Below are 139,446 nucleotides of genomic sequence, written 5' to 3'. Positions count from 1 at the left end.
TTTTCATCTCCAGTCAAATTAAATTAAATAAATGAAAGTAGCCCAAATAATCTGAGATAAGATAGAATTAATTCTGTACGTTATTTTGACAAACCAGAAATGTCGACAATTTCTGCCACTTTTCACTGGAAGGTGTTTCTTTTGTCTTTGTCACTGTTCATCGGCAGAAGTGAGCCACAGAATTCAGGAAAACCCAACACAATTAATCAGCTTTTCCACCGTGTTGTTGGAAAAAGGCAGACTAATATTTGCGTGGAGGAGAATTTTCACAGCGGACATTTCTCTGAAATCCGACTGGTCGCCTCTCTGCACATTTCTCATGCGGATAGGTCAAAGTCTCAACTTTTATTTTGATTTCAATTTTTATCACCACGCCACCAACTTGCCTTGTGCCTTAATTTATATCGTCATGTTCTATGCAAGCGGTTAGCGACCTCTCATTCAAAGTGAATGGAGGCAGTGGTGACAAGCTTTTCCAGACTTCAGGCTGGCTTGTGTCAAATGTGTGGCACATTGAGGTTGATATTATTGTAAAAATTCAGAATCGATACTTATCGATATGTTGATAATTTTGACAATCACAATACACAGTGTTTGAAGTAGGCTGGTACACCATACTGGTGCCTTTACGTTTTGCATGTACGAGTACCAAGACTTTTCCTTGTATACTGCCACTTCTCTTAAGCTCCAGGTACTCACAGGTATCCCACGTTCTCTCACTGACTCACTCTCTCCCATAAAGAGTAGCTAAACCCTAGACCATTTTAGGGAGTTTGCTTACATCTACAAGTTAAAAACCATGTAAAGGTTAAAAACATGCCAGGCCGGTCTTGGTACTCTGTGATCTTAGCATAGCAGGATCAATACAACTGCAGATAATAACATCAGTAATGGCTCTGTTGGATGTAGGTGTGCAGTACTATTGACAACTGCTAGTGCTGTCTCTCTGCCTGTCTGTCAATGCTGATAAGTGTGCTGGTATGCCTAAATCCTACAGACCCATTATTAATGTCATCTGCAGCTATGTTTATCCTGCTATGCAAACGTCACAGAGCACCAAGACCAGCCTGCCATGTTTTTAACCCTTACATGATTTGTAGATTTCTGAAAACTCACTAAATGGTCTCGGGTTTAGTTATTCTTTAAATATCGCTATGTTCTGTTGAGGTACAAGGCAAATAATTTCTGTGAGCCCACACTAAACATTAAACCAAAGGAATTCATTACCCAGACTGCACCATTTTAAGAAGTTTCAGAGTCTTGCTTTCTGCTGCCCTACTGGTCATTTCTGCAGAACCCCCTGAGGAAATGTAATGTTTATTTTGTATGAAGTGTTTATCTTATTTCTATGTTCGAGCCTTTTTACGCTGGTGAGTATCTCATCCTTAGTGGAAACCACTACTGCCTTCTCGAGTATTTAGTGCATGCTGGATTGGTGTTCCTGTTTAAGATCTAACAATATTTCCGAGTTGTTTACCCCTTTTGAGGAGTACTTGATTAACCTAGCTAATGTCTTTAACATTTCAAAGGACATGAGCTGATCTGAGTAAGTAAGTTACAATAAACGCTGATTTCTTTATTGAAGCTTAGCCAAGCGGAAGATGACCTTTTGGGTTGTTGTGCTTTCATGCAATAACTTGTGAGATAAAGATCACTTGTGGGATGAAGGATCAGACATGGATAGTCCTTCACATCTGAGAGACCGTACCATGGCAAAACAATATTGAGATCAGTGGGCTACTTGAAGGCCTAATTTCCTAATTACAGCTTACAATTGGAGAGTGACATCTCCTGTATTGTAGTAATACATTTTGTGAACATCACTGATATCTCTTAATATCTTTTATTCACTGCAGAAATTACAAACTTAATGCCCAAGGGTTCGCTGATATTCACAACAAAATGCCTACAAGAAGAGTACCTGCACTTGTTTTTTCCACTTTGAACAGTGATTATACATGTCACTTTTCATAAAGACAGTAGACCATACGCAATATACATTATAATGAGTAATATATATTACTCAAGACAAGGCGGCCAGAGAGCTATACAAAAAACAAGTTGGAGGATGTTTTAGGAGTAAAGCCATGAGAGAGAGAGGAGGGAAAGAGGGAGAGGAAAAGAGATTCTTGGATAAGAGAGAAAGTGGTGTTAGAATATGACAGATGCATCGTCGGGGGAAAAAAGACAGATAAAGCGAGAGAGAGGGAGAGGGAGATGCTGAACAGATAAAAATAAAGAAATACACGGATAAAAACCAACAAACAGAGCAAAAGCGACAGCGAGACAGAGGAAGAGCAGAGACAGATGGGAGAGAGGGAGCGAGAGAGAGACAGGAGAGAGCGGTGTCTGTCTGTGTTACTGTCAAAGTGTATTGGAGTGGAACACACTTCTCCAGGGTAGAGCACACATCACTCTGTTTCACTTTCTCCCTGTCTCCCTCTTTTGCTCTCTCATTTGTGTGTGCACATGCCTGTGACTGCGTTTGTATGTGAGTGTGTATATTTGTGAGTCTGTGTTCGACCATGTGTGTCTATATGTAGTATGTGATTGTATGTGTACATACGTGGCACGTGTGTGTGTGTGTGTGTGTGTGTGTGTGTGTGTGTGTGTGTGTGTGTGTGTGTGTGTGTGTGTGCGCGCGCGCACGTGTGTGCAGCCCAGGGCCATGCAGTGAGAGTGTAAAGACTAGGGGTTAAGACAAGACTGGTGGTATCTCACCCATATTTAGCTGACCTTAATGTGCTGCTGTTCAAAGATGTATCTTATAATATCTTAAAGTCATAAATATAATAATCTAAATTCTTCTTCTAATACTGAGCTGACCCAAACATACTGCTACTATCACAACTGGCTAATTTTCATGCCATAATATATCAAAGTAAAAAAAAAATATTGTAATAAATTCTACTACTAATATTAAACTGCTACAAATGCATTTTATTATCATTTAAAGAAGATATATTTTATTTAATAACTTATTAAGTCTATGATTTAATGAGGTAGCTTATACTATAACTCAGTGGTTCTCAACCTTTTTGGGGTCCTGGACCCCCTGCGTATTTTTGATCTACCCTGAGGACCCCTCCACCTGATCTTGGGGGAGGGGGGTTGCAATTTGATAGAAACAGTAGAAACAGCATTTTAAATTGCATTATAGCATTTATTCACTCTTTGGGGAAAAATAAGAGCTTTCAGTTGTAACTTAGATATAGTTTACAAAACAGAATTCTAATGCAGTAACTTTCAGATATATGTAACAACGGAATTTTTATGCAGTAACTTTTAACAATGCAAACGGGAGCGAGATCTCTTATTAAAATACAATAAATTACACTTGTGAAACAGATGTAATTAGAGAAAAAAGCCCTGTTACCCTTTATAGTTTAGGTAGATAAAGGTCTCAGTCACATTTGAGTAAAATAATCCTATTTCTATAAATGTCATAGGATCTTTTTTTTAAAGATATTTTATTTTCACGGACCCCTTGCAATTACACCACGGACCACTAGGGGTCCGCGGACCCCCGGTTGAGAAACACTGCTATAACTCACCCAGTGCCGGTGGCGATATTATGAACCCTACATAGGCCTCGCCAAAATCCCGTTTCTGGCTTTGTCACGTGTGCGCCACCGTAGCAACGCGAAAATATGTTGTTATGGGGTTAGCGCTCATCAAGGAAACGCTGTACACCCACAATTTAACCTGTCTAAGTTATCCACAATCAACATTAATATAATACCAATAACGTATCCAAGGAGCAGAGGCAGACCTTGTAACCTAAAATTGTTAGGTTAGTCAACTTAAGGCTATTCTTTCCCTCACAATCATAATTTCAACCCAATCGACAGATATGACTGCATGAAATGGCGAGTGGGTTCGAGATAGCAGTGTAAAGATGAGATTTGGACTGTGGCAAATCAATACGGTAACAACAGTGAATTATGACTGCCACAATATGGGGTAACATGGTGAGCAAAACAATCAAAACGAATATTTTCAAATGTTTTGTTGGTTCATCTTTAAATAAGTGTCAGCTTATTACACTACACTACTCTTAAAAAAATACTTGCACCTAACCTCGAGCTCTTTTGCTTTCTCCTCTGCAATCTGAGTGGGCTTGCAAATCTGACAGCAAAGAATATCTGCCATTTCTGTAAAGCAAAAGGAAGTAGGGGATGAGCAGACAGAAAGTGTGTGTGTGTGTGTGTGTGCGTGCGTGCGTGCGTGCGTGCGCGCGCGTGCGGGTCGAGAGAGAGGGGGCGAGAGAGATAGGAAGGGACTTATGGGTGTGCAGCGAGGGGAAGTTCATCTGGAGTGCGCGTTTTGGCATGTTAAACCTCACTTTCCTTCACAAAGTCAACTCTACTTGTGCAGTAAGTTAGCTAGCTGGTAAATAGTGAGATTGCTTTTTATACACAGGTAACAACTTACTGATCAGCTTTCTTAAATGTGAGAAAGTCTATTTATTAGATATATGTTCATTTTCAGACAACTAACGTTACTTACCTCCGTTCTGTTGTTGACAGCCAGCAGTCCAAAATTACAAAAGCAGCCAGCTGTCCAAAATTGCGAAAAATACAAAATTACAAAATTGAAGGTAGCTAACGTTAGCTTTGCTTCGCACCGAGTTGATAGTTGATTGTTTCCTTAGCAACGCAGCGGAAATCCGGCGTCCGTTCGCGAGATTTGGGACAGGGTACGGGATTTTGGCGAGGGTTATGTAGGGTTCATAATATCGCGTACCGGTGTGGGAAGATGGCGGCGAGAATTCACGTTTGCGGCGGCCTCAGTACGTCCATGCAGTGTCTTTGTCCACGTCTTGTCTTCGTTTGATGGCTGGGAGAGCTGGCGCTGGATCGGCTGGGAAAGCCTGGTCTGCTGCTTCTTGTGGCCCAGGGACCACGGCCCTGCCTGGAGGCTTGCACGACGAGGAAACACCGAAGGCGGTCTGACAGGAAGCGGAAGCAGGGACAGGCCAAGCTAACTGCTAGCCCATGCAGACGAACTGTGTTTTTAGCGTCGTCGTGTGGAGTGCGGGGAGGTGTGTCGAAGGTGTCTGGCTGGGAGAGCTAGCGTTGGATCGGCGGAGGGAGCCTGGGCTACGGCATCCGGTGGGCCCAAGTACCACGGCCGATGCCTGGAGCTGCGCCCGAGGAGGGGATACCAAGGGCGGTCTGACAGGACGCGGGAGCGGGGCAGGCTAAGCTAACTGCTAGCCCATGCAGACCGGCAGTTCCGACAGTCACCCTGGCTGGCGTTCGTTCCCTTGGACAGGGATTTTTTTTATTATTATTAGTTCGGATATATGTGTTAGTTTGGATATGTGTGTTCTTGTAGTTCTTGTAGATTTTGGATATGTGTTTGTTGTACTGCTGTGGGCTGGGGGAAACGATATTTCGTTTTCGAAATTAAATGACGAAGGTGTTCCTGATTCCTGACTATCTATGGCAAGTTAACTACATAATGGTTACCTAGGTCGGTTCACACAAGAACGGGTCTTCTGGTAATCGGGAAGGTCGCTGGTTCAATCCCCGTCTTCTCTAGAGAGCGCGTCGAAGTGTCCTTGAGCAAGACACTGAACCTCTAACTGCTACTGATGAGCAGGTTGGTGCCTTATGGCAGCTTCCACCATCAGTGTATGAATGTGTGTGTGAATGGGTGAATATGAAGCATACACTGTAAAGCGCTTTGAGTGGTTGGTAGACTAGAAAAGTGCTTTAAAAATGCAGTCCATTTAGCCATCCACCTTTCATCCCATCAGGTTTTACATATGCACTTGCGCACGCGCACACACACACACACACACACACGGTTGGGTTACACTCTCACAGGTGTGTCTGCTCAGCAAGCATGAGAGAGTTTGTGCATTACATTATAGCACAACACCCATATGTAAATAAATCAGTCATAAAGAGCAGTGTTTTTGTTTAATTCACTGACACAATTTTAGAGCTTAAAAATGTTGAGCACTAGCTGACCGAGCTTGTGCTTTAAACATTTTACAAGCCCAGATAGATCATTAATAGCTCTTGTAATGCAATTTAGAGTTTAAATGCCAAAAATCATTCATCAAAAGGCTAAGGACCACGTTTGTGGATTGCCAGTCCCTATGGGTCCTCAAGCTCTCCATATACACTCTCATTCTTTTATCTTGAGGTTGCGTTGGCACAAACAATAACAATGTATTTTGCAGCAGTGGTGAAGTTAGTTTAGATAACTCTGTTTCTGTCACCTCTGTTGAAGTGTGCCATGGCTACATTGAATCTGTATTTTACCAACACACTTGGCAAGACTTGCTTACAAGTGAGTTACCTGGTCAAGGATTGGCTGAGTGATTTTGGTCAGTTGACTGATCAGTTGTGCACTTTGTTGCGTGACAGGTTTGCAGTGAACAGTAGGGCATTTGACTAAGATTGCATTTGTATCTATAAAATGGGAACAATGTAGTGAAAATATAATTGGAGATATATTTACTGTCTTCACCAGGCAAAAGGTCATGACCTCCCCCACCACCGGCACCGAGGGGAGCTGCATTTCCTGGATGAGTACGGCCAGCCAATCACAGTCCAAGTGGATGGGCGGAGGAGGCGGAGTCACAGGAAGAGGTGTCACCACACTGCAGACTATAATGCTCAGACAGAGAGACACTGGGAGGCTCTCAGAGTCATGGGACTGGTAGAGGGAGAAGAAGTCCAGGGACAGAGGTACGCCTCTGGGTAGGTTCTACAGGGATCTGGGTACAGGGATCGGATGGGATTTTGGGCTGAAGGAAATGTCTGTCTGTCTATTGATCTATATTTCTGTCTGTCTGTCAGTTTGTCTATCTACCTGCACCCATTACTCCATTCTATATGAGTGACAAGTTTCATTTTATAAGTTAGTCTTGATAAGACAGTGAAATGATTGACAGTGTAAGCCAATATATGAGATACTGGACACCACCCAAGGTAGGGAAATACAAGACTACATTTCTGACTTGAACAAACTAGTTGGGGAAGCATGCTAGGTCGGCAGGGTATTCTAATGAGCCTCGTGATACAGTATGTGCATACATAAAGACCTCTAAAGTGTGTCATCATGTTGATGCCCAAATAAGGGATTCTGCATCCATCTGAAATTCAGCTCGATGAAAAAATGAATAGGGGTTAAAAAGGTCACATCTAACTGCATCCTGTAGTATTTATGAACTTTATCTGTTCAGTTTTGTCTGTTAAACTGAATTCTAGTGAACTTTGAAGTTATGATAAAAAAGGTTTTAAATCACAATTTGATGTCACCATTTCACAAGTGCCCCTGCAGACTCTGCCTCCACCGCTGTCCTCTTACCTACATTCTGTGCTGATCTTGGCAGTATAAATTGCTGATATTACATTTATTTATAACAGTTATTAACATTGAGTAAAAACCATTATGTGTCTGGGCATGTACGGAAAATGTATATCATTACCAAGACAAATTACAACTTTCAGAGGGAAGATTTGTCAGAGAAGGGTGATGCAACATCAAGTAAAATGTCTTTTTTAAAACATAGCAAGTAAAACACACAACATCTGCATCATGTATCATCTATACTCACCATATTCAACATACACCGTATGGCCAAAAATATGTGGACACCCCTTCTATTCAGTGGGTTCGGCTATTTAGCCCACAGCCATTGCTAACAGATGCATAATTTCAAGCATAAAGCCATGCAGTCTCCATAGAAAAAAAACATAGGCAGTAGAATGGGTCATACTGAAGAGCTCAGTGACTTTATACGTGGCACTGTCATAGGATGTCACCTTTCCAACAAGTCGATTTTTCAGATTTCTGCCCTGCTAAATCTGTCCCGGTCAACTATAAGTCTGTTATTGTGAAATGGAAATGTCTAGGAGTAACAACAGCTCAGCCTTGAAGCGATAGAAAACACAAGACCACAGAACTGGACCATCGAGTGATGAAGCATAGTACATAAAAATTGTCTATCATCAGTTGTCACACTCACTACTGAGTTCCAAACTGCCTCTGGAAGCAATGTCAGTGCAAAAAATGTTCGCCAGAAGCTTCTTGGAATGGGTTTCCATGGCTGAGCAGCTGTACACAATCCTAAGGTCATCATGTACAATGTCAACAGTTGGCTGAAGTGGTGTAAAGCACATCACCATTGGACTCCGGAGCAGTGGAAACACGTTCTCTGGAGTAATGAATCACACTTCGCTATCTGGCAGTCTGACAGATGAATCTAGGTTTGGGGGATGTCAGGAAAAGACTACCTGCCTGCATGGTGCCAGTTGTAAAGTTTGGTGGAGGAGGAATAATGGTCTGGGCTAAACCCCTTAGTTCAAGTGAAGGTAAATCTTAATGCTTACAGCATGCAATGACATTCTAGAGAACTGTGTGCTTCCAACCTTGTGACAACAGTTTGGGGAAGGCCCATTCCTGTTTCAGCATGACAATGCCCCCTTGCACAAAGCCGGGTACATAAAGACATGGTTTACTGAGTTTGGTTTGGAAGAGCTTGACTAGCTGGCACAGAACCCTGACCTCAACCCCCATCCAACACCTTCGGGATAAATTGGAATGCTGACTGTGAGTCAGGCCTTCACCCAAACATCAGAGCCTGACTTCACTAATGCTCTTGTGGCTGAATGGGAGCAAATCCCTGCAGCCATGTTCCTAAATCTGGTGGAAAGCCTTCCCAGAAGAGTGGAGGCTGTTATAGCGGCAATGGGGGGGACCAACTCTATATTAATGCTCATTGTTTCAAAATGAAATGTTCAACAACACATTTGGGTGAGATGCTCGGGTGTCCACATACTTTTGGCCATGTAGTATATTTCAAGTACAGAACAATTGACAAATGGGATCCAAAAGTCCAGTTTATTTTTCTATGGATGAAAATTGAATGGATCCAGGTGTGCTTTGAGGGACACAAACAGATGTCATCACTTTCGAGGTCTATTCGTGACTGGCTGATGGACTGTGATTGATTCTCTTGCAATACGTGTAGACATTCTTTGTCATGCATCTCATTGATACTGGTTGCATATTCAACATTTTGTTAGTGATATTCTAAAGAGTCACATGATCTCACCACCCATTTTCCACAGGCCCTACTATGGTCACATGCCAGTGTCACCAGATTTGTACAGCACCAACGATCACGCAATAATGTCACCTGACCTCTATCCAACCAATGGCTATCTACCCAGCATGTCATCTGATCTTCGTTCTCCCAATAACTACCTGCCAAGTGTCTCCTACAGCCTGGACCACCTTGACAGACTGGACTATCAGGTTATCTATTCTATTCTATTTAATACTATATTCATGTCTACTTTACACTCCAATCACTTGTTTCCTCCCAATCTATTGGATTCTACTACATTCTGACGTCTACTCCCATCTCTCTTTTTTTCCAGGGCCCTGAAGTGTTATCCTACCAGCCTAACTCTGAGAGCTGTTTGATTGGCTGCTGCAATGCAGAAGAGACAGAGTCCAACAACTTCCACAGACGGATGTCACAACTGTCACAACTGTCTCCACACCACAAGGTAACACAGCCAACACCATTATGTAACCCACCTAATCAGCACCACCATGTAACACACTTAGACACCTACATGATATTGAACACTCCAACAACACAATGAAACAACCAATGTTGTCATGACCCATAAGCAATACTGTACAACATACATCCAGTGCTACAATGTAAAAACCAAACTATAATGGAACGCACCCTAGTACCATAATGTAAAACCAGACTTGTTAAGCGCAACAGCAACATCACAATGTTACACATTCATCCCAATGTAATGATATAAAATATCTGAAGAACACCACAATGTAACACACTTGGTCAACTCCATTATGTAACACCGCACAGTAAGACAGAAGATACAAAGTGCACAGTGACAGACCACCTGTGTTTCTGCTTTGACATGTTGGATGGTATTTTCACATCATGATACGACACTGCACGGCTTATTAAATATAAGAAAACAGTCTTTAGCTTGACAAGACATTTCTTGATATACACAGAAAATCTGAAATGAATTGAGTTGTGAATGATATTGGTTTCCAAATACTGATAGACTTATAATATGGAGACCTCCTCAGTGACAGAGGATGTTTCTGCTACTGGGTTAGAAACAGATTAGAATGGATATTTTACATAACAACTTTACTATTCTTCCTCTGCTTCTACTTCTCTCACTTTCTGTTTCTATCTTTCCGTCTGCCTATCTCTTCCTTTTCTTTTCCTCTCTCTTTGTCTGCCATTTGCTGTCTTATTACTATCTACTTTATCCGTTTTTCTTGTTTATCCTCCCTCTTTCATCTCTGACCTTCTCTCTCTCTCTCTGTGTCTCTGTCTCTGTCTCTCCCTCTCTCTCTCTCTCTTACTCTCTAGACTGACTATAGTTCTCCCTGGCGAGCTGACCGTCCTCTGGGCTACCTGCCTCTCAGTGAGCTGGACAGCGGGCTTGGCTGTGGCACCGACAGCCCCCGCCTCCACATGGCACTTTCAGAGGCTGAGACCGATGCTGTGTCATCGCTCCCAGGCCACACCCCTTCCTCCCCAGGCTCCTCCCCTTCCTCTGAGTCCCTCCTTTCCTCGGAACCCAGTGATTCTGGTTTCCATAGCGTCAGCACCGGTGAGTTCCGACGACTGCAAAGGATTCACAGCAACCATGCCCACAGACACACCTCTCCACGGCCAGGCCACTCCCCCAGGGAGCAGAGAGGACGCTGGGATTTGGAGTCCATCCCTGAGACAACGCCAGTAAACCTCAGCAATGCTGGCCAGACCTCACGGTGCTCTGTGGGAAATAGCACGACCACGATGGTTCAATTTCACAGAGCTGAGAGAAGCCCCACCCTTCCTCGTCAGCGGTCAACCCCCCTCTCCGCTTCAGGTGGGTACCAAGAACAACCACAAAATGTGGTTATTTATATCAAACATTGATTCAAACAGTGAATAAGGCTAAGATTCTCAGATTTTAATCAAGTGGAAATACTCCAAGTTATAATTTTGTTAGAAAGTGGGTATTTTTATAAGTGTGTCTATGTGTTCTGTGGGTATCTGAGTTTATGTTATGCACTTCTGTGTGTATTTTATATGTGCATAGTTGAGAGTGTGTGTCGTATATAAGTGATCCAGAACTAATTAAGTGAGAACAAGTGCGGAAGAACTCTACTCGGGAGTGAAAATATTTATCAACCTGTAAAAAATATTTATTAACCACTGAAAAATATGTAGCCCAGAGAAGTATTAAAACCTGAACAATGTTTCTATTGCAAAAGGTAATTTCCCTAGCTGGGCCTTTTTAAAGTCTTTCTGCTTTCCCCCAGGCTGTCATACCGAGCCCTGCCAGCGGAGGGCAATGTGGTTAGACCAGCAACAGCATAGAGGAGGCGGGACTATAGATGCACCAGGACGGAGTCAAACCATGACCGATTTAAGCAACAGCCATCGCCGACGCAGAGCCAGTCACCCGAACATGAACGAGTCGAATCTTCTGAGAAACACATTGATAAACAGCCACCAAAACAGCCAGCCAAATGCAACCAACAACATGGTGGGACCAAGGAGCAGAGCTAGCTACCCCAGCAACTGTTACCATAAAAACAGTCACCCCACCATAGAGAGAACCAGTCTGAATGCTCATCAAAACTCTCTGATACACAACTTTGGGACCGTCCGGCAAGGGGGAGAGAGGAGCCGGGAGGAGGAGTATCTCTCTAAGAGTCCTGGATCAGGCTCTAGTGGGGCATCCGACTGGCGTGGCTTTCAGACCCTCGGGAATCGTACTTGCAACCCTAAGAGCTCCTCTGGACTCCTCTACAGCACACTGGCTGCTCCCCCTCGTTCCATCCGCCCCCTCTCGTCGCCTGGGTCCCGAGCTTCCACTCAGAGATCGGTCAGGAACCAGCTGCTCAGAGCCAGGGCCTCCCGATTGGCCAGGGAGCGCAGTGAGGTCACCACAGACGAGGAGATGCGTGCAGAAGGGGAGAGAGAGGCAGGGGAGGAACGGGAAGAGGGAGAGGAGGGACGGTGGGCAGGCAAATACTGGAGCCGCACCGAGAGGAGACGACACCTGGCATTGTCACGGCAACATAGAGAACGGAGAGGAGGAGGAGGAAGCGGAGAAGAGCTGTCCGGGGGAGGTCAAGGGTCGTCATCCCAGACGGTTCTGGAATTAAGCCACAGGAAGCAGAACCGTCTGCGGAACAGCAAGCTATTAGATGATTGGACAACTGTGGAGGAGCTGCTGACTCACGGGACACGAGTCGAGACAGACGGCCAGCTCTGTCCCAACCCTCTGCTGTCAGTTACCACTGTCTGACGTATAAACCTCTGACCCACTGCTCTGTTAGTGGCTACACGTGTCTGAGGGGCATTTACACTACAATGCAGGTCAACTTCATTTACCATCTACAAGATAAAATCAGGAATGCGTCTTGTTCTCTGACATTAGTGAGACATACAGGAACTCGTGGTACAGGGACAGCAGGCCTCCACATGCCGTGCAAAGAGACAGAACATATGATAGAGAGTAAGCGTTAAATATATTCTCATATAAAGATATCCACATTTCACCCATAGAGGATACCTCCTCTCTTACAAAACAATGTGAAATAAATCTAAATAAATATCAATACCTTTTAAAGGTATTGACATTCAGCCAGTATCTTAAGACCATAGTTATCAAAATGAGAATGCTTTTACAAGTTGGGTGCTCTTGACTTCCAAGATGTTGACCAACGAAATATTTATCCCACTGTACTGGGACTGAGCTCCTACACTGACTAATTGTACACAAACATGTGAGTGTGAAGAGGTTATAGAGGCGGCGTGTGTTGATGTCATCCATGTATTCTGCACCACGTGACCACCCTGCATGTTTGGCTATGGTGTCAATGTCGTCATACCATGGATCTTCACACAGCACGGTCTAGCCTGACACATCAGTGTGTGTGTGTGTGTGTGTGTGTGTGTGTGTGTGTGTGTGTGTGTAAAGGGTTGACATGTCATAGGTCACAAAGAGTGGTGACAGTAATTTGGTTTCAAGTGTCTCAGTGTTCCAGCTCTGAGTAATGGGATTACAGGTATCGCCGTTGGTTGAATTGCTGGGGAAAATGGTGAACAGGGGAAAGACACGGTAATGATGATTCTCAGTGCAACTCACTACTAAGAAATGAGTGGGGGGGGAAAACAAGCTTTGCTTTCAAATTCTGTACGTTTTGTTTAATATTTGATACATTTCGGAGGCAAAGAAATTCCGAGGATACTTTAAGTTTTCAGATAATGGATACAAGGAATATATTTGAGATGGACTATATTTTATAAACCCTCTGTGTGTGTGTGTGTGTGTGTGCGTGCGTGCGTGCGTGCGTGCGTGCGTGCGTGTGTGTGTGTGGGTGTGTGTGTGTCCAAACCGACACGTGATAGAAACCTATTCTTTTATGGTTGCTCGGTGTTTATCCAGTGTTACTATTTCACTTTGGTTCATAGACAATCAAAACAAAACAACAGTGTACACTGGAAAGATCATTTCTTTTCAACAATCATCACGTTCCACCACTTGTAGGTTGACTGCTCACCTGTGCTCTTTTTTCATATATCCTGCTATGTATGTGTTCATGTAATTGCACTCTCTGTTGCTGAGATAAACCATTACTGGAACAGTCTGAACCTAGCATGACAGTGAGTCCTAACACAGTACGAGCACTTCGATGTTTGAGCAACACATTACAAGCATAAAAATCGTAGGTTCGATCCCTGCAGGGCCTGTCTGCGTGCTTGGGTAATTCCACGTAAAAAAAAAAAAAAATCTACAGATTCGGGGGCGTCCGGGTAGCGTAGCGGTCTATTCCATTGCCTACCAACATGGGGGTCGTCGGTTCGAATCCCCGTGTTACCCCCGGCTTGGTCAGGCGTCCCTACAGACACAATTGACCTTTCGCAAAGTCCCGCCCCCCTTAGTTACTGTTGCTATGCCCGTCAAGCATTTCAGAACTATCCAGGAAGTAGCCGGAAAACACCAAAACATGAAGGAAGAAATCAGCGCATTGTGTGGGTAAAAGTAACAGTAATGATACGTTAGCTGTATTAGCTATCAATAATAGCTAGTAGCAAGCTTAGCTTGGAGCAGACAGGTATTTGTGTTGATTTTGGATGGATTAAGCTGGCCATGGGGTCTGCTATACTGCCAAATCTATTGCCGACATTGCGCTTCTTGCGTTCTGGGTTTTGGGAAGGGAAAGAAAATTACACCCCTCCAAACTTTTCAGATATCTAGTATCTGATTTGCAGATCCCATAGGCACACCGTTTCAGCATTTTGCTGTGTGTTTGAAAGCTTGACGGACCGTTGCTAAGGTAGGATTGGACAAGCACCGTTCTGGGGCGGTACTTTGTGAAAGGTCAATTGGACGTGTCTGGGTGGGAAGCCGGATGTGGGTATGTATCCTGGTCGCTGCACTAGCGCCTCCTCTGGTCGGTCAGGGCGCCTGTTCGGGGGTGGAGGGGAACTGTGGGGACTAGCGTGATCCTCCCACGTGCTACATCCCCCTGGTGAAACACCTCACTGTCAGGTGAAAAGAAGTGGCTGGCGACTCCACATGTATCAGAGGAGGCATGTGGTAGTCTGCAGCCCTCCGACAGAAGAGGGTGGAGCAGCGACCGGAGCGGCTCAGAAGAGTGGACATATTGGCCAAGTACAATTGGGGAGAAAAGGGGGGGGGGCAAAAAAATATTTTTTTTAAATCCAGAGTCAGACGTCTAACAGATCCCTATTGATTCTGAGCTGCTGTCTCGCTCTCAGACTGAGATGAATCAAGTCTTGTATATATGCTACTATTCGGGTGTGTGTATGTGGGACCAGTATTATGAGGAAAGTTGTGTGTGTGTGTGTGTGTGTGTGTGTGTGTGTATGTATACATATGGGATTTTTGTGAGGGTGTTTGTGTTGTGAGAGAGGAAGGTAAGTTTGCCTAGTCAGAGGTAGACTGTGTACTTATGTAATTTCTAATTGTTTAATGTAATTTTCTCACCTAATTTTTTTTTTGTTTGGTTGTTTGTTTGGTCGTTTGTTTTGTGACCCAAACAAAAGTCACTGAAATAAGATGCTTCAAGTAGACTCTGACCCTGACTTGTAAAGGTGATTCAGTACAGACCACCTTTACATTGCCTCATACAGGATACTTTGAGCATTTCTGGCACATGCAAAGAGAGGACTGTCCACTATGAGAACCCCACTCTGTCGGCTGTGATAGAGTCACAATTATCACCATCACCATCATCATCATCACCACCATCAAACAGAGACAGATAAGCCTGGCTCTCCTATGCTAAACCCAGTGACAGACACAGGTTGTCATTTTAGTATTAGGCACCATGTTGTCTCACCAGTCCTACTCCATGGTTGTGAAGGAACCAGTGATGCTCTGTTAACTGGCCTCTCTAGAATGGTGTTCATATCACCATGATGGTGACTCGGTTCTGTATTCACGGCTAACGCCTTGTTAGTTGTAGAGAAAAGACAACAATGTGAAGACCACAGTACAACCTGGGACCAGCTGCATAAACCTGGTGGGAGACTAGTGTTGGCCTTAGACTGGTCTTAGATTCCCACATTAGACTAGTCTGATGAAAACTATCTCTTGCTTAAATATTAAGCCTGAGTCATGAAATTAGCTGCTCACCCTGGGCTAAATTTAAGGCCATAGTTGCTGCAAATCTCAATTCTCACACTCAGTTTTTTTCCAGCTTATGCGGGAGACCTACTCCCATTGCTTTATTTTCCCTCCTCTTAAATATTTCTCTCTTTTTTTTATTTTTTATTCCTGAACAATAGTTTTTTTTATGTTTTTGAAGGTCTTTGACCGTTTGATTTATACTGCTCGTCTTTTCAGTGATTGTCCTCCCATACTTTGTGTTGCTTCACATCCTGATTCGGCTGATTTAAAAATAAGATGCTGGTTGTCAGCTGTCAAAAACTGTCACCTGTCAACCATTCTGGTGCCATTAGATGAAACTATTTTGTCTGCCATTTGTTTCTCTTCTGTAAGGTGTTTTATTTTACCTACAATGCATTGTGCGCCTGTCTATCTCAGTCACTTCTCTTAGTCACTAGTAGCTGAGCTTTATGCAACAGATAAAAGTTCAGTGTCTATAGCAAGACTGACTTAATGTCAGATTTAATTGCAAGTCTCAGCCTAGCTTCATGCAGCTGGCCCCTGCACTACCACTGTCTGTCTCTGTCTCTGTGCCCAGCATGTGCGGACTAACATCCAAACACCAAATGTTTTTCCTGAATACTCACTTCCGAAGAAAAAAAACAGCATAGATGTGTAATAGTGAATGAAACTAGTTAAAAAGTTGAAAACCATAGATACAATATATTTTAGAATATATTTTCATTCCTGTAATAAAATATTCAACTCCAAAGGCCTTTGTTGTTACTCTTAATCTACACACAGAAACTGGTAGACCCGTCAAATTGCACTCAGGGCAGGGCCACAGCGCACTCTACCGGCGGTCATCTGACATTACTCACTAATATGTTTGAAAAACTTCGGGGGCATTTTAACTAAAAGAAAACAAAGAAAGGAGAGCTAATGCCTCATTTACGCTAAACGTTACATACGTATAAAAATACGGACGACGCCTTGTGTCCGTACTCTGCGCTCATTTCGTCCGCGTTTATGCACGGGTACTGAAAGTTTACGGATGCGGACGAAACGGAGCAGTACCACCGGAAATCGTGGGGGCAGTGTAGCCAATAGTTCAAGCGAGACCTGCGAGACACAACGAAGACGTTTAAAAAAAATTTAAAAATGGCGGAACTCCTTGAGGAGAGGTTGTGCGAGTTGGTGAAACATATTTATGATGCTTCCTCGCCCGGACACAGGGACAAAAAACGACCTCCTCAACCCTCGCCGTGTTTGTTGTTGTCAGAAACTTTTGACTCTGAACTGCTCTCTAGTATCCGCATTGTTTAACATCCATGCCAACGCAAAGGACGCCTTGGAAGTACGTGGGCAGTGACGGGTTACTTCGTTTGAAAGGGCCGTACGTTAAAAGAAGCATAGACGAGCCTCAAGAGTGCTGCTGTCAAATAGCGTTTAACGTCTGTAACTACAGGGCATCATTCTGACGCATTCAACGAGCCCACTGCAATGAGTCACTACCACATATGATTCAGAGTCAAAATTAGAATCGGGATCACACATTAAAAAAAATGCCTTGGTTGACTGCGCACATGGACCATGTATGACTTGAACGTACATCCATTATCTGAACCGCTTATCCTGCTCTCGGGGTCGCTGGAGCCTATTCCAGCAGTCATTGGGCACCAGCCAGGCCACCACGGCCGACACACACATTCATACCTAGGGACAATTTAGTACAGCCAATTCACCTGACTTACACGTCTTTGGACTGCGGGAGAAAACCGGAGCCCCTGAAGGAAACCCACACAGACACGGGGAGAACATGCAAACTCCACACAGAGGACAACCTGGGATGACCCACCAAGGTTGGACTAGCCCGGGGCTCGAACCCAGGACCTTCTTGCTGTGAGGCAACAGCACTAACCACTGTGCCACTGTGCCGCCTGACTGGAACGTCCATCCATCCATCCATCCATCCATTATCTGAACCGCTTATCCTCTCAGGGTCGTGGGGATGCTGGAGCCTATTCCTGCAGTCACTTGGCGGCAGGCAGGGAGACACCCTGGACAGGCCGCCAGGCCATCACAGGGCCGACACACACAAACACACACACACACCCATTCATACCTAGGGACAATTTAGTATGGCCAATTCACCTGACTTACATGTCTTTGGACTGTGGGAGGAAACCGGAGCCCCTGGAGGAAACCCACACAGACACGGCGAGAACATGCAAACTCCACACAGAGGACAACCTGGGATGATCCACCAAGGTTGGACTACGCCAAGGCTCGAACCCAGGAGCGTCTTGCTGTGAGGCGACCGCGCCACCGGGCCGCCTGACTTGAACGTTTTAATAAATAAATATATTTACATACGAGTAGGGAATTTATATTTCAGGGGAAAGGGAATCTTCTAGGTCCCACCGAAGGTCACACAGGAAAATGGAAGGAGACAATTGGTGTTTAAAAAAATTTATTCCACAAAATATATTTGGGACCATGAAACAACAGCTAATGTGCCGATACAATTCATCTGACATTCCACACTGAATGGGCAGACTGACTGGGTGTAGACGCCATGAGAGGAAGTGACACGCTAGGGTTTTTTCCCCTGTGGAAAGTAATATACCATTGTTTTCTCATGTATTTCAAGAAATATTCAGAGGTCGGGTATAAATTTAATCCGGCTAAATCATATTTTTACATAATTTGGATTTGAGAGCCCTGTGCGTGCCAGATGTAAACCCAACCAACTCTGATCTGTGGTGGGAGTAGAAATCGAGCACATCAACGAGTACATACAGCTGTATTTAAAAGTGTCACATTTTAAAAGCGAAATTCTCAGATGGGAAGCCACATCTGGCATTGATACAGACACACCCGCTGTCTCGGAGACCTGTAATCCTACAGTTATTTGCGTTTCATAAGACACTGATATAACTAACTACGACCGCATTACCTGACATGAGAAAACTCAAAACTAAGGCGAGAAGATTCCTGGTTGAGTTTTTACAATGAAACAAATTTGTGAATTAAAGAACAGATGGCGTTTGTAGGAAATCATGTTGTACACAAAAATGGAATTTGATAATGGACATAAGGTCTGTTTTCGTAGTTGGTTCTGACAAAGTTCCCGAGAGAATATGAAACCTCTCTCAGCCTAGAAGGGATCATAGAATAAGCCCTCCAGTTCAAGTACAAAATATGAAGTCAAATGGGGGTTTTTCCCCCCACATTTTTAACATGCTTTCATATACATTGTGTTGCATTGGGTTTCAATGTACAAAATGTAACAGATAAATAAAAGTCTGATTAATTGACTGGTTCCTTGATTTATCATCACAACATCTGGGTCAAAAAGGTTTTCACATGTCAGTGAATTTGTGCAAACAGGCACTAGGAAAAAAAAAGAAAGAAAGATATTCCCTGGTCTGAAGCGAGATGCACATCAGAGGACTTGTACAATCATGCCTGGTTTGGAAAACCCAGAGCATAAGACACGTAATGAGGAGTCACTGACCATCACATACTGCAGGACCCCAGCAGATGGTGTCATAAGTATCAGACATGGTTGATAACATCCTGTCGTCCCAAATCATTGGGCAAGCTGATGGGGTGGTTAAGACAATCTGTGTACCCCCGCATACCACCAGATAATCTCTCAACTGCCGGTCCAAAGGCAAGCCGAAGAACGGCGTTCCATCTCAGATTGTCAGGTTTTGCAAATTAAGAGGAAAATTTGCCCAACCGTCCTCTAGTGTGCACCCAGCCTAAGAGTACAAACACGGTCAATCCTTGTGTATATATCTGAAGATTGTTGTGTTGTCGTGTTGTTATTCTATTCTAAATACACCGAGAGAGCAACAAAACCGGAATCACATTCCTTGTATGTGCAAACCTACATGGCCAAAAAACATGATTCTAATCCTGAATGCGATTTGTCTAGTTCCCTTTAAATGACCCACGCAGTACTCGATATTGTAATGAATAGGACGCCACACGACGGCAGTCCATCCAATTAACATTCTCACCAGCCAATTTAAAATCCTCAGCAGCCAAATTACGTTTTAGAACAGAGAAGAGTGACTGAACAAAAAGTGAGCTACCTGCTGCCAAAATGGCAAGCAGCGGTATCAGAATTCAATTTTGAACAGGCCCCCAGAAGTCAATTTAAACGTTTAAGTGCATCAATCACACTGACAGCCTTTTCGACCAATCAGACTGTTGGCTGAAAGAGAAGACAGAAGAGGAGCCGTGGCAGAGCCGATTGGATTTTCACTTCTAAAGCGAGAACTGTAAACTATATTGACCCCACTACCCATCAATACACACACACACACACACACACACGCGCGCGCGCACGCACACACACCCCAGCCCATGCCTATATCTCGCCCCAAAACTGCACACTCTGCACTCACACATACTCATACATATACATACACACACTTGGCCTTTGTGTTTAACTTCTACACTGTCTCATCCTATGTACAGGTAACTCCTTCTCATCTTTTTTTTTTGCATTCTTTTTTAATATATTGTTAAACTGCTCTCATGCAAAGCGCATCTTATTGCATCTTTATATTCAAAATGTGCTACAAAACAAAGTTTGATTCATGAAGTAAAATAAATAAAGCGAGCGTCAACTGCTCTCAGCTGTCGCTCGACCGCTGGTCTTCTCAGTGAACACCGAGCACGGAAAGAAGCCACCCAAAACGCAGAACACGACGCCATGGTAATATCAGTACATCATGCATGTGAAAGGAGTGCCCAGTATGACACATCTACTGTGTCCGTCTAGTGCTTGGTGTGGGCTGTGCTTAGTGATTAATGTCAAGCGTTAGATGAATTCGTAAACCACTCCTGCTTCACCTCTACATCCTCATCCGTTTATGATCTACTGCCGTTCCCGCCCACCCCTAAAACTGGTAAACAATTCTGATCACTCTGTACCTCTGTCAGATGATCGTTTCTCGTCCCTTTCTAATGGCTTGATTCACACATAGGAGCTGACTGGAATCTCTTCATGTCACATGTCCGATCTTCTCAGCAGATTTTATGAAGTTGGATTTAAACCTAGTTCACAGTCAAAGCTCTCCGCTAAATTAACTAAAATAATTACATTAGTTTTCCCTATAGCCGCACTGTTTCAACTGAACTGTATGTCATGAACCCTAGTCGTCCAACTCTCCTTTCTGCTGCTGTCACTTCTGTCCAGCTGTGCCCGGCCGGCTCTTCTTCCTGAGCTTTTATTTTGTTTCACTGGATACCTGGGTTTGTTTTAATTCCTCTCTCACCTTCACAGATTGCTATTTACAAATCCTCCTCGGTGTTGCCCCCCTTTTCTCCCCAGTTGTATCTGGCCAATTACCCCACTCTTCAGAGCCATCCCAGTCGCTGCTCCACCGCCTGTGCCGATCCGGGGAGGGCTGCAGACTACCACATGCCTCCTCCGACACATGTGGAGTCGCCAGCCGCTTCTTTTCATCTGACAGTGAGGAGTTTCGCCAAGGGGACGTAGCACATGGAAGGATCACGCTATTACCCCCAGTTACCCCTCCCCACCGAACAGGTGCCCCGACCGACCAGAGGAGGCGCTAGTGCAGCAACTAGGACACATACCCACAGACACGGCCATTGTGTCTGTAGGGACGCCCGACCAAGCCGGAGGTAACACAAGGATTCGAACCAGCGAGCGCCGTGTTGGTAGGCAACGGAATAGACCGCTATGCTACCCGGACGCCCCCCTTTTTTGTTTTTTTAATATTCATCCTGATTCTATGGTCACCACAATAAACCTTGATAAGACCCAATGTGTGCCATGAAGGGTTAAACATGACATATCTCCAGCTGTGTGTGAATCAGGCCTTAGTGTTTGTCTGCTTTCGTCCCTATTCTCCATCTGTGGTCCCTTAAACCACTCTGACCCTCATCTACATCATAACCACATCCACTCAACATTTAAAACATTAAGCGGTTAAAAGCAGCATCAGTTTGCTGTGAACTGTTTTTGAAACATGGATTAAAAATGTTCAAAAATCATACTTCCTTTCTCATTAGCAACACTGAAGCAACAAACCGCCCATGGACAAGCTGTGTCACTACCAGCGTTAGCCAATCAGAGTGGAAAATGTATCTATAGACATACAGCATGATGAAAAACCTCCCTTCTTAAGTGTGATAGCATGCAGTACAGCTAGGCAAGGTTGAAGCCATTTTAGTGTACAGTATAGAATACATAGTAGCTGTATAAGCTTAAAAGTACAAGTCTTAATGCATAGTGATTGTTTTCTGCAGCAAATGTGTATATGCATGTCTGTGTAAGTGTGTGTGTGTGTGTGTGTGTGTGTGTGTGTGTGTGTGTGTGTGTGTGCGTGCGTGTGCATGCGTGCGTGTGCATGCGTGCATCCTACGTGTGCATGCGTGCATCCTAGCTCTCCACTTCATTGTCCTTCAGGTTGTGCTTGACCAGGAATTCTTTGATGGTTGGTTGATTGTCTAGCCCTGTCCACTGCTCTTCCAGCTGCTGTAGAAGCTCCTCCCAATGGCGCTTGTCTCTTCCTGTTTGCCACGACAACCGCACCATCACCCGTAGCAACGGGACCAGGAGTGGGTGGGGTTTATCTAGACACAGTGGTGGCATGTCCTTTAATGGGTGGGGTTTATCCTCAGTCTTATTACTGGTCTCTGTGGATGTAAGCTGGGTTGGGGGTGGGGCTAAAATATGGAGGGCATGGTCACAGTGCTCCTGAGCCTCCTCCAGCTGTTCCACTTCCTGGAAACAGCACGACAATGCGACCAAGGTGAAGAACCAGTGGGCGGCGGCCGGGGGCAGGGACTGACCCTGGTTGCCATGGTTACTTGCCCAGCCTAGCTTGTGTTGGAGTCTCTTGCCATTGAGCAGTGGTCCCAAAGCCTCCTGGTATTGGCCCACCCTAATCAAAACAAGACAGTAATCTACAAAACCGCTACATTTACAGCCAAATCTCAGAACAGGAAGTCATGTTTGTGCCAAGTTTTAGAGGTGAATAAATAAAAAGAAGAAAATAATTTCTGATGTTCTGTTCTAATGATGTTTTGAAAATTCCAAGTGGTCAGTGGCCTCCTCAATCCCCATTCTGCCCTGGCAGCTAATAAAATCCTGTGGTGTTAACGCTAGTGACCAGATGATATCTAGCTGATAATTTAACATTATGATCTAGTCATTTTTCTAGTGTGTTTGTTGACCATCACAATTGTTTTCATTTTTAAGTGGGGCTATCCTTAATTTCTTCAGTTTTGGTGAATTTGGCATCCTCTGGTGGTCACAGCAGTTAATTTTCACACCGCAAATCCAAAATTACCAGAGTTCCTTTCAAAATCAACATGATCCTTTACACCCAGAAAGCATTCACGTGCAGGTCATAATATTTGACGGTCATGGACTTTGCTGTAACACTGGCAAGAGAACTGAGGGGCAGTATATGTATTTTGGAGAATGAAGACTGATAAACAATGTCATTCAACACAGTAATTTAAGCACGGTATCAAACAATTAATTAATCCAAATCAAACATTACTTAAGTTTTAGCTTTGTAATTTAGCACCTATCGCGTACTCTTACGCATTTGACAGGCAAGTTTCTTCTTCTTCTTTTCCTTTGATGGCAGACTTGACGCCATTTCCTGTGCAGGTGCCCTTACATTTGAATACTTGGCGGGGATGGTAGACCCCGCCAGTGCCAATGAAAACCATCATATAGAGGAGCAATTAAAGAGTTGAATGGCTGCGGCTATGAATATGTCAGTGCTAACAGGTACCAATATGGCATTTTTCATACAAAAAAATTACAGACTACATCTTTAATGTTAACAACTTTAAACAATATTATCATTATCACCATCTTTAGGTACAAGAACTCAGGTTCACGTACCTGATAAGCAGCTGCCCTGACTGCAGGTCTGCCAGATAGAAGAAGTGTCTGACACACAGTGCCTCCCTCAGGGCAGACAGGGAACACAGGTGAGACAAGTACTGCTCAAAGGCCCGGCTCCGCTTAGCGATGGTCTCTGCGGTGAAGTTCCTGTGCAGCTTTTTCCCTAGCAACAGAGAACAGGGAGGAAAGTGAGCTCATGGTGTATGAATCAAGGTTTGCCAACTATATTCCTGGTGATTAATGATATCACGATATCATCACGGCAAGGTCATCAAGAGACAATTTTAAATAACTTTAAAAAATAATTTTCTACAATAAAGCCTATTCTTTATCAAGCAATATCTAATGATAAAAAGTCCAAGTTAAAAAGTCACAGTTGCAGAATTAACAACTGAAAGCTGCATTAAAGTGGAATTTTAACTTAAAACTGCTTATACCTTTGCTTTGAAATTTTCAAGCAACTCCTACAATTTTCTTCTAGCATTAAGGACACAGACATCCTCACCATGAACACACTGTGGGGTTGTTTATAATGTGGGCATATTGTATCTATTATCAATAATAAAAAAAAACAAAAACAAGAGCATAATTTTTTAGGATATGTTTCTTATAGTCCACGGTGGTGTAGCGGTCTAAGCATTGGCTTTGTGTCAACTCAGTTGCCCACTGGGGACTGGAGTTCGCGCCCTGGTCTCGTCAGATCTGACTATGGCCAGACTCGACGAAGCAGCAATAATGGGCAATGCTGTCTCGGGAGGGGGACGGAGTCGGCTTGTGTTCGTCACATGAATGCGTCTCTGTGTGTCTGAAAAAGCAGTAGTTCGGGCTGGATTCGCCTTGTCACGAAAGTGGCGAGGCGTCTCCTTCGAGACTGCCGGCTGGAGAGATGCAGTTGGCGAACGCATGCAGTACAAGGGTGGGTGTTTGAACTAAAATAGAGATCGATTGGCCACTAAATTGGGAGAAAAAAGGGAAAAATCAGAAATAAATTTTTTAAAAAAAGAAAGAAAAAGGATATATTTCTTATCGTGTAGAAGGGATTTCTATCATATAGAATCTAAAAGGCATTATGAAAAACCTTCAAGTTTGGACCATTAACCTCTGGACTACTACTACTACTACTACTACTTTCAGCTGTTCCCGTTAGGGGTCGCCACAGCAGATCATCCATTTCCAAGGGAGGAAGGGCATCCGGCGTAAAATCTTTGCCAAATCAAATATGGGGATCATAAGTCAGATTTCTAACCTCTGGACTGTACATTGTTAAATGTGAAAAAAAATATCAGTCCCTGCTTACGTGGAAAACAAACACGCTCCATCTGGACTCCGTGGTTACGGCGCAGTGTGGCGTGGAGCCGCCGAAAGTCTGAATAACGGCGTGTGATGATGGCTGGAGTCTTATCACTACCACCTGACTGGATCACATGAATGGTGTACAGCTAGAGACAGGGGGATGGGAGGGGAGAGATGGACAGCAAGACAGATGAAGAGAGACAGACAGACAGACAGACAGACACAAAGAGAGGGAGACAAAAAGAGACACAGAGAGTCAGACAAACGGACAGAGACAGACAGACACAAAGTCAGAAACAGTAAATCCATTGAAAATTGCTCATAATGCATGACAACAAGCTGAAGACTTTCTTTTGATGGTTTCAGTGTCACGAGATTATGTTTTGCAAATCACATTGGCAATATGTTTAGTTTAAATAGTCACACCAGCAAAGCCTTTTTAAACTGAACTGAACAGAAATAAGAGCAGGCAAAAGAGAGGCAGAAAAATATTATTTAGATTTGAGTCATTTTCCAGCTGCTGGCATCACCAAAATAAAATGTGAGCCAACTATTGAATTCCTTGGCATCCCTGCAGTTAAAATCACTGATGACTGATAACTTGCAAACATTGCCAAGTGAGTCTGCCTGCTGCGAAATATTAGTAGAAAGTTGGGGGGTGGGGCAGATGGTGATAAATACAGAAACCAGTGAACCAAACTGGGCCGCCTTGCTGCTTTGTGCCCCGACTCACCACATACTTCGAGGAGCCTTCCTGCACCACGCTAGCATCGGTCACCTCGAACAGCAGGCTGTCCATCTGCTGCCTGCTAGGGGGGGCTTGGCCTCCTCCACCTCTCAGGCTCCTCCAGCTCTCCTGAAGTTGCCGGGCCAGCAGGGAGGAGGGACTTAAGTGAGAAACAGCCACTGGACTGGTTTCTACACAAATATGGAGAGAGATAAATAGAGTCAACATAGAGACAGAGAGAGAGAGAAAAAGGGGGAGCAAGAGAGACAGAGAGAGGAAAAACACATTTATCAAGTTGTTCAGAAGCAACAATCATTTTACCTCTATCCACTAAATAAAAAAAGTATAACATTTCAACAGTCTTATCTTTTGATACTCACTGTGATGCATTCTGGAAATGAAACAATGTGTTTCGAATACCCAGCATCAGCCTTTGGCTCATGACACGTTCTCGGTTTGTAAAGGATGTAGGACAGAAACTTGCAATATAATTAAAAGAACTGAAAACCGAGAACCAACATTTCATAAGTGACGATGAGTCAAGGGAGTCGCTGACACTGGGAACACTTGCACTTGAAAAGTTTCACTTTCCAATGAGACATCCACCCCTTGAGAGCTGAGCCAACAAAAGACATAACAGGGTGGATCCTCTTTATTTTGGAATTGCTAAATAACAAAGTCAAAGTGGTGATTTTTTTTTCTTTAACAAAAGGGGTTTATAGGATGTAGAAGTGATTATAATTCTATAAATAATTCTTCTTGAAATAGAATTCTTGTTGTGGAGATACCTGGCAGAGGAAATGTCTGCTGTTGGTGATAAAAAGCAATTTGCTTCAAAGGACAGGTCAGGAAACTAACGTTTTCCCAAAATGCAGAGGGCAGCAACAGGTCAGTCAGCCAGTCAGTCAAGTCAATCAGTCAACCAGTCAGAATTGTGACATTTGATAAAAGAAGAACTGATTCCAGAAAAGCTAGCTGTTCGGTCCCATTTCTCTCAATAGAAAATAGGAGCAGTTTTTCAACACCTCCATTTCCTGCATCGATGGCATCTAATCTTGCTCCTGTCTAACAGGTTGTTGTTGAAAAGTATCCTCCACCCTCCCTTTGTTTTTCAAAATTAACATAATGCTAGGGATCTGTTGGTTTACAGATGTTTACGTAAAACGGTGCTTGTTTACACTGTGCTAAAGTCAGCAAATTCCTACCGGTGCTGCTAAGCCCCTCCTCCATGGACTCTCCAAGGAAGTCAGAGTCGCTGTCCATCCCTGAACCCTCCCCTTCCCCTCCTTCCTCCAATCCTCCTCCATCGAAGCACAATGTGCCCCCTAGCCGGTCAGTCACACACTCCTCCTCCTCCTCCAGCTCCGCCTCCCAGCAATCCTCGTGAAAACCCTCTCGTTCTGCCCCACTTCCAGTTGGGTCAGGCCCTACCCCCTGACTGTCTTTGAAAAGAGAGCGTTTCAGTCGGTCCAGCAGACGAGATGCCATGTGACTCCTCCTGGCCACCAGAGGGGGCTGGGGACAAATAAGGAGAAACAAGGAGATGATAGATTAATATTTCCCAGGAGACATGGGTTTTGCCTCTGAGCTCGAAGCCGCTAGCTATTAGAGCTATCGTGGTACTGCAGCCGGAAGTATTGGACCAGCTCCTTCTGGGCAAATTCTCCATCGACATCCCTTCAACTTTTCCAATATTTTCTCCACCAATAATTTTTTCTCACGTAACACTTGGCATAAATGTTCATTCTATCATGTAAATGTTTTTTTCCAGATGCCGATTAATTTCAGGTCTAAATGGAGTTTGCATGTTCTCCCCGTGTCTGCATGAGTTTCCTCCGGGTGCTCTGGTTTCCCCCCACAGTCCAAAGACATGTAGATCACGTGACTCGGCTGTACTAAATTGTCCCTAGGTGTGTGTGTGTGTGTGTGTGTGTGTGTGTGTGTGGGTGTGTGTGTGTGTGTGTGTGTGTTGGCCCTGTGATGGCCTGGTGGCCTGTCCAGGGTGTCTCCCCGCTTGCCACCCAATGACTGCTTGGGATAGCCTCCAGCATCCCGCGACCCAGAGAGCAGGATAAGCGGTTTGGATAATGGGTGGATGAATGGATGGAACATTAAATAATTGGGCTTTTTTGGTGATACATCATGACTAAGCACCACAAACAGTGCTCTTGTGCACAATTGTGCACCATGCCATGCATTTGTGTAGCAGGGGCATGAGCTGTTCCTGTTAACAAGCATAATACATGCAACATTTCAGAAATTTTAACCAGTAGGCACTTTATCATGTTCCAATATCACTTTTTAATTGCTGATACTGAGTCTCAGTTCAAATCCTTAAGTATCCGCCAATACCAAGTACCAATCCATTCCATTACTTTTACTGAATGTGCAAAGACCCTGCTTTCTAATGGGAATGTCTTTCTCTAAAACTTATCTAGAGTTGCGAACTTATAGCTAACAGGCTCACAGGCTCAAGTGAATCCAGTCTCAGACCGCTGTTGCTCATATCCCACTTCTCTTTTTTAACCGATTCAATATTACTTAAATGGCATTGCCAACTAAAACACTTTCCATGAGAATTCACTTGACTCTACTTAATGTGGTAGTTTGACCATTCCAGTTTTTAAAATGAGAAAAAGACAGGAAGACAGAGACATGAATGGACAGTTATGGGGGAAAGCGGACTACTGGCGAAGATCTTAACCAAGTTAGCCAAGTGAGATGCTGGCTCCTGTTTCAGACCTGGCAGTTAAACTGAATGGAAACAGTGTCACACATGAATAATGGAGGAGCTAGCTAATTCAGCCTCCAGCCACTAAATCAGACTGCAGTTAGCAGAGACTGTGTTGGACTGCAGCTTGTAGTGTAGTTCCTAGGAACACCTTACTAAAGTATGTCATTTTCAAAAGATAACGTCGGTTTACTTGGGGTCAGCACACACCTAGAAGCAGTTGAGAGTGCGGGCACGAGAGTTGTTTGTGTATAAAATGCATGCCAATAAATTCACAAAACAAATGAGTGATTAAACATAATAAAATAATGTTTTGAAAAAAATGAATTTACTAAACATATTACCTTAGAACGACCAAAAGAATTACTCCCCCCCCCAAAAAAAACAAAGTATGATAATAACAAAACAAAACTGACATGTGGGTAAAGACAGGCTTGATCTGAATAACATAATGTAAATGAAACAGACCAAAACAGGTCAGAAAACGTTGTGAAATCATATTGAGCTCCAATAAAGGCGTCTTAACTTTTACTTGGGTTGGGGACTTTTATGCGTTTAAGCAATTTGTTTTGATCCATGTATACGACATGAGTCATGACTGACTAACCACTTCAGGCAAGACTAATGGAGAACCTGGACTTTAGTGTAACGCGTGTCGTCTTGTCTTCAGGGTTGGCCCTGACCATCATCATGACCATCATAGGAAAACTATGAGTAAGTCTGAGCTGCCCTAAAATCTGGTAGTGGAGATCCTGATATTAGCTAGCTAGCTAACAGCTGAACTACAAGGGGGGAAACCTGTGGCAAAACACAACAAACTACACAAGCACGCGGCAGGCAGCGATCCCTTTGGTTGAATGCATGACGTAACAAGATAACCTACTGAATGTAACAAAGGCTTTATTACTTTGTGATATAGTCTACGTCTACGTTGCTGGGATGCTAACGTTAGCAAGAGCGCTAATAACTTTCGCTGTAATGTTTTGGGGGGCGGCGGGTGTCCAAATATTTACCGACTAGCGAATGACCGGGATGTAATCGTAACTCACCCGGGGCTTTATGCTCGGTTTAAGCCTCTTACGGCTAGTCCATCGCCATAACGGCAGCTTAGTTTAGAGGCTGCGGGCCGATCCGGACTCGGGCGGGACGGTCCTGGACGCAGGGGCGACCCCGGAGTTGTGGATCTGCCACAGCTGACTGTGCGCTCCTGACTGGGGCGCGCTCCCGGCGCCGAGCACGTTCACGTAACCAGGGACCTGTCGCCACGCTCCGGGGCCGCGGGTCTTCATGAGACGTGTGTCCATTGATAACTTTCGGATTGGAAAAAAAATCAACAGCGACTGCTGACGAATAAAAAGAAAGTTTGTGGGGGAAATCGAATAGAATAGAATCCCACAGGCAACCTGCAACAACAAGTTTCGATAGGATTGGTTTATGTGAAACGTGGCTGAATGTTTTCCTTCCCTTAAATGAAGGTTCCCCACCCGACTATATTGTAGCGAATTCGGGGGACAACGCAACCACAGGAACTGCCGCGGCCGGGTAACGAACCTGTATCGCCCGCACCGCAAGAGACATCGCTAACCGCTAGACTAAAGGGTCAGACCCGCGAGCCAGCGGCCAGCGTGTCTTCTTATCCATGCACGTTGCACTACCCCCCCTCCTTCGGGAAGCATATCAGCTCCTTCACGCCTCAGGGCGTATACGCTTCCGATGGCCTTACGGTCGCCCCATCCCACTTCTGACACCAATGTAGCGAACTCGGGGGGGGCAACCACAGGAACTGCCGCGGCCGGGACGCGAACCCGTATCGCCCGCACCGCATGAGACATCGCTAACCGCTAGACTAAAGGGTCAGACCCGCGAGCCAGCAGCCAGCGTGTCTTCTTATCCATGCCCGTTACAATACTTATGCCCATGTAGCTGGGGCAAATGAACAAGGTGGGGGTGTTGCCGTGGCGAGCCGGCGTGGAAGAAGGAGTCGAGAGGCAGAGATCTCGTTTTAATCGCAACTCCCGTGGCCAGTGATTAAAGTGGGCCGGAGCTACCCGGATCCCGACACCGGCACCTCCCCTCCTCCCCCAAGTCAACCGGAGCTGAGATCCGGCACTCTGTAGACAGGAGTAATTTCAACCTTTTTGTCACAGTAAAATTTAAAACAAAAAACATGATGCAGCCAATTCACAAGCATTACAAAATAAATCGCAAATAAAGTCGTTCTTCTATTTTTATACTACTTTACTTTTTCTAAAAGTTTGAATGATATCGCGTCCTCACGTGACCCGCACCTGCCTGCTGTCTGGCTTCACCAGACTTGACATCAAAAGAAACTGGCTTCACACTCACGGGTCAGGGTCAGTTCACCGCACCAGTCAGACAAGACTCGAGAGAGCGTCAACCTGCTACCTGCGCTATTATCTTGGATTGGGGGGCATAAAGAGTGAGTACTCTTCAGTGTATTTTCAATAATATTTCCAATAGTTTTGTCTAGCTCTGCTGTGGCTTTCATTCAAGCAACTAACGTTAGCGAACGTAACGTTAGCTAGCTAGCTAACTAGCTATCTTCCACCCGGTAACGTTGCTAGCTAGTAGCTGACGTTGCTGGCTAGTTGTGGCACTTTCAACTAATACAAAAGACTGATTAAAATGCATTTCAATTTTTAAATTGAAGATGTTGCCAGTGATTTATTGAGCATGTAGTGCAGCGGTCGGGAACCTATGGCTCGCGAGCCATATATGGCTCTTCCGGTGACGGCATATGGCTCCCAGACAATTTTGAGTTGAAAATTATTTTTTTTTCAAAAAAATCAGTTTGGAACTGATTTTAAAATACTTGTGATATTTCTTAATAATACTGTGTCATTTTAAAGTAAACAGAAATTAGTTTTGAAGATAAATTTCACGGGTCACGGGTCACTCGTGGGTCGGGTCGGGAACCAATGGCTCGCGAGCATGTCCGGGTCATTGTAAAGGTGAAGAAATCAATTTTATCAGATAGCCAACTAGTTTATCCGCTTCAACCCTTGTAACGGAAAAGATGGCGAAAAGAAAAAAAGACGATGATTACCGTGCATTCCAGGCTGCGTGGACAGAGGAATTTGCATTTGTGGAGAGAGCAGGATCTGCGGTATGTCTAATATGCAATGATAAAATTGCATCGATGAAACGGTCAAATATAAAGCGGCACTTCGATACGCACCATGCTTCATTTGCATCGAAATATCCAGCGGGGGACAGCAGGAAAAGGGCATGCGAGGAGCTACAGCGGAGAGTGCAGACGAGTCAGCAGCAACTACGTGTGTGGACCAAGCAAGGGGACGGGAATTCCGCTAGCTTTGCGGGGGCTTTGGCAATAGTAAGGAATGGAAAGTCATTCACAGATGGCGAGTATGCCAAAACATTCATGCTTGATGTGGCCAATGAACTGTTTGATGACTTCCCAAATAAAGACAAGATAATCAAACGAATAAAAGACATGCCCCTGTCAGCAAGAACTGTGCACGATCGTAGCATCATGATGGCAAATCAAGTCGAGGAAACACAAATTAAGGACATAAACGCCGGGACATACTTTTCTCTCGCGTTAGATGAGTCAACAGACGTTAGCCATCTATCTCAGTGCAGTATCATTGCCAGGTATGCTGCAGGTGACACACTGCGTGAGGAAAGCTTGGCTGTTTTGCCAATGAAAGGGACAACAAGAGGAGAGGATTTATTCATGTCTTTCATGGAGTTTGCTAAAGAAAAAAAACTACCGATGGATAAACTTATTTCTGTCTGTACTGATGGTGCACCCTGTATGTTGGGGAAGAACAAAGGATTTGTAGCGCTTCTCCGTGAACATGAAAAGAGAGCCATCCTAAGTTTTCATTGCATCCCGCACCAGGAGGCGCTTTGCGCTCAGACGTGTGGCCAGGAGCTTGGCGAGGTGATGTCTCTGGTCATTCGAGTGGTCAACTTTATTGTTGCCCGAGCTTTAAATGATCGCCAGTTTAAAGCTCTGTTAGAAGAAGTTGGGAATCATTATCCCGGTCTGCTTTTACACAGCAACGTGCGTTGGTTGTCAAGGGGGAAGGTGCTCAGCCGTTTTGCAGCTTGCCTGAGTGAAATCCGGACTTTTCTTGAAATGAAAGGCGTCAAGCATCCTGAGCTAGACAACACTGACTGGCTCCTGCAGTTTCACTATCTCGTGGACATAACTGGCCATCTGAACCAGCTCAATGTGAAAATGCAAGGTATTGGAAATACAATCTCATCCCTTCAACAAGCAGTGTTTGCATTTGAAAGCAAGCTGGAAGTCTTTCTCAGGGACATTGAAACAGGTCGTCTTCTGCACTTTGAAAGACTGCAACAATTTAGAGATGCATGCTTAGCAAGTGACTCCACTCAACATCTGGATCTCCAGCAGCTAGCTGGCTTTACGTTCAATCTCCTGCAGTCATTCAAAGCACGTTTTGGAGAATTTCGTGCGCGCACTGGTCTTTTCAAGTTCATCACTCATCCACATGAGTGTGCAGTGGACAAAATCGACCTGACATGCATCCCCGGGGTCTCTATCGGAGACTTTGAGCTGGAAGTTGCTGACCTGAAGGCATCAGACATGTGGATGAGTAAGTTCAAGTCACTTAATGGAGAGTTGGAAAGTCTTGCGCGACAGCGAGCAGAGCTGGCGAGGGAACACAAGTGGACAGAAATTAAAAATCTTCAACCTGAAGACCAGCTGATTCTTAAAACTTGGAACGAGCTTCCTGTGACATACCACACAATGCAGCGTGTGAGTATTGCCGTATTGACCATGTTTGGCTCTACATATGCATGTGAACAGTCTTTCTCGCATATGAGGAACATTAAGACCAACCTACGCTCACGTTTAACTGATGGAAGCCTCAACGCCTGCATGAAGCTCAACCTCACCACGTATGAACCAGACTACAAGGCCATCAGCAAAACCATGCAGCACCAGAAGTCGCATTAAAAGTAAGACATATTTAATTTATTATACGTTAAAAATACTATATGGCTCTCAATGAAATATATTTAGAAATATTTGGCTTTTATGGCTCTCCCAGTCAAAAAGGTTCCCGACCCCTGATGTAGTGGGTGTGTGTGTGCATGTGCTCGTAGGGTTAATTTCCTGATTTCAGGGATCCCCCACTTACCAAATCCCACTTTAACCCCTGCCCGTGGCCCATGTGAGGCAGTGCTCTCTTATTTTACTCAACAGCCGGAACCGACCAAATAACGATTAACCCCCCATCTAGTAAGTACCTGGCGACATCAGTCTAAGTCACTGTCCTAAGGTCAGTCAGTCAGTAACCAGGGGCGTGCGCAGGAATTGGAAGTAAACCTCTCATGGGGGGGGGGGCAAACAAACCATGTTAATCCACGGCATATTTAACGTTTGTTTAGTAAGTACTCACATTTTAAACGAAAGGCTTTGCAGTACACTGGTATAGTATAGCATTATTAATAGAATGTGTGTACTACCGCCATCTGCTGGTTGGGTTATTCAATTCGATTCAAAACTTAATTGCAGACTCAGTGTCCATAACAGACAAAGACAAATAGGTAAAAGACAAACCCTAGACAATACACAGAGTAAACACAATAAAACAACATAAATGGAACAAGTCAGTGTGTTAAAAGAAGGCAGCTATACCAGTGGTCCCACTGCCGGGATTGGTAGCGTGTGGCACTGAATCTTATATTAGTTTAACTCTTGATGATTACATCATGAGAGTCATTGAGCCGGCAAATACATTTATATATAAGATTTTTTAGAAGACAGATAGAGAACTGCCTATAACCTGGCTATTTGTTGGGAACGTTGCGTGAGTTGGGCCTATTTTGTGTTATGATAATGCATCTGATCAGATTGCGTATAAAAATATAAAGCACTCATTTGTCAGATAAATAAACATGTGGAAAATATAGAATAAAAACTAACATTGAAACAGTTGGCCCATTTAAAAAATAATATAGTAACACTCACCAGTCCAGAGGTCTATACGACGAGGACGTTGAATGAAGCAATCCACTGATTCCTCCAAACTGAGTGCGTTGGTCAAGTCGGCCTCCACTGTTAACAGCAGAAGTTGCTGCAGACGGCCTTGAGTCATAGTGCTGTGAAGCTTATTCAGCACCCGTTTCCCTCCGCACTGAAACATTGCTCCGCTGTTGCCACTGACACGGAGATGGTAGCTAAAAGCACCAGGGGGTCAAACATGGTAAATTAAATCAATTTCCTGCATTTTGCATAACTTCAACAGGTCAGGGAAGCTGGCACAGTCGGCTGTTCTCTCATCTTGGGGCAGACGATCCAAGTGCCTCATGTTCTCAAGTGTAGCGGCTAAAGCCGAAATCATGTCATCCTGAGACCCATTTGACAAACAGGTGGCGTTGCTGGGCATTTGAATATCCCTCATGAATGGATCCCATCGCTTCCAATAGTCAACAGTCTCCAGAAAAACTCCCTTATTCTCCGGCGTTTCTGGAGACTGTTGACTATTTGAAGCGATGGGATCCATTCATGAGGGATAGTCAAATGCCCAGCAACGCCAATGTATGGCAGAGATCGATGAGGCGAGTGAGGTATTCCTTGTTTCTCTCATTTCAATGTTGTGTCTCTAGTGCTGTTCAGTTGCTGCCTGGCTCAACATTAAGTCTACGTGCTTTTCTTCTCGTTTGAAATGACTGAATTGAGACGTTGATGTGTTAAGTTGATCCCCTGCTGCATGTTTTTTTTTTGGCAACCCCATTTTTCCAGTTAGCACACCCTCTCGTTATAAAAGCAGTCATTAAATGCGGCAGGCAAATAACCTGCATGCCCCCCACCCCCCCACCCGTCGCCCTTGAGGACCATCACTCAACACATAGTCCCCCAAATGTCCAGGATGCCGCCGCTGGCGAACAGACTGCCCAAACCACTGTGTGTCATAGGCCCTCTTCTGCCACGCTCCAGAGCCGGATCGGGGCGGGTGCAGGAGTCTCAGCAGTGCATGTGCAGCTCCACATCTGGTAGACAGCCAGGCCAGTAAAACCATCCCCCGAGGCAGTAGATGGTCTTGGCGTTTCCGTAGTGCCCCGCCCCAACCAAGCCATGGACCATCTGGAGAACCTGGGGACACAGCACATGGGGCACCAATAAATGCAGGAGGCCTGTCACTCCACTGAAACTGCTCTGACCAGAGTGGTGAATAATCATCTACTAGCTAGGGTCTCTGATCCCACTTCTGTGCTTCTACTACTGGACTTCAGTGCAGCCTTTGACACCATTGACTGTATACTATAAAACAGAATAAATTGTAATTTAGGTGTCTCTGGCTTAGCGCTTTCTTGGCTTAAGTCCTACTTATCTAGAAGAACACATTGTCCATCCATCCATCCATTGTCTGAACCGCTTATCCTGCTCTCAGGGTCACGGGGATGCTGGAGCCTATTCCAGCAGTCATTGGGCGGCAGGTGGGGAGACACCCTGGACAGGCCACCAGGCCATCACAAGGCTGACACACACACACACACACACACACACACACACATTCATACCTAAGGACAATTTAGTACGGCCAATTCACCTGACTTACATGTCTTTTGACTGTGGGAGGAAACCGGAGCGCCCGGAGGAAACCCATGCAGACACGGGGAGAACATGCAAACTCCACACAGAGGACGCCCCGGGATGACCCACCAAAGCTGGACTACCCCAGGGCTCAAACCCAGGACCTTCTTGCTGTGAGGCGACCGCGCTAACCACTCCACCACCGTGCCGCCAGAACATGTTGTGTCTGCTATAATAATCCGAATTGTCTGATGTTAAATATTTCGTACCTCAGCGCTCAGTTCTTGGCCCTCTACTTTTCTCTCTTTATAGTTCACCTCTTGGTCAAATTGTACGCAGTCATTGAATAAATGTCCCTTGCTATTTCCATTGGTATGCTGATGATACTCAGCTGTATGTGCCTGTAAGGGCTGATGATCATACTCAAATGAGAAGCCTGCTTGGCTGCTGTGAAAAATTGGATGTCACTAAATTTTCCGCTTTTGAATTCAGATAAAACTGGTCGTTGTTCCTACTAGACACAGACACCAATGTGATCAAGTAAAAATAATAATCTACAACTCTGTGGCTTCACAAAGAGTGGCAGCCCAAAATCTCGGTGCTACATTTGATCCCAGCCTTTCCTTTGATAAACACATTAAAGAAATCACCAAGACTACCCCCCCCACTTACGTAACATAGCTAAATTTGGTCTTTCCTGTCCATGACTGACGCAGAGACTCAATTACTGTAACGTTCTGTTTTCAGGTCTGCTACATGCTGTCCATTTGCATTTTAAAACCGAGAGATATCTTCAGTCTCAACTGACTGCAGGTATCCCCACCCTTATAGTACAGTGGCATAACGACCAAAACCAACGATCAGTTTCATATGCAAACCATTAACTAGAGTTTTGATGGCCATGTGTACTATTCACAGAGGATCTGGGAATGTTTGCAATCACTGTAAGATCCCCTCGGTTCAGGGATGGTTGTTCCCTCTTCCCATAGATGGCCTCTGCAAAACGCCGCTGCTTGGCTCATTACTGGGCCAAAGAGGCACGACCATATTACCCCTGTGCTTGCCTCCCTACACTGGCTCCCTGTTATATTTTGAATTGATTCAAAAAAATGTATAGCTCACTTTTAAGACTTTAAATTGTTTTTACGTACATTTGTGATTTGTTGACCTCGGTATATGCCCTCTCAACCATTAAGATCCCAGGTCTCGGTTGGTTTCAAAGTGATATCAGGCTTTTGCTGTTAGGACCTCTACACTAAGGACCTCTCGTCCTGTTGAACTAAACAAAAAAAAAACAACAAACAAAAACAAGTCTCTAGCTTCTTTTAAATCTCGTCTTAAAACTTTACTTTTTTTATGAAAGCTTTTACAAATGTTTAATATTTGTTTTTATTTATACTGTTTTTATTTTTACAATTACTTATTTGGTCTTACTCTTATTTTTGCCTTGTCTTTTTTTTTTCCGTGAAGCACTTTGTAACATTGTTTTAGAAAAGTGCTATGAATAGATTATTATTATTTGACTCCCCGTTCAAACCAGCGTTCCTCCCTATCGAGGATGTGCACATCCTCCTTCTTGAAAGAGTGGCCACTGGCCTGTAGATGGTGGAGTCTTGGCCTGACAAGGCAGCGCTCCTGTGTTGTGCCATCCTCTTAGCCAGCGTCTGTTTAGTTTCCCCTCATTCTTCTCTCAGTTTACTGGTGGATCGCAAACAACTTTAAGGTGCATACCGCCACCTACTATACAAGAGTGTGTAACATCATGTCATTTTACCCTATTAAATTCTACCCATCAACCTCGTGTTACTTCCTCCTCAGCACATTAAGCACGGGGCTTAAACTAGAATGTGATGGGCGTGGCTTACATAGGAAGGTGTGGATAGGGGGAGGAGGAGTGTAAACTGATACCATAAGGCCTACACCCTGAAACTGACAATCACACACTTGCTTTTGGACGGAACAGGAAAGATTTGACCCCCGCTGACTGGGTTGGTGATATCTGTTAAGGTAAGAAAGGCACACTCACTGAGAAAGTTTATGTTCGTTATCAGGACTAAGGCACTGAAAGATGGAAGGGCTTTTCTCTGTGCAGATGTTTGGGGAGTATGGTATTTCTGCCTATGGTTTCAGGTGTTTGTGTGTGTGTGTGTGTGTGTGTGTGTGAGAGAGAGAGAGAGAGAGAGAGAGAGAGAGAGAGAGAGAGAGAGAGAGAGAGAGAGAGAGAGAGAGAGAGAGAGAGAGAGAGAGAGAGAGAGAGAGAGAGAGAGAGAGAGAGGAGAGAGAGAGAGAGAGAGAGGAGAGAGAGAGAGAGAGAGAGAGAGAGAGAGAGAGAGAGAGTAAATGTGGGTTATTTGCATGAGGCTATTCTGTTTTGTGGAGCGTTTGAATTCCTTCCAGGTGATGTTAGCACTGAGCTAGCACTGAGTATGTGTGAACATGACTGCCTTGTTGTTGTAGCCTTTTGTCAGTGTATAATCCACTGCTCGTCACTGGGCAAACAACAGACCATCACCATTCTAAAACAGCTTCTTGCCCGGTAACACAGTAAAGTCAGCTGATTAATGTTGTGATGAGCGCCTACTGTGGTGGCTGGATAAAACCGCTTCCTCTTCTGACTGCTACTTGTTGCCATTATGTTTGTGTGACGCATTTACACAGGAGCTGTCCAGTACAAGTGTCAGTACAACCAGAACAAGTGTCAGTACAACCAGTACAAGTGTCCAGTTCATCCACAGTCTTCTATTTTGGGCTGCTGGGAGCCGGCCTGAATGACAGTTTACTACTGTTGGTCACCAAGTAGTTCCACTGAAAGGCATCCATAGGATATTTGCCTTGCTCGAGGACACTACAACAACAGTGGTGGTCGGATAGGGGAATTGTCTGAAGTTTCCCCTTTTCAGTTGTATGAGAAGGGGACTCGGGAGTAGTTGTAGATGCTCTTTCTGTGGTCAGGTCCTTTCTATCACAGGGCTCATCATATTTCATCCACAGACAGTCTGAGTGGGGGTAACAAAATGCTTGTTTGTGTGTTTACACACACATTAAAATTTTGTGAAGATTCAAACACATCCCCAGTTCTTCACATTTTAACGGTAGGCTGTCAGCCATGGCACGTAGTGCTAAGGCAGCGACGGTCCTCCGTGTCAGACACCCGTCTTTTGCTCAGGATCAGAAAAGAGCAATGTGTTTAGAGGGTAGAGTTCGAACACTTAAGATCTTGCTTGTATTGTGTTTTTAATATCATCGGCCAACATTTTCAGCTCATTTAGCCTCTTGCTCAGACACAAACAAGTTCTCTGTTATGGGGAGCTTCTTGTGGTCAAGTTTGTCCAGATGTAAGTCAGGTATGGACAACAGCAGTCATAATATTGAGAATGCTGAACATGTGACAGAGACAGCAACAATGAAAGATAGGGCTGGGATTTTTTTTTCTTTGGAATTGTTTTGGTCAAAGTAATGGGTGGGAAATTATATTACTCAACGAGCAGTCAACAGGGACGAAATAACATGAGTAAATGGTTAAATAAACACATCAACCATGCATGTAGACCTTTTGGGTTTACTGGATGTATACATTTCTCTAGCGTTGCAAACACCCAAGGCTGGCCTATGTAGTTTACTACTGCTGGCCACTAATGCTGGTTAGATTCTTGGTTCCTCGCAGCAAAAAAATGTCAAGGTGTCCCTGAGCAAGACGCCTAACCCTTAACTGCTCCCAATGGAGCTGGTTGTTACCTTGCATGGTTGACACCACTATCGGTGTGCGAGTGTGTTTGTGGGTGAATGTGAGGCATTAATTAGTTGTGAAGCACTTTGAGTGTCTGCTGCAGATAGTAAAGAGCTGTATAAAATGTAATCCATTTACCATTTATGTGCTTTTGGCTTAAATGCCTTGCTCATGGGAGAAGTGTTAATAATTTAGTCCAGCTCAGGGATAAGGATATGATATTCTGAGTGCTGTGAACATTTCGTTGGTCGATCAATGTCATTGAGTTTTAAACCAGAAAATAAAGTCACGCAACCGGTCTCACTACCTCCAGCCAGGGAAGGGTTGACAGGACTGGGAGCTTTGGGACCTTACTGGCTGGCTGGCTGGATGATTCACTGGAGAGCAGTATATCCAGCCATCGTACGATATGACAGGAAAAGATTTTGTAGTTAGTCAGCAAACAAGATTGCTTGGTGGCAGGTTAACTGACAGGCTAGCTAGTTGCCTGACTAGTTTAGACACTTCACTTGCAGGCTAGTTGGCTAGATAAGCTAACTTCACGGCTGTCTGACTGTCGGGTCTGGATCTGCTCATCTTTGTGTAGAGGTTGGGTTAGAATGAACAAAAAATTGGTTTTCTTTCTGTCTTCCTCCCCCTCTCCTCCCTCCTAGCCTGTCCTTCAAGCTCTAAATTGGCCTCCGGTTCTTGCAGCATATCTGTAAGCTGACTCAACATGCATGAGGTCCTCCCCCACCACAAGCTCCACTACATCAGTCAAACTACACACATCAGTCAAACTATACACACTGACTGCTTAGAAACACACTGTTCAATCTCATTGTTGCCCTCTCTCTGACAATGAGAAGGTATAGACAAAGCCTTTTCATGCATAACAGGAGAAGGCTCTGAAATTGTCCTGTACTTTAGGCTTGAGGTCTTCACTAAGAAAGTAGCCATAAAACATTGGTCATTGCAAGATACTAAAGGTCAGTAGTGCACCTTGTGAAAATATCAATGAAAACACTGATTCAGGGTATGGTGCTTACATTTCTTTTTTGGAATTTCCCCCCCTTTTTCTCCCCAATTGTATCTGGCCAATTACCCCACTCTTCCGAGCCTTCCTGGTCGCTGCTCCACCCCCTCTGTCGATCTGGGGGGGAGGGCTGCAGACTACCACATGCCTCCTCCGATACATGTGGAGTTGCCAGCTGCTTCTTTTCACCTGACAGTGAGGAGTTTCACCAGTGGGACATAGCATGTGGGAGGATCACGCTATTCCCCCCAGTTCCCCCTCCCCCAAACAGAGGAGGTGCTAGCGCAGCTACCAGGACATGTACCTACATCTGGCTTCCCACCTGCAGACACGGTCAATTGTGTCTGTAGGGATGTCTGACCAAGCCAGAGGTAACACGGAGATTCGAACCGGGATCCCCATGTGGGTCAGCAACAGAATAGACTGCTATGCTACCCGGACGCCCCAGTGGTTACATTTCTATATATAATGTCTAATTATAATCATCAGTATCATTATGCATAGTTTGATGTGCATCAAAGTAATCTGATTTGAAACATGATTTTTGACAAGGTGCATAGTATGTTGTCTCATAGCCATGTTAAGACCAAAGTACTGTTTTTTTCCCACATCGTCTTTCCCTTTGTGTATGCACAGGATTGTGACATATAGAGCATGCCAACTCATTGTGTCTGACCTGTTATATTATTGACTCATGGAAACTATGGGAAGTTTTGACACAAGGGAACAGGTGTCATTCAGAATGCTTTGGGTTCATCTCCCGAAGCAGGGGAAAATGTGTTGCCGAATTTTGCAAAAAACCCAGCAGATTTTTTTATCTTGAATGTAACTAAGGGAGAAGGTCTTACCCAGGTATTCTTACTAGAATCCTTTTAAAATCAAATGTTTTTAAATTAAATCTTAATATTCACTGTTTTTTTCTAATGTGGTCTATAGCTATTACAAATAAAGTTCCTCAAATGCTTACTGAAGGGTGTGGAGAGATTATGAAAACCAAAAAATAAAAATAGCAAGCTGTAAAATTGCTGGATGTTGTGAAAGGAGTCTCGGTTATAAATCAACATAATTTGCTTCACTAGAAACCTTTCTTTTCAAAATGAACCTTCCTTTCCAGATAGCAGTTGCATGCAGGAGGAATAACAGTTGACATTAGGTCCATAGAGACAGACGGCTCTGTTTCACTCTGAGATCAGTCCATACGTAATCAAAGAAAGTTGAATTAGTTCATCTGGACACAATTTTTACTGACTTCTTTTGATTTTCTTACCTGGATTATTGCGCATGCATAAAGACTCTTTCAGTAATGTTTCACAGTAACCTGCTTTGCAACAGGTACTGTATGCTGACACTGCTGGGACTGAGCTAAGCATGTATGTACATGTACACACACAGACACGCAAATGACAGTTGAAGGCTGTATTGTGATACTGTCCCTGGAGCCACACCTGGCAGTCACCTGTTGACCACACCTCCATTCATGTGTGGCTGAAAGTGAGCGTGTCTTTATTCAGGCAACCCCTTGTTTACCTGTGGATTCACAAATGGAAAAGTACTTATAGTACAAAATAATGCTCTGTCCGTCTTTACACTGCAATGGTACTGCGTTTGTAATCGGGTGACATATGTTCACACTGAAATCAATTGCTCATGTCTGAGGAGATGTGACTAGGGGGCACGCTGGGGGCTCTCGTCATTAATACAGTTGATGAAGAGCCAGCAGCTGTCCTGTATTCATTTCTTCCCCTGTTCCTGGGGTATTACACGTTGTGTTGTAACTCTCCTGATAACACTACAGGCTACTTGGGTAATCTGTTCAGGGTAATGTGACGCATGGTGTCCTTTAAAATATTTAACTTACTAAAGGTCAGAGCTATTGGCAAATGGGATCCAAAACTCCCATTCATTTTCACAGAGTGGAAAAATCAAATATGTCCAGATGCACACTGAGCAACACAAACTGACTTCACCACATTTAATGTCTATTATCAGCACATCTGGAATGAAGAATTGTATCATAGGTATGCTGGCTGAAAACAAGCACACAGATACTTTAAACTGTAATGTGTCCAAAGTAGTTTGAACTCATTTCAAACGTAAAGCATGCTACTTTAAAAATGTGCTGATGTTTTATTCAACTCTGAAATTCTCTATACATTTTCAAAATATTTAACTTTTGCGTCCACATTTTTGCCATCGAAATAAACATAATAATGAACAACATAATAAATAACATAATAAACATATTTGCCATAATAAAAATTAACACAACGCAGAGACACTAGTCTTAACCAGGGCGTGCAGGAGATATCCCTATAGACTAGGAGGGCCGAGAGAGAAAGAATTCTGGTTAATATATAGATATAATCATTTACAACACTATGGTATGGGGGACCATGGCCCTGCCTGGAGCTGTGCCGGAAGAGGAAACACGGAGGGCGGTCAGACAGGATGCGGAAACGGGGCAGGCTAAGCTAACCGCTAGCTCATGGAGATCGGCAGTTACGATAACACCGAGGGCGGTCTGGCGGCGGCCTCGCCTAGCCTTGACTGTGTTTCTAGTGTGGTCGTGTGGAGTGTGGGGAGGTGTGTCGAATGTGTCTGTCTGGGAGAGCTAGCCTTGGACCGTCTGAAGGAGCTTGGTCTGCTGCATCCTGTGGGCCCGAGGACCACGGCCCTGACCGGAGCTGCGCCCAAAGAGGAAACACCGAGGGCAGTCTGACAGGATGTGGAAGCGGGATAGGCTAAGCTAACTGATAGCCCATGCAGACCGGCACTTCCGACAGTCACCCTGGCTGGTGTTCGTTCTCCTGGACACTGATTTTTTTTTTATTTTTTTTTTTAGTTTAGATATGTGTTAGTTTGGATCTGAGAAGTAAGTTTCACTTGAACATTGGGGGGGACACATTTAGTGGGGGGTCAGGAGGTCCTCCCCCTGGACATTTTGAGCATCACACATTTAATTTCCTGCATTCTGGTGAATTTGTATGCACCGATTTGCTCTTTTTCTACATCAATTTATTGTGGAAATGTCTTACTTATGTAAAAGAAAAACAACTTTCAGATAGGCTAGCCTATATTGACACAAAAAGGAAAATAATGAAGTAGACTGTCATTATGTATTTCAAATATTTATTCTCCTTCAGCTATTGTTTACAAACAGTTGGATTCACAAAAATAACAATACTTCACTTTGTATTTAACATAAAGATTAGTCTAATAATCACTATACAATGTCTGTTCCAAAAAAAGGAAAATAAAAAAATATGTTAATAATCTGTTTCTCTTGGGGCTACTGTTAGCAAGTGCTAGCTAGCTAGCTAGCTAGTTCGTGAGGGTGTCTGAACTGATAACCCCAAACACAAGTTATAAACTAGATAAGGCTATAATTCATCCGGAAATACATAAGAAAATCTAACTCAGAAACCCCAAAGGTAAGAAAGGGTGGTGTACTGGGCTAGACAAGCAAGCTGGCTAGCTACGTTACTTACACTTGCTTACACCATCATTCATGCTCCAGTCTCCTGGTTGTCAGGAGCAACTGCAAGACAGCAAAGAGGTCGGCAATCCCAGTGGCAAGGTTAAAATGGTATGGTCCAAGCATAGGGGTGTATGAAATCGTTGGAAAACAAGTATGAATGACATTTTAAGTAGTTTGTGTTGTTATTTTACCTTTTTTGGCAAGAGAGTTAACATTATCATTCATGATATATTTTTTGGGGGGGACAAATTCACCTCTTCTAAATATTAAGGGGGACATGTCCCCCCTGACCCCCCCATAAATTACGCTCATGGTTTGGATATATGTATTCTTGTAGTTCTTGTAGTTTTTGGATGTGTTTTTGTCTTTGTGTTGCACTGCTGTGGGCTGGGAGAAACGATGTTTCGTAGTGCATGCAATGAAATGACATAGTATTCCTGATGATGATCAAGTTTATGTTTTTGTTTCCCACAGACAGCCATGAGGTGGTACCCTGCTCCTCCTCTGCTGCTCCTCCTCTCCCTCCTGTTAGGGAGGTCATGGGGTCAAAGCCCAGGGTTCAGGATCTGTGCTTTCAACGTGCAGAACTTCAATGACGCCAAAGCATCGGATGCCAGGATTGTGCATGTTTTGATACGGGTAGGAAATGCATTCATGCACACAAATGCATGCAAAATCAACCCCACACACACACACACACACACACACACACGTATACCCTTAGTTATACAGTGTTATGTCATTATTGTAATGCAAATAATATAGCTGCCATTCGAAGTAGGACGTTTTGTTTTGCAATAGAAATAGGTGATGTGGGTTAAGTTGTGAGGGGGAGGTGGAGGTTCAATTCTTCTCTTTTCTGTCCTCTTCAGTTTTTAAGTCACTATAAAAAGCTGATAAAATGCTTTAGATTAACAGAAGGTGTCCCCCTTCTTCGTCACCCTTGATGTTTTTCTACTTACATTTGTAATAGTGAAAACAATCTGCAGCAGGAATTCTAGTGTCCTATTTTTCATCCACCGGTTGTTTGACTTCCTGTTTGTCTGTAAGCCTGTCCCAATGTTGTTTGTCTACCTTGGTGATGTTTTAGTATGTTGACAACGTTCTACTGTAGTTCAGATGTTGGACAGTTTTTCTTTAAGCTTGTTCATCTGTCTCTCAAAAGTATTTTCCTGACTGTCTTCTTAACTACCTATTTGATTTCCTGGCAAAATAATTTTTTTTCCTACCGATGCCAGCAATCATATTGAATTTTTGCCCAATCCTAAACAAGCTCAATACTGTTATTCTGCCCTCGCTGAGGAACAACTTGGCAGATAGTGAAACTTGTCCACACATTCTTGTATATTGAACAGATTTTATTGCAGCCTACCATCCAGAGGAATAGTATGCCAGGAACTCAGTAAACTATGACAAACATAAATTTTTATATATACATATATCTGTGATGGCCTGGCGGCCTGTCCAGGGTGTCTCCCTGCCTGCCGCCCAATGACTGCTGGGATAGGCTCCAGCATCTCCGCAACCCTGAGAGCAGGATAAGCGGTTTGGATAATGGATAGATGGATATCTGTCTTCATGACTAGTTGTCTGTCTACTGTCTGTCCACCTAACTATCTGCCTGTCTCATGGACTATCTGTCTGTCTGTCTACAGATTGTGTCTCGCTGTGACATCATCCTCCTGCAGGAGGTGAAGGATCCTCAGGGTTCAGCCATTAAGACTCTTCTGGTGGCTGTCAACAGGTATAGTGCAAGGTACTGAAGTTTAGACTGGAACACTGTTGACCCACGCTTAGCATCAACTATTAATGCTTTTGGACACCATATTGACTTATTGGTATTGTGTCAACTTTAAAGCCTCATTTGGTTCCAGTGGGTTTAAAAACTGCTGAAAACGGGGATTGCTGGTTCAAATCCCTGTGTTACCTCCGGCTTGGTCGGGCGTCCTACAGACACAATTGACTGTGTCTGTGGGTGGGAAGCTGGATATAGGTATGTGTCCTGGTCACTGCACTAGCGCCTCCTCTGGTTGGTTGGGGCGCCTGTTCGAGGGGGTGGGTGCTGGGGGGAATAGCGTGATCCTCCCATACGCTATGTCCCCCTGGTGAAACTCCTCACTGTCAGGTGAAAAGAAGCAGCTGGCGAATCCACATGTGTCAGAGGAGGCATGTGGTAGTCTACAGCCCTCCCCGGATCAGCAGAGCGGGTGGAGAAGAGACCGGGACGGCTCGGATTAGTGGGGTAATTGGCCGGATTCAATTGGGGTGGAAAAGGAGGGACCACCCCCCAAAAAATAAACTGCTGAAAAAAAAGGAAAATTCTCTTGTGCGTCATCATTTACACCTGAAACATCTTTTTGCATCTTGAAGATTTACATGCAAAGTAAAGTCCTTTTTGACACTTTCTCTTTAGTGTGTTAAAGACAATAGCTAATCCAGGCATATTCAAATCATAAATATTTTATAGTTGCTCATTTTAATGGTTGCTCATTTTAATGGTCGCTATCAGGTAGGACTTTCCAGAAAAACATGGTGAATAACTTTTTACATCTTCACCATAACAGCTCAAGTGTGGCACTCCTACACATTACACTTTTGCAAATAATCTAAGCTATTGACGTTTTGGTATTGAAATTTTCATCAGAACAAACAGCCAATAGATTAGATTAAGGGGTATGCATATATATGTTAGAGAGAAAACAATGTTAAATGAAAACACATTTTATTCGGTGCCAGATGATGGATTCACAAAGATTTAAACTGTTCATCCAACTATTGCTCTTTTACTGGTATTGGATCCACTGTCCAGTGATGTACGGTGATGTCCCACCCTCATAACTCAAAACACTTGGAAAGGAGGTCAATTCCCTTCCCTGTTTATCCTGGGGTTGTACACTGTAAAAAAAATGACAGAACCTTCATTCTCAGCTATTTCTTTACCGGATGTGACAACCCTCTCATATGTAATTTGTAGTACTTCAGCTGTGAAGAAAATCTCTCTCTGAAATTAGTCAATTAGAAGTGAATTCTAGGCATTACTTCCACATTTCTACTTCTACTGCTGATTAAATACAGGTAGTATTTAGTATATAAAGGTAGTATTTAGGTATATAAATCAGTATGCAATAACAATAATGACGCGTTTTCTGTCTGCCCACAACAGGGACAATGAAAGGTACAGTACAAATTATAATAACAATTACAATCTCAATAATCACAATCATCCTAATGATCTTTCTGTAAATTAAAAAATGTATTAAATTCTGCATGTCATTATGACTTGGAATTGGGATTTGTCCTGTCTGGCAACCTACAGCTTTCTCACAGTCAGTTATAGCAGGGTTCTGTCATTTCTGCCATTCACATTCTGTTTTAAGTTTTTGCTTGATGACTGATTTGTTATTTGTTGGTAAGTATCTCTAATTCAAATAAAGGCTTTTGATGTTCAGTCTTCTTATAGGTGAGAGGGATGGCAGAACTACATAATTTAACTCACCCATGAACAGGTCTATGTCAGTGTTTGAAAAATCACTCATTAATTTGTTTTAATCAGCCTGGGGGTGTCAAATGGGTGGTGCTTGCTACACAGGATAGTACAATGAGTGCCAAAAAGTTCACTGGACATTATGTGAAGGCTGATTTTTGTACAATCCTTTGTAACCAAAAACTGGCACTACTTGTCTCGGTGCAGCAAATCACAGGCAAAGTAAAAAAACTATTTGAAAATACTATTCAACCATCTGATTGATGAATGGAAATGCGACTGGTGGAGATAACCAGATATCCCATTTATTTTTGTTTGTTCATTCCTTCAGAAAAAAAAAATCCAAGTTTTATTTAAATAACAAGACAATGGGGGTATCATTGCCCTGTCTGCCTCTTCTGCTGGCTACAAGTCCTTCTGATGATTGTGCTCCCATGTAGGCATAAAATGACTACTGCTATTGTACCATTGCAAACTTATTTATCCAATCCCTAAAATATTGAAACATTTTGAAAAGAAACATCAGTGCTTTCTCTGATTGTTAACATAGGGAGCCTTAAAGGGTTCCCAGGGGAACACCTTCATAAAGGGTTCATATACCCTGTAGGTACTTCCAGTGACTACTAACATATGGATGTCCTTAAGGAAATCTTTTGGTAATGTTTCCTCTTGTGAGGAATTCTGAAATATTAGATTATAGAATAAATTAGTTAACAGACATTAGTGAAGAAGATTTTGTTGAGCGTTCATTCTTTTTTCAGGACTACCCTGCTTTTTATTCACATAGGTCCACACACACACCAACCACTTAGCAGCTCAGAACAGCTAGTCTTCTACTATTGGTTAAGTAGCTTGCTCAAGGGTACCCCAGCAACTGCTGAGGGGAAACGAGAGCATTCTATATAATTTCAGTGACAAAAATTGGTGTTGGGAAGCAATTTTTAATCTCGGTGTTGTGGAAGAGAATGCTACTTCTGTATTGTAACAAATACTGTGTCCGTCTGCCAGGTATGATGACAAATATACATACCAGTCTGTCTCAAGCAAGGGTCTGGGAAACTCAGCCAATGACATGCAGCAGTATGTCTTCCTCTACAGGTAAGATGTTAGTATTTACTGTACTGAAACTATGTTCATATTTAGACAGCGGTTAGTCTGTCCACAAAGGCACCAGTTAGATCTGCAAACAAATCTATAAATGGTTTATATCTTGTGGTGTTGTTGGGATTTTGTATTGTTGTATTTTAGTGCTGTTGGATTTTTGTTTTGCTGTATTGTAGTGTTGTATTGTAGAATTGTGTTGTAGTTTTATTGTATTGTAGCATTGTAGTTTTGTTGCAATGTTGGAGTGATGAGATGGAAAACCATGCTTGTGCTTTCTAAGTACTTTTGCAATAAGAAGCTTCAGAGCTTGGCATCGATCTAGACTTTAATTGCAAGTAGATAAACTAATTTCATGAATCAGAATCAGAATTGGAATACTTTATTCATCCCCGAGGGGAAATTGGGTTCTATTACAGACACTCACGCTCTAGTAAGAAAAAAACTCATTACTAATAAGATACAAGATAACAAGAAAATAGAAACAAATAGAAACACGAAAAACAGAAACAAATAGAAATAAAAGATAAAATAAGAAATAGAAATAAGAACAACAAGCATGGCGTATACTGTACTACCTCAGCACAAAACAAACAGCATCATCCACTTTGCCAGGTTTGCATCTATAGCACTGTGCCCAAGCGGGTTTTGCATTACAGGACATCATGACTAATGTAATTGTCTGTTTTTTGATCGTTATTTTAATGAAACTACCTGAAATGAAACTGGAATTATTTTTCCCTAAGTTGGTGAAGAGTGAATCTTCATTTCTCAAATATTGCACATTTTACCTCCATGGAGCCATATATTTTGATTGTATTTATAGAATTGTAAATAGCTACTTCATGTCAGTAATGATGGACAGCCTTTTTGATTGGCTGGTGGTCTCTAGGTTTTTTTGCTCTGATTGGCTGAACATTATTATGGAGCCAGCCTCAGGTGTGTTTGGATACTAATCTTTGTAGATATATATTTTTGATCTTGAAGAAGATTTTTTCCAGAACCCCATCACTTAAAGGGATGGACCGTGAGTGTGTGAAACGTTTTCATTATTTTCCATGAATACATTTTACCTCCACCCTCAACTCTGAAGTCAAAACACACACCTCATGTGGAGGTTCCTTTGCTATGAACTGAAATGGTAGTAATGCAAGAGATTTTACCAAAGTAGTAAACTTCTGTTTTTGAGTAGTATCTTTTCAAACTTATGCCACTGCCCCACCACATCCCCCACTCATCCGTGCCAACAGGGAGGAGATGGTGAGTGTAATGGGTCAGCACCAGTACCAGAAGAATCACTCCTTTATCAGAGAACCATTTGCAGTCCACTTTCACAGCAAAAGAACCGGTCAGTGAAACACAAAATGTGCTGACAAATGAGTACAAAGCAAGAAAATAGTACTTAATAAAAACCAGTCATATCTGGTCTCTGTCTGTCTGTCTGTCTCTCTGTCTCTCTCTCTCTCTCATTCAATGAGCTTTGTTGGCATGACAGACTGTACATGTGCATATATTGTCAAAGCGTAGAAAATTCTTCACATTAAACATTTTCTGTACTGTCTGAACAATTTCTGCTGTAACTCTTTCTCCCTCTCTTTATGAGCAGCGATCAGGGACTTTGTCCTGGTTCCTCTCCACACAGCACCCCACCAGGCCGTTCAGGAGATTGACCGACTCTATGATGTCTATGAGGAAATCACCAAGAAGTGGAAAACCCAGGTAACGAAGTAGAGAGGCCGACTTGTAAACTTGTCAGCTTACATCTGCAGACCAGATTGAACTATTGGGGACTATATTTTGGGAATAATATCCACTCAGTAGAAATTGTAAACTATTATGAATAAACATGCATGTGGTTCTACCTGCACACACACGTGTGTGTGTGTGTGTGTGTGTGTGTGTGTGTGTGTGTGTGTGTGTGTGTGTGTGTGTGTGTGTGTGTGTGCGTGTGTGTGCGTGTGTGTGTGTGTGTGTGTGTGTGTTCAGAATGTAATGTTTCTAGGGGACTTCAATGCAGGCTGTGCCCACATGACCCATTCCAATAGGAAACAGATCCGACTATACACCAAGAAGGGTTTCTATTGGCTGATAGGAGACAAGGTGGACACTGTGGTATACGACACCACTGACTGTCCATATGACAGGTATGGCAGTGGTGCTGGTGGGTGGGGCAGGTGAAAGGAGCAACAGATATTGTTCTTGATTCATATTTTATGTGTTAGGATTGTGGTGCATGGGACTCCCTTCCTGAAGACGATTAAGCCAGCCTCAGCTAAAGTCTTTAAGTTTTCCCAGGAGTTCAAACTGCCCATGGACCGGGTGAGCCTCCACCTTCTCTTTCCTCCATAATATCTCCATTTACACTCAGTCCCTACCAAGATGGGTTTTTATGCATATATTTTTTGTTGATATTGCTCAATGTTTTTTTTCTTCTTCGCCAGCCTCTTTTTCTTATGAAAAACATTGTATTCATGTCCTTCTATGTTTATGTTGGACATCTGACCAAGGCTAATACCAATTCCAAGTGTGTGTAACCTTATTTGGCTGTAAATGAACCTCACTAGGAGTTCTCTCTGACTTTTTAATTTTCCCCTGTCTCTTTTTTTTTTGTGTGTGTCTTAATCACTGTCCCTGCCTCCCTTTATTTCATTGCCATGTACCTCTCTTACTGACCTGTTGCTCTCGTTTATCTTTCTGTCCTATTCTAATTTCTGTTGCTACTGTCTGCCAGGTGCTGAAGGTGAGCGACCACTACCCTGTGGAGGTGGAGCTTCGAAGCTCTGCTCATCTGGTTCAAACCATGCCTCTCGTGATCCTCCTTGGTCTCTCTGTGATTGTGCAGGCTTCCCTGAAAGCTCTATGATCATTTGGTTGAGTCTTGCATGTATCTGGTATAGAGCTACAGGTTGGGTTGATGGAAATGTGATTCAGCCAAATTCCATTGAGTACAAACACAAGACTAACTGTCTTATGAATTGCAGCATGTGTTACATGTATGCAATCAACATGATACTATATTTACCTCTGCCATTCTGTGGATGTAGTTGGCCAAAATCTTTTTAATATGGCTGAATATTTTTTTTTAAGTATTGGTTCAAATGACCCTCAGGGGAAATGAAACTCTCAGTCTTTGTAAATGTTACTGCAATACTCTACCCAGTGATAATTTTAAGGTCCATTTTATTCTAAAAACCCACAGCTGGTAATAGAAAATGAATAGAAATAATGATAAAGCATTGAAAGTGTTGAGCCAACTGCTGCTTACCCAAGGGAAATTTCTAATCTCTAAATCAATACAAAGTACAGCTAATATTGAGCTGTCATCACTACTGATACCATGGTTATTGAGCTTTGAAGAACCAAACTGCACTGCTGTTCTAGTACAACTCTTAAATGTTATCAATGTGAATGGTAATGACAAAGTTGTAGATTTTGTAACAAGTAAAATTATCCTAACAAAACAATGTAATAATTTATCATCCACCTCAGGAGTAACAATGCTTTTATCAGAACAAGAAATACAGTATACTCAGATAAACTCTTAAGTTATCGTTCTCTTTTCAATACTCAAACACTTCCTGATGTTGTTGTTTTTTTGTTGTTTTTTTTTGTTTTTAATTTGGCTTTGTAGACTCATTAGCCATCTGTAAAACTTTAAAAAAAACGTCATCTTCACAAAACTTTGTTTATTACATACTTAAATGTCAAACGGGTAACCTATGATCTCTAACTGATTACATTTTGGAAGCAATCTGCAGGCGCCTGATGGATTTTTGTCTTATTCAATTTGTCTGTCTGATGGCTTAGTGTCCGCAGGATTTAGTCTAGGTTTGAATTCTTGCCTTAAGCCTCTATGGCGTTCTTGATATGTTCAACAAAAACTGTTTTATAATGTACATAGACTGATGTAAATACTTGAAATATCATATTTCAGAATCTTTTTTTGGGATATTTTTGCACGTTTGTGTATTTTTAATATTCATTAAAGTTTTAACATCAAATTGAATGAGTGAGTTATTTTCGCTGCGTTTATGTCTTATGGCGAAAGATTACATTTATGCTTGCACGGACACAAATGGGGGATATTCTACAAAAATCATTTAAAGATGTAATTTGTGTATTTTTGGTACGTATGCACACTGGAGTTGGTCTCAATACCGCCGCTGAGTCGCGACGGTTCGCTCCTTTACACTTTATAAAACCACCGAGGAAGACGAGCCAGCTCCTCGCGGTGGCTGATAGTTCACCAGCCTAGATCGGACAGAAGCTCCTCCTTGCCTTTCCTCTCAACCAATGAGATCCATCGCTGGCTTGTATCAAACCCACTATTTCTAAACCGGAAAAGTCAGTAATATGTTACATGCAACATTGCGGAGATTAGGTTTGGGTTTAGGGTGGCAGTTATGGTTAGGTTTAGGTTTAGGGTTAAAATAGCCACCCGTCATGGAAAACGACACAAGTCCCATTGGTTGGAAGCGCAGGAACAAGGCGGCACCTCGGTCCGCTCTAGCTCGGTGAACTGGCTGCTGCCAGCCACAGCTTTAGGAAACGTGGCTTTAGCGAGGCGGTAGCGGCGTAGATGAATGAGAGACACGCAGGGCGCTCCTCGTCACTCGCCCAAGCTCCGTTACAACACGACCGCTGACGGTCCGCGCGATCATCGGCGAAAATGGCTGAAGTTGAACAAGGGTCGGTTTTGCCCAGCGAAGCTCCTATTTTGGACGCCCTCAACGCCACGGACTCCAACGGGACCGATGCGGTGAACGCCACGGCGGCAAAATTCGTGGCCACCCCGGAGGGCACGGCTCTGGCGTACGGCAGCTTGGTGTTCATGGCCCTCCTGCCCATCTTCTTCGGAGCTCTGAGGTCCGTCACCTGCTCCAAATCCAAGGTACCCCCGGAATTGATCCCCCCCTCTACCCACCCCCCATGTTTTGGTCTGAGTATAAATAACGATGGCTTACATGGCAAAGCTAGCCTGCTAACGTAACATTCGGCCCGTGAGACCGTGATAACGAGGACTGTTTGCCAGCTGGCTCTCATCTTGATGTCAGCTGTCAAACTTCGGCTAGCGGCGGCTATGTGAAGTAGGCCAGAAGGCATGCGACATCACATCGCGCTGAGATACAGCGCTGCCTTCTAAAGCGTTTAAAAAAAACAAAACAAAAAAACATGGCGAGAGAGAGAGAGAGGGGGGGAGACGGCGGCAATTGCATGTTACTAAGCCGGTTTGTGGAGGCGTGAGGCGCTTATTTAAACTGATTTCTTAAAGTTGACATGTAATTTAAACGTCGGCTTTGGCAGAGGACACCGCATGAACCAGAGAGAGAGAGAGAGAGAGACGTGTACTTAGGGACTTGTCTCGCCGCCTGCACTCTTTTTTGGGGTTTTTTTTTTACACATGCGCACTGTGTAAATTGGGTCTGGATAAAAGCGTAGAAAAACCCTACCCTTATTTTTAGAGGAGGAGAGCGGCTCGGCACGTTATTCTGCCTACAACTTAATCTTTTTAAAGCTGTTTCAAAACACCACGTTTCCATCCGTCCCTCCCCCCTCTCTACTCCTCTCTCTGTCTCTCTGTCCCCCAACTCATCTGTTTCTCAGCGGGTTGGTCGCGTTCGCTTTATGATCACAAGGACATAGACAACTTAGAAAGAGGGTGTTGGTCAAAGGGGTCCCCATGGGCCACTTTTTGAGAACCTCTGAGGAAGTAGTGATGTCATTCATTATTGAGACGAGTGAGAGAGAGCGAGAGAAAAAGAAGAGGAAGTGGGGTGGCAGATATCGGAGCGTTCGGTGTATGCCAGATGTCAGACAGCCTACATCTGTACAAGCTGCTGTATCCCAATTAGGGCTGGGCAATATATTGATATTTTATCGATATCATGAGACTAGATGTCTTCTGAGATTTTGGATATTGTAATATTGCGTAAGTGTTGTCTTTTCCTGGTTTTAAAGGCTGCATTACAGTAAAGTGGTGAACCGGACTGAACCGAACTGTTCTAGCTGTTCTATTATTTGCCTTTACCCACTTAGTTATTATATAGGCATTACTGATGATTATTTGTCAATCTGATTGTGTAAATGTTTTGTGACAACATCAGTAGTCATCCCTAGTATTAACACAATATCGATATTTAGGTATTTGGTCCAAAAATATATTTGATTTTGTCCATATTGCCCAGCCTTAATCCCAATGAACAGCTTGATGTTTACTAAAGCAGTCAACCAAAGCCATGAATTATGGGTAATCTCAGTCCAGCCGGATTGCAGGTATTTGCAATTGACTAATCAGTTTACTTTGTTCAAATCTGTTCTTATTGATATTTATATCTCAGATAATAAATATAGGTACTTAGAATGTCTTTGTTTGCTGCGTTTGGCCTGTTGTCACCATGATGTTTGGGCTGCAGTGTGATCAATTTCCCTTTTAATGTGAGACCCAAACTTTTAACACATTTTGAATACATTGAAAAATAACACATGTGATAAGCACCCCTTTTGCCTTAACTAATGAGTGCCACTTCTGTCAGTTGTCTGGTGTGACGAATCAAGTGCATGTCACCTAGTGCATTAGGGTTGGGTTCAATTCTCCTTTGAATTGGCACTGCAAAAATAAAGTCTTAATTGGTTTGCATACTAGGTGGCACGGTGGCGCAGTGGTTAGCACGGTCGCCTCACAGCACAAAGGTGCTGGGTTCGAGCCCCGGGGTAGTCCAACCTTGGTGGGTTGTCCCAGGTTGTCTTCTGTGTGGAGTTTGCATGTTCTTCCCGTGTCTGTGGCTTTGCTCCCACAGTCCAAAGACATGTAAGTCAGGTGAATTGGCCGTACTAAATTGTGCCTAGGTATGAATGTGTTTGTGCGCGTGTGCGCGCACGCATGCACATGTCAGCTCTGTGATGGCCTGGCGGCCTGTCCAGGGTGTCTCCCTGCCTGCCGCCCAATAACTGCTGGAATAGGCTCCAGCATCCCCGTGACCCTGAGAGCAGGATAAGCGGTTCAGGTAGTAGATGGTTTGCATACTGATACAGCCATTATTTTCAGTTACCTCTTAAGATGCTTGGTATGACAACTTAACTATTGAAAAGGTATTAAATTTTTGACTTGAAAAGGCCCTGTCTGAGCTTGGGGCAAAGTTCTAAGAAAATCTACCGTATCATGGTCAGTTAGAAGGAGGGGGGGTATCTAATGAGTAAAAAGCCCACCCAAAAGGGGGCAAACATCTGCCATTCAGGTTGATCTCAGCCTTCTCTACCTGATCTGTCTCTCTTTCTCTCTCCGTACACATATCTGTCTGTCCATTCATTCTGTCTGCCCCACCTATCTGTCTGTCTGTCTGTAGGTGCTTGGAGAAAATGGTTGCGATTCTGGGTACAGAGTGAGTATTAGAGCCAGCGGACACACAGAACACACCATGTTTGTAAAATCACAGGGGGGTTGTGAGTAAAGAGCAGCAAACCTGCTAGAAATTGTTGTATGTTCTGGCATTTAACCTGAGGCTGTGTACAATGACGAAGAAGGGATTAAACGTGTTAGACAGAAGAGGCCTGTCAATGGAAACATGTGGGCAGTTGTGATTTTCCGCAGTTACCGACAACTGCGTGTGCTGTACACAAGGTTTTCTCCAACATAGTGTACATGAATATCAACAACTGAAGAAAAAAAAAAAATCAGCCAACCAGTTCCCTGGATGTAAGAGGTGCTGGCAGCTAGTGACTAGTGATGCCTGGCGAGCAGTGCACTATGGAAATTGTCTTTGACCAATCAGATTGCTTGGCCCAGACTGCTTGTTGTATAATATTATGTCTAACATGTACTAGTCTGACACTGTGCCATCTCAGTTAGTAAGCAGTGCACGAAAGAGGTTTTGAAAAGTACCAGTCACGGCTCCAGCTGGAGTGACAGTAGAAAACTGCTAAATACTTTAAGATTTTAAATGGAGAATTCTGGTTATGTGTAACCTAGGCCTCGTTATTCAGCACTACACAGTTCCCTAATCTCAAGACCAAAGAGTTGACCGCATCTGCCATCCAAAGGGGGTTAAAAGAAAAAAGATTCGATCGTCTGGTAGGTCAATGATGGGACATGAAAGCCCAGGTCAAAAGAATATAAGCAGATGCTGTTTAAATGGATTTAGCACCTCCATTACATTCTTCCAGCTATAGTGAGCGTGTTCACATGCAGATTGATAAACCGATATAGGGTGTTGGTTATCTAAAAAAAACAAAAAACAAATCAAATCCAGACCTGTTAGACTGATCAAAGTAGGAATAGAGCTGAATCTTAAATCATTATTTTGGTCATTAATAAATTCAGTGTTGGCCAGGTGCAGCATTCCACAAATGACTCACTCTGACACCAGTGTCCTCGTCACAACACAGCAAAAGCTGCACATATCAATCTAATTACAGACAAAACAATAAGTTTGCATGATGCATCAACTTCAAATATTTAATTACAATTATTAATTTAAAAAAAAAAGTTACTCTATACACCATGAATTTGTTGTAACGCCACATATTTGGACCCAGTGGCAGAGAAGAGGCAAAGGCAGTTGGTAAAGTACAAAGTCTCTTTACTGGGCTTCAGCAAAACACACAATGACCAAAAAAAAAAACACTGCCGAACAGGGCAGGCAATAAAGCAAACTCAAATAAACAAAAACTCAGCAAAACACACTCACACAGAGGAGGCAGATGAGGGTCTGGATACAAGAGCTTCCACAGACCACCATGAAGCTTCTCCAAGACTCGACCCAGAATGTCTGCAAAACACAGTCAAATAATCCCCAGCACAGGTGCACAACATCATAGGCTAATCAAGGAGACTGGGCACAGGTGAACCAAAGCACCAATCCGGAGATGGGGGAGCCCAGATCACAGACCATGACAGGTGCACATAATGACAGGCCAACCAATATGCCGGTGCAATGCATACTGGCTGATTGCAGGCCAATAGGGAAATATCACAAAGGCTGCTGGTCCTCTGGCCAGTGATCGTGTCATTTGTATATATTTCAAATTATTAAAATTGATAATAATCAACCCTGATGGACTTTCCTGATTATAAACAGATTAGGAAGAAAAAACCATTCGATCTGATAGCCCTAATCCGATCAGAAACCGATAAATGCAGTGTTACTCTGACTTTTGAAACAGTCATGGAAACACATTTATCTGAATATCTTTATTGAAGAAAGGTTGACATCTGAGTACGCAAAACCTGATTCTGGCACCTGGATTTCTTTCGCTTCCTTCCAATCTATATGTGCATGTAAACATTTTCGGCTTTCTTTTGGCTTCTTGAAACCGCACATAAGAGAGGTCACCAGATATTGTTTGTACAATACAAACCTGAATCTATTGTTAGCAGGATAGCTGGCTAACAGCTAGCTCCCTGGCAGGATAGTGAGTGTATCAGGATGCTCACGTGACATTGTTCCTCAATAATATGTAAAAAAAAAAAATTGAAAGGCAAGCAAACAAAAAAGTTCAGCATGCTTGCTTATGGTGATTTATTACTGCCTCGACCCGGTAAGGGCAACAGGTAGTATTGAGAGAACCAATGTACCAAAGACCAATTTTCAGAAGAATCCACATGAACCCAGTTTTTAGAGAAATTACCGTATTTTGAACTATGTGAACCCTTCAGTTTAGGTCAGTATCTTAATAGATTCCAAATGATATTTTTATTGGCTTCATATAAATGTACTGATGCTACTTCAGCAACAACACTCCCTTTACTAGCAGGAAAGAATCTGAACCCAACAAAACTCCAGCGGGAGAAGTTAATCATAGCTTATTTTCTCATTTACATAGATTATTTGTATGTTGATAAACAACAAAAATGTAGTGATTAAAAACAAAAGTAATGCAAAGCACAAGAGAGAAATATGGCCTAGTTTCAGACATCTCAACTAGTTACAAACAAATAAACTCACTCAACAACACATCATCTGTCTGAAGTATTGAAATGAGAGGTTTGTAGAACGCTGTGCGATAGACACAGGATGGAAAGGTTCAAACACCCGCCGGTTCCCACCTCTGCTGCAGGCCGACCACACAATAGGCGCTCCATTAGACGGGGTAGGAGGTGCAGCTGTCATCTCGGTGGAGTTTAGCTGAGGATGGATGGTTTGGGACATAATCAGCGCACACAGCAGCCTGTAGAGACAACAGCAAGGCATCTGAAACACAGCAAGCATGCTCTCCTGTCTTTGCTCCCTTTCCTGATTCTTTGCTTTATCCTCTTTCTGTCTTTTTTCTTGCATTCATTCTTTCTCATCTTTTCTGTTCCTGCCTTGTCCTCTAATGCCCTAGTTTTCCCTCCCAGGGGGTGTGACGTGAAGACGAATGTAGATCTAGGTGATCAGCTCCTATGCTGTGTCCTGGGACTTTGGCCGGTCTGTGCTGTTGGTTCTGCTTCTATGGCCCTGGTCCTCTTAATGTCATTGGTCACTGGGCGACTTAACCTTAACACTTAAAAACCGCAAAGATTAAAGACGTGAGTTATTTAAGACTGTACTAAAAACTATAGTGATAAGTGCATCCAAACAAACTACACCTGTCTTTCCTCCATGTAGAACTCATCAGACATGCCAGAGACCATCACCAGTCGAGATGCAGCCAGGTTTCCCATCATTGCTAGCTGTACTCTGTTTGGACTCTACCTCTTCTTCAAGGTAACACAGAGTTTCCCCAGGCCTTTTACAAGGATTCCTGTACTCACAATTCACCCAGCACTGTCACTTTTTTACTTTTTATTGCCTAAAGAAAGTATCCACTGTTGCTGCACTTTGATGTAGTTTTCTGTCTGTTTATATAACAGGTGTTTTCTCAGGAGTACATTAACCTGCTACTTTCAGTCTACTTCTTTGTCTTGGGAATCTTGGCTCTGTCTCACACCATGAGGTAACAAGCACATACTGGCAAACGACAGTGCTTTTGATTGTATAGGTTGGGGTGGGGGGGGAGTGTCAGTCACAACAACGTCACTAAACAACTTTTGTTTCTTCTGATTCTTTCTTTCCCCCTACTCTCCTCTGTCTGTCTTTTTCTTTCCTTTCTAGTCCTCTTATGTCCAGGGTATTTCCATCTTCTCTCCCTAACAAACAGTACCAACTGCTCTTTACTCAGGGCTCAGGAGACTCCAAGGAAGGTAAGAACTACAACCCAACACACTACTATGTACCCGGTTGATTAGGCCTTGGTCACAACACATCACTTAGACGTTCTTAAACATGCATTTCTGACCAGTAGAGGGCAGACTGCAGGGCTACAGAAATTCCAAAACATACATACAGCTAAGCTACTCCACCCCTCCCTCCCTGTCTCTCCTGTCTCAAGAAGTTATGCCCACCTACCAAGGCTGAACTGTAACAAATTCAAGTCTGATATTCACTAGGTTTTCAGCCTTGGTTTGGTCTGCTAACTCCTCAGAATCAAGGTTGGGTCAGTTTCCGGTTTTGCCAGTCAGGTGTTTGAGCTCAAACCAGTTTGATTTTATGCAAACTGACTGAACAGGCATTTGCCGTTATGAGACGTTCCACTCAGAAGTGGCTGCTGAGTCAGGTACGACACCTAGTGGTAAAATTCCATATAGACGTCCGGTGTTTGGCTTAATGTCAAATTGGTTTGAAAATTTTTACATCAACCCAACCCTACTCAGAATCATACTTCGTATGGCCACATACTTTTTTCATATGTGCACTTTAAGAATCTCCGCCTCTGTGAAGGCTGCAATAGTCTCATTCTCTTAATTCGGTACTCTACTGGTCTTTTTCGTTTGATGTAAAAACTGTGTTCAGAAGGATTTGGCTCATGTGATTTCGACAGGCAAAAAAACAGCTTTCACCAAAATCCTCCCCCTCACCATTTCGGCCCTGTTGCTGTTAGAGTCAAAGATAGCCCATATATTATATCATCACACTCGTGAGCCTGTTACAGATGACATTCAAATGAGCTGAGTGCTTCTGGAAACATGTCTTGATGCATGCTCAATAATCCAGGTAAGGGAACAGTTTTTATTTCAGTGAAATAAAGAACAGCACAGTGCTGAGAGGAGAAAAAAAGAGACTTGCAGTCTGCACAGTGGCACAGATTCTTAACGTGCATATGTACAAAGGAGATTGGAATCCTAGCAGGGAGACAAATTTCAGCACGACAGGGATTACGATTTCCTGGAGGAACTGATGAGACTGAATTCTTCTGATCTGATGTAGTAAGAATATCACTGTCAACTAAAAATCCATACACGGTGCTGACATGGGATTGACATGGGATTGAGCTTCTTTGGACAAGATAATTAAATAATATGACACAAAATTTCTCTCGCGCTCAGCGAAAGTGCGAGTGAGTGTGCTGAGTGGTCGTGTGAGAGTGTTTGTGAGTGGATTTTCTATTGATGTTGTTAATAGTGCATAGGTTTGGGTTTGTTAGGCGTTTACTGTATTTGGTGTGTGTGTATATAGAGGGGTTTAAGGAAGTTTTTTGTGGATTTTTTTTTCTTTTTTCTGCGGACAGCCAGTGTTTCACTGGTTGGTGTCATGGCAGCGGACACGGAGTTCACCAGGCTGACCAGGAAGCATGGCATTAAGATATTGCTAAGCTTCCCTTGTTCAGTGGAAGACTGTCGTTTGGCTGTAGCTGAGATTGTTGGTCCCAGCAGCATTAAGTCTGTGGCCAGAATGAATGCTGCTGTGGTGATTTTTTGGATGAGGTTGATAAAGTGCAGAAGCTGGTTACAAGCAGAATTGTTATGAATGAATCGTTTGTGCCAGTAATGCTGCTTGTCACTCCGGCAAAAAAGGTAATGCTGTCTAATGTGCCCCCGTTTATTAGGGATGAGATAGAGAATTGTCAAGATACGGGAAAATTGTTTCCCCGATGAAAGAAGTAGTGTCAGGGTGTAAATCGCCCCAGCTGCAGCATGTTGTTTCTCACAGACAATTTTTTTATAACATTCTTAATAACAGGAGTGAGGAACTGAACCTGGCATTCAGGTTAATTGGTGATTTTAATTACATTCTTTTTGCAACATCAGAGAGTGCAAAATATTTTGGTTGTGGTAGGGAGGGACATCTGATCAGGGCTTGTCCAGAAAAACCATCTGGTTCCTATGAGACAGCCAAGGAGGCAACATTAAGAGAACAGAACCAAACTAAAAATGATAAAACAGGTTCAAACAGCAAGGATGGGGTTGCTGATGAACAGAAAAGTCAAACCAGTACCGGTGATGAGAAGAGTCACACAAACGAGAGTAATGAAAAACGGGAGAATACAAGTGGAGTTCACCAAAACAGTCAGGAATGTGAAGGGGTGAATTAGGAGGAACATGAGATTGACAGTGGTGGAACTGAGGCAAGGGGTCTCTTGGCTGACGATGAAGAGGCTGACATGGAGTGTGAAGTGGCCAGTCTCAGAGTACCACGGCATAAGAGAAAACCCAGAAGTACTCAGTGGTTCACAGGCCAAAAAAAGAAAAAGAAATAAAGTGACTGTTTATAAAGAAAAAGGGAAACACCCAGCCAAACAGAAAACAGCTAAGTCTGAGTCCAGTATGGAAGATAATTGTGCGGTTGATAGTGACAGTGAAATAAAACCTGCTGCAAAGAAACATAGAAACCGCAGGGAAGCACAGGGTTATGGAGTAGAAGAAATAAAACAGTTCCTACTGAAAAAAAACAAAACAGGGATGTTTGTGAGAGTGGAAGACTACTTCTCAGATAAAGAAATATTTCTGGATTCAGCCTGCTGTCAGATGAGGAGTAAGGGAAAGGGAGGCTTTACTGACCAGGAACAGGAAATTTACAGACTGAAGAAGATTGTTCAGAAACTCAGACAGGAACTCAACAATGATGATGATGGTGATGAAACAGATTAGGGAGTTTTGTATCAAATCTTATTTAATGTTGCTGTTTTTTAGACTCATATTTTTTCTCTTCCACATGAGTAATTTTAAAATTTGTATTCTTAATCTAAATAGGACAAGAGATGTCTGTAAAAGAGCTGTTTTATATGAGTTGATAAACTTAAAAGGTACTGATGTCATGAGCAAGTGTGGATGATAATGTGGCTTGGGGATCTCAGCCACTCCTCTGACAGAAGGTCCATGGCATGTTGGGCATTTGGACACCTGATTTTACCTACTGCGTGGTTGGGGAAAAGTTTCTTTTCATTTAGGAATTTGCCATCAGCGTCAATGAGGAAGACAGTGTCTTATTTCTCTCTCTGCTGTGCGGGTCTGGAGGGATGAGGGGTGGTGTTGATCTGTAGGCTGGGGATGAGGCTGAGGGTGGTGGTGATCTGGGGGATGGGGGGAGATCTCGGTGTGGTGTTGGTCTGTGGGCAAGAGGTGGAGCTGGGGGTAGAGGGAGGCTGTTGAGTTGGTGGGTCCTGGTTGCTCTCGGTGAAGCTCACAGGATCTAGGTTGTGGTCTGGGTGTGAATCCAGCTGCTCTGTCAGGCCTTGTGTAGCTCTCTCTATCTCCTGAAGCTTCTCTGACAGTAGTCAGTTCTTTTCTGTTGCTCCTTCTCTCTTCTCTCAGCTCCCTCACCTCCTCTGTCAGAGCCAAAAGGCTGCTGACAGTCCCTGTGTGTGTTTGAGTTGTTAAGGGGTTGGTTTTTGGGATTGGGGGAGGCCCTTTCTTTCCAGATGTTTGTTTATGGTCCCAAATACCTAGCCAGGAAGAAAGGTATGGACACACTTATAAACGTCATATTAGCTACTGCCAAATTAGTCGTCTGGCTGAGCCATAAGAACCGGGCCCTGTGCAGGTTCTTGCAAGACTGCTGAAGGCTCGGCTCAGGATGGAGCATGCCTATTACAAAATGGTAGACAGTCTAGAGGCTTTCAGCCTTAAATGGGCAATAGGGGGAGTATTGTGCTCAGTGGGAGATGACGACGACCTGGTCTTTGCCTTCCAGTTGATGTAACAAGGGAAAGTCCTGGCTGTATTGTTGGCTTATGTTTTCACTTGCAATTATGTAGTTGATGTCCTTTTGTCTGTATACCTAGTGTTTAATAAAGGGCTTTGTAAAATAAAAAAAAATATCTCTCTCTCTCTTTCTTTGTGTGTGTGTCTCTCTTTCTCTGTGTCTCTGTCTCATTCCAGAGATAGTCAACTATGAGTTTGACACCAAAGACCTGGTATGTCTGCTCATTAGCAGCGTGGTAGGAGTCTGGTATTTGCTCAAAAAGGTAAAACTCGTTTGGTCAAAGAATTCTGCTTGTTACATTAGTAAAGTAGACCATAGTGGGTACATGTACTTTAATTTGAATCAGCAGTTGGTGTGACACAGGGTCAACTGAAAATAAGTTAATGTATTCCAATTAATGTCGAGTATGAGTGAACTACTACTACCAGTAAAACAACAGTCATTTATTCAGAATAAAGTCTTAGTAAGTGCAACAAGCGTTTTAATGACAGACAGTAAATGTCTTAATGACATCACAGCACTAGATGACCAATAACTTGTCCTTTTTCTTGTGTTATAACAGCACTGGATAGCAAATAACCTGTTTGGCCTGGCGTTTGCCCTAAACGGTGTGGAGCTGCTTCATCTGAACAATGTCAGTACCGGCTGTATCTTGCTGGGGGGCCTGTTTGTCTACGATGTCTTCTGGGTAAGAAACACAAGCTTCTGTAGAGACTACACAAAATACAAGAAACACATTTCTAATCCTGTGTTCTGTGACTCCTTTTTAAAATCTATGTCTAGGACCCTAGGGCTTAAAACCCCTTATATAACCTTCTCCATTTCCGTTCTTAATGGCCCAAGTACATAAAAACATGAAATCAGTCAATAAAAGTCTTCACCTGGATTCTCCTGCTATTTGATAGCAACATATGGTGTTCCTAAAGGTTTCTGCTCCACTGTATAAAACACAAGTGGTGATAAGGTGAAACATCCCTTCTCAAAGGAGTGACCAGGCCCACCATGCCTTCGGCAGTGTAGCTGAATATGATGTCAGATCAGTAGAGATACAAATCGGGTCCCAGAGGTTGTGGAAATCTGCTGTTGACATCACTTAAAGCCCAGTGCTTCCAGGTAGAATATTAAAACAGGCTAATGTTTTCTAGCGACAAGTATAGTTGCAGTCAGTAAGGTCCAGATTAATGTCTTGTATCGCTTTACTGTTAATTTGGCCCTTTTTACCCTCGTAAGAAACGTGTAAGTTGTAATGGTACCCGATTGAGGCAGTTATAAATTCATTGGGATCACATTTCAATAATACGTAAATGTGGTTGTTTCCATATTAAACATCTGTGTAAGCATGATTGCACCTTCGATGTTTTGACCATTCAAATAGGCGGATGAGCTGTGAGATGCTAACAAGCAATAGAACATAAAACGCTAATATGAAGCATGTTGAACAGTAATGTAGTAGAGAAAAATAAGCATGCCCTGTTATCAGGTACCAAGTAGTCTTTCCTGCTGTATGGCCAAGTGTGTGTATTTCCTCTGGATAGCACCGGTCTCTCTGCTGGTTTCTCATAGATGAAAGCAGATGTGTGATGTTATACGTGAAGGTTAGATAGCCAGTCTTCATCAGTGAATGAAGCAGACCAGATAGATTCTATGCTGCTTATATACATCTCTTTTACCACCAGGTGTTTGGAACTAACGTCATGGTAACAGTTGCCAGGTCCTTTGAAGCACCTATCAAATGTAAGTGAAGAGACTTCTGATATATACAGTGCTGCTTGAAAGTATGTGAACCCCTTGAGCAGTTTAGATGTTTCTGTTGTTTTACCATGATTTTCTTATTTTATCATCACCAGTTTTTATATATGAAATGTCAGATATATGTTTATCAATTGCATCTACTTGTTTAGTGGGACTTGTTTTAGTAGCCCAAAAACTACATGAAACATGGAATTAGGGTATGTGCAAAAGTAAGTGAACCCCCAGCTGCATTGGTTAAGTCAAGCAGGTAACAGACTTAGGTGAAACACATTTGGGTGCTTAATTAATCATTTAAGCAGACCAATGAAATGAGACATCCTTGGGAAAGGGTTTGGCCTGCACGAATTAAAAGAGAGAGGAAACCAACCAAACCACTGTGGTCCCATATAAATCAACAATGCCGAGAGCAAAGGTGATATCCGAGGACATGAAGAAGAGGGTAGTGACAGCCCATCAGTCTGGGGAGGGATATAAGACCATCTCCAAAAGATTCCAGCTCCATCCATCCACTGTAAGACATATAATTTACAAATGGACGGCCGTCAACATGACAGCAACTCTGCCTAGAAGTGGACGCCCATCAAAACTATCACCCAGATGCACCAGAAAAATAATACATCAGGTAAAGGCCAACCCACACATCACCTCTAGAGAGTTGCAGACCTCTCTGGTAGCATCTGGGACAAATGTGCATGCGTCTACAATCAGACGAAAATTGAATAGCCATGACATTCATGGGAGGGTTGCTAGAAGGAAGCCTCTGCTCTCAAAAAAGAACAAAGCTGTCCGTTTCAACTTTGCCAGAGAGCACTTGGACAAACCAGAGGCCTTCTGGAAGTCCATTCTCTGGACAGACGAGTCCAAAATAGAATTATTTGGTCACAATCAAAACCAACATGTTTGGAGAAAAGCCAACACTGCATATGAAGAAAAGAACCTCCTCCCAACAGTGAAGCATGGTGGTGCAAATGTGAAGGTCTGGGGCTGCTTTTCTGCTTCTGGACCTGGACGACTCCATATTATCCAAGGAACCATGAATTCTCCGGCATATCAACAAATTCTTGACCAGAATTTCCTGCCATCAGTCAGGGAGTTGAAGCTGGGACGAAAATGGATTGTGCAACAAGACAATGACCCAAAGCATTCCAGCAAAACTACAAAGGCATGGCTTCAGAGAAAGAGGATTCGTACTCTGGATTGGCCCAGTCAAAGTCCGGACCTTAATCCAATTGAAATGTTGTGGCAAGACCTGAAGAAGTTGGCACATACCAGATGTCCGTCCAACCTCTCTCAGCTGGCTGAGTTCTGCAAGGAGGAGTGGGCAAAAATCCCCATAAGCAGATGCGAGTGACTGGTTAGTGGTTACAGAAGACGTTTGGTTGAAGTAATGGCTGCAAAAGGAGGAGCCACAAGCTACTTATACAAGGGTTCACTTACTTTTGCACATGTTAAATTTTCAGTTTTTGTGAAATAAACCACCTTTGTTGAATTAAATAATGAAAATATATCTCTTTTTGTGTGTGTTTCCATTATTTGGAAGGTGTGCTTTACAAATTGGGATTTGGATGTATGTGTAATAAGATTATTTTAATGTTTTTTACAAAAACAGTGACCCTGTCTGGAGGGTTCACAAACTTTCAAGCAGCACTGTATTTGTAAAAATAAGCCTTTTAGTTTATTTATATGTAGATAATTATTAGAGTATAATTGGATTAGCAGTGGAACAAAGTTTTAATAATCTATTTGAATAATGGAAAAAGCCAGTTGTCAGAGTGAGTTTCCTCAGATTTGCCCCCCCACACACACACCTTCTCTCCATCTTGGTTTCTTTCTATGCCTCCTCCACCTCCCACCCCCTCCAGTGGTGTTTCCTCAGGACCTGTTGGAGAAGGGTTTGGAGGCCAGCAACTTTGCCATGCTGGGACTTGGGGATATCGTAATCCCCGGGATCTTCATCGCCCTGCTGCTGCGCTTTGATGTCAGGTAGCAACTCTTTCTCTTTATCGCTCTTTTAGCTCTTGAAGGAGAGTCTAGAGCAGTGTTTCTCAACCCAGTCCTCAAGGACCCCCTATCCTGCAGATTTTCATTGTAACCCTGCATAGGTAGCCCTGCTTGTACTTACTCGACCAATCATCTCTCAGCACTTAATTATGCAAGGTGTGCAACATCTGACAAAATTCATTGCTGATTGGTTGAATAACTACAAACAGGGTTGCAAAGAAAATATGCAGGATAGGGGGTCCTTGAGGACTGGGTTGAGAAACACTGGTCTAGAGGACTTAACTATTTGGTCGTTGCTTAAGTCTCAAGTATTATCTCCCCCTAGCCATTATTAAATATTCTCTTTCTCTGTCTCCCTCACCTCCAGTCTAAAGAAGAACAGTAGGACATATTTCTATTCCAGTTTCCTGGCCTATATCTTCGGCCTGGGCCTCACCATCTTCGTCATGCACACCTTCAAACATGCACAGGTATCCTCTTACAGGTTGTCTCATGCAGAGCTTGGTACCAGCAGTGCGCATTTGTGATCTGTAGGTTGACTTGTCAAACTACAAAGACAAATTCCTCACAGTCCCACGGCAAAGTTGTGGTGACAACATAACAGTCTCCTTTAATGGAAGATGAGGATTATGGGAGTTGTTTAAAACTTCTCAAGTAAAGAGTCATATTTAAGTTTCCACAATAATACAATGGTTATTTCCTTTGAGAAGTTAGTGGTCAAATAAACATCTGATTTGCTCATAATGTTTTACTTGACTGCATTTAACTATGAAATGAAAAAAAATTGCTCAAGTTTCTCACTTAACTGGAGGACTCCAAATCAAAAATGTGATGCTGTGGAAATTGCTTATAGTGGTTATGGTTATAGTGATGAGCCAATTATACTGATCAAAATTAGCCAGACAGAGTTCATTCTTATAACCAACACTGTTTAAATAATCCAGTTATTGTGACCAAACAGTCATCTTAAGGTAATACAGGACATCTATTGTTAAATAATTTTTTCACTTACTCCCATAATACTGAATGGCACCACCTCCACTCTGAAAATCTGAAATCTACCTCTGAAATCACCAGGTAGCTTGAGGTGTTAAAAGCTTACTCTCATTTTTAGGCCTCTGCATGCTGTTATTAAAAATGTACCTTAGGCAATGCCAAGCAATGTTGCTATAGGCTAACCTATAGTCAAATTTTGAATTCCTGTTTGAAGCAGCTGAGATTTTGTTACAGTAAAATAGCAGACAGTAGGCTACTGTCCTTCAGTCAATACTACTACTACTGTCCTTCAGTCAATTAAATCCCATAAAATACGAACGTTTTGTTTCAGTACATTATATTAAGTGAACAAAACAAACAAGCAAAAAAAACCAAAAACAAATCCAGCCGTGTTTGACCACTTATAGTAATCATATGGACTTGGACAGATGTGATCCCCATAAACCATTTCCACTGTATTTGGGACAATGCTGTAGGATTACCAGTATCCACCCACAAGAACCACAACATACAGACAGGGAGGGAGCAGTTATAATTGTCTGATGGTGACATATCGGTACTATAATTGCGGAAAACCTCACGAAAAGAAATGTAGTAAAAATCTCAAACGACCCTCGGGTTAATTCACCCGTCGTTAACACATCTGTCTGTTTCTTTGACTCGGACCTGTCTCTCTAATCGGTCTGTTTCTGTCAGTGTCTCTAATCTGTCTTCCTCTGTCTGTTTCTTACCTATGTGTCTCTAACCTATCTCTCTCTCCCTCTGTGTCCAGCATGTTTGTGTCGTTGTGTCTCTTTAACCCCATCTGTCTCTCTCTAACCTCTCTGTCTCTCCCTGCAGCCAGCCCTGCTGTACCTGGTACCAGCCTGTGTCGGCTTCCCAGTAATCGTAGCTCTGTTCAAAGGAGAGCTTACAGAGATGTTCAGGTGAGTAACCATAGCAACCAGGCCTGTTTGTTCTTATTGATCAGCATGAGGACTGACCTCTTCAGTAGCTTGGTCAGCTAGGTGCCTTTTGAGCTAAATATGGTTTCATAAAGAGCTGGGCGATGTTTCATGCACATCAATTTGAACGATATTCCGTTGATTGATTTGGAAAAACAATACTCGAGTTTTCTCCCCCGACTATTTGAAATCTCTCCAATTTCTTAGCACTCCATCACACTGCTCTCTGTACTGCTTATTTAAGAGCAGTTTTACCAGCTTGTATGAGCTTCCTCATAGCTGTCAGCATGGTAGAGGAAGAGCCTAATAGGTGTGGAAGTGATTCAAGCGCTGTTGAAGTGGTACCTAAAAAAGATCATGTAAATTCTGTTTTGAAATGATTCAGTTTCAGGCACATGAATAGAAAAAAAACTATTGTGTGTAAAGTTTGCAGGAAAGAGATTGTAGTAAAGTCTGGCAACACTAAGAATATTTTCAAGCTAAAGCTCATAACCAAGTATGATGAATGTGTCAAAGTCAAGAGGAACAAGTCCCTCTCCACCTCCAAAGCACAATGTTAGTTCAGCGAAAACAAACCTGAGTCGATGTTCAGTGTTTACTTCCATGATCTACCCTTTGCTGCGGTGGCAATTTTTTGTTCCTGACTTCATTTTATTTTCATTATTTGATATGCAAGATTATTCTTATTTGATTTTTTTTCTTTCTCATTTTTATGTTTAAGATTCTACCATTTTAAATCGATTGATACAGCATAAAGGCAAGAGTTGTTAGACTTATTCTCCTACATTTTGCTGCTATGGTGAAGATGTAAAATATACCATATAATTTTTCCGGGGAAAATCCTACCAGACAGTCACCATGAAAATGAGCAGCTAAAAAAAATTCCAGGATTAGCTGTTGTCTTAAATACGACAGTGATGGAAAGTATCTAAAAGGATATCTGTTTGCATGTAAATCTTCAGGGTGGTAGCTATAAATCTAGTTTAAAACTTAGAGAAAGAATTTACACTTAAATTGTATAATGGAAAGAATATAAAGTCTCTAAAACCCAGGGTACAATGTCCAGTGAGATATGATAAGACTCATGCTGACTGAAACATGACTTGGATCTTCCTCATCTTCTCGTTCAGTTTGTATGTTGGAGGACTTATTTTATCAACTTTATCCTTTATTGTCCAGAACAGTAGAGACAGACAGGAAATAGGGTAAAGAGAATAGGGAAATTCAAACCCTGGATGTAGTGATGAGGCACCAGGACGCCCCTTAGGTAGTCCTCAAAGTGTGCTTTTGGTCCACAGATTGGCCAGTAGTAGCTCCCAAATAGTCCAGTAGTGATGAACGTTGGTATATTTAACTCAGAAATGTGAAGTTGAACACCACTCGGGGTTAAACCGGATCAAGCGGATACTCCTCCTGTCTGTCTAGCCTTGTTTCGGTCTGCTTGAGGTGTAACATAGCCCCCACCCCTCCAACAGCTAATCCATATCCCCTACCTCCTCCAGCCAAATTCAGACCACCCCCCACCTCCAGAATCTACAAGCCAGAAGTTTCTAGCTGGCACTGAAATCCAATCTGATTGGTTAAGAGTTTGGATGCCTAGCTGTCTCTGAGATTTCATTCGTTCCCACAGCTCTGTAATTGTCTCTGATAGGCCAGGCTCTCATCACTTCTTCAGCCCTCATCATTTCCTGTCTGGTCTCCTCTTTCCCCCCTCTTCCACCCGTCGCGTCAACTCCTCCATATCTTCTCCTATCTCTCTTTTTCCTCTCCTGTCTCCACCTTTTTCGTCTCTAGATTCTACATTCCATAATCAACAGAACTCTTTGCAAGCCATTAGCAATGAAGATTAAGCTAGTTTACATAATTTTCCCATTCTACCTACCTCTGTGTCTCTCAATCCAACTCACTTTCTCTCCTTTTCTCCCCCTCTCCTCACCCTTCTCTTTGAATTAAATTAACCTCTATTCTTTGGGGACTTTCTATATTGTCTGCTTTCTTTTTCTTCTTTTCCTTTGTCTCTTTGTTTTCCTCTTTTCCCTCCCACCCTCATTTCAACCCGGTCTCCTCTGTATCTCCTTCCTGATGTTTCTGTCTCCTCCTTTATGCGTCTATCTTGTTGGTTAGCTATGAGTCATCAGAGGAAGTTCTCCCCAGCTCTCCCCGGCTGACCTCTTTCCCAACTGTCAGTGGCTCACCCGCCAGCCTGGCTAGCTCCATGGACCCCGTCTCTATGGCGACAGGCTCCCCCCGCCGTCGTCGGTTACAGCCCACCTCCATGTAGAGGCCCTGCCCCTCCCCTACTTCCCCTCTCTCTCTCACCTGGGCAGGTAAACAGCCCATTAAGAAGACTGGAGCCACCTGACCATCCACCTTCTTTTGTTTGTCAGACTCTCCATCTCTCTTAGTTTGTTAATTATCTTTTTAGCCACATGCTTATTTATTTGCTTTACAGTCCGTTTGCTACCTGGGCAGGTAAACGGCAAAATTAGAGCCATCTCTCTATTGTTCCATCAAGCTCTCATCTGTCTTTAGATCTATCCATTAATATGTTTGCTCATCCAGCCATCGATCTGTGTTGGCAGGTATCAAGGATATCACATATCCATTTATTCATCAATTTGTCAGTGCATCCAATACTATCGACGTAATATAGTTTGTAATCTTTGTTTCTTGTGACTCCTACTGGCTCCCTGTACGCCTTCCTCTTGTATCAATTTGCATCCACAAAGAGGAGTGGATTATCCACACATCTCAACAAGTCACACTCCTTCACCTTTACTGAACCGCCTGACTAAATGTGCCTAATGTTGTGTTCCTGTCACACTTCAGTGTTATCTTGAGACTATGGGCTCTAGTTTCCAGATGGGCAAGGCTGGTGGTCGCGCTAACGCAGATGTAGTGAGAATTTCGTTTGGCGTAAGATGGGTTTTTCTCCTGCTTGGGTGTGTTTGCTATTTTCCGGGCTCGCCATGACATCGCTTGCGTCGGAATGGGCATGGGGGCGCCGTAGAGGGTGTGCCAGTCAAAATCGGAGGGAACAGTGCTAGTGCGGTGTCAGATAAAACCAAATATTATGCCTACGTCTTTACCTGGTCAGACCATGTCTTAGCGCAGACGCAGGTGTTGTGTGGTAGTTTCCAGGCTTTAGGCAAAGGCGCACTAAGCATAGAATTATCCAAAAATCACACACGCCACTTTTGTGTATGTTATTTTGGCCCATTTTGCAAATAATTTAACTAATAAGTACTGTCCTAAACCTTTTTAATCACAAACCAAAATATCTGCAAGTGTGTCATTTACTTCCAGCATAAAACAGTCAATATGTAATTACACATGGAAACCATGGTGACGGGGATTTCAATATTTCAATTAACCTCATTCAACTGAAAGAACAAACTGATTGCCAGGCTAATTGATCCATGATCACAGCGGTTTAAGGTCTCCTGCTGTGTTCATAGAAAGCGCAGGAAAGAGAGAAAGAGTTAAATGGTCGCCTGTCAAATCATGTTTGCGTGTTGTCTCATATCACATTGTAATTGGTGTTAACATCTGTGGTATACACACTTGGCAACTCTGCACCTCCCGAACAAGACAAGAGTTTCCTCCTGGGAGAAGCTTTTCTGCCTTAGCTGGTCTGGACTTCCCCCGTCCATTACAAAATAGGCAGTTCGCCATGACACGGAGCGCGCTGCTTTTAAAAGGATTGAGAGGAGCTGATTTGAGCGGCCGTAATAGAAGACAGCCCCAACCACTCCTACGGATAATTTATTCCTTCTAGTCCTAGCCTTTAACAACTGCGCCTCCGTTGCACCCGATTACCGCCAGCGCAGCATGTCCCGAAATTAGCAAAAAAGTATTGGCCACATCTTATCAATTTGTGCTGTGATCCTAGTGCCAGTGCCTTCGACTGCACTATGACGCAGAAACGAAAACCCTAAATCTTAGACTGGGGTATGTACCAAAAAACACTCATTATAAAGTTACCCACAGAAAATAGTTGACATTCAAATAAGATTATATAAAAGTTAATCAGTAGCCAAACCAAATGAAACAAACCGCATTCTAAGTATTCTTTTCACCTCATCATAATTTGCATGCAATAATCACGAATCATCTTTTGCTTAATTTTCTTGGAAAATGTAAGGCAACATTGTTATTTTTCTAAATCCTGCAAGTTTTTACAAGCATTTATATTGAGTCTAAATTTTATGCAAGTTTTGATAACATAATAAATGGCTTCAAAGCAAAGTTGCAGTTATGTAGAGACTAGTCATAATTTCAGGTTGTGTCTCTCCGTACATTCAAACCTCAAGTAACACAAAGCCAGTTACTCAAGATCTGTTTCTACAAGAAGTCAAGCGAAGTTGACCCCAGTCACCTCGTTCCCTCGCTTGCTGCTGAAAAGTTGACCGCAGCTGTTTCAGTAACACTGTCAATCAGTAGCCGATTACATATTGGTACCCCTATATGCCCGGCCTACCTCATTATAGCTATTCGCTCAACAACTAGACTGTAGCATGGTGATGCAGTGGTTTCTGGTGTAAGTAAAGCCAAGCCTACTGCTAGTTCACAGTCTAATCTCCCATTTCTTTTTCTTCAGTGAAGACTGGCCGAACAGTCACTTCAGAGTTTCAACACTCAAAACATCGAGTATAAGGAATGTATTACGTAGCCCAGACTTTCCCAACTGCTTCACCCGCTCCACCCCACATTGGACAGTCTGGCTGGATATCAGTCCCAGTAGCTGTCTGTCTACTCAGCTCTCATTGGATATTGATTTAAGACTCTTTCCAGTGACTTTAATTTGTTTAGAATTGTTTGGGAATTTGTTTTGTTCTTAATCGAATCAATTGGACTCGTTTTTGCCATGTTTCCCCACTGAATAAATTGATTTTATGCACCAATGATTTCACCCCATCTGGCTATATACCCTTGAAGTGATTATGTCTCTGTTTATCACAACAGACTTTAATTGAGAGGTTGACATAAAACACTGGAGGAGAATTGGTACATTTATTAAAATATGCACAAACTTATCATCTTATCACAAACTTATCAAAAACTACAGAGGTATAAAGTTGATCAGCCACAGCATGAAGATATGGGAAAGAGTAGTGGAAGCTAGGTTAAGAGGAGAGGTGGTGATTAGCGAGCAGCAGTATGGTTTCATGCCATGAAAGAGCACCACAGATGTGATGTTTGCTTTGAGAATGTTGATTGAGAAGTACTATAGAGAAGGCCAGAAGGAGTTACATTGTGTCTTTGTGGATTTAGAGAACGCATATGACAGGGTGCTGAGAGAGGAGGTGTGGTATTATGTGAGGAAGTCGGGAGTTGCAGAGAAGTATGTAGGAGTGGTGCAGGATATGTATGAGGGAAGTGTGACAGTGGTGAGGTGTGCGTTTGGAACGACAGATGGGTTCAAGGTAGAGGTGGGATTACACCAAGGATCGGCTCTGAGCCCTTTCTTGTTTGCAATGGTGATGGACAAGTTGACAGACGAGATCAGGCAGGAGTCTCCGTGGACTATGATGTTTGTGGATGACATTGTGATCTGTAGCGAGAGTAGGGAGCAGGTTGAGGAGAGCCTGGAGAGGTGGAGGTATGCACTGGAGAGAAGAGGAATGAAAGTCAGTAGGAGCAAGATGGAATACCTATGCATGAATGAGAGGGAGGACAGCGGAATGGCAAGGATGCAAGGAGTGGAGGTTGACGAAGGCGTATGAGTTTAAATACTTGGGGTCAACTGTCCAAAGTAACGGGGAGTGCAGAAGAAAGGTGAAGAAGAGAGTGCAAGCAGGGTGGAGTGGGTGGAGAAGAGTGTCAGGAGTTATTTGCGACAGAAGGGTACCAGCAAGAGTTAAAGGGAAGGTTTACAAGATGGTTGTGAGACCAGCTATGTTGTATGGTTTGGAGATGGTGGCGCTGACGGAAAAACAGGAGGCGGAGCTGGAGGTGGCAGAGTTGAAGATGCTAAGATTGTCATTGGGAGTGACGAAGAAGGACAGGATTAGGAACGAGTATATTAGAGGGACAGCTCGGGTTGGACGGTGTGGAGACAAAGCAAGAGAGACAAGATTGAGATGGTTTGGACGTGTGGAGGAGAGATGCTGGGTATATTGGGAGAAGGATGCTGAATATGGAGCTGCCAGGGAAGAGGAAAAGAGTAAGGCCAAAGAGGAGGTTTATGGGTGTGGTGAGAGAGGACATGCAGGTGGCTGGCATGACAGAGGAAGATGCAGAAGACGGGAAGAAATGGAAACGCATGATTGTTGTGGTGACCCCTGACGGGAGCAGCCAAAAGTAGTAGTAGTAGTAGATGCACAAACTTATCATGGGGAGGAATTGTCAACTTGAACTTGAAAATGCACAGACTTGTGGCAATGTTGTGTTGTGGCAGCCTAAGTGAGATGAGACCACACAGTAACAGATACATAGATGAGCAGGCTAAGTCACGAAGACACAAAACAGTTTAGATGACAGTGGCTCTGTGCTAATGTTTGTTCCGTTAAACCACACAGTTTAAACTGAGCTTTGCAAGGTTCAAGATAACTTATGGTCGGTAACGTTTTGGCATCTTACCTGTTTTTTGTTCATCAATTTAACATGCTTGGCGAATCCTTAGCAAGTAATAATTTAAGATTGTAATTCCTTCTGAGACAGACTGCATGAGAACACACTGTCAAGCTCAAGTGCCGCAGCCTAGTGTTGTGTAAGGAAAGATGCCCACACGTTCCAACAAATTTCGTCTTTGGGAATTTTGTGCAAACTCAATTTCATGGCTGGTTTACAACCAGGTATGGCAGAAAGATGAGCATTGGTCATGTCTTGTGAAGTAATTCAGTCTTGCTATCTGCATATTGAAAACACAGCCTAGCACTGGCAGTTGGGAAACACTGAGTGCATCAATAGAAGGAGTACAAGCTAGGTGGAGCTATGACCAGTAGGACTAAACAAACTAAACCCATAATACATGGAAAAATTTGTGGCTTTAAAACTAAAATCATGAATTTTACCTTCTTAGGTCTTTCTTGTTTTGGCAGGGATCTTGACTGTTTGACATTTTAAAAATACATATGAAACCAGATGATTTGATTTTTCTTCACACTACTGTGTAACCCAACACAACCAAATAGCTGAAAAATTGTGTTTTTCTCTGGAATGGTACTTTCTAGAGTCAGATAATCTGTTGTTTTAAATTTTTTTACTACCTGCTACCTGAACAGTTGGTTTCTTCTAGATTGTTCTGCTGCTACAGCAGGTTGCATGATCTCCTATGAAAAATGAGCAGAACATTAATAAATTAATAAATGGGAGAATTAACTACTTTTGCTCCACTTATGAAAGTTTGAATTTCTGCAGATGTAGTTTAATCATTAATACATTGTGTTGGTTAAATAAACCTGTTTTTTCTTCTGTTTTTCTCCTCTGCCTTCCCCCCCTTCATCATTCTATCTTCTCACCCTCTCCTTCCTTCCAGGTATGAGGAAGTTTCTCCAGAGGCGATGGAGTCAAAAGAGGACTCCCCAGAATCTGATAAGAAGGACCAATAGCATTCATCGTTGCCCCTCCCGCCCCAAAACACCTTCATCCAATCTGCTGCCGCCACATTTCACTGTTGCCCAGCCCCACCTGTTTTTTCTTCTTTGTCGCTTGGGGACAGGGGGGTCGTGTTGCCAACGTGTTGTGTATGGTAACCATGGGAACGGCCGTTGGTCTCCGTGGTAATGGCTGTTGTGGTGGTGGTGGTGGTGGTGGTGTATACTGAAGGTTGTTTGGTTACAACAGCCTTGGTGCCTACCATGATTTCCTCTCTTCCGTCTGTCCACTGCAGTCACATAGGAACAGCAAGTTTGATCTCGTAACCTGAGGCCTGGTTCAGGGCCACAGAAAAACCTTAAGTCTGACCTTCTCATGGATGTCTGGACAGGAAGTGACCTCACAGAATCACAGTCCTCCCTTTTTACAGAAAAACATCACACATCCGGGTCTCAAACGGCTAAGTCAGATGTATGTGTGTGTGTGTGGGTGTGGGTGGGTGTGTGTTCTACCAGATCTAACTTTGCAGCTACAGCCAAATAACCAGCTTTAATCTGGTCACCGGTGGTCATCTGGTTTCCTGTTCCTATGTATCTGCAGCCTAATTCACCAGCCCTTGGGCTTGAGTAGACCTGAAACAGTTCATTTCAACTACCCGGGGAGAACTTGGTTCAGCCTAAAAGATACTTAAAACAACCGCAACTAGACAACTGTTCCAATGTTTGAACAAGTTCTCGTCAGGTTTGTATGTTGTTGTTTTTTTTATAATAATAATAATCATTACATTTATATAGCGCTTTTTTAGACACCCAAAGCGCTTTACAGTTTTTTTTTTTTTTTCTTCCTGAATTTGATTGAAGAATCACAGGAAAGTTTGGAGGACTTAACAGCTCACATACTCCGGTTGTGTAGTTGGTCAATATCAAAATTATATATCTTTAGGGAAGCTCAAAACCTCTGCTGTTAACTCTGAACATGCACATCATTCTGTTTAGATGATGGGGCTTGGTGGCCTGGAATGAACTGATAGGTGTGTGCGTGTGTGTGTGTGTGTCAGGGCTGGGTTTCTGCTCTCTTGTTGTCTTGTTGCTTTTGTGAGTTTTACTTTTCCTCTAAAAGGCCTGAACTTTAAGACAAAGGTAAATTTAATCGAATTTTGTTTTACCTCTTTTTGGATGGGGGGTAGGGGACTGAGCTGCTTAGGGAAATGGAATCGACGAACAGCTTATTTTTTTCCACAGCCGTAGATGGTTTGTCGAAGTTGGACGATATTACTGTACCTCGTTGAGAATTAAGTTCTTTGTGTAAATGTGTGTAATGGCGTCCTTCTATGGCGTCGCCATGGCTGATGTGCAGACCAGCCGGTGGCGACGTGGAGAAGGATTGTAGCGCCAACAGTGTCAGCTTTTCCAAACTGCAGAGACTGAACTGTAGGATTCTCATGTTGTGGAGTCTGGTTAGCAGCTGGTGAGCAGAAGATTCCTGCTTTGAATCTTGCAAGCGTTGCTGCAGGAGTCGAGGTTTCTCACCTTCAGCCTGTTGGCTGTTGGGTAATTCACTTCTGTCTGAATACGGAAGTTAATTAAGTTTGACCGTTGATACAGTGAAAACGGGCTTAGGTGAAAACAGCCTGTGTCATATCCTGTTAAGTAGTAGTTCTCCATCATATGTGAGTGCAGCTTGTAACACCGCGGCTGTCGGTCACATCTTACGTTTGACACACAGGGGGTGTGAAAGTGTCATATTCAGTCGCACCCCCGTCCCCGCAGGGCCAAATCTGCGTGTGTGTGTGTGTGTGTGTCAGAATTAATTGTAAAGCGCTTTGCGTGGCTGTTGAAGCTAGAAAAGCGCTATGGAAAATGCAGCTTGCGTGATTGCTTGAATAGTAAAGATGGTGTTTGGGGAAAATTCCCAGGGTACTCATTATTTGTTAATATCCTGATCAAGAGCCTCAATTTAAAAACATTTTTTTTTACTCATAAAAGCAGTTGTGATGTCATGAAAGACCGATGTGTGAATGTGTGTTACTGTTTGAATGTGAAGCAGGGCAGTGCTGAAAAGGGAGTACTAGCTCAGCAAAAGCCTTCTTGGGGCAAGTAAAGAGTTAATTTGAAAGACTCCATAGAAACCAAAGGGACCAAATGTTTCCCGCAGCTACTCTCCTGGTCTATTTTATCACATTAAAGCTGTTAATAAGCCGGATGTTAAATAGAGATGACATCCGCTTCTGTAAATTAAATCTTTTGTTTTTGTTTCTACACTACCGTTCAAAAGTTTGGGATCACCCAAACAATTTTGTGTTTTCCATGAAAAGTCACACTTATTCACCACCATATGTTGTGAAATGAATAGAAAATAGAGTCAAGACATTGACAAGGTTAGAAATAATGATTTGTATTTGAAATAAGATTTTTTTTACATCAAACTTTGCTTTCGTCAAAGAATCCTCCATTTGCAGCAATTACAGCATTGCAGACCTTTGGCATTCTAGCTGTTAATTTGTTGAGGTAATCTGGAGAAATTGCACCCCACGCTTCCAGAAGCAGCTCCCACAAGTTGGATTGGTTGGATGGGCACTTCTTTGAGCAGATTGAGTTTCTGGAGCATCACATTTGTGGGGTCAATTAAACGCTCAAAATGGCCAGAAAAAGAGAACTTTCATCTGAAACTCGACAGTCTATTCTTGTTCTTAGAAATGAAGGCTATTCCATGCGAGAAATTGCTAAGAAATTGAAGATTTCCTACACCGGTGTGTACTACTCCCTTCAGAGGACAGCACAAACAGGCTCTAACCAGAGTAGAAAAAGAAGTGGGAGGCCGCGTTGCACAACTGAGCAAGAAGATAAGTACATTAGAGTCTCTAGTTTGAGAAACAGACGCCTCACAGGTCCCCAACTGGCATCTTCATTAAATAGTACCTGTTAGAGCCTGTTTGTGCTGTCCTCTGAAGGGAGTTGTACACACCGGTGTAGGAAATCTTCAATTTCTTAGCAATTTCTCGCATGGAATAGCCTTCATTTCTAAGAACAAGAATAGACTGTCGAGTTTCAGATGAAAGTTCTCTTTTTCTGGCCATTTTGAGCGTTTAATTGACCCCACAAATGTGATGCTCCAGAAACTCAATCTGCTCAAAGAAGTGCCCATCCAACCAATCCAACTTGTGGGAGCTGCTTCTGGAAGCGTGGGGTGCAATTTCTCCAGATTACCTCAACAAATTAACAGCTAGAATGCCAAAGGTCTGCAATGCTGTAATTGCTGCAAATGGAGGATTCTTTGACGAAAGCAAAGTTTGATGTAAAAAAAATCTTATTTCAAATACAAATCATTATTTCTAACCTTGTCAATGTCTTGACTCTATTTTCTATTCATTTCACAACATATGGTGGTGAATAAGTGTGACTTTTCATGGAAAACACGAAATTGTTTGGGTGATCCCAAACTTTTGAACGGTAGTGTATGTCTTAAAAGTTCTGGCCTTGGGGGTCGGGTGGGTGGGCTGGCTAATAAACCCATCATCACTTCCTCCTCTCCTCAATTTGTTCTTAAATGCTATTTGGTGAAGAGACTGAGTAGCAAGACCTCAGTGTTTCACCCAGTGAGCTGAGGAGATGGGGTGTGAGGGTTCTGCAGGGTGAGGTTTACGACATGAATACATTTATCTACATTTAAACCCCTGGAGTTGAATATCGGATCAGTAATGGCTCTGAACACAAGGAATATGATCACAGTTGATGTGATAATTTATTGGTCCCCATAATAATAATAATCATTACATTTATGTAGCGCTTTTCCAGACACCCAAAGCGCTTCACATTGAAGGGGGTAACTCACTTTAACCACCACCAATGTGTAGCACCCACAGTGAGGTTTTCACTTGCACATCCTATGATAGCATTGTCATAACTGGACTACAGAAGAAAATCCCTGGAACCTGCAGGGGGATGTCTTGCTCAAGGACACTTCAGCAGGGTGGCTTCATTCCCAAGCCCAGGCCCTCCAGTCCACTGCCCTGCGTAGACAGCCATAAACAAATCCCATCTGACACACACAGTTTATCTTTAGACCTTCTTCCCTGCCTGTCTTGAGCTGATGGAGGTGAGATGGTTTTAGCTTGGGGATGTCTGCTTGCATTCAGCTCTGAAGTTATGCTTGATGTTATTGACGTTAATGCTTTATTAAGAGATGGAGATTTTTGTATTTTGATGTAAAAAAAAAAATCATCCTGTCCTGCTCGATAAAGTTTAGTACCCTGTCCCCATTCATCAGTTTAAAGGAAATGTACCTTTTAATCTTTTCTCTCTGGTTGTATTTGTGCAGGGGTGTCAGTTGTGGCCCCTGTTGTATTGGTTTAATTTGCAATAAAACTTTGGTGTTTTGATCACCATATAGAGCATATAGAGAAGCAGTACCTGGGCTCTTGATTTTTTTTTCTTTTCTTAATTTTCATTGAAAGACATGCAAGGAGGCTGTCATTAACTGTGCAGAACAAAAGGTGGTTCATTGTTAGTCAAGTGGTCCTGATATTGAAAACTCTTTAACAGAAGATGCCACGTTTTTCCAGTTTCACATAAACTGGGGTATGGCAGACAACCTTGTTTCAATAAAACTGAAATCGCTAACCACCTCTCACCTGGAGGTTTCTCCAGGGGGACCCAGTGTGTGCAGAGCCACCCACAATTAACTGGCTGCACCATCATCTGTAGACCTTTGTATTTGCAATAACGATACACATTACTACTGAGGAAGGCATGTTATTGGGTTTTGAAGATATCCCCATCAATAATTTTGTGAAATACAAAAAATTTTTACATAACTTGATCTCTAATCTCTATATATAATCAGTATTTAGTGACATACTGTAGGAAATAAGATACAGAACCATTCTACCATTGGTGGTCATTCTAACACCAATATTCTCATTGCACTGCCTGGGAACTCAAATAGTGTGACTGCTGTAAACGCTGTGAACCGAGACCCAGTATCTTCCAAATGACTCCTTCCCACACAAAAACACTTCATATCATTTATTGGTGACATCATGAGGCTCACTCACAACTTCTCTCTCTTAGACAAGGCACTAAAACAGCCCATCTTTGCTCCCACACCTGTATTTCTCTGCATGAGTAATTTATATATTTAGATCTCACATTTTTAAATAACACCCTAAAGACAACAGGACACTTTGAAACTGTTCAGGACAGACAGAACACAGCACAGAGATGAAGGCCAAACCACTGTTTTGAAGACACAGGAATTGACACATTTAACCCCATTTGTCCACGAGACTATGGAGTTTTAACATTATCAGACCACATCTCCGGCTGCTGGGCCCCAGGCCCAGTATAACAGCAGAATTTTTTGTTTTGCATGTAGATACTCAAAACACACCTGCAGGCACCTTGAATTATTCAGAACATTTCAGTGATACAGCTGATTGCATCACACCATCTCTGTACAGTAAAAGGAAGAGCCTTAAACAATGCAAACAAAAGCAAAAACATGCTTGTTCCACATTTAGTCTTCGAAAACAAAAGCAAACACGTAAGACAGGCACAGGGCTCCATCAAAGCATCATGAATCTACAGACATTCACTGAGGTTTATTGCCTTGAAAGACAACACATTTTTACTGTTTTGAGTTCCAGGTGTTTGGTCAAACTACTAACGACTTGACGTTCTCTGAGAAGTTATATGTTCTGATAGATGGTGTGACTATTGAGGACATAACGGGAGATGGCAGGTTAAAATACTACTGATCACAGTTAAAAGAGACCACCTGTACTGCCTTGTGTATCTTGGTCTTAATACTGAATGCCAGGCTCATGTGGGCTGCTTTGGGGAGCTTCCCAAGTACCAGCAAAAGGTTACAACTGGGCCCATTATGTGTATAGGACAACATGGTGCTGGAACCTCTAATGCTGGCTTGGACTGTTGGTTTGATCACTTACTCACCCACCCACTTTAGTATTCAAGACCAAACAGGGCTGATAGAAACCTCAGAACAGTACTGGTCTTAAGTTCTGGATTGTGATTGCCTTCAAACTCCAGTGTAGAATCCAGTGGTGTTCAAAAGAATACGTAATAATAATAATAACAACGATAATTGGGCTTCTGGTCTGTTGAATGGTCTTGAGCACAGTTCACAGTAGGGGCAGTTCTTAAAAAAAAATAGGAGGGTTTGAAACCTCAGAGCGTTCCAGAAGCAATCTGCTCGGTGTTCCATCTGAGTTCTAGAATATGGTGGATTTGATGTCCCGGCTGAAAGAGGTTCCAAAGTTAAGGTCTCTGGACATGAGCTCATCCTCCACGTTCTCCAATGCCCACTTATGTTCCACAATCTCCAACGCTTCCCACTCACTCTGCAAAAAAAAACCCAAAAAAACACATACACACAGAATTGTTAGTCTCATCACTATAGTACATAGAGCAGGGAGGACTGATGGTCTAGCTAACACGATGGATATTATTTGACATCTGACCTTGAAAGCCTTGTTGGGGTCAGGTGGCATAGCCATGGCCGCTCCTGTCATCTGGTCCTGCATGACTCTTGATTGGTCAGCGGCTGGGCATACACGGCATCAGATTTAAAGTTAAATTGAGTTTCAAGTCAACTTTATCCACAAAACACCAACATACTTCAAACTATATATTCTTCCTTAACCATTCTTTCCACACAATTGTATACATATTTATGTGATGTGACTGATCAAAATGTCTACATCTGAGTATTTTAGACAGCCTACAAAACACATTACTAGACAGGCTTTCAATTCAATTAGTCTGAGAAAATATCAGTCATACCAATACAGATCAAGCAGCTGAAATAAGAGACATTTCAGCCAGGGAGCTCTAACAGGGATGATTAATGTTCTTCATCCAAATCAATAATGACCCACCTTCAAATTAATTCATCTAGGGTTCAACTCACCGTTGTCCTGTCCCAGTATCAGGCTGTACATGCTCCTCAGTCCAAACACATTCAAGAAGTACCAGGATGCTGAGCTCACCCTAGGAAATACAATACCAACAAATCACAACACAGGCCATTCACAACACTGACCTAACAGAACACAGACAATTTACAACAAGTAATCAAAATGAGCAAAAACTCTGATTAGAAATCTTCATTCCACATGATGACTCTCAAAATCTGAAAACACCTCATGAGTCTCTAACTGATGTAAAGTCACATTTTACTGATACCAGTAAGCTATTTGGACAGAGAACCAAACTTGTACACAGTGGTTGGTAAGTTATAAGCAAGTCAGGCACATTGTTGCACGTGTTTATTTACTTAACCTAGTTATCATATGTAAGCATTGGATCTAAAATATGTGCTATCACTTAATAACTACTAAATACCATTATGGACAGTGTAAATACCATGATGGCTACCTCGCGTATCCTGTGCACGTCCTCAGAAATTAACGCTACGCGTCCACAAGATGCAATACGCACATGAACGGTAGGGGCAGTATGAGGAGTCTGCAATTACCCGCATCTGTACGGTGTGTCATTGCCACTGCAGTGACAAATATGTGTGTCAGAATAGCTGGTGTGAGATCAGTACCATTTTAGAAGTTGACATGGAAGCCTGCAAAAATAAATGGAAACAAGTCTATTTTTGTGTGTTTCTCTCATGGATCTAATTTCTATCTTTTTTTGGTTCGATTATTTGTATTGTGTTATATTGCATTGAAGAAGGTTCATTCCCTGAGAAACTCATGTTTGCAAAATGTTTTGTTTGAAAAAATGTTTTTCAATAAAGTTAAAACGAAAATAAGACTCTGAGACCATTACGTCCGTGCACGGCGAAAAATGTTGGGGAAACAGTGGGGACGGTGGTGCCAATGATGTGTTTTGTCTATTTATAGCCTTGGTTTTCTAGTGCGCCCTCTTGTGGAATCCTCCAGTAACATGCAAAATACATAGGCTAGTATGTGTACAATTCCATTCACGACGCAGCCGGTCTATGCGACCACTTGGTTAAAAATCTAGTGTATCTCTGGCTTAAGGTGTATACAGCTCCCTACCATGACGCATCCAGGCTGAGCAGTTCTATTCCTCTCTGCAACATGGGTTTGAATCTCAGGGTCAGAGGGAATGGCACCTTGGCTGGAAAAGAAAAATCAAAACAATCATTAACAAACACAAGCCTGTGAGAGAAGTTTGATAAAGGGATTTTTTTTATATTCAGTTTCACAAGACCAGGACAGACAAATATAAACAGACCAGAACTTAAAAGGTCACAGTTTTGCATTACAATGTGGACAAGGCTGTCACAGAGTAATAAAAATTTGATTTGAATGCTAAAACTGATGAAAGCTATTTCCCATTCATGGCAGTTTTTTCCAGGTGTTTTAGACAGTTTCCTGTATAAGGCGCCTTGCAGATTCTGTGGCCTAGTCAAGCTAATTATATGGTTGCGCAAACCTGTGATAATCCAATGGATACTTGCTATAAACCAGAGTTTTAGATTTTCATTTCACATCCATTTTCAGAATCACTATTCCTTGTGTAACCAAAAAGGAAAAAGAGTGATTTAATGGAGTTTCATTCCAGGCTCCAAGAAATTATTTGAGAGGATGGGAAGAGGTATGGTATCAACTGCATATCCTCACAGAATCCTGAATCTCAACTTAACCCCCAAATGGCTCCCAAATACTGAAACTGTTAAAATACATACAAACAATTTCTACAAAACTTTTATTATTCAGTTACAGAATGAAAATAGGCTATATCATAAACTTAGCGGTGCCAAAGAGCAGAGTTCAAATGGGAGCCCTACAGTACAAAATAGATTGGTCAGTGTCCCTTTAATGATTATGTGATTGATGGCAGGAGAACACACTAATGACAAATCCGGAGAAGGCCCAGTTGATCCAACCACCAATCAGAATCATGGGGAGAACGTTGGTCAGGTTGCCCTTCATCATGTCTGTCAGCATACTAGTATCTGGAACACACACACCAAATACATAAATAGCATGAGAAAACCTAGACCTCTTCTGATGTAGTAAGATCCAACAGACAGAAATATGGACACATACCCACACACCCAACCATACCCACACACCTGTCATAGGGTTCTTGGGGATCACCTTCCTCTTAACCTTCTTGAAGAAGCCAGTCTCTACGTTGTTGAAGTAGTGCTTCCTCATGGCAAAAGACTACAACATCCAAAACATCAACTTCGATGATGACAATTCAACATCAATCAGAATCAGAAATACTTTATTCTTCCCCGAGGGGAAATTGGATAATAGGATAGACATAGACAAGACATATGATGGCTAATATTTCAGCATCTTTTTTATCACACAGAACAACAGGGATAGGTATTATTAAGATTTTAACGGTACTACTACTCCAACTGATACTGCTTATTGATCTGGTACTTTAACGGTATTCTTATTGGTTCTTTTAGGGGTTTTTTTTTAAGAGAAAAAATGAAACAAATTAAGAAAAGAATTAAAATTGCTTTATTTTCTAATTTCTGAACAGAGCGTTACTTTTAATCATTAACCATGTTTGTATAATTTAGTTAAATTTGTGTGGGGTTCTGCTAACATTTATAACATACCTGAGGTGGATTGGGCAACGACAGATGAACTATGAGCTAGGCGGTCAAAAATTGTGTATTTCTCCACCTGTATTTGATGCATTTTTGCTAGATGTTTCAAAAGATTGCTTGTGTTTCTGCCCTTACATGCAAGACTTGTTGCACTTGTGGCAACGAGCACTGTCAGCACTGAATCTAGTGAAATATAACCAAACTTTTGACCACTGAGTTCTCTCCGCAATTGACACTAAGAGCAGGCCCTGTGGGTCCGTATGCGCGCGTGTGTGTGTGTGTGTGTGTGTGTGTGTGTGTGTGTGTGTGTGTGTGTGTGTGTGTGTGTGTGTGTGTGTGTGTGTGTGTGTGAGGCAGGGAGAGCTGGCCCCACCCCTCGGCTCGCACAAACAACAGGCTCCGAGAGAGAGATCTCTCTTCTGGATTGGGAATAGCGAAAATAAATCATTAACAAATGTCTTAATATTACTGCAAATCAGAAACGGTGTTGGTGAGAAAAAAATTCCACGATAATGTTTATTCAGCCTAAATAAATAGGACATTTATTTTCTTAAATTTTTCCAGTACCGATAGCAGAACCATTAGTGTCGGAGCTTATCAATACTACAGTCTGTTGGTGGCATGGCTCAGGAGGTAGAGCGAGTTGTCTCGTAATCAGAAGGTCACTGGTTTGATCCATGGCTCCTCCAGCGAGCATGTCGAAGTGTCCTTGAGCAAGACACTGAATCCCTAACTGCTCCTTGCATGGCAGCCTCCACCATCAGTGTATGAATGAGTGTGTGAATGGGTGAATGTGAAGCGTACATTGTAAAGCGTTTTGAGTGGTTGGTAGACTAGAAAAGCGCTATATAAAATGCAGTCTATTTACCGTTTAATAATTTAACACTGGCGCCTGTTTAATAACAGGTTTCGGTACCCAGCCCTACAGAACAAATTGCAAAGAAAAGCGATACCTTTGATCATTTATGGCTGCTGTATCAAGTATTATCTAATTTATATTTTAATAATTATGATTGGGAGTGTAGCTGCTTTATTTATTCACTGAATGCTTAAAATTTGAATGAAGTAGTTTAACATTGAGAGAGAAAGAGAAGAGAAGGTGGGGGGGGGGGGGCAACATGTTAAGGTGATCCATTAGGATCAAACCAGTGGTGGAGAGAGTACATGGTATGCGCTGTCAGGTGGTTCTACTCTAAGATCTCAAAGTAACGAGTTAGAAGTAAACCAGCATACCTGTCTGGGGATGTACTTTCCATTCTCTCTGAGGATGCGGCTTCGCAGGAGGACCTGACTGGAGACAGAAAAGAATGAAAGAAAAAGAATAAGGGAAGAATCAAAGAAAAACTTAAAATAAAAACAAAACTCAACAACACCTTGAAAAAAAAAGAAGCAAACCTTAAGAGTATCAGAATTATTTTAATTTTTACATTGCTCTGGAAAAGCATTCATGCAATGGTTTTAACACTTTTTGTGTAAAAGCACTAATGTGGTCCCGATAAACGGCATCATGTGCATTTCCTTTCCTCCACCCCACCTGTCAGACACCTGCTCCAGGTCCACTTTTTTGTCGGTGTGGAGCAGCTGGGTGACGTAGTGACGAAGGACACCAACGAAGAAGGTGATGAAGACGATGGGCAGGACCACCCACAACCGAATACTGGAGTCTAGTAAGAGCTCTGGACCTGCCATGGCTCCCACCTCAAACAAATAGATAAACACGGACCAAGGGGGAGTTTCTAAGGCCAAGGACAGGAGACAGGAGAGAGGGAATAGAAAATTACGATGATAGCACTAAATGTGTTAGAATCATCAATAATATAAAACTCAGGCAGAATTACTGTATTGCCTGAGATACAGGACCAAGAGCAAGATGTGACATGGAAAAACAAGAGTCTTCATGACAAAACTGCAGAGATATTTGGGAATTCGCAAAACAAGGCAAACGTATCTCCAGTAACATGCGGATGTAAGACCTCTTGTAGGTCAAATTAAGACAGCTTCATTTATCTTAAAGGTGGCATGACCAAGGCATCTAATGGAAGTGCAGGTTGGAAGAACAGAATATAAATGGCAAAAAAATATTTCAATAAAGTGGTAATTCAAGGATGTGAACGGTTAATACATGAGAATACAGCGCACACTAAGCTAAAGATAACGGTGCATATTAATTTGACTTCAGACAACTTGGGTTTGATCAAATTACTTAAAGAACGGACTAAACCAGGGCACTCTGAGCACCTGGTTGTTTCTAAACAACGGTTTTTAGTGCCGTTCGTTACAAATTCTAACTCAATAAATCTGGTTTCAATTTCTTTTCTTTTTTTTTTTGCTAAAAGAAATCATTGTGCTGAAAAAGCAACCCGTGTTAGTGGTTTGCTCACTCCAAAGTCAGAAAGTTGGCTAACACGGCTAGCCGGCTAACTTCCCTTGCCACCTTTCAGCTACATGTGTACGGGTTATGACATTTAACGAGGGTGGCTGTTACCGCTGCCTTGCTAGACACACTCCGGAAGAAATCATCGTTGCTAATATATCTGAATCTGAACAAGACTTACGGCATTTGTTAAGTTTGTGGATCAGCGACAGACACGTTCGACTGATAGCGAAAAGTTGCATCAAAGATGAAACAACTTCCGGTTTTCTGGAGCAAGGTGGAACACGTGACAGGCCGGCCGACAGCACCGTGGCAGAGGAGGTCGTTGTTTTACCTGCAGGCGTCCATAAACGAAGAAACTGATCTGTTGGAGAGGTTTTATTCGATCACAGAAAAAAAAGCCTCTCCAGCCTTAAAGTGCTTTAAGATAACCGAGAATAGGTCGATCTATCTCAACTTGCGATGCACTTTTATTTTCATTTTGATTTGAGCGAACAGTTTAATAAATTCGATTAGAATTGTTTTATATATGGCTTATTTACCCCCTAGTGAAGATTAACCAGAAATGTTAACTTAAATGTTAACTTAAAATAACATGACACTGCCTAATAGATGGCCCAAATACATATATTCAAGTTAAAATGAATGGAGTGATGGGGCCAGGTGTGCAGACTGGACTAAAACACTACTGGTGGACAGTGACACCAGCTGGTCGCATTAGGAACAGCTGCTTATAGATCGTGGGAGGGAGAACGCTCTGCTAAAGATGGATCATCACAGGCACATCTGTCGTTTCCATGGCAATCTAAAAGAGGTTCTGTGGCTTTTCTTTTGGCATTGACATGTGCAAAGAAGACCTCACACACACTGATGTTTTTGAGTTGATCATTTACTAATGAGAATATCCGTCTGAACTGTGCACCTGCTTTATTCAAGTCTGCTAAACCAGATGCTGTGTGGGTCTCTAACTGTTAGTGCACAGTGGTTTTTGAATAGCAGCCTGTTGTCCAGACTGATGTTGGGAACAAATCAGTATGTAAGCCTATAGGGGTGGATGCAGTGTAGATGTCGTGTAGGCCTGTGTGGTTGATTACTGTGAAGAGTGACTGTGGAGGAGGTGATTATGGTATGCTAAAAAGACCTCTAAAATGTGTCATCATTTATTACAGGAGTCTGGATCCAACAATTTGAAAAACGCCCAAGGGTGTAAAAAGAATGCCTCAAACTACATTGAACGCAATAATTTGAGTATTTTGCATGAACATATGCTGAAATTATGCATTTCCTTATCTTTTGAGCTGGACTCCAGTGGGTTTTGAAATTGCAACAAATAAAGTTATATATACACTACCGTTCAAAAGTTTGGGGTCACCCAAACAATTTTGTGTTTTCCATGAAAAGTCACACTTATTCACCACCATATGTTGTGAAATGAATAGAAAATAGAGTCAAGACATTGACAAGGTTAGAAATAATGATTTGTATTTGAAATAAGATTTTTTTTACATCAAACTTTGCTTTCGTCAAAGAATCCTCCATTTGCAGCAATTACAGCATTGCAGACCTTTGGCTTTCTAGCTGTTAATTTGTTGAGGTAATCTGGAGAAATTGCACCCCACGCTTCCAGAAGCAGCTCCCACAAGTTGGATTGGTTGGATGGGCACTTCTTGCGTACCATACGGTCAAGCTGCTCCCACAACAGCTCAATGGGGTTCAGATCTGGTGACTGCGCTGGCCACTCCATTACCGATAGAATACCAGCTGCCTGCTTCTGCTCTAAATAGTTCTTGCACAATTTGGAGGTGTGTTTAGGGTCATTGTCCTGTTGTAGGATGAAATTGGCTCCAATCAAGCGCTGTCCACTGGGTATGGCATGGCGTTGCAAAATGGAGTGATAGCCTTCCTTATTCAGAATCCCTTTTACCCTGTACAAATCTCCCACCTTACCAGCACCAAAGCAACCCCAGACCATCACATTACCTCCACCATGCTTAACAGATGGCGTCAGGCATTCTTCCAGCATCTTTTCATTTGTTCTGCGTCTCACAAACGTTCTTCTTTGTGATCCAAACACCTCAAACTTGGATTCATCCGTCCACAACACTTTTTTCCAGTCTTCCTCTGTCCAATGTCTGTGTTCTTTTGCCCATCTTAATCTTTTTCTTTTATTGGTCAGTCTCAGATATGGCTTTTTCTTTGCCACTCTGCCCTGAAGCCCAGAATCCCGCAGCCGCCTCTTCACTCTAGATGTTGACACTGGTGTTTTGCGGGTACTATTTAATGAAGATGCCAGTTGGGGACCTGTGAGGCGTCTGTTTCTCAAACTAGAGACTCTAATGTACTTATCTTCTTGCTCAGTTGTGCAACGCGGCCTCCCACTTCTTTTTCTACTCTGGTTAGAGCCTGTTTGTGCTGTCCTCTGAAGGGAGTAGTACACACCGGTGTAGGAAATCTTCAATTTCTTAGCAATTTCTCGCATGGAATAGCCTTCATTTCTAAGAACAAGAATAGACTGTCGAGTTTCAGATGAAAGTTCTCTTTTTCTGGCCATTTTGAGCGTTTAATTGACCCCACAAATGTGATGCTCCAGAAACTCAATCTGCTCAAAGGAAGGTCAGTTTTGTAGCTTCTGTAACGAGCTAAACTGTTTTCAGATGTGTGAACATGATTGCACAAGGGTTTTCTAATCATCAATTAGCCTTCTGAGCCAATGAGCAAACACATTGTACCATTAGAACACTGGAGTGATAGTTGCTTGAAATGGGCCTCTATACACCTATGTAGATATTGCACCAAAAACCAGACATTTGCAGCTAGAATAGTCATTTACCACATTAGCAATGTATAGAGTGTATTTCTTTAAAGTTAAGACTAGTTTAAAGTTATCTTCATTGAAAAGTACAGTGCTTTTCCTTCAAAAATATGGACATTTCAATGTGATCCCAAACTTTTGAACGGTAGTGTATATATATATATATATATATATATATATATATATATATATATATATGCTGTTTCTGTGAATGTTCATGCAGACTGCCTCCATTGTTGTCCACCTACCTACGCTGTGTGCTATTTTGGCAGTATGAATTACGGACATGATATCTTTTACTAAAGATAAGAGAAGATGCATTTAAGAAGGCTATTGTCCTAGTTTTCGACAAATTGGTATAATTACTGTATGTCTGTGAAACACATCTTTTCCCCAGAGGTTGTTCGGTTTCATCTTCTGCCGCTAATTAAACAAGCTGTTTGGACGGGGGGGTTGGTAACTTAAGAAACTACTTTGATTGGCTGGCCATATTTCAGGCCCCGCCCCTTTTCTGTGTCAGAACCAATGACTGCCCAACCAGAGGCCACCTTGCTCTCGGCATGGGCGGCCTTATGCAAAATGTGGGTTGAACATCAGTGACGTCACTCTGAGGGGCAATCTGAATTGCTCGTTCCTATCCAGCGCTATTATAGAGCTGGTGGAAGGAACAGAGATGGTTATGTGCTGTGAAAGCATGAAAATGGTTCCCCTCACTGACCGTAAAATCCACATTAAGACTAGACGAAACTTGTTTTCCATACCCTCCCTACACTTTAAGCGGGGAGAAAACCACTTTGTATCTGGGCGCGGAGAGAAATGTGCTTTTTTTGTAGGCCAAATTACAGGCTTGATCAGATCTAGCTTAGAGGGGAAAGATTGATTTTTCAGAGGTATGCTTACACAACATCTGCGCTATGGCTTGACCCTGACTCGGTGGAAGAAGAGATGCTGTGTCCCTGCAGGACCTTTCTGGCTAAATAAATAAAGAATTAGCGTGACTGTTTAAATATAGCAAATTGCTGAAGCACGTGATTGCCCAACCATGTGCAGTCTCTACTTATTCATCTTATCCTAAGAACAGTGATTGGCCAAGGGAATCCAGGAGTCCCATCCACTTCTCAATAAAGTAAACCAAACAAACGGATGAAAACAGACGGATGCGGATGTGCTTGCACAGGACTCAAACTGACGTCAGCGGTTCAGAGGTCTGTTTACTGTGTGGCCTTGAGGGGAAACAAACTAATGAACAAATTAAAAGCAAACAGGATACATATTCCCAACTACATCAACAGATCTTTATATCTTAGGAGCAATAAATATTTCCACTTTTTCCATATCTCTGCAATTTCAAAAACAAGGTACAAGTAATATATATTTATATACATGGCTAAAATTTTTCCATACATTATTTTTAAAATAATATTGTCTCTGTTGACACATATTGACACTGTACTGGTACAATTTTACAAGGACTATTCCAGTCTGTCTTCTCTACATTATAAACAAGAGGTTGCCCTCATAAAGCAGTCCGGAGCCCTGCCCAACCCCCTTATTTAGATACACACAACATATTCTGCTCTTACATGGAAGCAGAAACACAACATTACATTTTTAACTTCAATATGAAACCAGATCTGATATGTTCTTTATTTTCTCTGTTGACCCTGCAATGGACAGACCAGATCCGCTCCTCTTCAGGGTTAAAAATCTGATGTTGGGTTACCAGTGTAAACCCAGCCATGGATTATACGTATAGTCCATCGTGAAGACAAGTGAGTACTCATAAGTGTTGGTATTTTCCATATATATAACCATGGTTATGTACATTCATGTTTATAATACAGTTTCATTCAGTGCAGACACTGTAATAATACCACATGCAAACCGATACTCACAGCCCGGCGTTCAAAAATAGCTTTAAAGTGTAGTTTGTGAATGTGAACACACCAGCGGGGGGCGCATAGATTAGCTTACCATGTGGGTAAAAGGGTTTTGCTTGGGGTTTCAAAACGTGTTTTTTGTTTTGTGTTCTGAGTCAGATTAGAGATGTGTAGACAGGAGCAGTGCCGCTGCTCAGGAGGAGGTGGGGAGAAGGTCATATGAAGGGGCCCTTAAGATGGAGGGAGCCTCAGTGAGGCAGCGTGGTACTGTACTCAGACTCCTTTGGGTGGGGGAACCTTATCAGGCGGCCCAGAATCTGTATAAGCCCCTAAACATATACGGTGAGGATATATTTGGATTAGGGGTGCATGTGAGACGTCCCCTCCCTTGGTATCAGAGGAGGTATGATTTGTGATATAAGATTAGCTCTGTGTGTGTGTCTGTGTGTGTGTGTGTGTGTGTACTCGTTTTTCTTACCCAATAGGGCCCAAATGGCCTCTTTAGGATGGAAAAACCAGAAACCACCTACCCTGTGAGGCCATTTCACTGGGCCCCACAAGGAAAAGGGTCTATTGTAGGGTTAGGGCTTGGTTTTAGGGCTAAGGTTAGAATTAGGGTTAGGTTAAGCGTTAAGGTTAGGCGTGTAGTTTGTTTGGTTTAGGTTAAGGGTTAAGGAGGTTAGTGAATGCAAGTCAATGAGGGGGCCCCACAAGGGGTGTGTGTGTGTGTGTGTGTGTGTGTGTGTGTGTGTGTGTGTGTGTGTGTGTGTGTGTGTGTGTGTGTGTGTGTGTGTAAAGGGGGGAGGGAGATTTGGGGTTCATGGGGACTTAAAGAGGCACTAAAAGGACCTCAATCCCCTCTGTGTGCAACACCACAAAACATAATCATTAAACAAAACGACTTTTAAACAACTTTACTGAGTCAATGATTGCGATTCAGAGGTGTGTGTGTGTGTGCGCGCGCGCGTGCGTGCAAGCATGCGTGGGAAAGTCTATTCATCATTTCAGTATTAAAAAAATATCAGAACAAGTTGTTTGTTAGTCGACCGAAAAGTCTCATTTTCGTAGTAAACATTAAAAATAAGAGATTTTAGTATTTCCAGTTCACATCCAAAATGCAATAATAAAAATCAAATTATTCTCACACTCGAGCACGTAACAAAAGAAAGGAAAGTGCAAAAAACGATACGAAAACAGCCGAAAGAGCACGTTAAAATGTTAGCAGAAGCCGTCACACAACAATAGCAACAACAACGTCACGCTGGGAAACGCAGCGGGTTCACAGGGACCCTTGAAGTGTCTTCGGAAGGCAGCCAAGCCGGACGCAGCCGGCAGGCACCCTGATGGTACTTCCACCCACCTCTAACACACAGTTTCCTCAAGCACTGGGGGACCCTGAGGTGCCCGTTAGCACCCTTTGGGCATCAGAGGAACCCAAACCTCGGTAAAACCCCTTTGTTTTTTTTAGTGTACCTTTTGTTAATCCAAGCAACGCTGACCTCAGATCAGTGCTTCTCGGCCCCATCAAAAATAGAGAATATACTGTACAATTAATATGCTATCTACACTCGGAGCGGAACAGCGGAACGAAATGTGTTGGTTAAGTTTGCGTTCGGAATAACCGCCGGCGGGGTACCGGTACATGCCCGGATGTGCCCTGTTCAGTGACGTACCGTCTAGCACGCGGGCGCCACTCTTTAAACGGTTAACAGCGCTTCTAGTGGGTGAGTACATAGAGGCAGTGGCTGGTGACTTTTGAGATGTACTTTTCCTCCTTTCCTCCGGAGAGTAGCGGCGTGGCAAGTGTTGTACTAATATGAAACAAGTGAAGATGATGTAGTTTTGGGGCGCCTGGGTGGCGTGGCGTCTACTCTTTTGCCTACCTACACGGGGGCTCGCCGGATCGAGTCCCTGCGTTACTTCCGGCTTGCGGGTGGGAAGCCGGATGTGGGCGTGCGTCCTGGTCGCTGCACTAGCGCCTCCTCTGGTCAGTCGGGGGGCCTGTTCGGGGGGAGGTGCGGGGAATAGCATGATCCTCCCACGCGTCACGTCCCCCTGGTGAAACTCCTCACTGTCAGGTGAAAAGAAGCGGCTGGAGACTCCACAGGTATCGGAGGAGGCATGTGGTAGTCTGCAGCCCTCCCCGGATCGGCAGAGGGGGTGGAGCAGCGACCGGGACGGCTCGGAAGAGTGGGGTGATTGGTCAAGTACAATGGGGGGGGGGGGGGGACTAAGTAGTTTTGATGTTCTCCCTCCGGGCTGTGTGCAAATAATTCATGTCCTGCATCCCAGCCCAGTAGATGTGTCTGTGTCTCCTGCTCCTCATGTGAGGATGCCCACTGACACGGGACACGTCCCGGTTCATCACATGGAGGACCAACGGAGGGAGAAGGACACAACGTGATTGTTTCTATGTGACCTTTAGCGAAGTTCACAAGACAGACCAGTAAATCCATCTGTCCGTTTATCAAATCCAGCGTGTGACTACGTGTTTGGAGGTGGACGATGAACGTTATCGGTCTCCAGATTTCCTCGTGATCGCGTCATGAAGAACGCAACCTTCTCTCAAAGCCTCTTTCTCGAGCTTTATTTCCTCGTGCAGAGTCGACTGTCTTTCATTTTACAATCTTTTGCCTCGTTGTAACGTGAAATTACAATTATAAGCTTCCATCTGCCTCCGGGCTGGGGGTGTGGGGGGTGGGATTTGAATAACAAGTTTAAATAGAGCAAAACTAATTCTTCCTGGGCAGGAAATTAACACCTGCTAAATAGGAGCACATTTCAGCTGCCGAGGCTTCCGCTTCAGCAGGGACCTGATGTCATACAGAGATCCCGTTCTCGTTTAAAAAGGTGCCCAAAGCGTTAATTCCCTGGCTGTAATGAAACTCGACATTAATAATTTTCTCACCTTATTACGGAACATCATAGAAGAAATGTGAACAAATGCTTCAGTTTTGGACCGAATTAGCAGGAAGTTGGAAACGATACACCCCACAAACTGAGCTTCAGGTCAAATGGAGGCTAAAATATCCAGCGCTGCAAAACTTCAACGATGACAATATGGTGGAAATATCTTCAGCATATTTTCATTATTGGAGTGGAGTCAGACGGAGCCTCGATATTCTGACACCATTAACATGTCAGCGGGCCTCATGCAAGAACGTTGTCCCTTAAATTTCTTCTGACAATAGAGAAGTCAATGTTGGATTTATAAAATGTTCTTAACCATCCAAATCTGTCCCTGCATAATGAATGATGAATGCAATTTATCTTATTTGTAAATTTAGTGTGCACGGTGACGCTTCAGGTAGCATTTAGTGCCTCAGACACATCATGTAAGGACAGATCATTGTTAATGCCATGTGCAAAAACAGAATAAAATGATTTGCAGGGAGCTGAACAGCTGATTGGACCTTATCTCCGCAAAGGAAATAACCTAAAAGAAGGATTGTAAACTTCCATCCATTATCCAAGCTGCTCATCCTGATTAGGGTCACGGGGATGCTGGAGCCTGTCCCAGCAGTTATTGGGCAGCAGGCAGGGAGACACCCTGGACAGGACACCAGGCCGTCACAGCCCCCCCAACACACACACACACACACACACACACACACACACACACACACACACACACACACACACACACACATTCATACCTAGGGACAATTTAGTACGGCCAATTCACCTGACCTACATGTCTTTGGACTGTGGGAGGAAACCAGAGCACCCGGAAGAAAACCACACAGACATGGGGAGAACATGCAAACTCCACACAGAGGATGACTTGGGATGACCCCCCCAAAGGTTGCACAACCCTGGGGTTCGAACCCAGGACCTTCTTGCTGTGAGACGACCGTGCTAACCACTGCGCCACTGTGCCGCCAAAAATTGCTAACTTTATTTTCAAAATACAGTGTATCCTAAAATAATCTGTACATGATTAAGCAGAATGTATAATCATTTGGCCCTAAATATATTTTACTATATTCTCCGATATTAAAACGGTCTTTCTGAGAGGCGGTCTAATGATTTATGGACTTCTCCATCTCCGAAAGATGGGGCTGACCAATGGGACAGTTGTGTGTATTCACATAAGACAGGTCTGCACTGATCTTAATTTTGGACTGCGCCAAGAAACAAATCCAAAATAAGAGAAAATTGATGAGCCATGAGATTTCTCAAATACTTCATGCGCACAATTCACATATGGATGTGTGTATAAGAACGGTTGTTGCATGAGGCCCAGTCTGTTTGGCTTTGCAGAAGGCCTGTCAGCCTGGAAACTCTAGTTCCCTGCCCTCGGATAAGGCACGTCAGCAACATGGGAGACTTCCTTCCCCGAATTACACCCTGTATGGCACCCCTCAGTGTAATCTCATTCACTGGCAATATAGAGGGCCATGAACACATAGTATTTCATCTATGATGCCAATTACAGTCAGAGAAGCAATTCCTCTCTGACATATAATGGCTCATATTCTACTTAAAATAGATACTGGGTAATTTGAGGAGTGATGGGAGTCGGCATTTACCCAATTTGTACAAATGATCAAAACATGGAAAACACATTTAAGGGAAGAAGTAAAGTCAAAGATAATTTCAACTCCGGATCAATCTCTTCTTTTTCAGTCACCCCGCATCCGGTCAGTGTATTCAGTAGTTTAAAAACAATCTGATGCTTTGATCGAGAAACCAATAGTGTGTGACAGTTAAAATCACCGGCTATTGAATGTTTGTTCAGATTCCCAATATAAAAATTGCAAAACACGTCTTTTATATGATCAATTATGAACTTTGCAAAATGCTTGTCTTCCACATAAAAGTCAATCTCTTCTATAACCTTTACAACCCCAGATATGATTCTGATGGCCCAATAATTCTAGATTAAGGTTTTAAATCTGAATATATCTCTCAAGACACAATTACACCCACTTTTTTTCTTCTAATTTGTCATGCATACCTGTCTAAGACACAGAAACTGCACCGTATGAATGCAAACAACTTCTGGCTTCAGTATCATAACAATAGCTTGTGCCTTCTAATTTGCCAACAATCATAACAATGATGCAAGTGCTGTCTGAGTCACAAAAGCACTTGACAAGGTGGTGCAAAACCAGTGAGATGTTTGGATACCGAAAAAGGACTTCCCAGCTCATAGGCTTCTCATAGAAACCTAAACGGACCCTCAAAGGACACCATAGTTAAGTAGTAGTAGCTTAGAGATAACCGTTAAAGTCTCAGGCACTGTTCCCCCTCATATCTGGTCCTTGAACCAAATCCATCACAATGATATACTATACAGTGTCATCTTTACAATGCCACTGCTCACTCACAATGCACCACAGCAGTACATGAGTCTTTTCCTCAACAGCTACATACAGTCAAGTACAAGGACTTCAAACATGTCTTCTAGGTCTTCTGTCGGTGGGTAAATCCTCCACCTAAGAGTCTGAGAGAGAAAAGAGTTTATTCCAAGTTCTGTATGATTTGAAACACTGTCATTTGTGTTTCTGGACATGTTTTGCACAAGTAGGGTTTACACCCCTGTAAACTAAAAAACAAACAAACAACGTCTTTCAGTATGCTTTACAGTCTACCTACGGGGGAAGTGGATGTGAAAATAGCATAGACTGAGCAGATTCCTCCTGCCCACTCTCCCTCCTCTCCTCCTCACCAAGCGGCCATTTTGATACACCTGCATTTGCCCCCCTCTCTTCCTCACCCTCCTGCTCTTTCTGACAAGCTGCCCGCGGTGGTGGGAAGCAGGATAGTGGAGCAGTGCCTTCGGCCAGGGCCTGGGCCTCCTCACACCACCGTGCTGATCCGACTGACGGGCTTGGACTTGGCCCCTCCCCCCTGCCCTGAGGCCACGCCCCCTGCCGAGGGGTGCGGTGAGAGAGGGGTGTGCTGGGTGGCAGAGGAGGTGGGGGGAGGTAAGGGGGAGTGTGGTGGAGGAGGTGGGATGGAGGAGAGTGGGGGGTACTGGTGAACGTAGGGCTGTGGTGGCGTCTGGGTGATGTGACGCGCAGATGGCGTCTGCGGAGGAGGAGGGGAAAAGACGAAGTGGGTGGACGAGGGGGAGGGGGAAGGAGAGGGGCTGAGGGGGGAGTGTGTGTGCACGACGTGGTTGTGAGAGTGTGTGTGGGCGTGCGGGTGGGGCTGGGAGTGGGAGATAGTGAGCGGGAGCTTGCCACCAGCGCCCACCCGGCCTCCCACCACTCCGTGGGAGTGGTAGAGTCCGAGAGGGGAGTGGGGGGGCAGCGGGGGAGGGGTGGTGAACCCTGAGCCTATGTTGTAGCGTGTGTGTTGTACCCTGTGCTGCTGCCCCTGCCGTTGGGGCACAGAGACCCTGTGTGAGAGACCGGCGTGCGGTGCAATATTCTGGAGGTGGTAGCGGTGGTGGTGGTGGTAGGGAGGGGGTGGGGTCTGCTGCTGCTGTTGCCCGGTAACACTGACTCCGCCTCCTCCACTGTTGCCGTGGCAGTACTGGGCGTGCAGTGCCTGAAGCTTGGACTGTCCCCCACCCAACACTCCGCCCCCTCCTCCTGCTCCCACTGATGACGCTCCTCCACCCGAGCCAGGGTCTATTTGTCCCAAATTGGCTGAGGGGGAAGGGCAGGGGGAGGGGGAGGAGGGGGGAGGGATAGGGGGGGCAGGGGCCGGGTAGTGGGGGGGCGACACGATCATCAGTGGGCTTGTGGGACCTTGTGGTGCTGATGACATCATCATAAGGGGACCTGGGACCTTGCCTCTCCGACTGCCAAAGAAATTCCCCAGGAAACTCCCCCCTCCTCCCCCAGACATCCCTCCTCCTCCCCCAACCCCTCCCCCGCTGGCCAGAGGGGAGGTGGACACCCCCCCAGGGTTGTGACAGAGCCCCGGCCCACCCCCCACCCCTGTACCGGGGCTCTGAGTAGGGCGGTGTGGCCGGTAGGCTGCTGGCGATGTGGGGTCCATCATGGAGCTGTAGGGAAGAACTCCAGCAGGCAGGGGGCGCTGCTGGTGGGGCCGAGGACTGCTAATAATGGAACCCTGAAAGGAAAGGATTGGAGGGGAGGGGAGGGGAGGGGAGGAATTAAGAGGGAAGTGGGAGGGACAGAGAGAATGATTGAGAGGTAGAAAGACGTGGAGAAAGAGAAAGAAAGAGGAAATTAAAAAAATATATTTTGTAATATTTCACAAAGTCAGGAGGCATGAAGATAGCCCATGTGGCATGCAGAAGTATGTATATGCATTAGTAATAATATTAATATTAATATTGCTATTACTAGAGCTAATTATGTTAACATCAACTATATTATTGGTGTAATTATTAGCAATAGTAGCATTATAAGCATTTGTAACCGCATTGATATATACGTATTAGTATATATTAGTATTGGTAATAGCATTAGCATTAATATTGCTATAAATAATACTATTGGTATCAATATTAGTGTTAGCAATAATATTATGAATACTGCGGCCATTCTTTCCCAGAACATACTATCGATCTTGATTCCAAACCACAAGCAACCACATCTTTCTACCACTGTCTAAAGACTGACTTGACAGGTAGATTTCAAGCTGCAGGCCCAATAGCGCTGCACTAGTAGGCAAGACATACAGTAACGCAAGCACATGACTGGCTGCTGAGTTCAGCTGCCGTTCGATTCACTGTTCCACGCAACAAACCAGACCACTGACAATGGCTGAGATAGAAAACAGAAACCTCCAACAAGTGGTGTCTTTGGTTCCTTGTGGTGTGAATTTTAGCATTAACACATTAAAAACATGCGGTGGTTTCCATGCATGTTTAGCGGACAAACCACAAACAGAACAGCACATTATCACCTGTGATCTAGGGTTAAGTACAAAGCTGGATAAGCTATGACCTCCTGTCAGTAGTTACCATAAGAAAAACAAACAACAATATTTTTGGGAAGGAATTTCATTTTCCTAAAGGACACAGTGTTAATGTACCTTAACCTAGTTAAATAGTTAACTAAATCATTGACCCTGCTTAGATCTGAAAATAGGCCACAAGGGGTAACGTTAGCCCTTTTAGCAGAGGCATCTGACTAGCGTATAATCTTCTGACAAAAAAACCTGAAAATTATTAAAGCAACTTATTACAGTCCACAGGGATCCTGAACTCCTTAGGTTAACCATTAACTTACTTCATGTAACTTAGTTTCATGGGTATAAATTCAGTATACAGGTTGGTGAAACAGCAGTGAGACCAGACATAGCAAAATGGCAAGACATCATTCAGAGGTCCTAATGCAGAGCACCTCACCAAACAAGTGGACTATTGACTGAATGACAAGAAAATAAGAGGGACAGAGAAACAAACAATTTAATGAATGCTTTATTTTAGGTCCATTCATGAGACAGTGGTGTTTTGGAGGGAAGTGTCTGATGAGGCAGGTCAGCAGGGGCCGCCCTGGCTCTCCCAGAACCAAACCCTTATACAGAAAGCACAGAGCCTCCATGATACCCATTCACACAGACAAACAACATTACGATATTATTGTCTTTCAGACAAAACAGACTAAACACAAATTTGTTTCATGCTGGCGGGGAGTTAGGTGTTGCAGGCGGCTGTGCATGCTTTAAACCCCCTCGCCCCCACAAACTTACTTCAATGGTACTGTCCAGTGACCCCACACTGTTCCTACGACCTCGCTTCCCTGTAGCCAATCACAGTGAGGCAGGGTTAAAAGGTCATGAATGACTATGCTATGTGCAGTCATGTCAGTTCTGTCAACTGTCTCGCATTCCCAGCCAACTGCTTTGCCTCAGACTGGGAACTTTCAGATCTGCTCACAGTATAACAGAAATAATTAATGGTTTATTCATTTTAACATATATTAATACCTAAAAACCTGTTGGTACCACTCAACAGATCTTAGTTAATGACTGATTTGTTCATTATTAGAGGCTTTGTAAAGCTGGGGTAGGCAACTTTGGAGAAACCAGCAAGAGTAAGGTAGATTTTGAACATATCCAAAGGAAAAATAAATACCAGCCCCTCCCTTCAGGCCTCCCTCCAAAGCCACGCCCCCAAAACACATGAACGCGCACTGCTTGACTACTGCTGGGGGACGAGTCGGTCCACGAGAGAGCGTCAGGGAGAGGGGCGCATTGCACTGTTTTCATCACTAACCGTATCCAACTACCTCATGTCCTATTCACAGGTAAGAACACACCTAACATTATCATAATGAACGCAAACAACAAACATGGCTGTTGTTAGTACTCACAGCTGTCAAGCTAGCTTTAGCCTTGCCTAGCTTTGTGGAAGATTCAGGTAGGCCGTCCAATCATTTCATGCGGACCGAAAGAAATGATTGGACGGGCTTATTACAGTCCTACGACAGCCAAAGATACCATATTTTTCTTTTTCTTTTTTGGTCAGAACATTTGATTTATTGATTGCTGTCGGGATGTAAAGAGAATTTCAACAAATATAACAAAAAGTGCTTCTTCAATAAATTGCCTACCCTAGCTTTAAGTGCCACAAATGGACCGAATGTGATCCATATTTAAATGATATATAATTAAAAGCCTTTTAACATTTTTAATATTGTGTAATTTTTTTTTTCTGTCTGAGGCAAAGTAACCAATGAATGCATATTTCATATGGCAGATCCTGCAACTGCCCAATAGAGGGAGACAGAGATTTACAGTGTTTGACTGCGGGGACTTCCTGGTGATTGATCCCTTACAAATAAAGCCGTGTCCAGGTGCGTCACAATGGACATTTACACGTTTAACAACTAGTTGGTTTTCCTTAAACTCTTATCCAAAGTGTCTTACAATGGAACAACAGCAGTTTGATGTTTAATTTCTAAATCACCAACATCACAGGTAACCAATAGTAAGGAGCCCAAGGGTCGGAGTCCTACAAACCAGAATATACATTCCTGTGACCCTAGACTGATGATGGATGAGTGAGAAGAGTTTGGTGAGCAACTAGGAGCTAAGGAGGGCTATACCCCACAACAGTAGCACAAGAGGCATTAGAGGAGGAAAAGATAGGAAAATGAGATGTAATCCAAGAAAAGAGGAGTTGGTAATATTTTTGAATTGGATCAGAATTTGATTTGGAATAAAATCAAAATGAAATATTTACTTTGTCATTTGAATTGTTCAACCAAGCAACCTCTACGTGTGTGTGACTGTATCTGTGTGTGTGTGTGTGTGTGTGTGTGCATTTGTACGTCCGTACCTGTCTCGGAGAGGTCTCGAAGGGATGAGCTCAGTGCTGTGCGTTTGAGTCCGTCCACCGAAGCGTACGTGTCATCGAGGCTGGGCCTTCCCAAGGTGCCGTTCACCACCTCGCTCTTAACTCCCCCGCTGGGGGCAGTGGGACTGGTGGGCCCACCTCCAGCTGCCCCCCCGCCTCCTCTGCTTCCTGTCAAGACACTGGGACGCATCACACCTTTCTGCTTCTCTAGCTCCGCTGGGGGGAGACAGGGAGAGGGGGAGAGAGAGAGAGAGAAGAGAAAGAGAGAGAGAGTGGTGAAAGAAAAAGGAGACTGTTTAGTGTGTTTCTGTTCACATCTGTACTCATGGTCTGTTATCCTACTATTACTAATATAACCAATTCCAGCATTTACTGCAAAATTGACAATTACTATGTTTATTACTTTTAATATATGTTGTCACAATTACTACTATGAATTACCATATTCTCCTACTATCACTACTATTAATACTTAATCCTGCTGCTATCAATTAACATTTGAAATGATCATGACTACTCCAACTACCAATAACATCATCGCAACTATTTATACTTTATAACAAGAAGTACTATTCCCAGTACTCAATCACATTAAGCACATAAATTACCCTTTCATAAACCCAGCATTTCTCCATCTACTACCGCAACTTTACTTTGTCTAAGGTCATACATTTACTACTACTACCATGACTACTACTACTACTACTACTACAACTGCTGCTGCTTTTACCACTACTGCTAATGCTACTACTACTACTATTACTGTCAATCCACCTGGCGAATGTCCGCTCTCTGGACAACAAGATGGACGAACTACTATTCCTAAATAGAAAAAAAAAACTTGGGACTTTTCCAGATCAGCTGCCCTGTGCCTCATTGAAACCTGGCTTAGTAGCACATACCGAACAGTATACTTCATCTACTGCAGTTCCAACTCCTCCGAGCAGACTGCGAAACCAAACTATCGGGAAAAAATGTGGGGGCAGTATATGCTTCTACATAAATGAGGTTTGTGTACAGATGACACAGTGCTGAAGAAATCATGTAGCCCTCACTTAGAGACCTTTTTCATTGACTGTAAACCATTTAATTCACTGTGGGAATTTTCATCATTTATTCTGGTTGGTGTCTATATGCCACCCCAGACCTGTGTTAAAGAGGCGTTAAAACACCTGGCTGATCAAATTACCAACATGGAGTGCAACTATCCAGACTCCTTTCTCATTATCCTTGGGTATTTTAACAGAGGAATTCTCAGCCAAGAACTCCCAAAATACAGACGGAATGTTACATGTCCCACCAGAGACAAAAACACTCTAGATCATTGCTATAGGATGCCTATTGCGCCATCCCCATGCAGCCCTGGACCTCTCTGATCACTCTCTGATTCATCTTATCTCAACCTACAGGCAGAAACTAAAATCTGCAAAGACTGTGATTAAAAATGTGAGGAAATGGTCCAATGAGTCAAAACTGGAGCTCCATGCCTGCCTCGACTGCACTGACTGGAGGGTTTTTGAGGCTGCATCTACAGACCTGGATGAACTTACTGACATTATGACATCTTATGTTAACTTTTGTGAGGACATGTGTGCCCACCAAAACTTTCTGTACCTTCAACAATAGGCCCTGGTTCACATCAAAACTCAGGCAGCTTCGTCAGGCCAAAAAGGAAGCCTACAGGGGTGGAGATAGGATCCGGTACAACCAAGCCAGAAATACACTCAAAAAGGGGATCAGAATGGCAAAAAGGTGATACACTGAAAAGTTGAAAAACAGGTTTTCTGCCAACAAACCAGCAGCAGTCTAGAGAGGTTTGAAAGACACTACCAACTACAGGAGACCATCTCCCCACACAGCAGGGAACCATCAACTAACTGATGATCTAAATGGGTTTTACTGCAGGTTTGATAAGCACACTCTCACACCGCTCACCCTCTCTGGCCACAACACACAACCAACTGCACCCCTTGCCAGCCCTTCTCTCCTCCCCACCGAACCCCTATCCACACTCAGGATCTGTGTTGAGGACATGCGCCAGGTCTTCCAGAGACAGCAGACTAGGAAGGCCTTAGGCCCGGATGGCGTGTCACCCTCCTGTCTTAAAGTCTGTGCTGACCAGCTGGCCCCCATTTTCACACTGATCTTCAACAGATCACTGGAGCTGTGTGAAGTCCCCTCCTCAGGAAACCCCATATCACAGGATTAAATGACTAACTACAAGCCTGTTTCCCTAACATCTATGGTCATGAAATCCTTCCAGAGACTGGTGTTGGCCCACCTGAAGGAAACCGCAGGCCCCCTGCTCAACCCCCTGCAATCTGCCTACCGAGCAAACAGGTCAGTGAAGGATGCGGTCAACATGGGATTGCACTACATCTTCCAACACCTCGACTCCCCAGGGACATACACAACGGTCCTGTTTGTGGACTTCAGCTCAGTCAGTGTTCAACACCATCAACCCAGATATCCTCCTCTCTAAACTCACCCAGCTCACTGTTCCAGCCCCCATCTGCCAGTGGATTAAAAACTTCCTGACAGTCAGGAGGCAGCTGGTGAGGCTGGGGAAATCACATCCAGCACCCGGACAATCAGCACTGGGACTCCCCAGGGATGCGTGCTCTCCTCTCTACTCTTCTCACCCTACACAAATTACTGCACATCAGGAGACGCATCTGTTAAACTCCTGAAGTTTGCAGATGACACATCCATCACTGGCCTTATCCAGGATGGTAACGAGTCAGCATATAGATGGGAAGTTGAACAGTTGGCTCTCTGGTGCGGCCATAACAACATGGAGCTGAATACACTCAAAACTGTGGAGATGACAGTGGATTTCAGGAGGAGCCCCCAAACACTACCCCCCCTCACCACACTCAACAGCACAGTGTCTGCGGTGAAAACCTATATATTTCTGGGTTCCGCAATCTCCCAGGACTTAAGGTGGGCATCCACAATAGACACAATCATCAAAAAGGCCCAGCAGAGGATGCACTTTCTTCGCCAGCTCAGGAAGTTCAACCTGCCTCAGAAACTGCTGATTCAGTTCCACTCAGCAATAATACAGTCTGTTCTCTGCACATCCATCACTGTCTGGTTTGGACAGACCACCAAACGGGACAGGGACAGACTACAACGGACAGTTAAGTCTGCAGAGAAAATCCTTGGTGCCAACTTGCCCTCCATTCAGGACTTAAACACCTCCAGAGTCAGGAAACTGGCAGGCAATATCACTGCAGACACATAACACCCTGGTCACAACCTGTTCCAACTCCTCCCTTCTGGTAGGTGCTAGAGAGAACTGTACCCCAAAATGACCAGATATAAAAAGAGTTTCTTTCAGTGGGTTGTCATTCAAATGAACACTTAACATTGTCAAATAAATCCAACCTTGTTGTATATACTGTACATTGTACGTATAGTTGTACACTCTGTCATATCCATCTACCTCAGGCATGTATGTAAGTAACCTGCTAACATCTATTTCAGTGTCTCTGATATATTCACTGCACCACTGCAATTTATCACCTCTATTTCGCCTGTATAAGTCAGTCCTTGTGTAGTGTATTTATCTAAAGATCGTTGTGTTGTAGTGTTGTTATTCTATGTTAAGTACGCTGAGACAGCCACGAAACCGGAGTCAAATTCCATGTGTGTGCAAACCTACATGGCCAATAAACCTGATTCTGATACAACTATTACTATTACTACTACTACTACTACTACTACTACACTACTATTCATTATTAATTATTAAGCAGTGACCCACAAAAAGCCTTTGGTATATGGAAATTATGAGAATTCCTTATCACACTACGTCATTTAAATTAATCTGTAACTGAACGATAGTTGTTCCCTGACAAAACAGTCCTATGACCTGGCGGTTTCTGACTTTCGCAACAATATATTTGCTAAATGACCATTTAGGCTGTCACCACCAGCTCAGTCCCAGAGATGGACGAGGACAGCAAAAGGAACAAAATATGATATAAAAAGTTGGCTAAAAATGTGGTTAAAAAATAAACCTCTATTATCAATTCATTTATGCTTTGTGAAAATGTATCCTAGCAGATAAACCTGCACTTTGGATATAAACAATGTTCTTTGTTTTATCAACCTGTGGTTCTGGGGCAGTGAAAAGAGACTGATGCTTTTCTAGGCACACCAGGTGAAACACTTAACCACCCAATTCATCATTTCTATTTTTTCACTCTTTGAATCAGCTGGTTGTCAAGAGACCGTTGCCAGGGTAATTGCAGCATAGGGGATTTGATTTATAACACAGCTAGCTAAACAACATGATAACATTAAAGCAAATAAAACTAGTAATACAAGCAGAATATTCAATATATCAAATTAAAATGATCAGCAAGGTCGGTCATTGTTCCTCTGGTAAAATAATGGTATCTGGTCGCAATGCAGGCAGCAGAGAGAGACAGGGAGAGGGAGGGGTGTGGTGAGGGGGTGTGGCCATACAGGGACATGCTCTGCAGATACAGATGATCAAGTGAGAAACTGGAATGTGGGATTAAACAACTTGATAACTCTAGTTTTAACCTAGGCCTACATGTCAGCAGTAAATAAAAGTAATAAAAGCAGAATATTCAAATTAAAATGATCAATGTCAGTCATTGTTCTTCTGGTACAATAATGATATCTGTTCAAAACGCAAATCCTCAAACTATGTCCTAAATGTGCAAATTTTCATATATAAATATCAGAATTGTGGGAAACGTATTTTTAAAAAATTCTGGGGGAGGGCTCTCATTTGAACCCCCCCCCCATGTCTATACCATGGTTTTGCCCTTGCTCTCTGAGGTAATGTATACAGTACCTTCAGTGTACCATGACTGCTGCTAATACTAATGCTAATGCTAGCGTTGAATAAATTCTTACATTCAACCCGATATTTCTCCATATCCTGGACCTCTGCAATGCTTTCTCGGAGGTCAGAGGTGAAGCGGGCGCGATCCTGCTGGCTCGGAGCCGTGAAGACGATCAGAACTTTCCTCTCTCCCCCGGGGTTGGACGACGTCAGTTTGATTCCATGGGGGTAGTCTGGTTCAGAGGACAGGACAGTTAGAACACACCATCCACTGAGGACAACAGGCCCACATAGACGTGTGTATTTGTGTGTATGGACCTAGGGTCCATACACACAAATACACGCAGGCACACAATTGTAACCACACGTGCATATACATACACATAAGTGCATGCATCCCCATTTATAACCATCCACCAACACACACACACCCCCCACCACCACCACCACACACACACACACACACACACACACACACACAGCAGTCCATGTGTGACTGTGCTGATGAGTCAAAGGACAATCTGTCCTGGTCTCAGTCATCACAGTCTGCCAAGTCCTTTATAAATCTGACCAAACCTCCAAAGCTGACAATGAACAACAACAACAACAATCATAATAGCCATCATAGAAAGGACTATGATACTAACAAAAACACTGCCACCACCCCAAATGAAAACAACAAGAACAACAAGAAAAGAAAAAAATACAGCTACAAAGACACAGCATCTGAGCTTGGGCTTTACAGGGTCTGAGAATAAATATCACGCATTGATGTTAACTCGTCATGTTGACCAGAATGGAATATCTGCTGTCATGTAATATATGACAATAGTATAGAATATAATAGAATAGTGAAATATACCAGGCAGTTTAAACACAGCTGCAGTGAGTGCTCCTGAAATGTCATCCATACCCACGAGGAATTATTAGTTTAAAAATGTAGACCAGATCTAAAATGTTATAAACATCATTTAAAATGCTATAATAGGATTATAATAGTCTGGAAGGGCAACTTTCCAACCTACTCTTAATTAAAAATAAATCTGTGGTTTTAACATTTTCGGTAGAGTGGGTGCCACCCAATGAGTGCTGGGATAGGCTCCAGCATCCCCGCGACCCGGAGCAGGATAAGCGGTTTGGATAACGGATGGATGGATGGGTGTGCGTAATTAAGTGACAACATTTTCAAATAATCCCTCAGGGGGCAGAGGCAAATTGGAAAAGGACAGATAAATAGATAGATAGATAGATTAGATAGATAGATAGATAGATAGATAGATAGATAGATAGATAGATAGATAGATAGATAGATAGATAGATAGATAGATAGATAGATAGATAGATAGATAGATAGATAGATAGATAGATAGATAGATAGATAGATAGATAGATAGATAGATAGATAGATAGATAGATAGAGAAAGATAGAAATTCTGTGTTTGTGTGTGTATGTACATGTGTCTTTGAGAGTGTGTATGTGTGTGAGTGAGTGTCTGGCCTTGTTCAGACTGCCAGCCAAAACCCTTTTTTTTTTTTTACATATCCAGATTCTCTCCAGATTTATTTTAGAATGTCTGGACAACAAAAAAAACCAACACATGAAATGTGATTTTTGCAAATCTGATCTAAACCACATTTGGAGGTGATTTGAAAAGGGATTCCAATCATATTTCTACTGACGCCTCTCAGTCTGGACGCTCTGGCCACCCAAATCGGATTTCTAGCTGTCTCTATTACTGTGCACCTCTCGCTGCACAGTGGAGCCCACATGACTGCAGAGCAGAACATCACAATGTATACCAGCCTCCTCCGTCGCTGAGCTTGTCTGGTGCGGCGGAGGAGTTCTGCACCACGACTTGACAGCACGATTGTTTGGAGGGCGAGATGCTGGATCTCCATTTCCCATGCTTCTGTATTGGTAAACTGCGTCACCAGCGTATGTCGTTACTCACACCTACATCGCTACCACAGCAACCCATGCAGATAGGTTGGTGATGTCTGGACACACAAATCCCATCTGATCACTTGCAAATAAAAGTACAGACAGTCTGTCTTAAAGATCTGATTTGCCAAACAAATCCGATTTGCCTGCAGTCTGAACAAAACCTTAGGTGCGGCTGCTGATTGTGGGTTATAAATGGAGAGAGAGAGAGAGAGAGAGAGAGAGAGAGAGAGAGAGAGAGAGAGAGAGAGAGAGAGAGAGAGAGAGAGAGAGAGAGAGAGAGCAATCAAGCCAGAGAGTGAGAGCGAGGTTGAATTTTGTGAGAAAGCCAGATTAAAAAAAGAGCAGATGAAGACAGATGGATAGAGCAGATGGAGGAGGAGGAGAGAAAGATTAAACAGAGAGGGAGAATGAGTTTGTGTGAGAGAGACAAAGAGAGACGATGATGATAATGATGAGAGAGAGTTTAAACAGAGAGGGAGAATGAGTTTGTGTGAGAGACAGAGAGAGATGATGATGATAATGATGAGAGAGAGGATGAGAGAAATAAAGAGCGACAGAGGAAAGAGAGGGAGAGAGCGAGTGAGCAGTACTACACTTACAAGTGTTCTGGAAGGTGTGGACCTGCATCTCCACCAGAGGAAAAGACTGTCTGAAACTGTACGTCACCGACGTCTTCTTCTTCTGGAATATTTTTGTCACCTTGGCGGGGGGAGAGGAGAGATGTGTGAGAGAGTGAAAATGGGAGTTAGAAGAGGAGGGAGGCTGTTGTTCTTAAATCAAAGTTTAAGTCTATCTACATGTGAACCTGACTCGTATGGAGGTCTTTGGCTGACTGTTGGCAACTGAGAGCTGCCTACAGTCTTCTGGTATTGTTCAGGAGGAACTCCCAAGTACAAACACACCTCTACCGATATAAGAACTGTTATAGGAATAGTTCAGATTTTTTTTCAAAATCTGTTACTATTTGTTTTTCACTGCTCATATACTAGGTAAGTTTCATTTTCTTGTCTTCATACTGGACTCACAGCTCCAGCTTGCCATCTACAGTTCATTACAATCAATGGGGGACAAATCCATAATCCTCATTCAGTGCAACAAAAAAAAAAACACTTCATGTGATGCTTTAGCAGTCTACCATACAGAATTTGAGTGGTCATTTAAAAACTTTAATTCACTCATGTTGCAAAATTCTTTCATGGTGATTGCTTTGCTGTGCCGCAGTGGCGTGGTTCCTGCAGGTAAATCACTTGTTGGTTGTGTTGCAGGAAGTAGCACAGTAGGAAACGACCATAACAAAACAGCTAAAATTTTAAAACGACCACTCAAAATCTAATTTTCTGTCTGACATGGGTGTTTTGATGGCTAGCTGAATGCTTTTATCACTAAAATAGGAAGCAAACTCATTGCACTTGTCAGCCTATTTGACAGTAGTGAACAAAGTGTGTGCATTATTAATATTATTGTTAATGGTGTTTGAGAAGAAAGATTGTCTCGTTCTTCTCAGTTCTAAGTTGTAAGCATTTAATCTGTCTTCACAGTCTTCAGTCGAGCTGAAGTTTGGTTTTTCGCACTTTATCCTCAGTTTTTGAATGCTTCCTTTTCTGGGTTTTTACAGATGTAGCATTTCTCCATGGTGGTTTTTGCTTATCAGAAACTGATTCAAACCTAGCAGGTGCAATGACATCAGCGATGATCTCGATTTTAGAGCTGAATCTAATAAAAGACCATCAACAGAGGCTGAACTGACGGTAGGTGACAAAGAGAAAGCCTCCATGAACTGTGCGCTATTATTCTCACGGATGTTTTTTTTTCAACACTTAATGATCTAGTTGGATGAAAGGACTAATAGACATATCAAACAAAACACAGAAGTGATTGGATAAGGCAAGGTCCATTGCAACAATGTTAAAGATACTGAGATGTTTGGTGATAACCAAATCCAAGGTACGCCCTTGACTGTGGGTGGGTCGTCGTTTCACATGTTGCAACAGTCTATATATATATATATATATATACATATACATATACACATACACACACACATATATATATATACACTACCGTTCAAAAGTTTGGGATCACCCAAACAATTTTGTGTTTTCCATGAAAAGTCACACTTATTCACCACCATATGTTGTGAAATGAATAGAAAATAGAGTCAAGACATTGACAAGGTTAGAAATAATGATTTGTATTTGAAATAAGATTTTTTTTACATCAAACTTTGCTTTCGTCAAAGAATCCTCCATTTGCAGCAATTACAGCATTGCAGACCTTTGGCATTCTAGCTGTTAATTTGTTGAGGTAATCTGGAGAAATTGAAGATTTCCTACACCGGTGTGTACTACTCCCTTCAGAGGACAGCACAAACAGGCTCTAACAGGTACTATTTAATGAAGATGCCAGTTGGGGACCTGTGAGGCGTCTGTTTCTCAAACTAGAGACTCTAATGTACTTATCTTCTTGCTCAGTTGTGCAACGCGGCCTCCCACTTCTTTTTCTACTCTGGTTAGAGCCTGTTTGTGCTGTCCTCTGAAGGGAGTAGTACACACCGGTGTAGGAAATCTTCAATTTCTTAGCAATTTCTCGCATGGAATAGCCTTCATTTCTAAGAACAAGAATAGACTGTCGAGTTTCAGATGAAAGTTCTCTTTTTCTGGCCATTTTGAGCGTTTAATTGACCCCACAAATGTGATGCTCCAGAAACTCAATCTGCTCAAAGAAGTGCCCATCCAACCAATCCAACTTGTGGGAGCTGCTTCTGGAAGCGTGGGGTGCAATTTCTCCAGATTACCTCAACAAATTAACAGCTAGAATGCCAAAGGTCTGCAATGCTGTAATTGCTGCAAATGGAGGATTCTTTGACGAAAGCAAAGTTTGATGTAAAAAAAATCTTATTTCAAATACAAATCATTATTTCTAACCTTGTCAATGTCTTGACTCTATTTTCTATTCATTTCACAACATATGGTGGTGAATAAGTGTGACTTTTCATGGAAAACACAAAATTGTTTGGGTGATCCCAAACTTTTGAACGGTAGTGTATATATATATATATATATCACAAAAAGGTCATTGGCACTGTTGCTGGAGTTATGAGTATGTATATTTAAATCACCAGTATACAAAGACTGTTAAAGTCAGTGGAAATACTGGACAATTGTTCAGCAATGTCAGCAGTGACCTTAATACAGTATGTTGGTGGTCTGAACACTTTAGGAGGACTCGAGGGCAACATTTCATTCATTCATTCATTATTCAAACCGCTTACATTCATTATTCAAACCGCTTATCCTTACTCAGGATCGTGGGATGCTGGAGCCTATCCCAGCAGTCATTGGGCGGCAGGTGGGGAGACACCCTGGACAGGCTGCCAGACCATCACAGGGCCAACACACACATTCACACCTAGGGACAATTTAGTATGGTCGATTCACCTGACCTACATGTCTTTGGACTGTGGGAGGAAACCAGAGCACCCAGAGGAAACCCACACAGACATGGGGAGAACGTGCAAACTCCACAAACAGGATGACCTGGGATGACCCCCAAGGTTGGACTACCCCAGGGCTCGAACCCAGGACCTTCTTGCTGTGAGGCGACTGCGTTAACCACTGCACCACCGTGCCACGCGGCAACATTTCAATCTAGCTGAAAGGTATAAAAGATGTGAAATCACTAAATGATGCTTGCACGCACTAGAAGACATCAATAAATAAAGTTGCTACTCAGTGTCCTTCCCTTTTAGCTGTAATGACATTTATGAAAGTTGAAGCTGGTGGTATTTTGGGAGGCTGTCTAAATAAGAACAGCTGCATTGCCATTTTTATCTTACCAGGTTCCATTAATTAAATCAATCCAGGTTTAATTAAAAATAATTTGTTTACGAGAGATCAGGGGTGTAATGTGTGTAGTGGGGGGGGGTGCAGGGGAGGACTTCCTCACTTTTTAACTAATTTGAAATGTTATTTTGGTTTTTGTGATACAGAAAAAAAAATACAAACTCCAAAGTAAATTAAGTTCCCTTGGGGAAATTCAGTTACTGCAAATTAACCCATCCTAGCTGTGATCTGTGTAGCTAGGAGCAGTGGGCTGCCACCTTGATGCTGCGCCCAGGGACCAAGTCCAGTTCTTTTCCCACTGCCTTGGTCAGGGGCACAGACACGAGTATTAAACCCTAACATGCCTGTTTCTTTTGATGATGGGGGAAACCGGAGCCCCACGGACAAAACCCACCACTGACACGGGGAGAACATGCAAACTCCACACTGAGGCTGACCTGGGGTGACCCCCAAGGTTGGACAACCCCGGGGTTCGTACCCAGGACCTTCTTGCTGTGAGGCGACAGTGCTAACCACTGGACCACCGTGCCACATGGAAAATAAGGAAAACTGCTCAGCTGAGAGCAACACAGACCAAATGGCTCAGGTGGAGTCAGCCACTTTGGCAGTTTTTATAAGCCAATCGATAGTTTTGGTACACTGGGAAATAAAAAACAAAACTAAAATAAAGTCAAATTTTTTATCCTTCAAAATACATTATCAAGGCTAATTCTTATATATAATGGTGACTTATTTTGTCTGTGAATGTTCTCATTATTCTCAACTTATTTTCAAAATGCATTTGAAGTGAAAAGCATCACATATAGCATGGTTTTAAAGCTAAATTTGAATAGATGATTTTTTTAAGTGAAGTACCAGTAATTGAATATTGATGATCAAATATTGATTAATTTGCACAGTTTAAGCCTATAAAGTACAGCAATGTAATAAAGTGGAGTATGGGAGACAACTGCATTTTTTTTTCTTTTTTACTGCCACCAATGGTGATACAAGGTATTGGTGTTTAGCCACTTTAAATCCCAGACATCAACTCATCATGAAACATAGTCTATGCTGTGTCAGCACCTTCACCACCACCAGACAAATGAAGTGCGGTTGAAGCAGGGAGTTAGCTAAACATGTCGTAGTATCTGTTGGTAAAGGCCTACCAGCTTCTTGTTTATTAGCCACAACAATTTTGCTTCTTCAAACTCACTATTATCTGACCTCTTCTTCCTCATTTGGTCACTATAGTAAAGTAGTAAAACACTATGCGCCGTATAATTTTTCCCTGGAACGTCCTAATACACAGTAACCATAACAAAGAGCAATTACAAAAACATTCATGATTTTGATATTCGTAGAGTAGCTATCATGTCGAATACTGCAACAATAGAAATTTGGCAAGGCAAGCCAAGTTTATCTATACCCTTGTGTCCACCTAAAATCAATTCAAATAGTATGACATAATTTGATCCCATCAACCACAAAAACTTGGAGGAGACATACACAACATCTGAAATCCTCCTCCTGCTGACTTGATATTCTGTCAACAGGCTTTTTCAAAGTGTTTCTAATTGCATGGCCTCAGATCTTCTACAAACTGTTAACGCATCTATTCTCTCAGATCTCTTCCCACAGGCCCTGAAAACTGCAGTCGTCAAGCCACTCTTAGAAAAAGAATAATCTAGACACTTTATTAATGAACAATTATAAACCCATATCAAACCTTCCATTTCTAAGTAAAATCATTAAAAGAAAAAAAAAGCTGTTTTCCAGCAGCTGAACAACTTTTTGGCACTAACAAAAAAACAGCTTCGATGTCCTCCAGTCAGGATTTCGACCACACCACAGCACTGAGACTGCTCTTGTTAAGGTCTTTACTGACATCCACTTAAACACAGACAGTGGCAGAATCTCAGTCCTTATTAGATTTCAGTGCCGCACCTCACACGGTCATCTTTTTTTTTTTTTGACAGTCAACTACCACATATTACTAGACCAATTCAAAAACTGGGTGAGAGTTTCTGGGACAGCACTAAACTGGTATGAATCCTCCTTAAAGGACAGGGACTACTTTGTGTCTATAAGTAATTACACATCTGAACGTACAAAATGACCTGTGGAGTTCATTATATTACAGTCATTTAGCCGATGCTTTTACCCAAAGCGACTTACAATAAGTGCATTTAACCAAGGAAATCAGGAGAACTACTAGTCATCAGAGGTCATAAGTGCATCTTCTCTCTAAACAAGCATCTAAGAGCAAAACCAGTGCTCAAGTAAAAGCGCAAGAAGGAGATTTTTTTTTTAAATGAGTGAATACAATAAGTGCTAAGAGCAAGTAACAGGGTAGTAGTTCTTGAAGAGGTGAGTTTTCAACCTGCGCCGAAAGATGGGCAGCGACGCCGCTGTCCTGACATCAGTGGGGAGTTCATTCCACCACTGTGGGGCCAGGACAGAAAAGAGCCGTGACTGGGTCAATCGGCAGCAGGGGCCTCTGAGCGACGGGGCAACCAGGCGTCCCGAGGCAGCAGAGCAAAGTGGTTGGGTGGGGGTGTAGGTTCCCCAACTTCCCAAGTGTAGTTCCCCAAGGCTCCATTCTTGGGCCGTTTCTGTTTAACATCTATATGCTCCCACTAGCTCAGATTATGGAAATTAACATATGTTACCACCATTATTATGCAGATGACATACAGATCTATATAACCATACCGCCAGGGGACTATAATCTCATACAAGCACTGTGTAAGCGCATTGCACAAATCAGCGATTGGATGTCTCAGAATTTTCTTCAATTTAACAACGATAAAACTGAAGTATTTGTCTTTGGAGCAGAGGAAGAACAATTAAAAGTCAGCACACAGCTACAATAGGTTAATGTTAAAAACCACAAACCTAGCCAGAAATCTTGGCATAGTCATGGACTCAGACCTGAATTTATATAGCCACATTAAGACAAATACAAAGTCAGCCTACTGTCGCCTGAAGAATATATTGAGAATTAAAGGATTTATGTCTCAGCAGGATTTGGAAAAACTTGTCCATGCATTTATCTTCAGCCTACTCAACTACTGTAACGGTGCCTTTACAGGTCTCTAAAAAAATCAATCAAAGAGCTGCAGCTGATTCAGAACGCTGTTGCTCGAGTCCTTACTAAGACCAAAAAAATGGATCACTTCACTCCAGTTCTGAGATCGCTACACTGGCTTCCTGTCCATCAAAGAATTGATTTTCAAACACTGCTCTTGGTTTATAAAACTGAATAGTTTAGAGCCAAAATACATTTCTGATCTTCTGTTACATTACAAACCATCCAGACCTCTCAGATCATCTGGGATAGGTCTGCTTTCTGTCCCCAAAGTAAACTAAACATGGCGATGCAGCTTTCAGTTTTCATGCATCACACATCTGTAAAAAACTCCCATTAAACTGAAGGTCTGCTGCAATTCTCAGTTATTTTAAGACTTTCCTGTTTGCCACTGCTTACGATTAAATAAAATATGAAGCTTTTGATTATCATCTTACACTGCACTGTAAATGTCTTTTTACTTTTTTAAACGTCTTTATTGCCTTATGTTACTTTTCTTAATGCCTTTTATGTTTTATGTAAAGCATGTTGAATTGCCTTGATGTTAAATTGTGCTATACAAATGAATTTGCTTTGCTTTATATGGCACTTTTCATACATGGAGGCAATTCAGAGTGCTTTACACAAAGGCACAATAAGATTGAAAAAGAGATACAGAACAAGATAAAAAGATTAAATAACAAGGAGAACATTAAAAAGAATAAAATAAAGAATTAGAAAAAGAAATGAGGATCAGCATAAAAAGGGAGGAAGTATGAAAAATAATAAGAATGTAATAGGTTAAAATGTTAATTAATGAAATGTCATGGTCAACATGAGTTTTTCACCTGGATTTGAACTCATGCTTGGGGGCAAATCTAATCTCTTCAGGTAGCTGGTTCCAATTGTGAGCTGCGCAGTGACGAATGTTTGGTTTTTATCCTGGGAACTACCAGCAGCCTTAGATGTCGTGAGAGGCCTGGAAGGCTCATATTTTAAAAAGCAGCTCAGTGACGTATTTCAACCAAGAAGCAGTGTTTTAAAGTCAATTCTGTGGGTCACTGGAAGCCAGTGAAGGGATCTGAGGACTGGAGATATATGTTCAGTCTTCTTAGTCCTTGTTAGGGGTCTCTATCAGCAGTGTCTTTTATGAGTTGTAGTCGTTTGTTAGCTTTTTGGGGGAGAACAGAAAAACGATCAGTCTAAACTACTGGATATGAAGGCACGGCTAAGTTTTTCCAAGTCATCTTGAGATATGGATCCTCTTGCTGTTGCTATGAATGTATTAGAACGAAGGGTGTTTGCTTGCAAGTAAACTTTCAGGAGTATAGGTTTAACTACAGATGTGGTGTGTTTATATACGAAGATATGAGTACTAGCCTGCATGTTTAGAAGGGGATTTGGTGGTGGAGAATACAACAGCCCTGAGGCCTTGTGGGGAGGACTAGCACTGTGCAGACATGCACAAACACACACTGTGTCTCCCATAGGGCAGCCTTAGGAGAATTGGTATGCCATTGCCTCCAAGATTAGATCACTAGCACAAATACAAACCAAGAGAGGTGCAAAAAAACAAAACCAAAAAAAACACACACATACAACAATACAAGGTTAGAGCAGCATGCATGGAACAACACACACACCTGATTGAGTCTAGACTAGTCAGAGTTTTGAACACAACCTGAGCTCCTTCACCGCATGAGGTGGCCTAGCGGAACTGATCCGCTGTGAACTTGGAGTGACTTTTGGCTGTCCATACTTGTCACTTAATGCCGGCTGTTGTGATTGGATGCCCAAGGTTGTGTTGGAATGACAAACATAACTGAGCTCTCTCTCTCTCTCTCTCTCTCTCTCTCTCTCTCTCTCTCTCTCTCTCTCTCTCTCTCTCTCTCTCTCTCTCTCTGTGAAGACACACTGACTCACAGAATGAGAGAGATAGAGAAAGGTAGAAACAGAGAAAGAGTAAAAGAAAGACAGACAGACAGACAGACAGACAGACAGACAGACAGAGAGATAGTCCTCACCATCAGCAGGTCATTGAAAAGGAAGACCTCTCTCTGGTGAACTCCACTCCTCTGTGCTCGATTTGGGTCTGGAACCTCAAACAGCTGACAGCAGCACACCAACCTCCGATGTGGTAGAGACAGAACCTGCAACAGACACACACATACACACAAATTTTGAAGAAATTACACACATACATACTGACAGCTGCACCGACAAACACACGCAATACTGACAGAACTGCAGGTTATTAGATTAAAAAAAAAGGTCATACAGGTTTTTTGCCGACCACCATCCTCTCCACAGCCTGGACCTGGGTCACATGGTCATCATTAGTCCTTAGCTCCCACTTCTGGATCCTTCCATAGATTCCAACCAACAGATCCCTGGGGATGTCCTGACCATTATCCACACCTAACAGATAGACAGATAGATAGATGTACTGTAGCTTTAATAAGCAAATGTGAAATATTAATGGACCGGGATTCTGACAGGTAGACTGTGGAGAGTCTGACTTACCTCGCAGATTCTTGATGAAGTCCTCGATCTTCATCTTCCTCTCAGGCTTGACGTTGGGGCTGTACATGTCTGTGTTGAGGAGGATGATGGCGAACGCCAGGATGAAGATGGTGTCCGGGTTCTGGAACTGCCTAATCAGCACTGGGTTACATACACAGTACCGCTGACTGGAAACAAGCGAGAGAAGAAGGACACAGAGAGAGAGAGAGAGGTAGAAAGAAAGACTATAAAGAAGAATATTCTATATTAAAACATGACATTTAACTCACCGCTGGAAAAAGGTTCTTGTGCATAGATTGTATGAAATAAGACAAAAAAGCAAATTTAATCTGGTAATTGTGTAGGAACATTTCATATAGTTCAATGGGCATATTTTATATGCCATTAGATCAAAAGAATTCACAGGGTGTGCTACCTGAAGGCCTCCACCAGTCTCTCAACCCGCTGGGCCTCCCCCTGGACCTTGATCTGGGCCTGGAACTTTCTGAGGGCATCGTCAAGGTCCATCCCCGAGAAATCCATCTCATCCAAAACACAACTAGACAGGAAAAGACAGAGACAAAGAGAGAGAGTGAGCGAGAGGTAGTGAAAGAATGAGCACTCTTGACTCAAGTTGGGCACACACACACACACACACACACACACACACACACACAACACAGAAGAGGGTCAAGGGCCCTCTTGCTTGGATCAGAACACAATTTAAAGATTATTGTACTAACTCCAGCACGTCCTTGTTAAACTGCTGTCTGTTTCCCAGGAACTCTCCAATCATCTGCCTGCTCAGACCTTTCCTCTCCAGGATGAAACGAGCGATCCCCACAGGGGTGTCTGACACAAAGCCCCTCTCTATCAGGTACTGGATCCCCTTCTCTGGCTTCCTGCAATGTGCACATGCACCACACACACACACACACACACACACACACACACACACACACATTTCGAATTCTTTATTTACGTCCATATTTTATTAACACATTACTAAAGAACATATATCATATATGCTAGTATAGTAATAACATTTGCAAGTGCAAAATTAAATATTCAAGGGTAGAGAAAGCAGCACCTTCTCCATATAGAACAGCTGCCAACAATAGCGGAGACAAAACAATATCTCACTAGTTGCTTGGCCGTTTTATTTGTCCGTCTCAGCATCCGTAAACTTTTTTTTAAAATTCCCCCCCTCTTTTTCGCCCCAATTGTATCCAGCCAATTACCCCACTCTTCTGAGCCATTCCAGTCACTGCTCCACCCCCTCTGCTGATCCAGGGAGGGCTGCAGACTACCACGTCTCCTCCGATACATGTGGAGTCGCCAGCTGCTTCTTTTCACCTGACGGTGAGGAGTTTCGCCAGGGGGATATAGCACGTGGGAGGATCACGCTATTCCCCCCAGTTCCCCCGAACAGACAACCCGACTGACCAGAGGAGGCGCTAGTTCAGCAAACAAGACATATACCCAGATCCGGCTTCCCACCCGCAGACACGGCCGATTGTATCTGTAGGGACACCCGACCAAGCCGGAGGTAACACGAAGATTTGAACTGGCGATCCCCGTGTTGGCAGGCAACGGAATAGACCGCTACACTACCTGGATGCCCCGTAAACCTTTTTTTTTTTAAAAAAATTTTTATTAACTGTTTCTAAATGGTAGACTGGTATCAGAATATAGGGTTGTAAAAGTCTCTAGAGATAAATAGGTTGAGTGCTATATGGTACTGTCTCCTCCACACACACACACACACACACACACATACTCTCTCTCTCTCTCTTGCTCTCTCTCTCTCTCTTTTACTTGTTAAACAGGTTGAGTCCTATGCGGTACTGTCTTCTCTGCACCACATCGTTGTTGAAGGCGGGAGAGTCCCAGCTGTGCCGGCTCTCTCTCTGATAGGTCTGCTTCCCTGGGGGGGCGGGCCCCCCTCCTCCCATTGGCTCTCGCAGGCTGTCGCGCGAGGAGGAGCCCGAGCTGCAGTTGTTGACGGTGGTGTCCTCATTGGAGTTGGTGGTGGTGGAGTTGACGCTCTCGTTGTCTCCGTCCGAGCAGAGGAGGAGGTGCTGCTGGAGGAGATGCGCTTGGTGGAGGTGGGGGTGGACCTCCGGGGTGGGGAGAGCCGAGGAAGAGGACGAGGAGAGGGGAGAAGGGGTGAGCGGGGGCGGGAGGGGGGAGAGAGGGGTGAGAGGAGGGATGGGGGAGGGCAGCGGGGAGCAGGGGGGCTCCGGGTAGGCGTGGGGTAGGTGGTGGTGCTGGTAGAGGGACTGGGTGTAGTGGTGCAAGTGGGCGGTCTGCCCATAGGGGCCCGAGTGCACGTGGTGAGGATGCACGTGAGAGTGCGGATGGCCGTACTGGTAGTGGAGGTGTTGATGGAGGATGGTGGGCAGGTGTGGGAGGGGGTGAGAGGGCAGGGGGCGGGCCGAGGGCATCGGCATAGGAACGGTGCCAGTGCAGCGCGTCTGTCCCTGCGCGGTGGCCACCGTCCGCGTGCTAGGCTTATGCTTGATCGTCCCCTGGGGGGAGTCCACCTCACTGCTCCCTCCCTCCCCCACTCCTCCTCGCTCCTCCCCCCCACTCTCTCCTCCTCCTGCCTTCCTCTCCCTCTCTCCGCCTCCTCGCTCTCCGGCCGAAGACTCCTGTTCGTACACCAGGCGGCCGATGGATCCTCTCTCCGACCTGAGGTCCGTTTGAACACAGATGTACATTTACATGGTTTTAGAAGTAGACTTACATTCCAGACACCAAACTACCCCTCTGTCTCACCAAAGCAGCTCACTAGTCCAAGGCCGTATCACTGTATCAGACATAGTCGTTCTCATATAGTAATGGTTCTTTTTAGGGATTAATAAATTAGCTGTACTATTTTTAGTGACACCCAGGTATTTCTGAAATTACGCAATGAAGTTTTAACAAGGTTTTAGAATCTAAGGCTTTTTGAGTTCACTTATGTAATTAATTTTCCGAGAGAATAGAAAACCAGCGGTGCAGCAGCTCCCGAGGGCCAGACAGAGAACCGCTGCCACAGTTGGATGTATTGCTGGTGCTGGTGTTGCAATAGTGGCCTGGTTGCTTAGCTATTAATCCTGGTGGTAACACGGCTGCTGTGATGAATTCCTGTGCAGACTCATCGCTTGATGCATTGCTGCTGAAAACGTATTGTTATAAACCTGTGACTGGTGCATTTTCCTGTAGTTTCCAATTACAAGGAATGCCCTTGTCTCTTATCTTCATATTCTCCACTCTGCTTGCAAAACCTAAGATTACTTGTGAATGGACATTAATGTGTGGCTTTTTATACGAGTTGTTCATTAAATGCCCATGTTGTGTCACATTATGTAAGGGCTAGGGGTTTAACCAATATCAAAAAAGTCTGGTAAAAAGGGAGCAAAAAGCAAACTACTGCCATATTTAACATCCTCAGCTAGTTATGATAAGTTAACATCAATTTGATTTAATAACTTATAATACTTATACTATTGGTTAAATGAATACTACTAACTTCTGTTAACGCTATCTTGTGAAAACAGCTAGATCATCTCTGATTGGCTCCACTCACCTGTCACTCATATCCACAGAGCTGTCGCTGGGTGGTTCTATGGTCAGGACAGGGAGATGCCCTCCTCCCCCGCTGCCTCCACCTCCCCCCCTGCCTCTGTACTCCCCGCGGCACTCCGTGCAAGGGGTGCTGCTCCTGCGGCTGGTGTTGCTCCCCCCTCCCTCCGTGTCCCTGCTGTCCTCCCTGCTCCCCGGGCATCCCCCATGACCTCCCCCCCAATATTCTGTGTCTGAGGAGGAGGGGGGGCGAGACAGGGGGGAGGAGGGCAGACACCCCTCCTCCATGTAGAGGGTGACATCACTGAAGGAAGTGGCCGTGCTGTCCTCATGCATGGCCGGACCTCCTCCTAACACTCCCCTCCCCACGCCGCCTCCTCGGACTCGGCTCCCGCCGCGGCGAGAAGACATGTTCCTGTTACTCCACGCACACTCCCGGTAGTCCTCTTCATAATCATCATCATCCTCTTCCTCGCCTTCCTCATCTTCTTCGTCCTCCTCTTCATCTCCCTCCTCTTCTTCGTCCTCATCTCCTGCGGCTTCCTGGGAGTCCTCACGGCCCGACTGACACGTCAGGGAGTCGTCCATGGAGTCAGCCAGGGACTTCACCTGTCCACACACACACACACACACACATAATGTTACGTTCATGACTTGTGGGCCGAACATTAACTACAACCTGCAGACTGTAAAACCACATTCACCTCAGTTTCCTTGTGGGAATAACAAGAAGGAAAACTAAGGAATTTCAACAGACCCTGATTTCTCCCTGTGGCATCTGTTTGAGGGAAGGGAGAGTCAGGAGTGGCTCATTTGGCTAATGAGGAGCACCGATCTAATTAACCTCTCTGCCTGTGTGTGTGTGTACCTGCTTGGAGAAAGAGTCGTCCAAGTCTCCTGTCTCCTCGGGGCCCGGTTGACCCTGACTGCGAGGCTGGCGCTCATCAAACGAGTACTGCAATTAACAAAAACCACTCAACAAACAGCCCAACAAAGTATAAAATACACATTTACACTATATGACAAAAGAAAAACCTCCCAACCCAACATCCAACCAATGCACCATGAACTCGATTATAACACAAAACCATTCAATCCAGCATCCACCCAGCCAACCAACTACAAACCTCTGATGTATTTCTAAAAACAACCATCCATAATAACAACCAGCCATGCACCAGCCAGAAAACAATCCATCCAAACATCCAACCAATCCATAAAGATGACATGATCAGATCATCTGACGATGCTTTTGTATGCCTTTTTCTTTATCTATGCTGTATGTGTTTTACAGCTTCATTGATTTCACCGATTACATTCATATTTCACATTGTGTGTGTGTGTGTGTGTGTGTGCGTGTGTACCTGCATCCTCATATTGGACAGGATGATACGTCTGGTCATCCTGCTTTCGGAGGCGGAGCTTCGAAGCTTCTGGAAGTTTTTGTTCATGCGATACTGTCGGAAAGCCGTCTGGATCGTCCGGGCCGCCCGCCGGGACAGGAAGTAGCCGCCATACTTCCTCTCCAACATCTCCACCTATCAGAGATCCAGTTAACCAATTAGAGACAGTCAAGTTAAGTTAAATATACGTACTATCCTATTTTCCTAATCTCTGCCAGTTTGGATGCAGGATCATAAACTGACGAACCTTTATGCATATCGCATCAGAATGAGAAACACTTTATTTGTCATTTCATGTGCACTTGTGCACATGAAATGAAACAAAACATCATTTCCCACAGCAGTGCAACACAAAGACAAAAACACATACCCAAAAAACTACAAGAACTACAACACATGTGTGTGAGTGATTGACAGACGGAGTACCCCCCTTCATTTCACTGCATGTTTTACTTTGTATTTCTGTGCATGTGACAAATAAAGTACCTGAACTTGAACTTGAACATATATCTAAACTAAAGAAAAGAAAAATCACTGTCCAGGAGAACGAACGCCAGCCAGGATGACTGTCGGAACTGCCGATCTGCATGGGCTAGCAGTTAGCTTAGCCTGCCCCGCTTCCACATCCTGTCAGACCGCCCTCGGTGTTTCCTCTTCGGACGCAGCTCCGGTCAGGGCCGTGGTCTTTGGGCCCACAGGACGCGGCAGACCCAAGCTCCCTCAGCCGATCCAATGCCAGCTCTCCCAGCCAGACACCTTCGACACACCTCTCCACACTTCACACGACCACACTAAAAACACAGTCAAGGCCAGGCGAGGCCACTGCCAGACTGCCCTCAGTGTTTCCTCTTCGGGCACAGCTCCAGGTAGGGCCGTGGTTCCTGGGCCCACAGGACACAGCAGACCAAGCTCTCCCAGGCATCAAACGAAGACAAACTTAGACGCAGACGTGGACAAAGACACTGCATGGACGGTACTGGGCGAGGCCGCCGCAAACGTGAATTCGCGCCGCCATCTTCCCACACTGGAAGCGGAAGCTTATTCCCAACCAGTGCTTTTTCATTGTTATACATTATCACTATAGTAATATGTAGTAACAATACTTGTGATAGCAGTAGTAACGTATGATTACATAGTAATCATAACAGTAATAAAAGCAACAGCTGTAGTAGTACTGTCCGATTTTGTAGTCCAACCAATGTCCCTTTTCTACTACATGGTACTGGCTCAACTCGACTCGCTTCTGTGTCGTTTTCCATTCCTCGACAGACCACAGCGCGGGTTTTCGGCTCTCCATTTTTATCAATTTCAACATTAAGACAACTCCGCTTCGACCGCTTTCGGTATCTAAAATGCCGGGCGCGCATTGATGACGCAGCGACACAGAGTGACGCACGACGCTTTTCTCTGACCAATCAGAGGTCTGCACCCGCTCCAGTTTTTTTTTTTGGATCCTCGACAAAGGCGGTACCAGAAAAGTGGTAACAGTTACCAAAATGCCGGTACTTCCCAGTAATGGCAAACGGAAAAGGGGCGAGTTGAGCCGGTACCATGTAGTGGTAAGTTGCTCTAGTGGTTGCAGTAGCGGTGGCAGTACATCTGGTGGTAATAGTCGCAGTGGTAGTAAGATTGTACCTTCTTATCTTGGAGGTCTGTAGAGAGCTCATAGCTGTCAGAGAGTGCTTTACAGCGTTTGCTCTCTTCCTCCTCTTGCTTGCGGAGAGCCAGGCTGGCAGGCTGGTGTCGGCTGCGCTGTGCCCACGCCAGGCTCGCCGGGCTGGGAGGGGAGATGGGAGAGCCTGCCTGGGAGGTGAAGCTGGGGCTGCACAGAGGAAGCTGGGAAGATGGAAGAGAGAAAATAAACCAATGATATATAGTCCTCAAGTCTTTCTCTGTTGATCGAAAGTTGACTAGTGAACAAGCGGCTACAAAGAATCTGTTGGTCACGGAGCGCTGCCCACTACAACCATAGCCTTCAACCGATAGATACCGGGGACTGGCCAGTATAAACCCAGAGCGGAAAACAACAACAACAACAACAACAACAGTGGTTCAGAACAGCTCCAGAACAGCTTTATCCTCCAAGCAACCAGGCTTTTGAACAAAGAACGTTAAAGACACTGAGCCTGGTGCTGGACTGACTGGTTCTGACCTATTGTCTTCAGCGGATCATCAGTTTACACACACACACACACACACACACACACACACACACACACACACACACACACACACACACACACACACACACACACACACACACACACACACACGTAGCTTGGAATACACAAACACACAAATATAAAAAAACTACATACACATATGCACATTTATTAAGGCTGGGCCTACACACACACACACACACAAACACACGTAGCTTGGAATACACAAACACACAAATATAAAAAAACTACATACACATATGCACATTTATTAAGGCTGGGCCTACACACACACACACACACACACACACACACACACACACACACACACACACACACACACAGCACCTTACATAAACCGCACACTAATTATTATTACTGCTTTTTTGTTTGTTCTGTTTTGTTGTTATGTTATTACTATTGTTGCTGCAGTGTCGAGGAGCCGAAACACAAGAATTTTACTCTCTTGTACTTGTATAATGAGACGTAACAAATAAAGAATCTTGGCTCTTGAATTATCTGGCCGATTTTGTGTTTCACATCATAAACTCAACTACATACTGTTATAATTTTTAACACACAAATTAGTTCTATACACACAGATTACTGTGTGTGTTCATGTGTGCGTGCTTGCGCGCGCGCGTGAACATGGGACATACCTGCGAGTGTGTGTGTGTGTGGAAGGGTCCCGGGGGCCCCGAGGTTGGGGTCGTACTGTAGGGACCACAGGGGATGGAGACAGGGCTGTTGCTATAACGATGGAAGGCAGGTGGATGACTGAAGGATGACTCTGAGAAACTGAGAGCCTCAGGACACTGAGAGTCCCCCTCCACACTGAAAGGGAAAGAGAAAGAGAGAGGGGGGGGTGAGGGGAACAGAGAGAGAGTGTGTGTGTGTGTGTGTGTGTGTGTGAGAGAGAGAGAGAGAGTGAGAGAGAGAGAGAGATCGAGAGAGAGAGAGAGAGAGAGAGAGGCAGATAGATCGTTTTAACACTTCATTTCAACCTAATTAGCGCGTACATGTGAAATATTTGAACATATTCACAAGATTAAACAACATTTGGCAGAATATGTCGATAAGAATTAAAACAAGAAGCGTGAGGCATTACAGTCCTGAAGGTCACCCGACGTGAAACATTATGGTGCCACATGGAAGCACGAGTGGGACTTCTAATAGCAGGTAGGTGACTATTTATACTAGCTGGTTATGAGTTAGATCCTTTTGCAATCCATTAACCTTTCGTCTTACTTTTTAAGGCCAGTCAAGGGGAAAGGCCATGGCGCCAAATGGAAGCACATATAGAACTTAACATCAATCAATAATAGTGATTAAGTGGCTATCTACGGCCATGTTCTCCCCCCTTTCCTCCGCAATTGTACCCGGCCAATAACCCGCTATTCCGAGCCGTCCCGGTTGCTGCTCCACCCCCTCTGCCGATCCGGGGAGGGCTGCAGCCTACCACATGCCTCCTCCCATACATGTGGAGTCGCCAGCCGCTTCTTTTCACCTGACAGTGAGGAGTTTCACCAGGGGGACGTAGCGCGTGGGACGATCACGCTATTCTCCCCGAACAGGCGCCCCGACCGACCGACCAGAGGAGGCGTTAGTGCAGTGGCCAGGACACATACCCACATCCGGCTTCCCACCCGCAGTCACGGCCAATTGTGTCTGTAGGGACTCCCGACCCAGCCGGAGGTAACACAGGAATTTGAACCGGCGATCCCCGTGTTGGTAGGCAACGGAATAGACCGCTACGCTACCTGGACGCCCTCTACAGCCATTTTGAGTTATACTGGATTATATGTATATGTACTTTTTACTGATTACCTGGATGTTAAAAACTTCAGATTCAACCGATCTTCAAAATAATACATTTTTACAATAGCAAAGGATACAAACATATATAAGAAATAGAAAACTGAACATTTGGCCCCGGTATATTATACATTGTTGTAAAATACATCACTTTTTTGGTGACCTTGGCTGTGACCACATTACATACATTTAGTGGTATCTCACACAATCTGTCATTTCCATTTAATTCAAGTGAATATCTATTCCTGATATCTATTCTCATGATCTATTCCACCTCCCATCTAGTCATGCTCAGTCACCCTCCCAAACAGACCCAGCCAGCACAACACGACTGGAAAGCATCAGACCCCTCAGCCACTGTCTGGACAACTGACGGTTCAAATCTCAACCCAGCTAAATCACTAAATCACGGTGGGTAAAGCTGGATGACTAAAGCAGTGCACTCCTTTAATAACGACCTGCCCCTGAACAAGGCTGTTAGCACTTGGACATGCTAAGTAATGAGCATTAGAGCTCCGGTTGTACTGGGCAAGCATTCTGGGACCCAGCCGCTAGGGGGTGCCACGGAGGCCAGCAATAACCATGTTCATCCTCAATATAAGGGATTATAATGGCAATACTTGCCATTGAGGGCGAACAGATGGACTTGAAAGACCGTATAAAGGACTTTACATCCGGCAAGACAGGAAGATGGCTGTGTAAGAGGCAAAGATGAAGCCATAAGGCAAGAAACTGCATTTTCTACTCAGAAATGTGTGGCGTAAGTGTAGCAGGTCTTTATTGACCTTGGTGTGTTTAAGTGTGTCAAAGAGTTATATTTATGGTGTGTGTGTGTGTGTGTGCGTGCGTGCGTGCGTGCGTGAGTGATAAAGATAAAGACTAAATGAAAATAAATGCAAAATTATTCACAACTCATATTGTCCTGTTTGTACCACCAGGAGACACGAGGAAGAGGGAGACAGAGCGAGATCTACGAACTGCTCTCGAACCGGTGGACTGTTTGTGTCAGGCGCTTGCACCGCACTAAGCACAGCACCCCGTGTCTTTTGGTTCATCCCTTATTCAAAACGTGTCTTTTTGCCTTGTTTTGAGTATACTGCTGCCTTTTCTCTACCTCTCTGTCTTCTTGGCCACCTTCCTCCCTCCCTCCCTTCCTCCATCTCTCTCTCGCTCTCTCTCTCTCTCTCTCTCTCTCTCTCTCTCTCTCTCTCTCTCTCTCTCTCTCTCTCTCTCTCTCTCTCTCTCTCTCACACACACACACACACACACACACACACACACACACACTCTTTCTCTCACACACTCTCGCTCCCCCCTCTCTCTGACACACACACACACACACGCACGCACACACACACACACACACACACACACACACACACACACACACACATACACGCACACTCTCTCTGTCTCTCTCACACACTCTCTTGCTCCCCTTCTCTCTGTCTCACACATACACTCGCTCTCACTCTCACTCTGTCTCTCTCTCTCTCTGACCACAAAATAAGCATGCCTCAAGTAAGCCTAAATGAATAGAACCGTCTATGATGACAACACACACACACACACACACACACACACACACACACACACACACACACACACACACTGTATACACACAGTGGAAATTGGAAATGACAACAGACGGACGGAAATAAGGAGGTACGGATAGATGCAGGAGTGGATGAATTACGGTGGGGAGGGGAGGGGATGGAAAGGTGAGTGAAACGACAGAGAACAGAATGAGAATGGAGGAGGAGAGAAGAGGATTCTCACTCGGAAATCATTTTCCTGAACCTTTCATTAACATTTTTAATGACGTTTGCTTGGACATACATGACACCTCACAGGAGGTGGAAGCCTCACTCCTACATCTGGACTGACTGACTGACACACACACACACACACACACACACACACACACACACACACACACACACACACACACACACACACACACACACACAATTCCTCAAACAATTTGGTCACTGCGCTTTACTGAAATACGTCGATTTGTGACATTATATTTCTCATTGAGTTAACAGTGAAGATGGTGCACTTGGGGTACAGCGAAGTTGGTGGACTTGGGGTACAGTGAAGATGGTTGACTTGGGGCACAGTGAAGATGGTGGACTTGGGGTATAGTGAAGATGGTGGACTTGGGGTACAGCAAAGATTGTGGACTTGGGGTACATTCCTGGGGGGACAACATCGTTACATCTGACAGTGCAGCATCCCGAAACATCTACCTGGAGACATCTCAAACAGCCATCTGTAAACGGACTGTGTAACCTCTACCTGGTCACTGAAAACAATGATGTAATATATTGTTTTTCATATCCCCCCCCCCTTTTCTCCCCAGTTGTACCTGGCCAATTACCTGACTCATCTCAGGGACCGGTCGCTGCTCCACCTCCTCTGCTGATCCGGCCCAGATAGCAAAGATCTTTGGCCCAAATATGGCCCACATCTGCAGTTATCTTACGGCCCACATTTGGCCTTGAATGACGGCGTTGACTCAGGGTGAGTGTGGCTGCCTCAGCTCAGCCATACTTGGGCCACATCTGGCCCACATAGTATGTGCTGTAACCCAAGTCAAGCCCGGTTCATTACATTTGGGCCATGTCTGGCCCACACAACACTTTCTGTAACCCGAGCCAGGCCTGATTTATGACATTTGGGCCACGTCTGGCCCACGAAACAGTTGCCAGTGCCGTAACTGAGCCGTAAGTGCCCCAGATTAGGCCCAAATGTGTCTGCTATCTGGGGGGGCTGGCTGGAGGGTTGAAGACTACCACATGCCTCCTCTGATCCATGTGGAGTCACCAGAGGAGGCGCTAGTGCAGTGACCATAACAGACACCCACATCCGGCTTCCCACCAGCAGACACAGCCAAGTGTATCTGTAGGGATGCCGACCAAGCCGGAGGTAACAAGGGGATTCAAACCGGCGATCCCTGTGTTGGTAGGCAATGGAATAGACCACCACGCCAGCCGGATGCCCAACAACGATGTAATATTGCTCGAGTATAATGAATATTGGTAAAAATTGGAAATATGCAATCTCAGCAGGTAAAAACAAAATGTTTACATTTAACTTTTTGCAATTTTAATTCCAGTTTCCCATGAAATCAGATGACATTTCCAGGACATCTGATGAGCTCGTCCATGTTCCAGCTGTTTTCCATGACTGGAAAACTAGTCCATGTGTTCCAGGTGTTCCAGGACAGGAGGGAACCCTGCAGGAGTACTACACAGATAACAAAATTGCTGTGGCCCAGGCCCATCCCACACCTGACACTTCATCCGGACCACATACCCGTGGAATGATGGCACTTGGGCGGTCTGCTCCTGTTTGCCAGATCTGGGCCACAACCAAGCCATAGCAATGCCGCATGCGCCACATATTCACCAAAGGTGGCCCATATTTGTTTTGTGATATTTGGGCCATATTCACCATTTACCACACGGGCCACTTCAGGATCACATCCAGATCACATGCTGCCCAGAGCACCGCCTCTTTGCCAAAAAAGGCCCACATATGATTTGGCATATTTGGGCCATATTTGCTATTATACACGTGGGCCACTTCAGGCTCACATCCATTTTGTCAGGGCCAGAAGAAGGCCGCCAGTGCCGCATCGTTGCCTGAAGTGGCCCACATCCGGACGCTTGCTTGGTAGTATACGTTGCAGAGGAAAGCAAACAGGAGGTGGGGGAGAGAGAACGTGATTGTTGAGGTGCAGACACATGAGGGCCGCCTGTTTGTTTTAATTAACCATGCCGTGTCGTGCCATGCCAGCTATGCGCATCCCGACTGAGACACGTGTCAACAGTCATCCCACCCGTTCCATGCCACCTTCTGCCATGCCAGCAGTGTGCAGCCGAGGGCCTCACATGAGGCACATGTTGTCAGCCCTTCTCTGGGCGATGCAGGCGGCCAGGGAGGCCCTGTGCTGGGAGTGTGGGCCTCCTCCCACACACTGCTCAAATGAACTAGGAGACGCAGGACAGGAAGAGTACATTTTAAACGGTTGATCTCAACATCCCTCTGCCTTTTTTCCACTGTTTCTTTTTTTTTTAACCAAAGAAAATTTGATTTCTTTGCTGGCAAAAGAGCCTTAACTGGTGCTTAGTCAACCATCACAGCAGCTGGTGGAGGAGGTTTTGCCCGAGTGGCTTGCTGAATAATTTATCACGGTGCACGGTGGATAAGAGATCCATAACTAATGCATCCCATTAATATTGACTCGCATTTGTGAATTTCCAAATAAAAATATGTTTGATGGAGTACCAACTTTTCAAACACCTTCACATTACGCGACACCGACCGGTGAGAGAAAGTACGAAAGACAACTGGAAACAGATAACGGCTGTATTCAGAGGACGGAGGGGGGGGGGGACTCGGTAAGCGTCCTCGGACAGCAAACCAACGCATCTTCTGAATTTTACATTTTCACATCTCATTTCACTTTTGACAAGCAATATCCCCGGTTTACATCCTTCCACGTCAAAATATAAACTCAGCATCCCACAATGCACCACCCCAACCCCAAAACAATTGGTTGTTTACTCCTGCTGCGCTTGTTTTTCTGCTCTGCATTTAACTCATGCGTTGAATTCATAACTTCCTCCCCAACTCGTGCAGCTTTAGTAATGATGAACTTATATTTTAATATCCGTTTTTTTAAAAGTACTAATTGAGATGCATTGGGTAAGGACCACGAGGGGGCGCTGGCCCGGGCTATCGTGCACACTGCTCCAGCAGCGCTGATGTGATGTGATGGACAGAGAGGCGACGCGTGTCAGGTTACCAGCTAGCTGCAGTCTGGTACACTTCCTGAGCGAACATGACAAGCCGTAATACAAGCAGGACGCCATGAAGGAGCAGCAGCATGTGAGCTGATAGGAGGAGGGCGGAGAGGAGGGGAGAGGAGAGAGCGGATGAGCAGAGTGGATGAGATCGGAAGAGATAGCAGAGTGGACTGCAGAGTGGACTGGAAAAGCCAAGCGACGAGAAAAGTGAAGGGAGGAGAAGAGGAGCAGTGTATGAAATGATTAAAGAGGCTTTTCGGTGATAATCTCAGCCATCCGTGAGGCTGGCAGAGAGGCTAACGTGGGCAGTGCCAGCTTCACAGCGGATACACAGTCACATGAGGCTGACTCACTTTCACAGCGCGTGTGTGTGTGTGTGCGTGTGTACGTGTGTGTGTACATGTGAGTGTGTGCATGTGTGTGTATACATGTGTATGTGGGTGCATGTGAGAATGTGTGTGTGTGTGTGTGTGTGTGTGTGTGTGTATGTGGGTGGGTGTGTGTGTGTGTGTACACAGCATGTGTGAGAGAAAATGCACAAGTGTGTGTGAGACAGAGTATATATGGGTGTGTATGTGCGAGAAAAAGTACGTGAAGAAAGAGTGAGAGGAAAAGAGAATGAGAGAGAGAGAGAGAGGGGGGGAGGGGGACAGACAGACAGACAGAGCAAGAGAGAGAGAGAGAGAGAGAGAGAGAGAGAGAGAGAGAGAGAGAGAGAGAGAGAGAGAGAGAGAGAGAGAGAGACTCTACTTGCCATAAAAAGACAAATCCCTTTTGAAATTCCATTTAGAATCTGGTTAAAAACATTTGAATCAGCCATAGAACCAATTGCCCTTTATGGCAGTGAAGTGTGGGGTCCACTTGCAAGTCAAGAACTAGATAAAATGGGGAAAACATCCAGTTGAGACCCTGCATGTTGAATTCTGTAAAAACATTCTTAAAGTCCACCGGCACAGCACAAACAGTTCATGCAGGGCAGAACTAGGCCAATATCCTCTTCTGATTAAAATTCAAAAAAGAGCAGTCAAATTCTGGAGACATCTAACATTCAGCGACCCACACTCTTTCCATTATAAAGTCTTGCAATACCAAGAGCTGAGCAAAGATAAGAACTCTCCAACCAACCTGGTCTTCAGCCATCATGTTCCACTAACACATACTAACACTTTAGAGGCACAAGACCAGGTCCAAACTACACAACATATTCGGCTTCAACAAATTACCTCAAACCTAAAAGACAATTATTATGAATATTGGCAATCTAAAACAAAATCCCAAAGCAACATGCAACGCTATTTGGCCCTAGACAGAGAGTACACATTAGCAGATTACCTCATTCAAACAAAAGAAACATATTTGAGAAACATACTGACGAAATACAGACTCTGAGCATCGCCTAGCAACAGAAACAGGCAGACATAAAAAGACCCGGATGCCAAAAGACCAACGTTTCGGTCAACAGTGTGAAGACAATGTTGTCGGGACAGAGCTGCACTTTTTAGCTGACTGCAAGACATTCCGGGAAATCCGCCATTATTACTTCCAGAAATTTGAGGAGAGACACCGCAAATTCATGGCCCTGCCAAACCACCCTACATACTAGGTGAACATAGAGACAGCTGTACTGTGGCTGCACAGTATTGTAGTGAATTCGGGGGGCAGTCAGGGAGACCGTCGCCACAGCCGGGACGCGAACCCGTGTCTCCCACTCCGCAAGCGACAACGTTAACCAGTTGACTAAAGGGTCCGACCCGTTAGCCAAGGACCAACGTGTTTACTTATCCATGCACGTTACACTACGCCCCTCCTTCGGGACGCGAATCCGTATCAGCGGGAGACGTCGCTAACCGCTCGACTAAAGGGTCAGACCCGTCACCCAGCGTGTCTACTTATCCATGCACGTTACACTACCCCCGTCCTTCGGAAAAGCGCGTCCGCGCGTATCCCACTTCTGACACCAATGTAGCGAATTCGGGGGGGCAGTCTGGGAGACCGTTGCCACAACTGGGACGCGAACCCTTATCGCCCACTCCGCAAGCGACAACGTCGACTAAAGGGTCCGACGCGTTAGTCAAGGACCAACGTGTCTACTTATCCATGCACGTTACAGTGGACCGGGACAACACTCGGAGACACACACGCACGCACGCGCACACACGCGCGCGCACACTCACTCACTCACTCACACACATATTCACACACACACACACTCACACACACACGGACAGCCCCCCTCCACACACACACACACACACACACACACACACACACACACACACACACTCACTCACTCACTCACTCACTCACTCACACACATATTCACACACACACACACACACACACACACACACTCACTCACTCACACACACACACACACACACACACACACTCACTCACTCACACACACACACACTCACTCACTCACTCACTCACACACACACACACTCACTCTCACACACACACACACACACACACACTCACTCTCACACACACGGACAGCCCCCCTCCACACACACACACACTCACAGCTACACAGATGATGGCAAAACGATTTTTATTGCATCTGTTGATGTATATGTGTTCTGTATTGTATACTGTTCTTGTCCTTTATGTGAACACACTTACACACACACACACACACACACACACACACACACACACAGGATCGTGTTGCTATGACGTAGCTGTGTAAGTTGTTTTATTGCATGTGTTGATGTGTTCTGTATTCGTGCACTCTTATTGTCCTTTATGTGAAAATGCTTTGCAATACAAATGTACATTTGTCATGCTAATAAAAGCAAATTTCAATTTCAATTTGAATTTAAGAGAGAGAGAGGGAGGGAGGAGGGGGACAGACAGACAAACAGAGCGAGAGAGACAGTGAGAGGGGGAAATGTGATGACACCTATGTATTAATGTGTGGTGGAATGTGAATTTGATGTGTGTTTAATATGTGATGTAATGTTTTAGTCTTTTGCAAACTGCTTTGGCAATGGCACATTTTCTGTTCATGCCAATAAAGCTATTTGAGATTGGGATTGAGAGGGGGAAAACATTTATCAAGCTGTTCAGTAGCAACAGCCATTGTACCTCTGTCCACTAAACTAAACATGTCTAAAATGTCAACTCTTCTTCTTCTCATCTTATGCTATCCATTGTGATGCTTCTGCAGATGAAACAATGTGTTTCGGCCGGCCTGCATCAGCCTTTGGGTCAGGACATGTTCCCAGCTAGTAAGAGAAACTATCAGAGAGAGAGAGAGAGAGAGAGAGAGAGAGAGAGAGAGAGAGAGAGAGAGAGAGAGAGAGAGAGAGAGAGAGAGAGAGAGAGAGAGAGAGAGCGAGAGAGAGAGAGAGAGAGAGAGAGAGAGAGAGAGAGAGAGAGAGAGAGAGAGAGAGAGAGAGAGAGAGAGAGAGAGAGAGCAGCTGGTAAAATGATATTCTGGGTGTGGTACTGTTAAAGTATATAATGAAACGCTTGATTGTTCATAAAGGTAGGCACACACACACACACACACACACACACACACACATACACACACACACACACACACACACACACACACACATACACACATTCTGACATGCACCCCCCTCCCCACACAATGCCAAGAAGTACCTGCACTCATAATGCACTCATCTCTCCTAATGTTTCACCTCCTCAGCACTTCTTGGCCTCCCTTTCCGCTTATTCTCTCCTTCCCTCATCGAGACCCATCCCTGGTCCCCAGTCCCGCCCCACCTCACACCCTCCTCCGCTCCTCTTTCATCTCATCCCCTCTCGCTACTTACCGAGCGGCTTTCCTCCACTCCCCTCTATTGGTCTCCTAGCCTCTCCTCTCCTCCATCCCTTCTGCCAGCCAGCCGAGGCTGAGCCAGCTGCAAGGGTGAGAGGAGGTGAGGTGCGCTTGATTGATGCAGCGACCTTGCAACAAGCCAGACATTCCCAAGCTCTTTCAGCGGGACGCCGCGTTTCGAGGTCATAACATTCAAACGAATCCCAAGACAGCATCCGGATGTGGGCCACTTCAGGCAATGATGCGACACTGCTGGCCTTCTTCTGGCCCTGACAAAATGGATGTGAGCTTGAAGTGGCCCACATGTGTAATAGCAAATATGGCCCAAATATGCCAAATCAGACGTGGGCCTTTTTTGGCAAAGATGCAGTGCTCTCGGCAACATGTGGTCTGGATGTGGCCCTGAAGTGGCCAGTGTGGTAAATAGTAAATATGGCCCAAATATCACAAAACAAATATGGGACACCTTTGGTGAATATGTGGCACGTGCGGCATTGCTATGGCTCGGTTCTGGCCCAGATCTGGCAAACAGGAGCAAACCGCCCAAGTGCTATCGTTCCACGTGGTATGTGGGCCGGGTGTAAGTGCCAGTGTGGGACGGGCCTGGGCCACAGCAATTTTGCTACCTGGGAGAGAGGCGGGTTCAAGTTCTCACACTGTGGCATGTTCACAAACGCAAACAGGAGGTTGCTGTAGCGACGCACAAAATAAGAGGAAAATCCAATTTTGTTTTTTCTTCTGGACTCTGACATGGAGTATTGCACGCCATGACAGCTTTTTGTTTGAAATCACAATTCTGTAGATCAGGATTTTAGCTTGACTTACTATTGTGATGCTGGTAATATCACAACAGGTGATATTGGTGTTTGACTAATGTAAACCCCAAAACTACATGTTAAATGACACAAAACCACTAGTGCTTCCCCAGTACAAAATAAAGAGAAAAACAAGAAGATGGTTGGACCTGAGTTTAAACTGGTGTAGTAAGATCTGCAGTAAAGGTCTTCTTTATATGTCTCTGCTTGTTAGCCACAACTTTTCTTCCTCTTCTTTCTGCTACCTGCCTTCTTCCCTCACCCAGGAAGTATATGTATTCAGACAGAAATCAACCAAACACCATTAATGGCTGCTGACAGGCGCTCACAGACTGAAAAACACTTTTATTTCATAAGTATTTGCATTATAAATTTCATCTATTGATATTTGAAGGGGGCTGCGCCCCAGCGCCCTGTACTAGCCAGCTGCCACTGAGTACATTCACAGCAACCCTGGTACTAAAACCAGCGAGGCTTCACACAATCATCTCCCTTCAACCGAACAAGGAGAAGCAAGAGCGAAGCCGGCTCCCCTTTCTTTTATCTGGTCAGACGATGATGGAGTCGGACAGGCAAAGGTGTAGTGACATGGGAAAGACAGGATGGGGCGAGTCATTTGGGGGTGTTTTAAAGTCAGGAGGAGTACTGCAAAAATCCACACTGGCTTGAATCAGCAGCCGATGGAGGGTAAATGAGCAGATTTGTGCATCTTGTAAGGATTCTGGCTGCTCTAGAGACTTTCAGTGATTGTCTTGATGATGCCCAATAATCCAGTAAGAAAATCACAGAAAGTTGAATCAGTTCATCAGGATACAACTTTCTGTGATGTAAGTGATTGAGTCGGGCAACCCGGAGCGATGAACATTAGGATAATCTAGTCTATAAGACAGGGATGTATAGATCAGGGTTTCAGCAGTACGTTAAGAACTGGTCAGATGTAAGCGACGCTGCAAAGATGGAAAAATATAACTTAGTGATGGCTTTAACGTGACACTCGAGTGACAAGGAGGAGTAAAAAAACCCAGCAAGATATCTGACAGTAAAGTTCTGTGTAATCATACAGCTATCGGGGTACAGTACTGGCCTAGAGGGAAGGCTTCAATAGGTGCCCATGTTCAGCCTGCACAACATCGCCCACATTTCGGCACATGCAGAGCGTCACAATATATT

The 139,446-nt window shown here is 43.7% G+C and overlaps 5 protein-coding genes across 7 annotated transcripts in view; 2 read left to right on the top strand and 3 right to left on the bottom strand.

Annotated features, from left to right (window-relative positions):
- Nucleotides 1-17,995: 17,995 nt before the first annotated feature.
- On the bottom strand, nucleotides 17,996-29,501 carry snx21 (sorting nexin family member 21). Its single transcript, XM_056274200.1, has 6 exons — nucleotides 29,384-29,501; nucleotides 26,809-27,118; nucleotides 25,610-25,794; nucleotides 24,881-25,022; nucleotides 23,581-23,746; nucleotides 17,996-22,603 (listed from the first exon to the last, which is right to left on the bottom strand). The coding sequence occupies exons 2-6, from the start codon at nucleotides 27,089-27,091 to the stop codon at nucleotides 22,099-22,101; spliced, it is 1,281 nt and encodes a 426-aa protein (XP_056130175.1). The 5' UTR covers nucleotides 27,092-27,118; nucleotides 29,384-29,501; the 3' UTR covers nucleotides 17,996-22,098.
- Nucleotides 29,502-37,844: 8,343 nt separating this feature from the next.
- On the top strand, nucleotides 37,845-52,687 carry LOC130107951 (deoxyribonuclease-1-like). Of its 2 annotated transcripts, XM_056274768.1 has the most exons (10): nucleotides 37,845-37,899; nucleotides 44,587-44,751; nucleotides 45,768-45,856; nucleotides 47,276-47,287; nucleotides 48,605-48,694; nucleotides 49,948-50,045; nucleotides 50,304-50,416; nucleotides 50,684-50,841; nucleotides 50,920-51,016; nucleotides 51,429-52,687. In XM_056274768.1, the coding sequence occupies exons 2-10, from the start codon at nucleotides 44,593-44,595 to the stop codon at nucleotides 51,558-51,560; spliced, it is 948 nt and encodes a 315-aa protein (XP_056130743.1). In that variant the 5' UTR covers nucleotides 37,845-37,899; nucleotides 44,587-44,592; the 3' UTR covers nucleotides 51,561-52,687. The 2 variants fall into 2 exon arrangements, with proteins under 2 accessions (XP_056130743.1, XP_056130744.1); XM_056274769.1 differs by lacking the exon at nucleotides 47,276-47,287.
- A 433-nt stretch (nucleotides 52,688-53,120) lies between these two features.
- Nucleotides 53,121-79,167, top strand: hm13 (histocompatibility (minor) 13). Of its 2 annotated transcripts, XM_056273453.1 has the most exons (12): nucleotides 53,121-53,588; nucleotides 56,041-56,076; nucleotides 59,281-59,379; nucleotides 59,526-59,608; nucleotides 59,767-59,855; nucleotides 63,810-63,895; nucleotides 64,196-64,321; nucleotides 65,310-65,367; nucleotides 67,248-67,368; nucleotides 67,754-67,856; nucleotides 69,223-69,308; nucleotides 76,807-79,167. In XM_056273453.1, the coding sequence occupies exons 1-12, from the start codon at nucleotides 53,367-53,369 to the stop codon at nucleotides 76,877-76,879; spliced, it is 1,182 nt and encodes a 393-aa protein (XP_056129428.1). In that variant the 5' UTR covers nucleotides 53,121-53,366; the 3' UTR covers nucleotides 76,880-79,167. The 2 variants fall into 2 exon arrangements, with proteins under 2 accessions (XP_056129428.1, XP_056129429.1); XM_056273454.1 differs by lacking the exon at nucleotides 56,041-56,076.
- Nucleotides 79,168-81,882: 2,715 nt separating this feature from the next.
- On the bottom strand, nucleotides 81,883-89,042 carry LOC130107364 (ER membrane protein complex subunit 3-like). The gene is made up of 9 exons (XM_056273920.1): nucleotides 88,994-89,042; nucleotides 87,973-88,174; nucleotides 87,672-87,729; nucleotides 85,941-86,034; nucleotides 85,716-85,820; nucleotides 84,898-84,979; nucleotides 83,793-83,872; nucleotides 83,344-83,426; nucleotides 81,883-83,223 (listed from the first exon to the last, which is right to left on the bottom strand). The coding sequence occupies exons 2-9, from the start codon at nucleotides 88,125-88,127 to the stop codon at nucleotides 83,095-83,097; spliced, it is 786 nt and encodes a 261-aa protein (XP_056129895.1). The 5' UTR covers nucleotides 88,128-88,174; nucleotides 88,994-89,042; the 3' UTR covers nucleotides 81,883-83,094.
- Nucleotides 89,043-99,309: 10,267 nt separating this feature from the next.
- Nucleotides 99,310-139,446, bottom strand: part of LOC130106841 (IQ motif and SEC7 domain-containing protein 1-like) — a 165,405-nt gene continuing 125,268 nt past the window's right edge. The window contains 16 exon segments of the mRNA XM_056273108.1: nucleotides 99,310-100,536; nucleotides 102,127-102,176; nucleotides 103,718-103,951; nucleotides 108,632-108,793; nucleotides 111,105-111,204; nucleotides 119,421-119,546; nucleotides 119,675-119,814; nucleotides 119,920-120,086; nucleotides 120,335-120,457; nucleotides 120,642-120,800; nucleotides 121,717-122,592; nucleotides 123,473-124,077; nucleotides 124,337-124,423; nucleotides 124,833-125,006; nucleotides 126,507-126,674; nucleotides 127,693-127,867. Of these exon segments, the coding sequence (XP_056129083.1) occupies nucleotides 99,310-100,536; nucleotides 102,127-102,176; nucleotides 103,718-103,951; nucleotides 108,632-108,793; nucleotides 111,105-111,204; nucleotides 119,421-119,546; nucleotides 119,675-119,814; nucleotides 119,920-120,086; nucleotides 120,335-120,457; nucleotides 120,642-120,800; nucleotides 121,717-122,592; nucleotides 123,473-124,077; nucleotides 124,337-124,423; nucleotides 124,833-125,006; nucleotides 126,507-126,674; nucleotides 127,693-127,867 (4,573 nt within the window).

The sequence above is a fragment of the Lampris incognitus genome, chromosome 2 (genome assembly GCF_029633865.1).
Source record: "Lampris incognitus isolate fLamInc1 chromosome 2, fLamInc1.hap2, whole genome shotgun sequence".
NCBI classification, from domain to species: Eukaryota; Metazoa; Chordata; class Actinopteri; order Lampriformes; family Lampridae; genus Lampris; species Lampris incognitus.
This window is presented reverse-complemented; position numbering and strand designations above follow the sequence as displayed.

Coding starts and splice junctions, on each gene's coding strand:
- snx21 (XM_056274200.1), bottom strand. CDS start 27,091: ATGGCATCTCGTCTGCTGGACCGACTGAAACGCTCTCTTTTCAAAGAC. Junction 25,023..25,609: donor AAGGCTCCTCGAAGTATGTG/GTGAGTCGGGGC, acceptor CCCTGTCTCTAG/CTGTACACCATTCATGTGAT. Junction 23,747..24,880: donor GGAGCGTGTTTGTTTTCCAC/GTAAGCAGGGAC, acceptor CTCTGTTGCTAG/GGAAAAAGCTGCACAGGAAC.
- LOC130107364 (XM_056273920.1), bottom strand. CDS start 88,127: ATGGCAGGTCCAGAGCTCTTACTAGACTCCAGTATTCGGTTGTGGGTG. Junction 87,730..87,972: donor CTGGAGCAGGTGTCTGACAG/GTGGGGTGGAGG, acceptor TTCTGTCTCCAG/TCAGGTCCTCCTGCGAAGCC. Junction 83,873..84,897: donor CTCAGCCTGGATGCGTCATG/GTAGGGAGCTGT, acceptor TGTATTTCCTAG/GGTGAGCTCAGCATCCTGGT.
- hm13 (XM_056273453.1), top strand. CDS start 53,367: ATGGCTGAAGTTGAACAAGGGTCGGTTTTGCCCAGCGAAGCTCCTATT. Junction 59,380..59,525: donor GACTCTACCTCTTCTTCAAG/GTAACACAGAGT, acceptor TTTATATAACAG/GTGTTTTCTCAGGAGTACAT. Junction 59,609..59,766: donor GCTCTGTCTCACACCATGAG/GTAACAAGCACA, acceptor TTTCCTTTCTAG/TCCTCTTATGTCCAGGGTAT.
- LOC130107951 (XM_056274768.1), top strand. CDS start 44,593: ATGAGGTGGTACCCTGCTCCTCCTCTGCTGCTCCTCCTCTCCCTCCTG. Junction 50,417..50,683: donor CCAAGAAGTGGAAAACCCAG/GTAACGAAGTAG, acceptor GTGTGTGTTCAG/AATGTAATGTTTCTAGGGGA. Junction 50,842..50,919: donor ACTGACTGTCCATATGACAG/GTATGGCAGTGG, acceptor TTTATGTGTTAG/GATTGTGGTGCATGGGACTC.